This window comes from Capra hircus, chromosome 11, assembly GCF_001704415.2.
Source record: "Capra hircus breed San Clemente chromosome 11, ASM170441v1, whole genome shotgun sequence".
NCBI lineage: Eukaryota > Metazoa > Chordata > Mammalia > Artiodactyla > Bovidae > Capra > Capra hircus.
The window spans coordinates 13,190,545-13,329,302 of NC_030818.1; the positions used below are offsets into that span (position 1 = coordinate 13,190,545).

At 45.2% G+C, this 138,758-nt stretch overlaps 4 protein-coding genes across 5 annotated transcripts; 2 read left to right on the plus strand and 2 right to left on the minus strand.

The window, feature by feature from the left end:
* On the plus strand, positions 28,403-72,108 carry PAIP2B (poly(A) binding protein interacting protein 2B). 2 transcript variants are annotated; one of them, XR_001918776.1, is made up of 5 exons: positions 28,403-28,581; positions 66,230-66,378; positions 68,284-68,460; positions 69,441-70,522; positions 70,615-72,108. XR_001918776.1 is itself a non-coding variant. In XM_005686379.3 (4 exons), the coding sequence occupies exons 2-4, from the start codon at positions 66,241-66,243 to the stop codon at positions 69,495-69,497; spliced, it is 372 nt and encodes a 123-aa protein (XP_005686436.2). In that variant the 5' UTR covers positions 28,403-28,581; positions 66,230-66,240; the 3' UTR covers positions 69,498-72,108. The 2 variants fall into 2 exon arrangements, 1 of the variants encoding a protein (XP_005686436.2); XM_005686379.3 differs by having other exon boundaries at positions 69,441-72,108.
* Positions 78,632-87,822, minus strand: NAGK (N-acetylglucosamine kinase). Its single transcript, XM_018055076.1, has 10 exons — positions 87,425-87,822; positions 85,356-85,440; positions 85,103-85,201; positions 84,203-84,344; positions 83,324-83,434; positions 82,520-82,632; positions 81,227-81,314; positions 80,150-80,247; positions 79,561-79,639; positions 78,632-78,962 (listed from the first exon to the last, which is right to left on the minus strand). Exons 1-10 carry the CDS (start codon positions 87,451-87,453, stop codon positions 78,772-78,774), a joined length of 1,035 nt encoding a protein of 344 aa, XP_017910565.1. The 5' UTR covers positions 87,454-87,822; the 3' UTR covers positions 78,632-78,771.
* Positions 111,022-118,972, plus strand: TEX261 (testis expressed 261). The gene is made up of 6 exons (XM_018055077.1): positions 111,022-111,206; positions 112,111-112,190; positions 113,344-113,497; positions 115,297-115,364; positions 116,050-116,152; positions 116,331-118,972. Exons 1-6 carry the CDS (start codon positions 111,137-111,139, stop codon positions 116,444-116,446), a joined length of 591 nt encoding a protein of 196 aa, XP_017910566.1. The 5' UTR covers positions 111,022-111,136; the 3' UTR covers positions 116,447-118,972.
* Positions 119,765-125,233, minus strand: ANKRD53 (ankyrin repeat domain 53). The gene is made up of 5 exons (XM_018054756.1): positions 124,506-125,233; positions 124,002-124,201; positions 122,607-122,771; positions 122,143-122,263; positions 119,765-120,599 (listed from the first exon to the last, which is right to left on the minus strand). Exons 1-5 carry the CDS (start codon positions 124,641-124,643, stop codon positions 119,880-119,882), a joined length of 1,344 nt encoding a protein of 447 aa, XP_017910245.1. The 5' UTR covers positions 124,644-125,233; the 3' UTR covers positions 119,765-119,879.

Below are 138,758 nucleotides of genomic sequence, written 5' to 3' on the forward strand. Positions count from 1 at the left end.
AAATGAGTCAGTTCTTCACATCAGGTGGCCAAAGTATTGGAGTTTCAGCTTCAACATCAGTCCTTCCAATGAATACCCAGGACTGATCTCCTTTAGAATGGACTGGTTGGATCTCCTTGCAGTCCAAGGGACTCTCAAGAGTCTTCTCCAACACCACAGTTCAAAAGCATTGATTCTTTGGCTCTCAGCTGTCTTTATAGTCCATCTCTCACATCTATACATGACCACTGGAAAAACCATAGCCTTGACTAGACAGACCTTTGTTGACAAAGTAATGTCTCTGCTTTTGAATATGCTATCTAGGTTGGTCATAACTTTCCTTCCAAGGTGTAAGCATCTTTTAATTTCATGGCTGCAATCACCATCTGCAGTGATTTTGGAGCCTCCAAAAACAAAGTCAGCCACTGTTACCACTGTTTCCCCATCTATTTCCCATGAAGTGATGGGACCAGATGCCATGATCTTAGTTTTCTGAATGTTGAGCTTTAAGCCAACTTTTTCACTCTCCTCTTTCACTTTCATCAAGAAGCTTTTTAATTCCTCTTCACTTTCTGCCATAAGGGTCGTGTCATCTGCATATCTGAAGTTATTTATATTTCTCCCAGCAATCTTAATTCCAGCTTGTGCTTCCTCCAGCCCAGCGTTCTCATGATGTATTCTGCATGTAAGTTAAATAAGCAAGTAGTCTTGTGTGACGAGACAAGAGTACAAACTACTTAACACCTCGTACTCTGATTCTGACTTAGTCCCTAGAGGAATGATTCTCAAATTTCTTGTCTCAGTTTCCTTTTACACTCAAAAATTATTGGTGACCTTGGGGACTTCCCTGGCAGTCCAGTGGTTAGGACTCCTTTGAAGGGAAGTTAGCACTTCCATTGAGGGGATGCAGGTTTGATCCCTAGTAGGGAAATTAAATTCCACAAGCTGCATGGTGCAGCCAAAAAAAAATTGGTAACTTCAAAGAGTTTTTGTGTATGTGGATAACATCTTTTGACTGTTTACTGTATTCAAAATTTAAACACATAAAATGTTTAATATGTGAAATGCTGTAAAATAACAATAAAAACATTAAGGTAAATAGCATATTTTTATGAAAATTAAGTATATTTCCCACAACACAACAAAAATAAGTGAGAAGAGTAGCATTCCTTTTTATTTTTTAAAACCTCTTATAATGTCTGGCTTAATAGAAGACAGCTGGGCTTTCATATTTGTTTCTGCATCAATCTGTTGCAATGTCGCACATCACATTGCCTCTGGAAACTGTGAGAGAATGAGAGTGAAAAGGCAAATCATGTATTTGTAATATGAAATTAGTTTTGATCTCTCAGATCCTTTGAAAGAGTTTCAGGGACCCACAGGTATCCCTGGACCACACTTTGAAAATCACTACCCAAGAGCTTTCTCTAAGAGAAGAAGACAGAATTTACAAATGTAGTGATGATGATGAAAATAGTAACATTACTGACAAATAACACTTATTGGGTGCTTACTATATGCTGTATTCTAGGCATTCACAAAGCCTAAGAAGTAGTTACAATGATACTTTCCAAATAGGGAAACTAAGGGCAAAGAAGTTAAGTAACTGGCTCAAGTTTTCATAGTAAGTGGTGGGAAGGCTGGAATACAAATGCCAGCAGCCTGGCTCCAAAGCCTGTCCTACTGCACCACCCTACCTCTCTAACAGACAAAGGCCGCAGTGAAACGACAAAAGGTTGAGTCATCCACGCAACCACCCTTTCCCCCTCCTCTCCCTGCCATTTTCAATTTCAATGCTCTTTTCTCTTTCCCGGCTGGTTTAGGGAACTTGTTTCTTTTCATTCTGCATTAAGTCCTTGTCCACTGCCTGTTGTTCATTATTCCCACCACTCTACAGACTCTGCTCTTTCCTGAGGCACCAGTGATCTTATTACTAGATTCCATGGCCAATTTTCAGTCCTCATCTTCCTTGCTTTTTGAAATACGGGATTATTACTGATATTTTCTTTTATATTAAAATGCTCTATTTGTTATTCTGACACCAGACACTTTTATTTCTTTTATCATCTATCCAATAAAGAATTAAAAAAAAAATTCTTTACAAGGTTCTCTTCCTTGGCCTGTCAATATCTTCATTCCTCAGTTTCGGCCCTAGGCTCTTCTTTCTTTTTATTGTATAATTTCTTCAACTGCCACATCATTCACCTCCATGGCTTTAATTACTAAATATATACTGTTGACACCCAAAGACATTATTTACAGCCTGGACCTCTGTCATATGGCCAAATGAGGCCTAGACATTCCTCAGACACCTCAAACTTCACCCATCCAAATCTTAACCATTATCACTCCCTTCTAACTGGTTGTTTCTCCTGTGCTCTCCAGCGTGGGGAATTATACCACCGTCTTCTGTGAGCCAAATGCTTGGGAGCCAAATGATCTAAAATAAAAATAGGGACTTCACTTGCTGTCCAGTGGTTAAGACTCTGCCTTTCCAATGCAGGGGGTACCAGTTCAGTCCCTGGTCGGGAAACTGATTCCAAACTGAGTGGCGTGGCCAAAGGAAAAGAAAGAAAGAAAAGAAAAAAATAATAAAAATGTTAACATGCATGTTTTTATGAAGATTAACTTTATTTTCCACAACAACTAAATAAGTGAGAAGAGTGGCCTTCTTTTGTGTTTTTGAAAATCTTCTCCTACCTCACCCTGTTAGGATTTGCCTCATGGTCCAGTAGGATTCACCTCTGAAACATTTCTGAAATGTTCCTGACTAGCTCAGACCCTCCCCTTCTCCCTCCTGGATAAGTATCCTGGCCTCATTAGTTGTTCACTTTCTTCTGTTGTGCTGTGGGCAGTTCATCCACAGCAGCCAGAGTTGCTGCTGTGCACACCTCTAAGTACCATCACATCACTGTATCACACGCTATCTTATTGGTGCTGGCTGGAGCTGTGCAGCACTGAGGCTATGTATGCAATACTGTAGGCGTGTGCCTGGTGTGACCACATTATTCCATAGCCTGAAACCACTTCCATGACTCCCTGTTGCCTTCAGATTAAAGAACAAGCCCCAACAGTGTCCAATTATTAAACTTACCGGTGTAAAACAATGACCATTCTATTAGATTTGTGGATTCTGTCAGAGGTTTTGGACAGAAGGAACGGTTTGTCTCTGCTCCACATTGTCTGGGACCTTCCCTGGGAGTATTTCCATGCACAGCAACTGGGACTCTCTGAAGGCTCATTCATTTACTTGTCTGGTGCCTAGGATGGGGGAGAAGATTATGACTGATGACCAGAGCACCTACGCATAGTCTCGCCTTGTGCTTCGGTTTCCTTTCAGCTTGATAGCTTCAGAGAAGAATGATGTTTTTACAAGACATTTCAGAGTTCCAGGAGCAAGTGCTTCCACAAGTTGGAAGGTACACAACCATTTAGAGCCGCCTCTGAATTCACACAGTGTCACTTCTGCTACATTCTACTACAATCAAGCGAGTCCAGACTCAAAGGGAGAGGACACAGATGTTACTGTTCAAGGGGAGGACTCTCAGGTTTCAGTGTAGATGAGCATGTTAGATGGGAGATGTTCTGGCCGTTTGTGGAAAATACACTCTACTACACAGACTATACAAATCCTGCTCCCAAGCCCAAGCACTTCATTGACACCTCATTCACCTCACACACCCCATCCAGCAGCAGATCCTGTCAGTTCTGCCCTAAAAGTACATCCAGTATCCAGTTACTTCTCACCATCTTCACTGCTGCTACCTTGGTTCAGGCCACCAACGTCCCTTGTCTTACTGGTCTCCCTTGCATGCCACTTGTTCCTCCTATGATTTATTTCCCACGCAGCAACTGCAGAAATCCTTTCAAAACGAGGCCAAGTCATCTTACCAGCATTCTTACAGTGGCCTACAAGGGGCTGCACGATCTACGTTTCCACTTACACTCTCACCTCCTCACTCACTGCTCTCCCTCCCTTACTGCTTCCCAGCCACGTGGGCGTTTTTTGCCTTCCTCACATTTTTCCATCTCAGGACCTTTGTGCTTTCTGTCCCTCCTACTTAGATTGCTCTGCCCACAGTTATCCTTCTCTTCCTTCAGGTATTTGCTGGTGTTAATTTTCAAGTGATATTCTCCCTGCTCAGGGCCACTGTGTATAGTTGGCACTAGCCCGAAGGACAAATAGATCCATAAATCCAGCCTCTGTACCTGACACGCAGGAGGCACTCAATAAATATTTGTTGAATAAACGGATGAATGAACAAAAGAACAAACTATTAAATCAGACACACGTGACTCCTAATTTAATATATATCTCTAAAGAGGAAAGGATTTCCTAAGTTCATCTAGAGCATGCTCACATGGTGTCAGGGCCTCTTATTATGCAGAGCTCTGTTGGTTCCTGTCCCCTTCTTGGCAGACGCTGTGCTTAGTCGCTCAGTCGTGTCTGACTCTGCAACTTCATGAACTGTTGCCGCCAGGCTCCTCTGTGCACGGGGATTCTGCAGGCAAGAATACTGGAGTGGGTTAGCCATACCCTCCTCCAGGGGATCTTCCCAACCCAGGGATCAGACCCAGGTCTCCTGCATTGCAGGCAGATTCTTTACCATCTGAGCCACCAGGCTTACAGATCATGCTCATTCTGGGTTGCTGAGAGAAAGAAGCCTGGTGGCTCTCTATGGACCTTCCTCAGTTGCACAAAGCCTTGGATAAGGCTGTGGAGATTACTCTAAATGCTCTTAATGAATGGATTATATTCTTAGCTCAGAACTACATCTTCCTTGTTTTATGCCAGGGAATAGAAAAATGAGTTGTGTTATCCTTTTTAAGAAACAGATGTTCTAAACCATGCTATTGGAGCAACTGGTTAGCCATCTGGAAAAAAGAATTGTTGGATTCCCTACCTCTATTCCTAAATCAAATGGATAAACTCCAGGTTATTTTTTGCACTTAAGTGTAAAAAATTGAAAGAAACTAATACCAAAAAAATACAATGAATATATAGATGAAAGAGATGTTTCTAAGCCTACAGCAAAAGTCATAAATCACAAAGGAAAATAAGTAAGTTTGACCTACACTGGAATTTTAAAAGCTTCTGTGTGGGCATTTAGGAATGAATACAGATAGGGTAGATTATTTTAAAAAGTGAGAGAATGATTAACACAAAATTCTATATATAATGGTTACCTTTGGGGAGAAAGTTACCCAATGATTTTGTTTTTATGAATTATCCTATGGCATGGACAATACACATCTCTAAAGATACATTTGCAAGAGTGTTAATACCAGTATTTTTATATTGGAAATAACACACAAAAGTTCATTAATAGGGAACTGATTAAATAAATTATGACATACATTTAAACACATTTTTTGTTTTTTTAATTATTTATTTTTAATTGAAGGATAATTTCTTTACAGTATTGTGTTGGTTTCTGCCAAATGTCAACACAAACACATATATTAAAGATGATGTTGAAGTGAAGTGAAGTTGCTCAGTTGTGTCTGACTCTTTGCGACCCTATGGACTGTTGCTTACTATGCTCCTCTGTCCATGGGATTTTCCAGGCAAGAGTAATGGAGTGGGTTGCCATTTCCTTCTCCAGAGGATCTTCCTGACCCAGGGATTGAACCCTGGTCTCCCACACTGTAGGCAGACGCTTTACCATGTTAGTCTATGAAAAGATGCCCACAATATTTTTCCAGAAGAGGAAAGGCAGTTAGAGAACATCATGTGTACAATAGTGCCATCTGTGTTTGTGTGTGTGTGTGTGGGGGGGGTGTGCATGTAGTTAAAGAGAAAGGTGTGTAGAGGAGCTATTAATAGCAGCTTTCTTTGGATAGTGATATTTCTGGACACATTTACCTTCATTCTCTTAGTTTCCTGAATTGTCAGATGTTTATTGACACAACATAAAATTTTCTCAATAGAAGTTTTTAAAATTTGAAAAAATATTAATACTTTCTTTAATTAAGAATTAATTAAATATATCTCATTCCTCTCCACTCAGGCTTCCCATATAGCCTGAGAATTGTAGCGCTTCTTTCATATTTCTCATTCTCTACCATGATCCCATGCTGCCTACCTTGATTCCAAACCAAAACACACACATGCAAATTTGGACCACTGTGTTGTATTTTATTTTTTCTGGTACGACTACCTAATTTCCTGCCCCATAACTAGAGTCACTCTGAAAACCCTGGTTCGCTGGGCTATTGCCCAATTTTTGCATCAGAAAGAATAATTCGGTAAAAGAAACAGATTATCCTAAAACATAGAGAATAGCACAGAAGGGAGTCTAACTCTACTAAATGTTAAAATGTACAATAGAGCAGCTAAAATAAAAAAGAGACACCACCAAAATAACTGAATGAGGATTACTTAATAAATGTTATCCCGGTAAACGGTTTATAGCCCAAAGTAAGTACCAGATGAATAAAAGAATAAAATATAAAAAAAAAATAGTAAAATATTTTAAAAATAATGAAATAAAAGAGGAATTAGTACTAGACCCTGGAAGGAAAATCCTTCTAAGCATTGATGTGACAGAATAAATCTGGCCAACCAATCAACTCTATGAAATTTTAAAATTATCACTCAATCCAAAATGGTATTACTTTGGAGAAATGTCTATTTACTTCTTTGGCCCATTTTTTGATTGGGTCGTTTATTTTTCTGGAATTGAGCTGCATAAGTTGCTTGTATATTTTTGAGATTAGTTGTTTGTCAGTTGTTTCATTTGCTATTATTTTCTCCCATTCAAAAGGCTGTCTTTTCACCTTGCTTATAGTTTCCTTTGTTGTGCAGAAGCTTTTAATTTTAATTAGATCCCATTTGTTTATTTTTGCTTTTATTTCCAGTATTCTGGGAGGTGGAGATTCCTTAAAAAGTTGCAAATAGAACTGCCTTATGACCCAACAATCCCACTGCTGGGCATACACACCGAGGAAACCAGAATTGAAAGAGACACGTGTACCCCAATGTTCATCGCAGCACTGTTTATAATAGCCAGGACATGGAAACAACCTAGATGTCCATCAGCAGATGAATGGATAAGAAAGCTGTGGTACAGATGCACAATGGAGTATTACTCAGCCATTAAAAAGAATACATTTGAATCAGTTCTGATGAGATGGATGAAACTGGAGCCGATTATACAGAATGAAGTAGGCCAGAAAGAAAAACACCAATACAGTATACTAAGACATATATATGAAATTTAGAAAGATGATAATGATAACCCTGTATGCAAGACAGCAAAAGAGACACAGATGTATAGAACGGACTTTTGGACTCTGAGGGAGAGGGAGAGGGTGGGATGATTTGGGAGAATGGCATTGAAACATGTATACTATCATGTAAGAAATGAATCGCCAGTCTATGTCTGATACAGGATACAGGATGCTTGGGGTTGGTGCATGGGGATGATCCAGAGAGATGATACGGGGTGGGAGGTGGGAGGGGCGTTCAGGATTGGGAACTCATGTACACCCGTGGTGGATTCATGTCAATGTATGGCAAAACCAATACAGTACTGTAAAGTAAAATAAAGTAAAAATAAAAATTAAAAAAATTTTAAAAAAATGATATTACTAAGTTTTGCTGTATTTGAAATATGTGTATCAAATATGACTGATAAGAAGTTAATATATATATACCAATCATATTGTTGGATATATAATATTAAATATGTCAAAACTTCAATAACTCTATAGATAAATATTTTTAAACTACATAGTGAAAGATGGAAGAAAGTATTTTTAAATTTTTATTGGACTATAGTTGATTTACAGTGTGTTAGTTTCAGGGGAACAGCAAAGTGAATCAGTTATGCTTATACATGTATCCACTTTTTTAGTTGCCTTTCCCAAATAGGCCATTACAAAGTATTGAGTAGAATTCCCTGTCCTCTGCAGTAGGTCTTTATTAGTCATCTATTTAATGTATAGTTGCATGCATATGTCAATCCCAATCTCCCAAATTATTCTTTGCCCCCTTGGTAACCATAAATTAGTTTTCTATATCTATGACACTATTTCTATTTTGCGTAGGTCCATTTGTACCATTTTTTAAGATTCCACATATAAGCAATACCATATGATATTTGACTTTCTCTGTCTGACTTCTTCGTTCAGTATGACAATCTCTAGGTTCATCCTTGTTGCTACAGATGGCATTATTTCATTCTCTTTTATCGTTGAATAATACTCCATTGTATAAATGTATCACATCTTCTTTACCCATTCCTCAGTCATCGGACATTTAGGCTGCTTCCGTGTCCTGACGGTTGTAAATAGTGCTACAATGAACATGTATCTTTTCAAATTATGTTTTTCTCTGAATATATGCCCAGCAGTAGGATTGCTGGATCATATGGTAGCTCTCTATTTAGTTTTGTAAGGACCCTCCAGCTGTTCTCCACAGTGGCTGTACCAGTTTACATTCCCACCAGTGGTGTAGAAGTGTTCTCTTTTCTCCACATCCTGTCCACCATTTATTATTTACAGATTTTTTGATGATGGCCATTCTGACTAAAGGGCTTCCCTGGTAGCTCAGCTGGTCAAGAATCCACCTGCAATGCAGGAAACCCCAGTTTGATTCCTGGGTTGGGAAGATCCCCTAGAGAAGGGATAGGCTACCCTTTTCAGTATTCATGAGTTTCCCTGGTGGCTCAGATGGTAAAGAATCTACCTGCAATGTGGGAGACTTGGGTTCAATATCTGGGTTGGGAAGATCCCCTGGAGGAGGGCATGGCAACCCGCTGCAGTATTCTTGCCTGGAGAATCCCCATGGACAGAGGAGCCTGGAGGGCTACAGTTCTGCTGCTGCTGCTGCTAAGTCGCTTCAGTCGTGTCTGACTCTGTGAGACCCCATAGATGGCAGCCCACCAGGTGCCCCCATCCCTGGGATTCTCCAGGCAAGAATACTGGAGTGGGTTGCCATTTCCTTCTGCAATGCATGAAAGTGAAAAGTGAAAGTGAAGTCACTCAGTCGTATCTTAGCGACGCCATAGACTGCAGCCTACCAGGCTCCTCCGTCCATGAAATTTTCCAGGTAAGAGTACTGGAGTGGGTTGCCATTGCCTTTTCTGACAGTTAGGAGTCACAAAGAGTCAGACATGACTGAGCAACTAAGCACGGCACAGCATTCTGACTGATCTCAGTGTAGTTTTGATTTACATTTTTCTAATAGTGATGTTGAACATCTTTTTTGCCTGCCTTTTGGCCATCTTTATGCCTTCTTTGGAGAAATATCTGTTTAGATCTTTCACCCATTTTATTATTGTTTTTTTGTCTTTAGATATTGAGCTGCATGAGTTGTTTGTATATTTTGAAGACTAATCCCTTTTCAGTCACATTGTTTGCAAATATTTTCTTCCATTCCGAGGGTTGTCTTCCTGTTTGCTTTATATTTCCTTTGCTGTGCAAAGCTTTTAAGTTTAATTAAGTACCATTTGTTTATCTTTGTCTTTATTTTCATTACTCTAGGAGGTGGATCAAAAATGATATTGCTGCAATTTATGTTGGAGAGTGTTTTATGTTTTCCTCTAAGAGTTTTATAGTAACCAGCTTTACATTTATGTCTAATCCATTTTTAGTTTATTTTTGTGTATGGTGTTAGGGAGTGTTCTAATTCCATTCTTTTACATTCTTTTAGATGCCTAGTTTTCTAGCACTACTTATTGAAGAGACTGTCTTTTCTCCGTTGTATATTCTTGCCTCTTTTGTCGTGACTATAGGTACATGGGTTTATTTCTGGACTTTCTATCCTATTCCATTGATCTGTATTTCTGTTTTTATGCCAGTACCATACTGTTTTGATGACTATGCCTTTGTACCAGTCTGAAGTCAAGGAGCCTGGTTCCTCTAGCTCCATTTTTCTTTCTTAAGATTGCTTTGGCTATTTGCAATCTTTTCTGTTTCCATACAAATTGTAAAGATTTTTGTCCTATTTCTGTGAAAAATGCCATGGGTAATTTGATAGGGATTGCATTGAATCTGTAGACTGCTTTTGGAAGTATAGTCATTTTGACAATATTGATTCTTTCCATCCAAGAACATGGTATGTCTCTCCTTCTGTTTGTGTCATCTTTGATTTCTTTCACCAGTTGTTGTGTGTGTGTGTGTGTGTGTGTGTGTGTGTGTGTGTGTGTACTCAGTCATATCTGATTCCTTGCAACGCCATGGACTGCAGCCTGCCAGGCTGCTCTGTTAGTGGGATTTTCCTGGCAAGAATGCTGGAGTGGGTTGCCATTTCCTCCTCCAGAGGATCTTTCTGACTGGGTCGAACTGGCATCTCCTGCATCTTCTGTGCTGGAGACAGATTCTTTACCACTGAGCCACCTGGAATCTTATAGTTTTCGCCTCCTTAGGTAGGTTTATACCTAGGTATTTTATTCTTTGTGATGTAATGTTAAATGAGATTATTTCCTTACTTCTCTTTCTGATCTTTCATTAATAGTACATAGGAATGCTAGAGATTTCTGTGTATTAATTTTGTATCCTGTAATTTTACTGAATTAATTGATGCGTTATAGTAATTTTCTGGTAACATCTTTAGGATTTTCTATGTATAGTATCATGTCATCTGCAAACAGTGACAGTTTTACTTCTTTTCCAGTTTGGATTCCTTATTATTTCTCTTTCTTCTCTGATTGCTATGGCCAGGACTTCCAAAATAAAAAATAAAAAGTGGTGAGAATGCACATCTTTCTCCTGTTCCTGATATTTGAGGAAATGTGTTTAGTTTTTCACAATTGAGAATGATGTTTGCTATGGGCTTGCCATATTTGGCCTTTATTGTGTTGAGGTAGGTTCCTTTTATGCCTACTTTCTGGAGAGTTTTTATCATAAATGGGTGTTTAATTTTATCAAAAACTTTTTCTGCATCTATTGAGATGATCGTATGGTTTTTAGTCTTCAGTTTTTAATGTGGTATATCACATTGATTTGATTTGCATACATTGAAGAATTTTTTGCATTCCTGGGATAAATCTCACTTGATCATAGTAGGTATTCCTAATCAGAGACTCTTACAGGTCTTGAACCTTGCTGGATAGCACTTTCCAGATTCATTGGCCAGTTGTTTACTATCCTCAGAGCTCAGTTGGTAAAGAATCTGCCTGCAATACAGGAGGCCCCAGTTCGATCCCTGGGTCAGGAAGATCCCCTGGAGAAGGGACAGGCTACCCACTCCAGTATTCTTGGGCTTCCCTTGTGGCCCAGCTGGTAAAGTATCCACCTGCAATGTGGGAGACCTTGGTTTGATCTCTGGGTTGGGAAGATCCCCTGGAAAAGGGGAAAGCTACCCACTCCAGTATTCTAGCCTGGAGAAATTCATGGACTATACAGTCCATGGGGTTGCAAAGAGTTAGACATGACTGAGCAACTTTCACAACTTATTATTTAGCCTCTGTACATTTGTGTTTTTTACAGTTTTTCCTTGTAACTGATGTCTTCTAAAAATTGTTTTTAATTCATTTATTTATTACTTTTTAGGTAGGAGGTGGATTTATTCCGAGAGAAACGCACTCCACACACTGAGTGTAGGCCGTCGCAGAGCATGAGCATGGCAGCCTGTTCATCTACTTTGGGCTACACTGGGTCTTCATTGCTGCGTGCGGGCCTTCTCTAGTTGTGGTGAGCGGGGTTGCTCTCTAGCTGCAGTGCATGGGCTTCTCATTGTGATGGCTTCTGTTATTGCAGAGCATGGGCTCTAGGGCATGCAGGCTCCAGTAGTTGCAGCATGAAGCTCAGTAGTTGCAGCACACAGGCTCTAGAGCGCATGGACTTCAGTAGTTGTGGCGTATGGGCTCATTTCCCCACAACATGTGAAATCTTCTTGGACCAGGGATCGAACCCATGTCCCTTGCTTTGGCAGGTAGACTCTCAATAACTCAATAACCAGTGAAGTCCTGATTTCTAATCTCATACCGTTGTGATCAGAAAAGATGCTTGATATGATTTCAGTTTTCTTAAATTTACCAAGGCTTGATTTGTGGTCCAAGATGTGATCTATTCTGGAGAATGTTCCATATGCACTTGAGAAGAAAGTATATCCTGCTGCATCAGATGGGATGTCCTATAAATATGAATTAATTTTATCTGGTCTAGTGTGTCTTTTAAGGTTTGTTTTTGCTTGATGATCTTCTGTCTGGATGATCTATTCATTGGTGTAAATGGGGTGTTAAAGTCCCACTATTACCGTGGTAAGTGTCAATTTCCTCTTTTATGGATTTTAGGATTTACCTTACATATTGAGGTGCCTCTATAATTTGGGCGTATGTATATATAATTGTTACATCTTCTTGGATTGATCCCTGATCATTAAGTAGTGTCCTTCCTAGTCTCTTATAACTGTCTTTATTTTAAAGCCTATTTTGTCCAATATGAGTATTGCTACTCCAGCTTTCTTTTGATTTTCATTTGCATGGAATATCTTTTTCCATTCTTTCACTTTCAGTCTTTTGTGTCCCTAGGTATGAAGTAGGTCTCTTGTAGACAGCATATGTATGGATCTTGTTTTTGTATCCATTCAGCCAGTCAGTGTCTTTTGGTTAGAGCATTTAATCCATTTACATTTAAGGTAATTATTGACATATATGTTCTTATTGCCATTTTCTTAATTGTTTTGGGTTTATTTTTGTACGTTCTTTTTCTTCCCTTCCTCTTTTGTTCTTTTCTCTTGTGGTTAGATGACACCTTTAGTGTTATGTTTGGGTTGCTTTCTCTTTTTAAAAAAATTTTTTATTTATTGTAATGTTTTGATTTGTATTTTCCATGAGGTTTTGATATAACAGTCTATGTATATAGAAGGTTGTCCTGAGTTGCTTATCTCTTAATTTCAAACACAGTTCCTATTTCTTGTATTTGTGCTCTCCTCAGAGTTGCTAGTTTTGATATCATATTTGTACCTGGATAGTTTCATACTTTTACTGTTATATTTGCCTTTACCAGTCAAGTTTCCCATTTGTGATTTTCTTCTTTCTAGTTGTGGCCTCACCCTGCCCCACCTCCCAAAAGAAGTTTCTTTAGGTTTTGGTTTGAAGCTGGTTTGGTGGTGCTGAATTCTCTTAGCTTTTGCTTGTCTGTAAAGCTTTTGATTTCTGCATCAAATGTGAATGAGAGCCTTGCTGGGTAGAGTATTGTCTTGGTTGTAGGTTTTTTCCTTTCATCACTTTGAGTATATTGTGTTACTTCCTCTGACCTGCAAAGTTTCTGCTGCAAATGCAGCTGATAACCTTATGGGTATTCCCTTGTATGTTATTTGTTGCTTTTACCTTGTTGCTTTTAATATTTTTTCTCTGTACTTAATTTTTGTTAGTTTGATTAATATGTGTCTCCGCGTGTTCCTTCTTGGGTTTATTCTGTTTGGGACTCTGTGCTTCCTGGATTTGGGTGACTATTTCCTTTCCCATGTTAGAGATGTTTTTGACTATAATCTACATGCAGAGGCCTTGCCCCCAACACTTAAGACTGGCGTTTCAAGTGGGAAACAATGGCACCAGCACCTCGATTCTGAAAAGTGTTTTTATGATATTAAGATAGGCAAGACCTTCCCAAGGAGCACATGAACCCCAGAATACCTAAAGGAAAACACGGGTAGATTTGACTACTTTTTGAAATAGCAAAAATAATAAAGTTAAAAGACAAATGGGGGGACTTCCCTGGTGGTGCAATGGCTAAGACTCTGTGCCCCCAGTGCCGGGGGCCAGAGTTCAATCTCTGGTCAGGGAACTAGAGCCCACATGCCACAACTAAGAGTTTGTATACCCCAGCTGAAGATCTGGTATGCTGCAACTAAGACACAGTGCAGCCACATAAATAAATAAATAATTAGTTTTTTAAAAAAAGACAAATGGGAAGAAAATATTTGAAACAAGCATCGAAGGATTAATATCTGTGACATATAAACAGCTATTATAAGTCAATAAGATATCATAAGAGAGAAAATGAGCAAAAATATAAAGACAATTCCTAGAAAAAGCATAAATGGCCTAAAAACATTTATATATATGTACATATTGTATAACCTCATTAGTGATTAAGGATATATACATTTAAATATTGTTAATATTTAATATTGTTGATATATTAATATTAATTAACAATATTAATATTGTTGATATTTAATATTATAAATATTACATTTATATTAGTAAAATATTAGTAAAGATAATATTGTTTGACTGTCAAAGGGGAGATTTTTTAAAGATTAAACATACATCATGTTATTATGATAGGGTAAAGCTCAAACAGTATGTGGTAGCTACAGTCCATAGATGGCCTCCAGCAATAGTAAAATTCCTCCTTTCTCTCTATGCATAGTGTTCCTCACATCAAGAGGTGAAGTTTATTTTCTCTCCTATTGAATCTAGGCTGGACTGTGACTGCTTTGGCCAATAGAATGAGATGGAGATGATGCTCTGAACAAAAGCCTGAAAGAATGAGTAACTTCTGCTTCCTTTTTGGGAAATACTTCTTAGAACTCAGTTATTATGCTGAAAGAAACCCAGGCCACATGGAGAAGTCTTGTGGAATAGAGCCAAGACACTTCAGCTGCTAGCCCCAACTGAGGCTGCATCAACTACCAGCTATGTAGCGAGCATCTTCCAGCCCGTGATGATTTTGATCAGTAATGAACAGGACCCAATTACCATTCTACAATATGATTAACCAGATCAGTAATTTCTCTTTCCTAGGGAGGAGAGTTGGGAAGGCTGGAAACTATTAGTAACCCTAGTCCATCACTTGTTGAGGTGGGAAACTTATTTTGCTCATTGGCTCGGTCTCTGATAAACCCCTGAGTTAAACCCATGTGCTCATCAAATTGCATCCCTGATGGGCCCAGTCTGTGACTGGGCTTTGAGATGGGCACCATGCACTGTGGCTCCATGTAGACTGAGGCCTGCTACCTGTTTCATACTCTCACGTTCTTTACTCTGGGGTGACCCGGCTATATGGGACTTTGACCCGCTTATAAAATAAACCACAACTTCCCATAAGTTGGCAAAAGGGGTACAACCTATCTGAGGCCCACTTACCTCATCTGGGCTTCCTTGGTGGCTCAGCTGGTAGAGAATCTGCCTGCAATGTGAGAGACCTCGGTTCGATCCCTGGGTTGGGAAGATCCCCTGGAGAAGAAAAAGGCTCCCCACTCAGTATTCTGGCCTGGAGAATACCATGGACTGTACCATCCATGGGGTCACAAAGAGTCGGACATGACTGAGTGACTTTCATTTCACTTACCTCATCTACTGTGCATATGAGAGGACAACTAGTAAAGAACAAGTTGGAGCAGTTAGCTCACTTTCTACCAGTTAGATGCCACTAGTGTTTAAAAGGAAATCAAGATGCAGTACTCCTCCAAAGGATAAATAGTGGTCCCTCAGCACATTCCACTGCCCCACCTGCACTTGAATTCTCCCAGCTTCTAGATTAGGTAAATATTATCAAGAAGCTTGTGGATATCTGTTTTTTGACTGCCCAATATCCCTTTTTCTATTGGAGAACTTTCCCTTCCCCATCCTTAGTGGTTCTAGTAACATTACCCTGGTGCAAGGGTGGGAAGGTGACCTAGGCCTAGACGATTCTGATGCTTCCTCCTAATGTCTTCAGTAGTCAGTCAGATGAGTGGGCATGAGACACAACTATAGCCAGTTGGGGTCACTACATGAAATGTGCTAGGATTGTGGTTGGGGAGTAAGGCTCCGTCCTTTTCTGGAATTGATGTTATGCGAATCATAAAGCCAAAAGCCGCGTGGGTCCATTTTCCTACGAGAGTTGGAGAATCTGCTTAACAGTGGAGCTACCACAGACGAGAACAGAGTGAAGACAGAGAAAGAGAAAAACAGGGCCTGATGCCATTGTCTGAATAACTAGATCCAGTGATACTTGATTCTAATAATAATCCTGAGGCTTTAATAAACCAACAAATTCCTTTTTTGCTTAAGGGAATTCCAAGTTGGGTTTCTGTCAGTTGTGTCTAAAGAATCTTAACTAGCAAAGGGCACTACCTTGATCTTTCCCTGATGTCTATATCCTGAACTCCATGAAATGGAGAATGCTAATTATTCACTGTTATCCAGACAAAATATATTCACTCTTCAGAGGTGTTGATCATCAGTGTTAGAAGGTAAGGAGGGTTGGGCAATTCTCTTAATATTTCATATTGTATATCTGAGAAAGTGGAGAAGGAAATGGCAACCCACTCCAATATTCTTGCCTGGAAAACCCCATGGACAGAGGAGTCTGACGGGTTCCAGTCCATAGGGTCATGAACAGTCAGACACAACTGAGCGACTAACACTAACTATCTGAGAAAGAGAGATGAAGGGCCTTCTGATAATTCAGTAACTATTCAATTCAAAATACTATTGAGTAGCTATTATATAATTAGCACTCTGCTTGCCATTATGTAAGAGTACAAGATAATCACTGCCATCAAATCTTGGTGACAAGATTTATGTATATGTGATACCTAAACAGCCATCCCAGGCTTAACACCATTTATAGGCCAAAATAAAATACACAGATAGCACATACCATAAAAAAGTGGGGAATTTCAGAATTTCCTGTTCAGGCAATGGAAAAGCTCAAAGAGGAATCTTAAAAAGTATTAGCATACTGAAACAGTTAGGAAATGTGGGTCCTCTGGACAAAGGGGCAGGTAGAAACTGTGGAGACCCACAGTTTATTCTGGCCCTATTTGTATATCTTCTCTATGCCCCATAAAGTCTGAAACCTGTTGTTGCTCTTATTTATATTTCGGTCATTTCCACTCACTGTGTGTTCTTCAAAGACAAGAACCAGGTCACATTCCCCAGTGAGTCCCCAGCACCAAGCTTGCAGAATAGAATAAGTGGTCAGTAGGTGGGTGTTGAATGGAGGAATGAATGGATGAGGCAGCATCACCTAGATCTGAGCTCTTGGAGACCTACAGACCATCCATGTTCTTACCTTCTTGCTAACTTCCTTTCTAACTTTCCTCTCTACCATATAAGTATGCTTAATACACGTGTCGTTTGCCAGGATACAAGATGCAAATAAGTGCTGGGGAAGTAACACATTAGAGTCACTGTCCTACCTATTTCCCTAGGCCCTGAAGTCCTGTCTCTGCCAAGGGCTCCCTGCCCAGGGCCAGAAGCTGCTTGCTGTCTTGCCAGCTTGCTATGCTGACAGCTCTAATTGCTAAATGAACAGTCTGTGTTTCTAGTGAGGGGAGAGATTCTCAAAAGAGTATCTGGGCTCCTGCAACACCGGGAAGGGAACACGATATTGTGCAATCAGAAACTACCACCTCAGCAGGAGAGGTCAGCCCTGGATTTTCCATTACAGGAGGGGTAAATTTGGAACCTGGAAGTATTCTTGGAATTTTGGTTTTAAAGTATAGTGAAACCCTTCAATCATTGGGAATGTGATGAGATTTGCGTTCAGAATGCAAGCGCCTATACAAACATAATGGTTTGCAAAAGATAAACTGGCTAGTAGTGGTGTTTGTGGGCTCTGCAAACGTATTCACAACATGAATCTTCAAAGTTCACCCATAAATAGATACTTGTTGGACATGGGCATGGGAGGTAGAGAAATCAAGAATTCTAAAACATGATCATTAAAAAGGTGGCAATATTATTGAGGAATAAATCAGGCAGTCACAACACATAATTAAAACTGCTAGACAAAAATGACAAGGTTCACTAAATAGATGCAACTACTCAAGAGAAAAAAAAAGTAATCACTCTCAATGTCTTTAAAATAGATGAGTTTGTAAATGAATATTTAGATCATTGAAATCAAGATAGACCTAAGAAACTGCTGTAGAAATTCAGAAATTATCTTATCATCCGGCTCTAACCTCGTTTAGTCTGCAAAGTCTCTGTGCTAAAGACCTTTTGCCAAATGGATGTCAACACTAATAATTGATAACATATTTTCATGCACATAGTCTTGATTTCTCATCAGGATAATCACTTATTACATAGTTGTATTTTAGTTTCTGATTGACCCATTTATAAAAGCTAATGTTTTAGCCTTCTTATTTTTAACTTTTATTAAGAAAAAATTTTAAACAGAAAAGTAGAAAGACTAGTACACGGAACAGTCATATTCTCATCACTTAAGTCCAAAAACAGTTAACATTTTGTTGTATTGACTGTATCAATGAGTATATGTGCCTGTATTGCTAAACAATTTCAAAGTTATTTTCAGCTATCATGATAGTTTATCCTTAAATATTTCATCCTGCAGCTCTAAAAAATTAAGAATATTCTCCCTGTTAAACACCATACCACCATTACGCAAACAAAATGAACAATCATTTCCTAATGCTAGCATCTAGTACACCATCGTATTTTCCCAACTATTCCAAATATTTCCCACAGCTGTTTTAGCTTGTTTTTCAAATGATCGCTGAAATCATCATTACCATTAAATTACTACTGCTAATATCACTTGGATTCTTAATTATATCCTCTCCCATCTTGTGTTAGGTTGACACCTAACACAAAAGAATTTAGAGTGTCTCAGCCCTCTTTACAAGTCCTGGCTATACTCTTTCCCCATTTTTGGCTTTGTTCCTCATCTTCCTTTCACCTGGCTTCCATCTTTTAAATTTTGTCTGATTTTTTTCACCTCTCAGCCCTGACACCATTGCCCTCTTCGGTCTTGACTTTGGCTCTCTTCTGGGATGTTTTTGGACCCTGCTTCTAGATCTCTTTCTCTCAGCTCTTCTAATTTATTTGACCAAATCAGTGCCAACATCAGCCAACTATGCCTTTGAGGTCTACTGGAGTCCCTGTCGAGTGGATGGAACCCTTTTACATTTAGCTCGCCTGAGTGGTGTGGATTCCAGGCTCCATGGAGGACCTAATGATCATAGTTCAGCCCATGCCAGTTGAACTATGGGCGTTGGTTGAACTATACCCTATCTTTGCCCCATCTTCCATGGCCTCATTCCTGCTCCCATCTCTCCATCTGGCATCTTCAGATTGATGCTTCATTGAACCTTATGTTTGGTGCTGTGCTCCAGGCTCAACTATAAAAAGGGTTTTTCCGTATTCCAGTTGTACTCGGGCAGAGTCTTCTTTCTTAGGGTGGGTAGAGAAGGGCTAGATCAGGACACACAGGTGTCCAGGGAAGTTAATGATTTGATGCTTCATTAAGTCAATGCTTAAGGAATATTTGTTCATGTTTCCTTAGAGAAAGAGGTACACGCTGTGTGGAGAGGCATGGAGAGGGACAATAGGTGTGATATATGGCTATAGGTGTCATATACCACTTGCACATTTGACTCAACAAATAAACATTTGCAGTTAACTGGTCCCACTCTTCTTAAAAAATAACTGGAGAGATGAGAGGAGGCAATATTGCTGAACTTGAAATGGAGGGAGGGCCAGAGAGAGAGGAGAGTAACCCAGATCACTTCATTCCGGCTAGTCTTGGAGGCAGTATATCCAAAGCCAGCACTTGGTCCCATGATGCCCACACTATCTGAGTTCTTTGCCCTCTCTGGACAAGACCAACAACCAGAGCCTCTCCTGAAGGAAGCATGCCTGCTGTCCACCAGCATTACTTGGGCCCATGGAACCCCAGCTCCCCTTCCATTCAGTGTCAGAGATTCCAGATGTACACAGTCGATGGGAAAGCTGAGGAGCTGCCCCATTATCACCACCCTCCCTAGTACAAGTGCCCAGTTGATCAGGGGCCCAGCCTGACTTTTTGCCAAGCAGCTGCATTCCCTCTGAAGCTGAAGCTCTACTCACATACCATGACACTCATTTCCAAGCAAGACACCAGTGATCTTTGTACAGACCTCTCACCAAGACCACCAAGGCTTCAGCATAATTTATTATCCTCTCTGGGGCGCATTGATATTAGTAATACCCATTCACTCCTTTCCTACTCTGAAAGTACCACAATTGACTCATTCAGAGGACAAGGTGATTTGTTAGGTCCCAGAAAGTTGCTCTGTAATCCACAGGCCGCAGACTTCATCTCTGCCCTGACCTTATCTCAGCCAGTCTGGTATTTTATAGCCTCTTTATTACAAAGTTATGAGGGCAACTGTGTCTCCGGGGGCTGTCAGGTCTGTTAACCTCAACTCTGTACCCATTTCTTATGGAAGAGAACCCCAGTGAAGGCCAAATGTTATCCCAGGCAATGGAATTCTAGCCTAAAATCAGATTTTAGTCATGGTTTCCTAAGGGCCCTGCATCTGAGGCTAAGACATGCATCCTATCACAGCCTGTAGCAGCTGCCACGTGCAGGGTGTTCTGTTCACACTTGGCAGGCCACCTCTTTTTAATGTTCTGCATTTTCAAACCCATACACTCTAGACAGCCAAAACTGCCAGGGAGCACGTGTTCGGGTTGATGTTCTGTCGCCATGCTTGTTGACTAGATTTCACTAGCCCTGAATGTAGTCTATGAAGTACAGAATCAAAAATGACATCCTGTGCGTTACTGCTATGTGAGACTTCCATCCTGAAGTCAAGGGATGTGGGGAAGCATGAGGAATTGTTGCCTTCTCTCTAACTCCCAGCACTTCCTTGCATGTTTCTGACCCAACCTCCTAGCATGGACATTTTCTATATTAGCCCCTATCTTTGCCTCCAAGGCCAATCTGTTAATCTTCCTTCAGAATCATTTGACTTCTGACCTAGCCCCCAGCTCACCTCTCGGTTTAGTGGGGTGTGTCTTTGTCCACCTGAACACTGCTCACCACACACAGTGATAACCAAAGAGAATATGTCATTGAAAAGCTCAAAGGAGACCTACCATCACCATCACTGAGGCTCTGTAAAGCTCCTTGTCCCTGCAGGGTTTATGCTCAGCTCTCTCGTCAGAATACCCCTACTGTGTTTTCCATGTTCCCCTCCACTACCAACCTGCATAGTCACGATGCTTCAACTACTCTCGTGGCCACTTGACCCGGAGTCTTCAAACCCATCAGACGAGCCTGTGGGTCAGAAATGAGCGAATAATAAAGACAAGAATTTCTCATTTTAATTCGGCTCCTTCCCTAGAAATTAACTGGCATCCTCAATTTTACTTCCAACTTGTTTTCATCCCAGCTCGCCTCAGCTCTTGATTCTTGACTTTGCCATCACTATTCCTACCTTTTGTATCCACTGAATGAATTTGGTTTTCTGGCTTGATCCATCGATTTTATGAAAACTCCATCTTGTGCTCACTGCTCCGGTACATCAGTCATGATAGGTAAGGTCAGACTGTGTAACAAACACTTCCAGTGTCTCAGAGCCTTAATACAACAAATCCTGTCACTTACTCTCTACATCTGGTGTGACGAGGCAGGGGGCTGTGCTCATTGTAGTAGTCAGATGACCCAGGCTGATGGAGGCTCCATCTCAGCGCCTCAGCTCTCTTCCTGCATGATTGTGGTAGGAAGAAGGAGTGGCATATAATGTGCTTGCTCTTAAGATGCCTGGCCAGAAATAACACACACAGCTTCCATTCACAGTTGATGGGAGAAAGCAAATCAGATGTCTGTGTCTAACTTTAAAGGGAAGGCAAAGTCTAATCTACCCTGAACCTAGAAAAAAAAATTATTGGAGTATTTTTTAATGATCTTAGTGAGAGGCCCATTGGGCTATGGCCCATTTGTTTGTCACCCCTAGCCAAGGCCCACCCCAGCGCCCCGGTCCCCTCTGTCTCTCTTTGTTCTTGGAAGAAACTTCCATTCTTTCACCCCTATTCACTCATCCCATATTGGCTGTACGACTTGGCTCCTGCTCTCTGCATTGCCCCTAAGATGAACTCCCAGGTGTAGGATCCCTACTTTTACCTCTGATTCTGGTTTCAGCCCACATAGAAATCGGAAGGAATTTCTGTACCCACATATCATGGTTGGAACCTACCAAAGCTAGATTAGTCCTTGTGTTCCCCCCTTTCTGACAGTGGAGGTTTAGATACTCAGAGGCCCAGACTTGGAGCTGGAGGACAAATACCAAAGCTGTGTCCAAGGAAGGGTGCCAAGGCTGAGGAACTCAGCCAAATCTAGTCACCATGCAAGGAGCCAGAGGCAAGAAACAGGATCCTGAGACAAGGTCAGGGAGCCGGGGAACATGAGAGTGAAAACCAGCAGGGCAGACGCTGCAAATAGAAACTCTGTAAACAAGGTCCCATATTCACACTTTAGGGTTTTCTAATTAAATCTCTTTAATCAAAGTAATACCTGCACACAGTTTACAAAATCAGTTGGTTTTCCAAGGCTTTCAACGAAAATTGCCAGTTCCACTCTCTACCGTGGAGGCAAACTTTCAACTTTTTCGCCTTTTCTTTTGATACATGTATCTTCATATATTAATAATTTGGTTACATATGCTTGAATTTTCTAAACTATCTGTTTTAAACTATCTGTTTAGTCTAGCTAGTGCCTTTCTGCTGTGAAATAAGGGAAATTAGCTCTCATATGCCCGTATCTACTTGCCCACTCCCTGCCTTCCAGTGTTAATCCATATTCAGTGTCAACACGAGGCTGACTATGTAAATACTGCCACAGAGGCAACAGCATAATAAGCGTAAGAACTCTGGGGGCAGATTATCTGAATTTGAATCCTGCCTCCACTGCTAGCTGTGTACGTTGGACTAAATAATATCTTCTCAAAGATGCCAGTGCCCTAATTTCCAGAACCTGTGGCTCGTTTACTCTGCATGGTAAAAGAGACTTTGTAGATGTGGTTAAGTCAAGGATTTTGACTAATTATCCTGGGTTACCAGGTGGACCCAGTGTAATCATATGTCTTATTAAGAGGAAGGCAGAAGAGTCAGAGAGAGAAGATGTAAGGATGGGAGTGGAAGTCAGAGGGAGAGAAGATGCCTCATTGCTTACTTTAAAGATGGAGGAAGAGGCCATGGACCAGGGAATGTAGGTGGCCTCCAGAAGATGGAAAAAGCAAGGAAATGAACTCTCCCTTAGAGCCTCCAAATAGAACGCAGGCCTGCAGACCCCTTGATTTTTGCTCACTGAAACCTACTTTGGACCTCAAGTCTCCAGAACTTCAAGATAATCAATGTATATCGCTTTAAACAATTAAGTTTGTGGTACTTTGTTAGAGTAACAAGAGGAAATGAATACACCGTGTGACCTTCAACAAGGTCCTTTTGCCAAGGATTTCTTATGTGCAAAATGACATCCCTGATGGACCCGTGGTTAAGAATCCACCTACCATTTCATGTGGCAGAGGTTCATTCCCTTGCACAGGAAGATTCCACCTGCCTCTGGACAACTAAGCTCATCCTCCACAAGAGAAGCCATCTCAGCGAGGAGCCCACACACGGCAACTAGAGAGGAGCTCTCACTCACCACAACTAGAGAAAGCCTGTGCATAGCAACAGAGATGCAGTGCAGTGATAAATAAATAAAATAATTTTTTAAAGCCAAGAGGTAAAAGAAAAAGAAAGTGAAGTCACTCAGTCGGGTCCAACTCTTTGCGACCCCATGGACTGTAGCCTATCAGGCTCCTCAGTCCATGGACTTTTCCAGGCAAGAGTACTGGAGTGGGTTGCCATTTCCTTCTCCACGGGATCTTCCCGACCCAGGGATCAAACCCGGGTCTCCTGCATTGCGGGCAGATGCTTTACCATCTGAGCTATCAGGGAAGCTCTCAAGAGGTAAATTTCAATTAAAAAAAAATGAGCTACTAAGAGGATTGTGCATGTGTGCTAAGTTACTTCAGTGGCGTCTAACTCTTTGCGACCCCATGGACTGCAGCCCTCCAGGCTTCCCTGTCCACGGGACTCTCCACGCAAGAATACTGGAGTGGGTTGCCATGCCCTCCTCTAGGGGATCTTCCCGACCCAGTGATTGAACCTGAGTCTCATGTCTCCTGCATTACAGGTGGGTTCTTTACCACCAAGACACCTGCGAAGCCACTGTGAGGATTAAAGTTAATAAATGTAAAACAGTTGAAACAGTGCCTAACACATAGTAAGTGCTATGTGTGTATTTGCTATTATTGTTTGTAGCTAAGCCATCAAAAGTAGTATGATTTTGTGCCTTTTCTTTTGTCTTTTTCTTGCACTTATTAGTCTTCATATTCATAGAAGACCTTCTTAGTCTTTATGAATTTATCACTAACTCATCTGAAGCTATGAAACTGTCTGTTAGTACAGCCATACATATAGCTGACATATCCATTCAATTATTTTCTTTTACTGAGATACAATTGTGTCCAGTGGTTAAGATTTTGCCTTCCAATGCAGGAGGTTTGGATTCAATCACTCTTGGGAACCTAAGAGTCCACATGCCTTGTGGACAAAAAACCAAAACATAAGACAGAAGCAATATTGTAACAAATTCAATAAAGACATAAAAAATTTTTTTTAAATAAACTAAAAAAGAAATGTGTTTTTGATAAGATCTATTTATTTAATCAGATAAAGCTTTTAAAAAAGTGCTTAAAACAAGAGTAGACAATCCTGAAAGGACATATACCTTATGACCCAAGCTGGAAATACATGAAGGATTATGACCAGTGATTCTAGTTGTGCAGCTTAATGACCCTGGGGATGGTACCCCCTTTCCACTGTTCACATTATTCATGTCTCTGCTCAGTGCTCCTTCAAACGGCTCTTAAACTATTAAACCTAAAACAGCCATTCCCTTAACCTTGCTTTATTTTTCTTTGTAGTGCTTAGTCAAAGCATAACATTTCATTATTTTTTTTTAAATTTCATATTGGAATATAATTGATTTACAACGTTGAATTAGTTTCAGGTGTACAGCAAAGTGATTCACATATAATATATCTATTCTTTTTCAAATTATTTTTCAAATTCTTCTTAACATTTTTCAAATTCTTTTCCCACTTAGGTTATTACAGAATATTGAGTAGAATTCCCTGTACAATACCATGTCTAAAAGATTGCCAAGTAGAAGGATGTACGCTTACCTTCCCCTGTGAGAACACCGCCAAACAACCATCGACAGGATGATGTTGGAACCCACGAAAAAAAAGATACCCCGTCCAAGGACAAAGGAGAAGCCGCAGTAAGACGGTAGGAGGGGTGCAATCACGTTTAAATCAAGCCCCTCCAGAGACTCTTGGAGGGCACAAAGTAAAACCTTGTGTGCACCAAGACCCAGGGAAAGGAGCATTGCAGCCCACAAAGTGTTTGAGGGTCTCCTGCAGAGGCCTGGGTCAGGACAGCAGTACATGAACAGTGGCAGCAGCAGTCCTGGGAGGCGCAGCGTGTGGCATGAGTCCTCTTGAAGGAGGTCGCCATTAGCCCCACCATAGAGCTGTCAGTCATCTGAGTTAAATTTGCCCATTCCAGTCCATTTTAGTTCACTGATTTGTAAAATGTCGATGTTCACTCTTGCCATCTCCTGTTTGACCACTTCTAATTTACCTTGATTCATGGGCCTAACATTCCAGGTTTCTATGCAGTATTGTTCTTTACAGCATCAGACTTTACTTCCATCACCAGTCATGGTCCACAACTAGGTGTTTTTCCTTTGGCTCCATCTCTTCATTCTTCTGGAATTATTTCTCCACTCTTCTCCAGTAGCATATTGGGCACCTACTGACCTGGGGAGTTCATCTTTTAGTGTCATATCTTTTTGCCTTTTCATACTGTTCATGGGGTTCTCAAGGCAAGAATACTGAAGTGGTTTGCCATTCCCTTCTCCAGTGGACCACTTTTGTCAGAACTCTCCACCATGACCTGTCCGTCTTTGTTACTTTGCCAACAAAGTTCCATCTAGTCAAAGCTGTTTTTTACAGTAGTCATGTATGGATGTGACAGTTGGACTATAAAGGAAGCTGAGCACAGAAGAATTGATGCTTTTGAACTGTGGTGGTGGAGAGGACTCTTGAGAGTCCCTTGGACTTCAAGGAGATCAAAAAAGTCAATCCTAAAGGAAATCAGTCCTGAATATTCACTGGAAGGACTGATGCTGAAGCTGAAACTACAATACTTTGGCCACCTGATGCAAAGAGCTGACTCCTTAGAAAAGACCCTGATGCTGGGAAAGAGTGAAGGCAGGAGGAGAAGGGGATAACAGAGGATGAGATGGTTGGATGGCATCACCAACTCTATAGACATGAATTTGAGCAAGCTTCAGGAGTTGGTGATGGACAGGGAAGCCTGGCATGCTGCAGTCCATGGGGTCACAGAGAGTTGGACACAACTGAGCAACTGAACTGAACTGAACTGAGAGCTGCTGGTGGGTGATCCACAAACTGGAGAACAATTATAGCAAAGAAGTTCTCGGACTGTTATGAAAGTTCTAGGCCCCACAACAGCCTTCCCAACTTGGGGATCTTTGGCAAAGAGACTGGGAATCCTCAGGGAATCTGACTTTGAAGGTCAGTGAGATTTAATTACAGAACTTCCACAAGACTGGGGAAACAGAGACTTGGAGGGCACAAACAAAACCTTGTGTGCAACAGGACCCAGGAGAAAGGAGCAGTGACCCCACAAGAGACTGAGCCAGACATTCCCCTGAGTGTTTGGGAGTCTTCAGCAGAGGCATGGGTCAACTGTGGCTACCACAGGGTCAGAGGCTCTGGCAGCAGCAGTCCTGGGAGGCTCAGGGTGCTGGCCTAAGTCCTCTTGGAGGAGGGGGTCATTACCCCTACCATAGAGCCTATACTGGAGTGGGTTGCCATTTCCTTCTCCAGGGGCTCTTCCCAACCCAGGGATCAAACCCAGGTCTCCTGAATTGCAGGCAGACACTTTAACTTCTGAGCCACCAGGGAAGCCCATAGTCTACCATAGAGACTGCAAACTCTAGGACTGGGCTGCCTCAGGCCAAACTACAGGGAGGGAGCCCAGCCCCACCCATCAGCAGATTACAGTAGGTCATTGTTGATTATCTGTTTTATATATAATATTGTGTACATATTAATCCGCAACTCCTAATCTACCCCTCCATCCACGTTTCCCCTTTGGTAACCATTAGTTTGTTTATTTAGTCTGTGAGTCTGTTTCTGTTTTGTAATTAACTTTATTTTTTATTCTCTTTTTAGATTCCACATAAATGTGATATAATATGATATGTCTTTCTCTGACTTACTTCATTCAGTATAATCTCTAGGTCCATCCATGTGGATGCAAATGGCATTATTTCCACTCCTTTTAATGGCTGAATAATACTCCATTGTATACGTGTACCACATTTTCTTTATTCTTTCATCTGTTGATGGATATTTTGGTTGCTTCCATGTCCTGGCCAGTGCAAATAGTGCTGCAATGAACATTCAGATGCATATATCTTTTTGAATTACTATTTTCGCCAGATATATACACCAGAGTGGGATTGCTGGTTCACCTGGTAGCTCTAGTTTTAGTTTTTTAAGGAACTTCCATATTGTTTTTGGCTGTACCAGCCTACATTCTCACCAACAGTGTAGGAGGGTTCCTTTTTCTTCACACCTTCTCCAGCATATTTGTTTGTAAACTTTTCGGTGATGGCCATTCTGACTGAGCTGTTTTATTATTTATTGTTACCTGTTTATTGTCAGTTTCCTCAGCTACAGAATAAGCACCCCGGATGCAGCTTCACTGTCTTGTCCATATCATACACTCAGAGCTTGGGTTGGAGCTTGGATCATTATCAATCACTTACTTAGCTTCTACTTTATGTTATGTATACAGTTAACATGAGAGGTAGGGAGGAACAAAGATGTATAAAAACTTCCATAAAGAAATCCCACTCCCTGAAAGGATAAACTTCAAAGTCTTGGCAAGTAAAGACTGGGCATCGTAAATCCAAGGGGATAGTAAGGTTTTATTTATTTTTTAAATATTCAAGAAGCTAGATTTGTCTCTGGACATATGGAACAGTCCCTCTGCTTCCCTCCAGCTCCTCCATAAAGGCCAAGTTGCCAAATTTTTTCAACGGAGGGCTACATCAGGGTCCAGCCAGCCTTGCTCAAAGCACCTCCCTTGATAATTGACAGCTGGGGAAATCCCAGGGAAGCCCGCCTCCGTGCCCCGTTCCCCACCCCCCACCCCCACCTCCCCACGCTAGGCTGACTGGCACAACCGGGTGGAAGTGGCTGCTGTTTTAGCCAATGGAAGGAAACGGGAGCAGGAGCCTGTGTAAACAAACCCAGAGATGCTGGGCTTTGGGCTCCTCCCCCACGTGGGGCCGGACGGATCCTTGGCCCAATGCCTTATCCGGGAAAAGCAGAGCGTCCATTCAACCTATCAGAGCTGGTGCCTCTCGCTAGGAGACGCTCCACCCGGAGGGAAAGAACGAAGGGAGCGAAAAGACAGACATTAATACCAATCAGAAGCTGAAATTACTAAGGGAGTGGGCGGGCACTGCTTCACATTTAGGCCAATAACCAGCACACGTGCCCTTCTAGGTGACTGAGCGGCATCCTCTTTGGCCCAATAGACAAATGGGGCGGTGCCCAGCAACCAATGGCTTGGGTTCGGGGGCGGGGTGAGAAGCCAGTGTGCAGTAAGAGGTAACCTGGCTAGTGGTAGAGGCGCTCCCCAGGTTCTGTGGCTCGCGCTTTGGTACTAGGGACCGAGACGGTTCTGGCGACGGCGACCTCTACGGCGACGGCTGAGATTCTCGAAAGAGTAGCGGAGGACGGTCCGGAGGAGGGGCTTCTAGTTAACGCAGGTGGGCTCGCGCGCCGGGCTGCCGGAGAGAGAACCCACGGGAAGCGCCAGTCTCCCGGCTCTGGGGGCCCCTGCGCCTCCCTTTGCGCTGCCATCGGGGCTGTGAGGGACGGCGCCCGCCTGCCCGAGCTCCTGTGGGGAGGGTAAGCCGGCAGGTCCCACGTCGCGGCTCCCGACGAGAAGGGGGGACCGCTGGGGTCAGCCCCTGCCCCTCGGGGGCGCTGGGCGGTCTGTGGTCCCTTTCTCCCGGCACCCGCGCGCTATTCTAACCCCGCCCTCAACTCCCCTGACCCCTGCCCCACCCCCCAGTCCCCTTCTAATACTCGGACTGAAGTCCCTGGCTTGCGTGTCCCTTCACTGCCCGAGTGCGTGCCACACTGCTAGGCGAACTGACCAGTGCTGCCTCCTGCCGTCCTTCTCGCGGAGATGGGAAGGTGGAGTTGCGCATCTCGCCCCTCCCCCATTCGCCGGACCCCCAACCCCTCGCCTTATTTGCGTTTCTTAAACACGCTCCGCTTCCCGCGTTATTCTAGCCTTCATTGTTGATATCTCTAGTGAGTTAGGGACCTTGGCCTCTTCTCTTCATCCTTCTCTTCAGCGAGTCGGCCCTTTGCTCCCTCCCACCCCCTAAATTTTGTCCTCATCTCTCATAGAAACTAACATTTGCCCCTACCAGGTAGCTGGAAGGTGAACCCCAGAGACGCGGAATATACAGTACGGGGAGCTTTTGAAGGTTGGGGAGTTTAATCAGTTTTGTTAATGGTAGCCACTTCTTGCCTTCCTGAAAATGGCACTTGATCATTATATCCTTTTTGGAATCTGTCCCATTATAGTTGTTTGGTGATCATTTTTGAAAACGCAAATGAGAAGGGTTTACTGGCAGCAAGAAAGTTTTAAATGTATTATTATTATTATTATTGAAATAGAATTGGGTTATACTTGAAACAGCTTAACTGGAGTGTTGGAGAATTTGCTGTGTAAGTAATGGCTTGACCACCCTACTTTGTCATAAAATATAGGACATATTATGGCTGTATGGCACTGTGATTTGGATAATATAGCAAATAATGGCAATAAATATAGCAATAAATCCCTTTAAAAACAGCATTTTGTATTCACTTTCGTAATGTATCAGTTTGGGTTTCATTAGTGGTGGTTCTAGCCATATGTTTCTAGATAAAGTACAAACTATGTTGTGCCTAAATAAAATATGCCAAGAGTTTTTATGGGGAAAAAGTAACCTATCATATTCAGTTTTGATTGAGACTTTAGGGTTTTGAAAATATTAGTTTGGATGTTGGACACTGAGGATTTTGTTTGAGGGGATGGATGAAACTGAAGTATGGTGATGAGCCGGATGGGTCTTTTATCCTGTGTGCATGGGGGAAGGGAGGAAGAAAGAGAATACAGGTGTCCAAAGCCTTGTAGATTCAAACTGTGCTTCAAAAAACAAACAAACAAACAAACAAACTGTGCTTCATTTCACGACTTTACATAAAATTGAAGTTATTTTTCCTAGTTCTTAGTGGGGAAATGTAAGCAGTGAGTTTAACGTTGTGCCTGCTGTGTTTTAGCCAGAATTTTACAAGCCTTTGTGAAAAATTCTTGTTGTTTTCTTTGTTTGTGACATATATCAATACTGCCTTGTATTTTACTATGGTAAAACTGTATCTTGTATATAGAGAAGTAAGTCTAATAGAATTAAAAGGAGTCTTTAATCTGAAGAGGCAGCATTGTCTAATGGACCATATGTTTGAGCCCTGTTTATATGGAAAATCACACTGAAAAGAGGAAAATCTTAAAACTGCTCTAATAAATGCCTAGATGTCTAGAACAACAGCAACAAAATTATGACAGAATTATTAGCAATCATCAAATAAAAGTCCTAGACAAATTACAAATCTATGAATTGGTTATCACATTATTGTGAGTTGGTATAAGGTGGCAGTTGAAGACCAGACTTCTTTTTGTACCATCTTTTCAGATGTATTTGTGCTTAGCAATTACTCCTTTGCAAGTTTAGAGCCATAACTATGATTTCTTCAGAGACCTCGCCTTTAAGGAGCTCCTAGTTTGGTGGAAGAGAGACCTGGAAACTGAGAATTAAATGCAGAGGGAGAAGTTCCATAGCGGAAGATGTGTACAGGGCATAGAGAAGCACAGGGCACAGTGTTCTGGCCTCGTGTGCTACTGCTGCAGACCTTCTGAAGTGCCTTTTCCCAAACTACCTGCTTATTTCACATACCTGGGCTTTTCTCTGTAGGTACTGTTCTCTCTCAAAAGACTTTTCCATACCTTCTGTGCCTGGTGAGGTCCTACTTGAAAATCTTACTGAAGCCTCGCACTGCCTCCCCTCCATTCGAATAATTGTTAACTGTATTTTTTGTTATCTCGTTATAAATAATTACAGGTGATTCTCGCTATTCCTGAGAATATATAAAATCACACAGAGCACTAAATTAGTGAATATTGAACGATTGCTCCTAGGGAAAGTATGTTCATATCTCACATAGATTTTAATCTTTTCCTAAATACAACTCATTCTGGTAGATTCTATTTCTTTATTTTACAGAAGAGAAAATGAGGTACAGAAGTGTTAAGCGACTTGCCTGAGGCCAACCCCTAACAGGTGCCGGAGTTCAGAAACCCTGCCCACCCCACCCCCACTGCACTGCACTGCCCCCTACTGACCTGCGTCCTTTGTCATCCCCACAAAAGCTGAAACTAAAAAGCAGAGCACTGCCTAGTTTGACGTCATCTGGGAACGTGCTCAGGAGTGACTCAAAATTTTTGCCACTCTGTGCATGTCCGTGAATGACTGCCAAAGCACCATCAGTGTTGATTTAGGGGTTACAAGTAAATTTTAGCAAGTAGGTAAATTCGCAAATACAGGATCCACAAATAATGAGGATCCAGCGTACTTGCAAATGAGCCCTGGAATCTATTTCAGGGTAACCCTCCTTGCAACTCACTGTAGAATGTGCCTTTAACTGCTTTGAGAATTCATTCTCTTATTCATTTATTCAACAAATATTTATTAAGTACTTACTGTAAGCCAAGCTCTGTTTTAGACTGTGGTGTCGTGCTGCCCTTTTAGATGCTCCATTAGAATAACAAAGACAGACGTCTGGAGCTCAGGAGAGAGGTCTAGTTTGGAATTAGAGATTGATTTGACCAAGATAAAGCCCTGGGCGGCCCCTCCCACTTCACATCCTCTTAACAGACTGATTTCCAGTACATTTCTGTTCTACTCCGTGCATATACTCTTCCTTTTGAGCCTCTCTACTTGTCATTAGTTGATTTTGAGGCCATTTACTCATATAGCTGGTAGGATATTATAGAAGAATCAGATTGATCTGGTCTTTAATGTCTGCATTTGCCACCTGAGTGACCTTGGTCAAGCTGTTGAACTTTTAAAGCCTGTTTTCTGATTTCAGAAGTGGTGATCTGATGTGCTAGGCCCTTGTTGGTTGAGAGGAAGAAACACACACATATTACTTTTGATGATGAAGGTTTAATGTAAACTAGAGTGGAATATCATCTTAACCACCATATTGTCTGTTGGCCCTAGTGCTTTCAGAATCTTAGGATAGGTTTAGGATTTAAGCTCTGAAGACCTACTTTCTTTTGTTTTGTTCACTCAACCTTTGTGTTTCCTAAGAGAGAGTATCTGATTGGATTGTTTTGTCACCTTTCAAAATTTTGAACCCAGCCATGTCCTAAGTGATCTTCCTCACGTTCAGCCTGTAGATTGTCCTTAGTTAGAGTTCTGAATTTGGTCCGGGAGTTTATAGCCAAAGAAGTAGGATTGATTTCATGTATTATCTATGATGCAGACTGTAGCATATACAGAAAGAACCCCTTGGTGACAATTTCTTCAGAAAACAACTGAGTATAGAGTGGTCCTTAGAGTTTCATGGACTTCTGTCCTATTCAAATACTTGTCTACCATGATCATAGACAGTATTTAATAGAGCACCTAACAAAGTAATTGTTACATGTCAAATATTGCATAAAACAAACAAGCAAACAAACACAAATATTGCATAGATCTTCCTTTTGATGTTGCATTTGACATTATTATAGTGTGGTTATTTGTTTATATGGCTGTCTTCTTATGTGACTGTTCTCCATGAGGGAGGGTTAACATCTTCATCCTCTATCTTTGGCACTTAGTTCTGTGCCTGAGGCATGGTAATAAATGCATAAATGTCTGACTTAAGGAATTCCTTAACTCTTCCGGAAAGGATGGAAGGATAGCAAAGCTTCCCAGAGAAAATATTGTTTAAGCTGATTCTTAAAGAATGAGTAGGAAGGTTTTCTAGATGAATAAAACCTTGAGGCAGCATTCCAAATAGGAACTAGCAGTTGCAAAGGCACAGAGATATAAAAAGATAATGAAGTTTATTATATACTCCTAGCAGATTAAACAACAAACAAAAATCAAAATCAGTGGGCTTGGGCGGAAGGCATGTCACAACTGAATTAACTTATGATCATAGCTGCTTAGTAACAGATGTAAATTTTAGGGAGAAAGTATAATATCCTCAGGTTGTTGGCAGGGTATCAACAGTTTAGAAATACAAATATTGACTTTTGGGAATTTGACTTTTACACTGTAGTGAATTCATCATGAAGGTCATTATGTGTATGTACTCTGCAAGGTACTGAAAATGTAATCAGACTTACTCTCAAGAGGCTAACAAGCTAGCAAGGAGACAGATAAATGATTTATTGTGTAAGTGAGGTAATAGAGATGGGAATAAAGTGCTATCTGAACCAGGAGAAAGGAGTATTTCATAATATGAAACGCTGGAGGAAGATTTCTTAAGTGAGGTGGCATTTGAGCTGTGCCTTGGTGGAGTGCACTAGACCAAAATAGGGACTTTGTGAAGACACTTAGTGGTAGGAAAGATTTAAGAATTATCCCTTTTTGCTATATCTGTTTTAGGCATTCAGTTAATAGTTACATTTGTTCAAGCAGTGTCTGTGAGCATAAGAAGTGAATAGTTATGCCATAGTAGAATTTTGTGTCAAAATAAACTGGGTTAAAGTTTTCTGAAATGCAGGGCATCTCTAAAGTCTTTATTATATTAACATCCTTAACAGTCTCCAAAAGGGCTACATTGTATTCAACCCACCCCCACAGCATACCTAATTATATGAGACAGAATTTGAGGAATGATGAATTAAAGTGTATTTTTACCAAACAGATTTATCGGTAGTCTCCATGTCCACTGTAAAATAATGTATAATTCTATAATCTCATAGATAAGAAGGAGAGGAAGGAGAGACATTTGGAGAGAAAAAATACATTCTAGCCAATTTATTATCATCTTGGTCAATATGTCCCAAATTTAAAAAATAATTATTATATGATCACCTCCTCCCTTGAAAAGTATGGCTTGTTCATATTTTGAAATTTGATAAGGTGATCAGACACACCCTGGGAAGGTACAGAACCAGAGCAGGAGTCAGTGGTGGGGGCAGAGGCAGAAGCCGTCTTGGAATGGTACTCTTCCACCTTGAGAGAATGCTGCTTTTATTTTGCATTCCTTTTAGGCCATATTAGACATACATTTTGCCAGTAGGGCATTTTAAGAGCATACTGAAAGTCCACACCCTTTTCTGATTCTGGAATTTCAGGGGTTGATTGCCAGTGTTTTCTTTTCAATAAGATTTGATTATATGAGAATGAATGAATGACCTTGCTGCATAATTTTAATTCATCTGTCAAATTCTCCCAAGGTATTGTTAAAACTAAGGAAGCAATGATCATGATTTTGATAAGAATTTGAAGTCAGAAGATCTATGTTTGAGGTTTGTCTCTGCCAACTTTCTATCTGAATGACCTTGGGAAACAACTGCCTCACCATCTGTAGCCTCTTTTTACATTTTTTTTTCCTTTCGCATTTTGACAAAGTGAAGACACTAGGGGTAATATAAGAATTAAATGTTGAAGTGTGAAAAAAAGAAAAATGATGCATGTAAACACTTTCTGAACTCTGAAGTGGTATACAAATAAAAGACAGACTGAAGAAATGCATCCAGTTTAATTTTCATGAACATTTTTAGTTTTTAATTTTATATTATAAAAATAGTACTTATTCTCTACAGTAAAATTGAAAAGTATTGATAGGCAAAAGCAGGGAAAAGCTACAAAGCACTTCATAAATGTACCATCCTGAGACAATGGTTAACATTTTGATGGATGTATACTTTCTATGCATATTTGTGCATGTATATGCATTATTTAATAGTAACAGGTTTATCTTGGGTGTTCTGTTGGGGTCACTTTATTTTTCTAGGTCCCCTAAGAGTACATTTGCTTGGTTCAAGGAATTGTTCAAGTCTTTTGCTACATATTGCTATGTATAATGAGAACAGGAGCTGACTTCTCAGCCTGGTGAAATGGGTCACCTTGCAGTAATCTAATATCCTGCACCACTTCAGAAGCATCATGAAAGACACATTCAGAAATGAACTTAGCGTATTTACATAGTTATGCTTGGTATTGTTTATAGTAGCATGAAAAGAATAACTCCAGTGTATCAACAGGAGCTAGTTAAGTAAACCTCGATACATCCAAAATCATGGAATATTGCATAGCTGTAAAAAGAATGAAGAAGAGAAAAACATGGGTAGAATAAGAATATACATTGCTTATAATTTGCAAAATGAAATTCTGAAATGATATATAAGAAACCAATGAAAGAAATAGAAGTAGGAGTCAGATTTCACTATATATGCCTTTATATATGCATGCATGCTGAGCTGCTTCAGTTCTGTCTCTTTGCGACCCTGTGGACTATAGCCCACCAGGCTCCTCTGTCAATGGGATTCTCCAGGCAAGAATACTGCAGTGGGTTGCCATGCCCTCTTCCAGAGGACCTTCCTGACCTAGGGATCAAACCCATGTCTCTTATGTCTCCTTCATTGGCAGGCAGGTTCTGTATCACTACCACCTGGGAAGCCCATTTTTGTATATTATAAAATTTTTTTGAATCATATGTTTGTATTACCTTTTCCAAAACATGAGTGAAGAAATGAATGAATGAATGAAATGGAGTGAAGAGAAAGAGAGGAGAAAAAGGAATCTGAGATGGTGCCCATCTCTTTAGTATCAGGTGAATACATAGTATTAGTGTGTGGAAAAGATTAGAAGAGAGGCCCCAGGAAGGATTTGGCAGCTTTATTTTTCTTGTTTACTCAGTTTTGTATATTTAAAAAAATACTGAAACTGCCAAATGGCAGTCCTCATTGCTTCAATAGCTGCTTTTTTTTCATATTCACTTGTATTTTTTCATATGCATATGTATTATTTTTAATTGTATTTACATTTCTAACATGTTTAAACTTATCTGATTTTTTTTTCTGTGTCACTATAGGAGGACCTATTAAAAAGGAAGATAGGGCAGTTTTGTATAGTGCACATTCCCAAAGTGGTCTGAGCTACCTCAAGAGGCAGGAAATTCAAGCCCTCTAGTTTATATGGCACATACATACATTAGAAAAAATAAGAAAAAGAAAATAACATTTGCCCTTGATTATAAAAACCACACTTTTTAAGTAATAATTCAGAATGCAAAATAAAAAGAAAAACATCTAATTTTGCCACCAAAAATATTCTATTTTTTGCTTTTTAGATCTTTTTATGCATATAAACTTTTCCAAAAATAGAATTATAATATCTGTTTTTCTTCAATGGTTGAAATGCTCAGGTAGAGGTTTGTGTTTTTTTCTATTTCTTAATTTTAGACCACCCTTGCATTTCTGGGCTGAACCCTACTTGATCATAACTTTTTTGTTTTGCTTTATTTTTAAATAATTTGCTTGATTTTATTTGATCCTGTTTTATTTGAAATTATATGTTTGTAGCGTGGAAAATGTCTTAAAAATATTGTCTCTAAAAGTATATTTAAGACATTCTTAACTTATGGAACACAAATGGCATTAAATTTTCCAAATAACATGAATAAGGCTGAGTTCATCAAAAGGTATGTGAATATTTTAGGGCTCCAACCTCATAACACATTTAAATTAATTTTCAGTGAAGTCTGCTAGTTTGAAAATTAACATGTTTCTCACATACTGACTCACTATTCCCTGGCTGTTCAATCCAGAGCCCAGGACATTTGTTAGTTAAAATATTTCTGGCGTGCTTATGGAGTTAGTTTTTTTTTTTTTTTAAATGGAGTACAGCTGCTTTGCAATGTTTAGTTTCTCCTGTACAACAAAGGGAATCAGCTATACATATACATATATCCCCTCTTATTTGGGTTTCCTTCCCATTTAGGTCACCACAAAGCATTGAGTAGAGTTGCCTGTGCTATACAGTAGGTTTTCATTAGCTAGCTATTTTATACATGTGTGTGCACGCTAAGTTGCTTCAGCCGAGTCTGACTCTTTGCGACCCTACGGACTCTAGCCCGCCAGGCTCCTCTGTCCCTGGGATCCTCCAGGCTTGTAGTGGGCTGCCATGCCCTCCTCCAGGGGATCTTCCCAATTCAGGGATCAAACCTGCCTCTCTTGAGTCTCCTGCATTGGCGGGCGAGTTCTGTACCAATAGCGCCACCTGGGAAGCGCACTTTATACGTAGTAGTGTATATATGTCAGTCCCATTCTATCATTTTATCCCACTGTCCTTCCGTCCTTGGTATCCATAAGTGAAAGTTGCTTGGTCATGTCCGACTCTTTGCGACCCCATGGACTATAGTGCCCATGGAATTCTCCAGCCCAGAATACTGGAGTGGGAAGCCATTCCCTTCTCCAGGGGATCTTCCCAACCCAGGAATCAAACTGGGGTCTCCTGCATTGCAGGTGGATTCTTTACCAGCTGAGCTACTAGGGAAGCCCTTGCTTGGTATCCTTAGGTTTGTTCTTATAGCATGGGAATTGGTTTGTGATTTTCCTTTGTGTTATTTCTGTTCTGTTTAATGTGTTGAGCTACCTGTATACTGTGGGCTTCCCAGATGGCTCTAGTGGTAAAGAACCTGCCTGCCAGTGCAGGAAGCATAAGAGACACAGCTTCCATCCCTGGATCAGGAAGATCCCTGAGAAGGAAATGGAAGCCCTTGCCAGTATTCTTGCCTGGAGAATCCCATGGACAGAGGAACCTGGCAGGCTACAGTCGATAGGGTCACCCAAAGTCAGACATGACTGAAGCAACTTAGCACGCATGAACCTGTATACTAATCATTAGAAGGGTCTCTTCATTTGTTTGTGTTCTGAAACAGTTCATGGGGATTACCTGCTTTTTGGAAGTATACTTTGTAGACTGTAGACTGGTCTTGCCCACCCTTTAGAATGCATTAAAATCAGGGAAAGTGAGGTTTTAATAGGGCTTCCCAGGTGGCGCTGGTGGTAAAGAACACACCTGCTAATGCAGGAGACATAAGAGACCCAGGTTTGATCTCTGGATCAGAAAGATCCCCTGGAGGAGGGCAACCCACTGCAGTATTCTTGCCTGGAGAATCCCATGGACAGAGGAACCTGGCAGGCTACAGTCCACAGGGTCTGGACATGACTGAAGCAGCTTAGCACGCATGTATGAGATTTTAGTATAGTGTAAACAGGAGCAGAAAAGAGTAATTATTTGAGAGCTTGCTTTTGATAGTGGTGTTCTCAAGGTCCATTACCTAGGCTTGTGCTGAGGTTGCACTCACCATCTGAGAGTTTACCAGATGTAACTGTCTACATATACTAAATGTGCATACCAGGGCTTTTCAGTCCCCACTGAAAGCAAGGAAGTTGTGCAGTAACATTCTACCTAGCTAGAAGCTTTTGAAGAATGGAGTATTCTGGTTTAATTCTATTAACTTGGAAAGTATAAAGGTGAAAGAAATCCTAAATGTGAACTCCCTGTTGAATGCAATGGAGTTCTAAAATAGCAAATAATTCCACTTTTCTTCTTTAGTAAGTTTGATATCTTCAGACCCTAGTTGATGTTTTATTGCAGAATCACTAAAGTATATGAGGCACATATTCTGAAGATCTTTTTTTAGAACTTGGATGTAAGAGGATGTAAATGATATTGGATGAAATCAGGCTAGATGAGAACTGATGCCTGTTAAGTATCTATTTCAAACTAAATCTCTGATTATGGCTTGTTTTGTTATCTAACTTGTTAAAACACAGTGGATTGAGGGTGGGAGTTGTGAGGAATGTCTTAATTGGATGTCTTTATTCCATGTTAAGATAGAGTATACAGTACCCCTGGCTTTGGACATATAGAAGGAAACCCATTTTTCTACTTGCTGTAAACCAGTGGTGGTTCATAGGCATGTTGCTGGGCCCCACCCAGAGTTTCTGATTCCACAGGTCTAGGCTGAGGCCTCAGAGAAGGCAATGGCAACCCACTCCAGTACTCTTGCCTGGAGGATCCCATGGGCAGAGGAGCCTGGTGGGCTGCAGTCTGTGGGGTCGCAAAGAGTCTGACACATCTGAGCAACTTCACTTTGACTTTTCACTTTTGTGCATTGGAGAAGGAAATGGCAACCCACTCCAGTGTTCTTGCCTGGAGAATCCCAGGGACGGGGGAGCCTGGTGGGCTGCCGTCAATGGGGTCGCAGAGAGTTGGACACGACTGAAGCGACTTAGCAGCAGCAGCAGCAGGCTGGGGCCTGGTAATTTGCATTTCTAACAAGTTCCCAGGTGATACTGATGCTGCTGGGCCAGGGACTAAATTTTGAGAACCATTGCTGTATACTAACTGTAAATTCTAGAAATCTGGTTCTAGAAGAAAGCTGAATTTAGTCTGGGAGTGTAACAAGTGAGGAGGTTAGGGAGCAGATCATGAAAGACTCAACTGCTGCTGCTCAGCACAGTGTCTGAGTTCAGGAAATGAGCAGTATATAGGTATATGACACAATTCTTCTTTCATGATTGGAAATCCTAGCCAAATATCAAGTGAGAAATTTTATTTCATTTGCAAAGCTTAGAGACCAAGGGACTGGTCAAATAGGATTAAGTGATTAATCCCGTAAGAATGGGGGTTATTTTTATGTCTCTTCTACATTCCCCACTTAACATTTAGCCTTGCTTTAGAAGGGCTGATGTTTTAACTGGGAAAGTGCTTTGAGTGCTTATTAAAATGAAAGTTTTGTGTGTTTTTAAAGGATATTAGCTATATTTATTCTTAAAAAATTTTAAACAGTCATTTAAGAGAATAAGAAAAACTATTTTTGAAAAAGAAAACTCACTGGAATTATTTTATATGTTAGAGAATATCATCTGCTTCCTAAATCATTAGGCATCTTATGGATTTTTAAAAAGTGGTTCGGCATTACATTGTTTGAGGTAATACTAGTAATTCTCATAATCCTTCTGAAGATAAAAAATGAAGGCCAAAATCATAGACCTGGCATAGAAGCTGGGTGCAGGAGACAGCTATGAAGGAATAGACAGATACATGCACACATCTGCACACACACACACGTATAAAATATAATATATATTTTTAAAATTACAGTTATTATTTTAGCTAAAGACAAAGATACTTGTTCTGAATTTAGGCATCAGCCTCTGGAAGCCACACCTTTTCCTGAAGGAGTTTTGCTTCAACAGGTTTTTCTCACTTGTCTGCTACCTCGTTTCTGTTGTTCCACTGCTGACACCCTTAGCTGTCAAGTTGATCAGCTGGTCCCTCATTGACTGCTGGAGGAATAACTGGTATTACAGACAGTGGGTGGGACAGACTCCCTACTCAGAAACATTCTTGTTTTCCTCCCAGCCCCACAGAGGAGAATTAGGAGGAGGAAAAGGAGAGTAGAACTAGATCCTACAGGTCAGGCCAGTGCTTCTGAAGCTTCTCGCACGTCGGAAACAACCCGCTGGCTTTCTACTGTGCAGTATATTTGTGGGCCCCACCCAGAGACCTTCTGAATCTCGAGCTGATAGAATGCAGCCTGGGGGCTGCATTTTTAACAACTTCCGGAAGAAATCTTGTGTAGCCAGATGGACTCTATGCCTCAGGCTATATCAGTGCTGGTCCTAGGTGAATTTTCACTAGCAGTGGTAAAATAAAGGGCTTCCCAGTTGGCGCTAGTGGTAAAGAACCCACCTCCCAATGCAGGGGACAGAGAGATGCGGGTTCTATCCTTGAGTTGGGAAGATCCCCTGGAGGAGGGCATGGCAACCCACTAGACTATTCTTGCCTGGAGAATCCCATGGACAGAGGAGCCTGGCGGGCTACAGGCCATGGGGTCGCAAAGAGATATAGACACACCTGATGCAACTTTTTTTTTTGGGGGGGGGGTGTTAGTTCTAAAAGGTCTTGTAGGTCTTCATAAAACCATTCAACTTCAGCTTCTTCAGCGTTACTGGTTGGGGCGTAGACTTGGATAACTGTGATATTGAATGGTTTGGGAGACGAACAGAGATCATCCTGTCATTTTGGGGATTGCATCCAAGTACTGCATTTCGGACTCTTTTGTTGACCATGATGGCTACTCCATTTCTTCTGAGGGATTCCTGCCCACAGTAGTAGATATAATGGTCATCTGAGTTAAAGTCACCCATTCCAGTCCATTTTAGTTCGCTGATGCCTAGAATGTCGACGTTCACTCTTGCCATCTCCTGTTTGACCACTTCCAATTTGCCTTGATTCATGGACCTGACATTCCTGGTTCCTATGCAATATTGCTCTTTACAGCATCGGATCTTGGTTCTATCACCAGTCACATCCACAGCTGGGTATTGTTTTTGCTTTGGCTCCATCCCTTCATTCTTTCTGGAGTTATTTCTCCACTGATCTCCAGTAGCATATTGGGCACCTAATGCCCTGGGGAGTTCCTCTTTTGGTATCCTATCATTTTGCCTTTTCATACTGTTCATGGGGTTCTCAAGGCAAGAATACTGAAGAGGCTTGCCATTCCCTTCTCCAGTGGACCACATTCCGTAAGACCTCTCCACCGTGACCCGCCTGTCTTGGGTTGCCCTGCAGGCATGGCTTGGTTTCATTGAGTTAGACAAGGCTGTGGTCCTAGTGTGATTAGATTGACTAGTTTTCTGTGAGTATGGTTTCAGTGTGTCTGCCCTCTGATGCCCTCTTGCAACACCTACCATCTTACTTGGGTTTCTCTTACCTTGGGCGTGGGGTATCTCTTCACGGCTGCTCCAACAAGGCACAGCTGCTGCTCCTTACCTTGGACAAGGGATATCTCCTTACCGCTGCTGTTCCTGACCTTCAACGTGGGATAGCTCCTCTAGGCCCTCCTGTGCTGCCTGAAGTTAAACGGTTTTATGAAGACCTACAAGACCTTTTAGAACTAACACCCAAAAAAGATGTCCTTTTCATTATAGGAGACTGGAATGCAAATGTAGGAAGTCAAGAAACACCTGGAGTAACAGGCAAATTTGGCCTTGGAATAAGGAATGAAGCAGGGCAAAGACTAATAGAGTTTTGCCAAGAAAATGCACTGGTCATAGCAAACACCCTCTTCCAACAACACAAGAGAAGACTCTACACATGGACGTCACCAGATGGTCAACACCGAAATCAGATTGATTATATTCTTTGCAGCCAAAGATGGAGAAGCTCTATACAGTCAACAAAACCAAGTCCAGGAGCTGACTGTGGCTCAGATCATGAACTCCTTATTACCAAATTCAGACTCAAATTGAAGAAAGTAGGGGAAACCGCTAGACCATTCAGGTATGACCTAAATCAAATGCCTTATGATTATACAGTGGAAGTGAGAAATAGATTTAAGGGCCTAGATCTGATAGATAGACTGTCTGATGAACTATGGAATGAGGTTCGTGACATTGTACAGGAGACAGGGATCAAGACCATCCCCATGGAAAAGAAATGCAAAAAAGCAAAATGGCTGTCTGAGGAGGCCTTGCAAATAGCTGTGAAAAGAAGAGAGGCGAAAAGCCAAGGAGAAAAGGAAAGATACAAGCATCTGAATGCAGAGTTCCAAAGAATAGCAAGAAGAGAAAAGAAAGCCTTCTTCAGCGATCAATGCAAAGAAATAGAGAACAAGAACAGAATGGGAAAGACTAGAGATCTCTTCAAGAAAATTAGAGATACCAAGGGAACATTTCATGCAAAGATAGGCTCGATAAAGGACAGAAATTGTATGGGCCTAACAGAAGCAGAAAATATTAAGAAGAGGTGGCAAGAATACACAAGAACAGTACAAAAAAGATCTTCACAACCCAGATAATCATGATGATGTGATCACTAATCTAGAGCCAGATATATTGGAATGTGAAGTCAAGTGGGCCTTAGAAAGCATCGCTATGAACAAAGCTAGTAGAGGTGATGGAATTCCAGTGGAGCTATTTCAAATCCTGAAAGATGATGCTGTGAAAGTGCTGCACTCAATATGCCAGCAAACTTGGAAAACTCAGCAGTGGCCACAGGACTAGAGAAGGTCAGTTTTCATTCCAATTCCAAAGAAAGGCAATGCAAAAGAATGCTCAAACTACCGCACAGTTGCACTCATCTCACATGCTAGTAAAGTAATGCTCAAAATTCTCCAAGCCAGGCTTCAGCAATACGTGAACTGTGAACTCCCTGATGTTCAAGCTGGTTTTAGAAAAGGCAGAGGAACCAGAGATCAAATTGCCAACACCCGCTGGATCATGGAAAAAGCAAGAGAGTTCCAGAAAAAAATCTATTTCTGCTTTATTGACTATGCCAAAGCCTTTGACTGTGTGAATCACAATAAACTGGAAAATTCTGAAAGAGATGGGCATACCAGACCACCTGACCCGCCTCTTGAGAAATCTGTATGCAGGTCAGGAAGCAACAGTTAGAAGTGGACATGGAACAACAGACTGGTTCCAAATAGGAAAAGGAGTACATCAAGGCTGTATATTGTCACCCTGTTTATTTAACTTCTATGCAGAGTACATCATGAGAAACACTCGGCTGGAAGAAACACAAGCTGGAATCAAGATTGCTGGGAGAAATATCAATAACCTCATGTATGCAGATGACACCACCCTTATGGCAGAAAGTGAAGAGGAGCTAAAAAGCCTCTTGATGAAAGTGGAGAGAGAAAAAGTTGGCTTAAAGCTCAACATTCAGAAAACGAAGATCATAGCATCCGGTACCATCACTTCATGGGAAATAGATGGGGAAACAGTGGAAACAGTGTCAGACTTTATTTTTTTGGGCTCCAAAATCACTGCAGATGGTGACTGCAGCCATGAAATTTAAAGACGCTTACTCCTTGGACAAAAAGTTATGACCAACCTAGATAGTATATTCAAAAGCAGAGACATTACTTTGCCGACTAAGATCCGTCTAGTCAAGGCTATGGTTTTTCCTGTGGTCATGTATGGATGTGAAAGTTGGACTGTGAAGAAGGCTGAGCGCTGAAGAATTGATGCTTTTGAACTGTGGTGTTGGAGAAGACTCTTGAGAGTCCCTTGGACTGCAAGGAGATCCAACCAGTCCATTCTGAAGGAGATCAGCCCTGGGATTTCTTTGGAAGGAATGATGCTGAGGCTGAAGCTCCAGTACTTTGGCCACCTCATGTGAAGAGTTGACTCATTGGAAAAGACTCTGATGCTGGGAGGGATTGGGGGCAGGAGGAGAAGGGGACAACCGAGGATGAGATGGCTGGATGGCATCACGGACTTGATGGACGTGAGTCTGAGTGAACTCTGGGAGTTGGTGATGGACAGGGAGGCCTGGCGTGGTGCGATTCATGGGGTCGCAAAGGGTCAGACACGACTAAGCGACTGAACTGAACTGAACTGAACTGATGCAACTTAGCAGTTGGGCAGGTGGTAAAATAAAGTTAGGACCACATAGTGTTTTTTATAAAATTACATTTATTCAATACAAAGAATTATGAGTTTTTGCCTTAAATTAAGTCCTTTTTCTATTTTGTGGTGTTTAAAATATCCTTTTGTAAAATTATGTTGATACGGATGTTTTCTGGTCTTCCCTCATAGTTCAGTTGATAAAGAATCCGCCTGCAATGCAAGAGATCCTGGGTCAGGAAGATCCGCTGGAGAAGTGATAGGCTACCCACTCCAGTATTCTTAGGCTTCCCTGGTGGCTCAGCTGGTAAAGAATCCACCTGCAATGTGGGAGACCTAGGTTTGATCCCTGGGTTGGGAAGATCCCCTGGAGAAGGGAAAAGCCACCCACTCCAATATTCTGGCCTGGAGAATTCCGTGGACTGTAAGTCCATGGAGTCACAAAGAGTTGGACGCAACTAAGAGACTTTCACTTTCACTTTTCACTTTTCAAGGATGTTTTCTATCACCCTTATTTAGATAAAACAAATTATAATCTTATGTTGTCCTCGAAATACTTGTAAAAATTGATTGGTCTGTGAAATCCTAAAGATTGAGTATCTCTTATCTACTCATTCTTTTTAAGTCACTTTTTAAATACTTTGAAATACAGGTTCTTAGAGGGTCCTAAATCTTTGGCTAGATAAATTTTGGAATTCAGAACTTTTCAGATTTTAGAGATGCTTTTCTGTATGTTATCTAATGCCTCGGGGGTCTGGCATAGAACCCGTAGTCACATGCATTAATATTTCTGAGGAAAGCAAGAGTATTCACTCTCAGTAAGATAAATGAAGGCTATATATAGCTTCACATCAGTTCAGGCCAAGTTCTACTGTCAACTGAGTTTTGACATGAAAGCATATGGACATTTTTTAGCTTTTAGAGCTTTCTGGATTTTGGAGTTGTGCATAGGAATAGGATGGACGTATTTGGGGTCTGCTTTCTCAACCTCAAAGTGCCGGCAAGCTTCAAATTAAATGGAGCTGAGTGTGTTTATGGTAAGGAATAATTTATTCTGATTTAACACACTAGTGTGTGATGTGACCTCATTTGTATTTTCCTTCCAAAGACTAGTCCTTTTGTTGAGGGGCATTTTTCTTCAGCCTGGTTCCCCCAACTCCCATTTGCAATCTTTGTGAAAAATCAGTTTTACATATGAGCCATCTGGAACTAAAGTGAGAAGTGTGAGAGTGTAGAGTAGTGGCTAAGAGTGTGGGCTCTGGGCACAGAAAGACTTAAGTTTAAGCCCCAATTCTGGCACTCACTAGATGGCACCTTACTTTAAAACTAATCTCTGAATGTTGGAGATTTCATCTGAAAAACCAGACTGTCTACCTCAACAGGATTGCTGTGGAGATTAAGAATGTTAGTGAAGTACTTAGAAGAGCTTTTGTTTTCTTCTCCTCTTTTCCTGCTGGTATTTGGGTAGATTATCTGCTTCCCTCCATGTAACTGGATTTTCGTGTGGTTCCCTCTCTCTCCCTTAGAGGTTCTGGGTTGCTACACTTTCCCCATTCATGACCCGCTTCTGTTCCATTCTTGTGTCTTAGACATGAAATCCTGCCTCATCAATGATTTCCACACCAAAAAATCCACAGACTCCTAAGCTTTATATGGAGCTAGTAGTTTTACCAAAAATGGTACGTCTTAGGGTAGAGTCCATATTATGCAGTATGAGGCCGTTCACTATCTGAAATGTACCACTCATTTTTTTTCATCTTTACCTTACTCCAGCATTGTGTTCCCACTACCCAGGGAAATCTTTCACTTTCTCCCATGAAGCAATTCTCTTACTCTGGTCTCTCAAGGCTCACCTTCTACAGCAAATTAATTTTAAAGGAGTTTCTCCCACCCTAAATGGTACCTTTCCTAAAAAGATTTCTAGTGAATACAGTTTCCTTAACCTGATTACACGTGCATTTCAACTGCTTAGCTCCTTTTTCCTTGCTATGATGTGGAAAACAATTCTTTTTTTCTAGAAATATATCAAATAAAATGAGTATGTGGTCCTTTTTGGTAATATTTGTTGAGATTCATATTATAGATTTCTTCCAGTTTAGATAATTCTCTCTCTTGGTAAGACTCTGCAGCTAGTGAAGAGAATGTTACAGCCACCTGGTGTTATTAAATGCTAAAATAGTAAATAAGAACATGTAAAATATTTTCAAAGAATAGAATTAGGAGGGGTTTTTTTTTCCCCTCAAGAGTAAGTTAGTTAACCTGTAAAAACAGATTCCTGAGTGATACTGTCACTCACTGGCTGTGGGGAATAATTGTTAATACTCAGTGAAGAATGCTTAGCCTATGTCCAGGCCCCTGAAAGCATTGGGCTTCCCTTCCTAAGATGTGAAATTTAGAATATAGCATTCTAGAAATGGTAGTTTGTCAACAGATTGTTTATTAAAGACTTGGTGGACACATAAAAGCATGCTAGAAAATGTAAAGGGGCTTCCCTGGTGGCTGAAGAGGGTAAAGAATCTGCCTGCCGTACAGGAGACGCAGGTTCGATCCCTGGGTCAGGAAGATCCCAGGGAGAACAGCATAGCAACCCACTCCAGTATTCTTGCCTGGAGAATCCCAGGGACAGAGGGGCCTGGCAGGCTACAGTCCATGGGGTTGCAAGGAGTCAGACACAACTGAGTGACTAACACACATACAGAAAGTATAAAAGACTTGATTTTTGCCTTCAGGAAACTTCTAAGATTATAAAATAGACCATTCCCCAAATAAATAGAGAGTAATTATCACTGGAGTATATGTATAATCAGTTGTAAAATAGGGATGGAGGTGGAGGAGACCTTAGGCAGAGATTGTATTTAGGCTTCTATAGTGGCATTTCTAATATTATTATACATTTATACATTTTAAAAGCAAGTTAAACTGCCATCATATCAGTCTAAGACATTTAGAAGCCTTTGTTATTCAGAAAAGTTACACATTTCATATGTAATAATTTGCTTATAGGAATATTTTGGTTAATGTTATCTGTTAAAGATTTCAGTTTGCAATATCTTCCCTGGTAGTAGCATTTAATACCTTGCGTTTAGTAGCACTTAGTATTTAGTAGCATTTAATACTGTATGTGAAGATTAAAGTCCTCAACCACTGCTTGATGTTATTCTAGGAGGACAGACAATTGAGGGACTTCACCTGGGGAAGCAGAACGTGCTGTTGACTGTAATCAGGTGTTGATTCTGCCTTTGGAAGTGGCTTTAAATGCTGTATAGAGAATAGTTGATGTCTGTTCTGTACATTTCCCAGTAGAATAATTGTCATATCACAGAACAGCCTAGGCATTGTTTATAAAGGTTTGTGAGTTGTTAGTTAGATTTAAAATGTAATAATCAGATAAGTAAATAAGGCAATTAATTAATTAGTGAAATACTTGGTAGTTAAGACTTCTCAGATCAAAGAACTTATTATACTTGGCCATTAGTTTGTTTTTTGGCTTCTTCTTGCAGCATGCAGGATCATAGTTCCCCAAACAGGGATTAAACCTGTATCCCCTACATTGGAAGTGTGGAGTTGTAACCACTGGAAACCATGAATTTTTTTTTTAATTAAAAATTTTTTTTGCAAAGAGCATTCACAAGGTTGATGTTTTGTAAAACACCAGTTTGAGAACTGCTGACATGTAAGAATTAGGGAAATTGAGATTGTTCTATTCCACATAGTGTTTGCCACTGTCTCAGAGGAATTGTTCTTAGTCTTTAGTCTTTCTGTATATCAGACTCCCCTATAGCAGTTAATAGGCAAAAATACAGTGCTGGGGGACTTCCCTGGTGGGCCAGTGGTTAAGAAGCTACCTTTCAATGCAGGGGACACAGGTTTGATCCCTGGTGAGGGAGCTAAGATCCCACATGCCACAGCTAAGACTCAATGCAGCCAAAAATAAAGAAATGAATATTTACCAAGAAAAAAATACATATATGTATATATACAAATGTCGGGCCTTCGCTCAGGCCCAACAAATTATATTGCTTAGCAAGCATATTAACATTCTCTTGGCAAGTTCTTTTCTTGCATCCAATGAAAGATAACTGATGGAGCATTTGTGTATTGAGGTCAATATAGGAAAGCCTAGCAGTGTGATTCCAGAGAAGGCAATGGCACCCCACTCCAGTACTCTTGCCTGGAAAATCCCATGGGCGGAGGAGCCTGGTTGACTGTAGTCCATGGGGTCGCACAGGGTCGGACATGACTGAGGCGACTGAGCAGCAGCAGCAGCAGCAGCAGTGTGATTACTTACTTGTTTTCTGTTAAAGGCCATGCAGCTTCTGTGAGAACAAATGAAATGGAAATAGAGGTGACAGGTCATTCTAATTCAAGACTGACCTAAAACTTGTTTTAAAATCTCTGTACACATACCTTACCTGTCCTCCGTACCCTCCCCACCTCAAAAAAGTTGAACCACTCATTTGTCTCCTTTACACCTCGATCTTCCACCAGATGATGGAGAAAAGTTGATGGGCTTATATACTTAGTAAAACTTTGTAAACAAGGAGCCAGATAAATTAGTGCAAAATATAACGTCCTACATTGTGAAAGGAAAATCAAAGTGGAGTCTGTTCTGCTAAGAGAGCTCTTTAAAATGGAGCTGGGAGTCTATTAGTTTGTTTTGTTGTTATTGTTGTTCTTGAGAGGCCATTAGTGAAGTAACATCTCAACCTGAATGGAGTCGGACCTTTTGACCTGATAAAGTCATCCAGAACACTTATGAAACCCTTACCCTAAGATAGCAGTAACAGTCTGTCTGCTTACCGGACCTCTACCCTATAACAACTTAGCCTTAAGGACAAACATTTTCCTATTTTTGTCAGAGTCAAGCGCAGTTCTCACCAGTGATTTTTATTCTTCAGTTTATTAATGTGGTGCACCACATTGATTGATTTGCAGATATTGCACAACTCTTGTATCCTTGGGATAAGTCCCACTTGATATTGGTGTGTGTGCATGCATCCTCAGTCACTTTCTTGTGTCTGACTCTTTGCAACCCTTTGGACAGTAGCCTACCAGGCTCCTCTGTCCATGGGGTTTTTCAGGCAAGAGTACTGGAGTGGGTTGCCATTTTCTTCTCCAGGGGATCCTCCACACCCAGGGATTGAACCCACATCTCCTGCGTCTCCCGCATTGCAGGATCCGTATTCCACTGAGTCATCAGGGAAGCATCCCTTTAAAGCATTGTTGGATTCAGTTTGCTAATGTTTTATTGAGGATTTTTGCCTCTATGTTTATCATGATACTAGCATATAATTTTATTATTTTGTTGTATCTTTGTCGAGTTTAGGTATCAGGGCGATGCTGGTTGATAGAATGAGTTTGGAAGCATTTCTTACTCTGCAGATTTTTGGAATGGTTTAAGAAAGAACAGTGTTAACTCTTCTCTAGGTCTTTGGTAGAATTCACCTGTGAAGCCATCTGGTTCTACACTTTGTTTCTTGGGCATTGTTGTTGTTACTGATGTAATTTCAGGACTGTTTATTAATCTGTTCACATTTTTCTTTTCTTCCTGTTGAATCTTGGGATATTGTATATCTCTAGGAATTTGTCCTCTTTTAGTTGGACCATTTTATTTGCATATAGTTGCTTATATTAATCTCTTATGATCCTTTATATTTCCGTGTTGTTGGTAATAACTTTTTTTCATTTCTGATTTCATTTATTTGGGCCCTCTCTCTTTTTTTCGTAATGTGTCTGGCTAATGGTTTATCAATTTTATTTCTCTTTTCAAAAACCCAATTCTTAGTTCCAGTCACCTTTTCTCTTTTTTCATGTCTATTTCATTTATTTCTACTCTCATCTTTATGATGTCTTTCCTTCTGCTAACTTTGGGCTTTGCCCTTCTTCTTCTAGTTTGTTTAGTGTGAGTGTAGGTGGTTTATTTCAGACTTCCTTATTTTCTGAGATCGGCTTGCGTCACCGTAAACTCACCAGCTCAGGCTGCATCCCGTAGGATTTGGATCATGGTGTTTTTGTTTTTATTTGTCTCCAGGTATTTTTTAAATTTCTTCTTTGATTTCTTAAGTGATCCATTGGTTGTTTAGTAGCATATTGTTTATCCTCTACATGTTTCGGACTCTTTTGTTGACTATGATGGCTATTCCATTTCTTCTAAGGGATTCCTGCCCACAGTTGTAGATATAAAGGTCATCTGAGTTAAATCCACCGGTTCCAGTCCATCTTAGTTCACTGATTCCTAGAATGTTGGTATTCACTCTTGTCATCTCCTGTTTGACCACTTCCAATTTGCCTTGATTCATGGACCTGACATTCCAGGTTCCTATGCAATATTGCTCTTTACAGCATCGGACCTTGCTTCTGTCACCAGTCCCATCCACAGCTGGGTACTGTTTTTGCTTTGGCTCCATCCCTTCATTCTTTCTGGAGTTATTTCTCCACTGATCTCCAGTAGCATATTGGGCACCTACCGACCTGGGGAGTTCACTTTTCAGTGTCCTATCTTTTTGCCTTTTCATACTGTTCATGGGGTTCTCAAGGCAAGAATACAGAAGTGGTTTGCCATTCTCTTCTCCAGTGGACCACATTCTGTCAGACCTCTCCACCATGACCCGCCTGTCTTGAGTGTCCGTATATGGCATGGCTTAGTTTATTGAGTTAGACAAGTCTGTGGACTGTGCAAGCAGATTGGCCTGTTGTCTGTGATTGTGGTTTCAGGCTCTCTGCCCTCTGATTCTCTCTCTCAGTGCCTACTGTCTTACTTAGGTTTCTCTTACCTTGGGCGTGGGGTATCTCTTCACGGCTGCTCCAGCAAAGCATGATCTCTGTTCGTTTCCAAGGCAAACCATTCATTGTCACAGTAATCCAAGTCGATGCACCAACCACTAATGCTGAAGAAGCTGAAGTTGAACAGTTCTATGAAGACTTACAAGACCTTCTAGAACTAACACCCAAAAAAGATGTCCTTCTCATTATAGGGGACTGGAATACAAAAGTTGGAAGTCAAGAAACACATGGAGTAACAGGCAAATTTGGCCTTGGAGTACAGAATGAAGCAGGGCAAAGGCTAATAGAGTTCTGCCAAGAGAACACACTGGTCATAGCAAACACCCTCTTCCAACAACACAAGAGAAGACTACACATGGACATCACGAGATGGTCAACACCAAAATCAGATTGATTATATTCTTTGCAGCCAAAGATGGAGAAGCTCTATACAGTCAACAAAAACAAGACCAGGAGCTGACTGTGGCTCAGATCATGAACTCCTTATTGCCAAATTCGGACTGAAATTGAAGAAAGTAGAGAAAACCACTAGACCATTCAGGTATGACCTATATCAAATCCCTTATGACTATACAGTGTAAGTGAGAAATATATTTAAGGGACTAGATCTGATAGACAGAGTGCCTGATGGACTATGGACAGAGATTCATGACATTGTACAGGAGACAAGAATCAAGACCATTCCCCAAAAAAAGAAATGCAAGAAAGCAAAATGGCTGTCTGAGGAGGCCTTACAAATAGCTGTGAAAAGAAGGGAAGCGAAAAGCAAAGGAGAACAGGAAAGATATTCCCATTTGAATGCAGAGTTCCAAAGAATGGCAAGGAGAGATAAGAAAGCCTTCTTCAGTGATCAGTGCAAAGAAATAGAGGAAAAGAACAGAATGGGAAAGACTAGAGATCTCTTCAAGAAAATTAGAGATACCAAGGGAACATTTCATGCAAAGATGGGCTCAATAAAGGACAGAAATGGTAGGGACCTAACAGAAGCAGAAGATATTAAGAAGAGGTGGCAACAATACACAGAAGAACTGTACTAAAAAGATCTTCATGGCCAAGATAATCACAATGGTGTGATCACTCACCTAGAACCAGACATCCTGGAATGTGAAGTCAAGTGGGACTTAGGAAGCATCACTACGAATAAAGCTAGTGGAGGTAATGGGATTCCAGTTGAGCTATTTCAAATCCTTAAAGATGATGCTGTGAAAGTGCTGCACTCAATACGCCAGCAAATTTGGAAAACTCAACAGTGGCCACAGGACTGGAAAAGGTCAGTTTCATTCCAATCCCAAAGAAAGGCAATGCCAAAGAAAGCTCAAACTACCACACAATTGCACTCATCTCCCACGCTAGTAAAGTAATGCTCAAAATTCTCCAAGCCAGGCTTCAGCAATACGTGAACCGTGACCTTCCAGGTGTTCAAGCTGGTTTTAGAAAAGGCAGAGGAACCAGAGATCAAATTACCAACATCCGCTGGATCATGTAAAAAGCAAGGGAGTTCCAGAAAAACATCTGTTTCTGCTCTATTGACTATGCCAAAGCCTTTGACTGTGTGAATCAGAATAAGCTGTGGAAAATTCTGAAAGAGATGGGAATACCAGACCACCCGACCTGCCTCTTGAGAAGCCTGTATGAAGGTCAGGAAGCAACAGCTAGAACTGGACATGGAACAACAGACTGGTACCAAATAGGAAAAGGAGTACATCAAGGCTGTATATTGTCACCCTGCTTATTTAACTTATATGCAGAGTACATCATGAGAAACGCTGGGCTGGAGGAAGCAGAAGCTAGAATCAAGATCGCCAAGAGAAATATCAATAACCTCAGATATGCAGATGACACCACCCTTATGGCACAAAGCGAAGAAGAACTAAAGAGCCTCTTGATGAAAGTGAAAGAGGAGAGTGAAAAGTTGGCTTAAGGCTCAGCTGAAAACAAAGATCATGGCATCTGATCCCATCACTTCATGGGAAATAGATGGGGAAACAGTGGTAACAGTGGCTGACTTTATTTTTCTGGGCTCCAAAGTCACTGCAGATGGTGATTGCAGCCGTGAAATTAAAAGACGCTTACTCCTTGGAAGAAAAGTTACGACCAACCTAGACAGCATATTTGAAAGCAGAGACATTACTTTGCCAACAAAGGTCGGTCTAGTCAAGGCTATGGTTTTCCCAGTGGCCATGTATAGATGTGAGTTGGACTATAAAGAAAGCTGAGTGCCGAAGAATTGATGCATTTGAACTGTGGTGTTGGAGAAGACTCTTGAGAGTCCCTTGGACTGCAAGGAGATCCAACCAGTCCAATCTAAAGGAGATCAGTCCTAGGTGTTCATTGGTAGGACTGATGTTGAAGCTGAAACTCCAATACTTTTGGCCACCTGATGCGAAGAGTGGACTCATTTTAAAAGACCCTGATGCTGGGAAAGATTGAGGGCAAGAGGAGAAGGGGACGACAGAGAATGAGATGGTTGGATGGCATCACCAACTCAATGGACATGGGTTTTGGTGAACTCTGGGAGTTGGTGATGGACAGGGAGGCCTGGCATGCTGTGATTCAAAGGGTTGCAAAGAGTTGGACACAACTGAGCGACTGAACTGAACTGAATTACATGTTTACATTTTTGCAGTGTTTTTCTTATAGTTAATATTCTGGTCACATAGCATTCTGGTTGAAAAAATGCTTCATAGGATTTCAATTTTCTTAATTTTACTAAGGCTTAGCTGTGATCTATCCTGGAGAATGTGCTCCCTGTGTATTTGAAAAGAATGTATTCTGCTGCTTTGGATGGAATGTTCTATGTATATCTGTTAAGTCCATCTGATCTAATGTATCATTTAAGGCTAGTGTTTCTTTATTGATTTACTCTCTGGGTGATCTGTTCATTAATGTAAATGAGGTGGTAAAGTCTTCTACCATGATTTCATTACTGTTGATTTCTCCCTTTATGTCTATATTTACGTTATGTTAATATTTGCTTTCTATATGTACGTCCTCCTATGTTGGATGCATATACATTTACAGTTGTTATAGTTTCCTTTTGGATTAATCCCTCAATCATTATGTAATATCCTTCTTTGTCTCCTGTAACAGTCTTTGTTTTAAATTCTATTTTGCCCGTATAGGTATTGCTATCCTGGCTTTCTTTTGATTTCCATTTGCATGGAGTATCTTGTTCCATCCCTTTACTTTCAGTCTGTATATTGCTTTAGGTATGAAGTGAATCTCTTGTAGGCAGTATATATATGTGTGAAAGTGAAGTCACTCAGTCACGTCTGATTCTTTGTGACCCCATGGACTGTAGCCTACTAGGCTCCTCTGTCTGTGGGATTTTTCAGGCAAGAGTACTGGAGTGGGTTGCCATTTCTTTCTTCAGGGGATCTTCCCAACCTAGAGATCGAACCTGGGTCTTGCCCATTGCAGGCAGACACTTTACCGTCTGAGCCACCAGGGAAGCCCGAGAATACTGGAGTGGGTAGCCAGCCTTTCTCCAGAAGATCTTCCCGACCCAGGAATCCAAACTGGGTTTCCTGCATTGCAGATGGATTCTTTACCAACTGAGCTATCAGGGAAGCCTATATATATACGTAAAAGTCTTGTTTTTATAGTCCATTCAGCCACTCTTTGTTTTTTGATTGGAGTCTTTGGTCTCTTTACATTTAAAGTAATTATTGATAGATGTGTATTTATTGCCATTTTATTCTTTGTATTTGTAGTTCCTTTTTGTCCTTTTATTTTGCTTTTGTTCTCTTCTCTTGTGTGGGCTTCCCTGGTGGCTCAGCTGGTAAAGAATCCGCCTGCAGTGCTGAAGACCTGGGTTTGATCCCTGGGTTGGGAAGATTCCCTGGAGAAGGGAAAGGCTACCCACTCTAGTATTCTGGCCTGCAGAATTCCACGGACTGTATATAGTCCATGGGGTCCAAAGAGTCAGAGATAACTGAGCAACTTTTACTTTCATTTGTGATTTAATGACTGTTTTAGTGTTGCATTTGAATTTTTTCTCTTTCTTGTGTGTGTATCTATTATAGATTTTGGGTTCATGGTTACAGTGAGGTGTATTTATAGCAATATGTTTATTTAAGTTGCCGATCTCTTAATTTCAAGCACATATTAACAACTCTGCATTTTTACTCCCTTCTCCTCATGATTACTATTTTTGTCATATTTTACCATTTTGTTTTGACTCCTTTAATTGAAGATATAGATGATTTTACTAGTTTTATTCTTTAACCTTCCTACTAACTCTGTATGTAGTTAAATTTATTACCTTTAGTGTATATTTGACTTTAATATACACAGTGAGCTTTTTTCTTTCATAGTTTTCAGGCTCCTAGTTGCGGCCATTTCTTTTTTGCTTAGAGAAGTCCCTTAAACATTTCTTGTAAAGCTGGTTTGGTAGTGCTGAAATCTTTTAGCTTTTGCGTCTTTTAAAACTTTTGAGGACTTCCCTGGTGGTACACTGCATAGGAATCTGCCTACCAATGCAGGGGACCATGGGTTTGATCTCTGGTCCAGGAAGATTCCACATGGTGCAGAGCAGCTAAGCCCATGTGCCGCAACTGCTGAGCCTGTGCTGTGGAGCCTGCGAGCCACATTTACAGAGCCCCCGTGTTGCAACTGCTGAAGCCTGTGTGCATTGAGCCTGTGCTCCACAACAGCAATGAGAGGGCTTCCCAGCTGGTGCTAGTCGTAAAAAAAAAAAAAAAAAGCTCACCTGCCAGTGCAAGAGACTTCAGAGATTCAGGTTCAGTCCCTGAGTTGGGAAGATCCCCTGGAGGAGGAAATGGCAACACACTCCAATATTCTTGTCTGGAGAATCCCTTGTACAGAGGAGCCTGGCAGGGCTACAGTCCATAGCATCCCCAAAGAGTCAGACACAACTGAAGTGACTTAGCGCACATGCACTGCGATGAGAAACCCGTGCACTGCAATAAGAGTAGCCCCTGCTTGCCCCAACTGGAGGAAGCCCACGCTTAACGGTGGAGACCCAGTGCAACCAAAAGTAAATATATTTGAAAAAAGGTTTAATCTCTCCATCAAATCTGAATGAAAGCCTTGCCAGGTGGAATATTCTTGGTTGTAGGGTTTTCCCTTTTATCTCTTTAATCATATTGTGCCAGTCCTTTCTGGCCTTTAGAGTTTCTGCTGAAAATTCAGCTGACAGCCTTATGGGCGTTACTGTGTATGTAACTCATTGCTTTTCCCTTGCTGCTTTTAATATTTTATCTTCATCTTTAATTTTTGCCATTTTAATTACAGTGTGTCTTGGTGTGGCCCTCTTTGAATTGATCCTGCTTGGCACTCTGTGTTTCCTGGACCTGGCTGTTTCCTTTTACAGGTTAGGAAAGTTTTCAACTATTATATATTCAGATATGTTCTCTGCCCCACTCATCAGGCAACTTTTAACAATCTTATCCCCTTTTGTCTTTATGACTCTTTGTTTTCCTCGCAACACTCTGTTTTAGTTCAGTTCAGTCACTTAGTCATGTCCGACTCTTTGTGACCCCATGGGCTGCAGCACGCCAGGCTTCCCTATCACCAACTCCCTGGAGCTTACTCAAATTCATGTCCATCGGGTCAGTGATGGCATCCAGCCATCTCATCCTCTGTCATCCTCATCTCCTCCTGTCTTCAATCTTTCCCAGCATCAAGGTCTTTTCAGATGAGTCAGTTCTTCGCATCAGGTAGCTGAAGTATTGCAGTTTCAGCTTCAGCATCAGTCCTTCCAATGAATATTCAGGGTTGATTTCCTTTAGGATTGACTGGTTTGATCTCCTTGAAGTCCAAGAGACTCTCAAGAGTCTTCCCTAACACCACAGTTCAAAAGCATCAGTTCTTCAGCACTCAGCTTTCCTTATAGTCTGACTCTCACATCCATGCATGACTACTGGAAAAACCATAGCTTTGAGTAGATGGATCTTTGTCGGCAAAGTAATGTCTCTGCTTTTTAATATGCTGTCTAGGTTGGTCATAGCTTTTCTTCCAAGAAGCAAGCATCTTTTAATGTCATGGCTGCAGTCACCATCTGCAGTGATTTTGGAGCTCAAGAAAATAAAATCTCTCACTGTTTCCCCTCTTCTGGGGTTACCCAAATCTGTGGTTCCTGAATTCCAATTCTTAAGATCCCAAATAAACTCATTTCTTATTTGCAGCCTCCTGCGTTGTTTTTGGTTGACAGTATGTATTTAAAATTTATAAAATTACTTTCTATAGTGCTTATGTAGCTTTAAAATTTGTGGATATATGTATACACATATATATGACTATGAAAAAGTAGAAGAGAAAACAAAAGCAAAGTTCTAGAGTTAGAGTTTGGTAGGTTTATCCAGCAACTGTTGGGACAGGGAGACTTACATTCCTGCCACCAGGGAAGTGAAAGTCTGCCATGGAGTTAAGAGTGTTTCATGGAGTAAGGCTTTGTAATGGATTACATGTCTCTCCCAATGTGCTTCCCTTCCTCTGACTTTATGCTCATCATCCATTCTTAATGAGTAATTCTCTTTTACTATAACTAACTGCTACTAATTAGGAATCCCAGGCATTTAGATTTTGAATCATCAGAATGTATTAGCTATTCAAAAGAATAAACAAGTAAGTGTCTCTTCCTACCTTCCCCTAGCCTGTACTATCAGCTTTTCCTTCTTTCTCCTTTATTTCCAGCCTCTCCCTCTCCACCAGACTCTTTCTGTGAACATTTAAACATGTTCTGGGCTCTCCAGTCTTTAAAAATAAAGTTTCCAGGGACCTTCCATCCCTCTGGTTCCTGTTCATTCCTCTGCCTTTCCTTGGCACCTGGCCCCTTGAAAGAGTTTTGATTACTTCCTGTCAGCTGCAATTCATATCTCATCCATTTTACTTTCTCCCTCATTTCTGTTCAAGGATCCTGCTTTCATTGTGGTCATAAGATATCTCCATGGTCCTAAATTCTATAGACACTTCTCAGCCTTCCTTTTGACCTTGCATCCCTGGTGGCTCAGCTGGTAAAGAATCCACTTCCAATACTGAAGACCTGGGTGCGTTCCCTGGGTTGCGAAGATCCCCTGGAGAAGGGAATGGCTACCCACTCCAGTATTCTGACCTGGCGAATTCCATGGACTGTGTATAGTCCATGGGGTCACAAAGAGTCAGACACGACTGAGCGACTTTCACTTTCACTGAGTGACTTTCACTTTCACTTTCACTTCAGCCTTCAACATACCTGCCTTACTTACACAGTCCTCTGTGTCTAATGGGGCAGATTATTACAAACTAGAAGCTTAAAACAACATGAGTTTTTTCTCTTACCATCTGGAGGCTAGAAGTCAAAAATTGAAAGTCAATAAACAGAAAATCAGGCTGGACTCTCTCTGGAGATTGCAGAGGAGAATCTGTTCTTTGCCTGTTCAACTTGTGGTGCCTGTAGGCATTCCTTGACTTGTGGCCCCACCACTCCAATCTCTGCCTCCCCAGTCACATTGCCTCCTTTTCTCCATGTCAAATCTCCTGCTTTTCTCTTAGAAGACACTTACCATCAGATTTAGGGCCTCCTGGGATAATGCAGGATGATCTGCTTATCTCAAGGTCCTTAATGTAGTTACGTCTACAAGGACCCCTATTCCAAATAATGTAGTCTTCACAGATTCTTGGCATTAGAATCTGAACATATCTTTTTGGGGGCTACCTTTCAACTCACTATAAGCGAAGGGTTCTGTCTTCCCTTGATTTCTGTGGCGTCACACTCTTCTGGCTTCCTTCTCAGTCTCCTTGTCTCTCTCCTTGTCTTACCTGACTTTGCCCTCTCTCCCTAGGCAACATTCGAGGCCCATGACTCCGGGCACCATGTGTGTAGACGACTATTCCAGAGTTCTGTATTAGTCACACCTCTCCTGTTGACGCATACAAGCAAGCTACCTGTGTCACCATTTGAGTACTTCAGAGGCGTTGCACTTAATGTGTCCAGTACAGAACGCATCACCCGTTACACCTTGAATCCCCATCCCCACCCAAGGAAAATCCGCCCTTCCCGGGGAGTTCCCTCGCTCAGCGAGTGACACCACCCCTCACCCAGCTGCTGGTGCCAGAGTCATCCTCGGTATCTGCCTTGCCTTGTCTCCCCACATCCAGTTCCTCACCAGAAAAGCCTAAAATAGGTCTGGAATCTCCTCTCTTCTTACTGCCATTGTCCTAGTCTAAGCAGCTGCCTTTGTTTTTCATCTGGGTTAGTGCATTAGCTGCCTCACTGGTCTCCCATTGTCCTCTCTCAGTCTCTCCAATCCATTTTCCATATGGCAGCCTGAGCAACACAAAATATGAATTGAGTCATGTCGCTGTGCCGCTGAGCACCACTCTCAGTGGCTTTCATTGCTTTTCGGATGATCTCCAAAATTCTTCATGTAGCCCCTGGTGTCCTAGATGATCAGGTCCATCTGCCTCTGCACCCGCATCTCTCTTCTTTGGCCGTTCTCCAAGGAAGGAGGTTCTCCTCTGACTCAAACTATATGCGTATGTACCTTCTTACAGTTCTTGAAAGTTCCCTCCTGCCTCTGAATCCTTGCACATGGTTTTCCCTCTCTTCCCTCCTGCTAGCTAACAAATTTTTCAGGTATCAATCGAAATGTTGCTTGTTCAGGGACACCCTTCTTAGCCATCCCCCACTCCTGAACTAGATTGGGTCTTCCTGTCTTCTAATAGTCCCTTTTGCCTTTCCTTTTAATTTAATACTAATTATTCTTAACTATTTGCTTATCTCTCTCCTGAGAGAATGTAAATACCGTCAGTGAAACAACTGTGTACCTTGTGAAAATAGCTGTCAAGCACAGGGCTGAGGGTGGACACACAGATTCTAGTGAGTGAGCGCATCTAATTACCTGAGTTACTAAGATGTAACTGGGAAAGACCAAAGCCTGAATCTAGTGGCAACATGTTTGAAGTAAATTAACATGTAAAACTGTTACTCACAATGTTTAATTTTTTAAATCGTATTCACCAGACTGATTTGTGGTGCTGGAGAAGACTCCTTAGAGTCCCCTGGACTGCACGGGGATCAAACAGTCATTCCTAAAGGAAACCAACCCTGAATATTCATTGGAAGGATTGATGCTGAAGCTGAAGCTCCAATAGTTTGGCCACCCGATGTGAAGAGCTGGCTCATTGGAAAAGACCCTGATGCTGAGAAAGATTGAAGGCAAAGGAGAAGGGGGCGGCAGAGAATGATATGGTTAGATAGCATTACCAACTCAGTGGATGTGAATTTGAACAAACTCCAGGAGATAGTGAAGGACAGAGGAGACTGGTGTGCTGTAGTCTATGGGGTCACAAAGAGTCGGACACGACTTAACGACTGAATGACAACAACCAGACTGAATGAAGTTAACAAAACTGCAAAAAATAGAATAGTAGAGACTAGTTTTAATATAAACTAAATAGACTTTTTCCCAATAATTGAGTCAATAGTTCCAAGTATTCTTGACAGTCAAGTTGTTATCCTGGGCATAATCTAGTTTTAGCTTCTGAAAAAAAAATCTCATCTAGGTTCAAAAAAAAAATAGCCAAGTTTTGGATTGGAAAAATTGTTGAATCTGAAAGTTGTGATTTTTCAAAGTGTTGAACTGATGAAGTATGTATTCTGGAAATATCCTAGGTATATTAAACGTCTTCAAGTTCTTTGTGGTTGGGAACCAAGACCTCTGTTTCAAGCCAAATATCTTAAACACAAACTCTTGACCGAGGTAAAGTGCTAAATCATATGCTTGGCAGGAGCTTAGCATTCCTGTTTTGACTACATGCTTTGCCATCTTCAGCCAAATGACAATCATTATTTTCCATTTTCAGTATGTTTGCCACACATTTAAGAGGGAAAGTGAGATGGAGGCGGGGAATGAGTCTCAAATAGTTCTTAGATTTCTTAATGCAGTTTAGATACAAACCGGACATCAACTCCTTTATGTGCTATTGAGTCTAGTTCTTGAAGAACTCCTCAAACAGTGACCTGCTTCAGACTCCACGTTTGCCTTCTTAATAGATGCCTGGCAACTGGTGGTTTGTATGGCAGAGCTAGATGTCCGCGTTTACTGAATACCTGTGTTATTTATTTATTATTATATAAGAACTTACCCCAAAGTTTAGCAGGCTAAAACAATAAACATTTAGTATCACAGTTCCTGTGGGTCAGGAATCTGGGAGCAGCCCAGCTGGGTGCCCCTACCTCAGAGTCTCATAAAGTTCAAGTGGTCTCATCTGAGGACTTGATGGTGGGAAGATGACCTTCGAAACTTGCATGCTTGTTAACGAGACTGAGTAACTGGGAATTCCCTGGTGGTCCAAGGGTTAGGACTTGGCTGTTTCACTGCTGGGGTCCTCAAATTCAATCCCTTTTTGGGGAACTAAGATTCCACAAGCCAAGCAGAGCTGCCCAAAAAACAAAAAAAAAAATTGAACTCCTAGTCACATGGCCCTCTCCATAGTGTAGCTGACAACAGAGCAGCCATTCTGATTTGTGACCTACTTTTGTAACCAAGCATTTTCCCCATCTCTGGAGGCTTAGGGGACATTTTCTTTGTCTCCACTAGACTAGAATTTCACAGTGATGTGACTTGGTGTGGGAGGATCAAAGTCATGAAAGTGAACTATCAAAATAAGATGGTTAGAGAAACACCGTGCTTTTGGAAGGCAAGCATGATGGCTGGTGAGCTGGAGAGGAGCTGGAAACAGAGAGTGTTACATGCAGCTTTGGAAACAGGACAGTTAAGGAAGTTACAGGCAGTGGTCCTGTCTTACCTACTGTCTTCCCCAAGTTGGATGGCATTTCTCAAGGGTGCCTAGGATTTACCATTCTTCAGCCAAACCTCCCCATGCTCACCCCATTACGAATGTCAAGAGGCACATTAAGCACCAGGTGTCACTGTCACACAGTGGGCCTGCAAACCAGTGTTGTTATTGAACCAACCCAGCACCCCTGTTTGCTTAGCCGCTGAACCAGTACCTCCTTTGGTCTTTAGCAATGTCTGGGTGTTTTTTTTTTTAAGTGAGGTTGGACAGAATATATACTTTAAGTTATAGCATAAATTTGAAATTTCTTTATAAATTGTTAGTTCAGTTCAGTCGCTCAGTCATGTCCGACTCTGTGACCCCATGAATCGTAGCACGCCAGGCCTCCCTGTCCATCACCAACTCCCGCAGTTCACTGAAACTCACGTCCATCGAGTCGGTGATGCCATCCAGCCATTTCATCCTCTGTCGTCCCCTTCTCCTCCTGCCCCCAATCCCTCCCAGTCTTTTCCAGTGAGTCAACTCTTCGCATCAGGTGGCCAAAGTACTGGAGTTTCAGCCTCAGCATCATTCCTTCCAAAGAAATCCCAGGGCTGATCTCCTTCAGAATGGACTGGTTGGATCTCCTTGCAGTCCAAGGGACTCTCAAGAGTCTTCTCCAGCACCACAGTTCAAAAGCATCAATTCTTCAGTGCTCAGCCTTCTTCACAGTCCAACTCTCACATCCATACATGACTACTATTGTTAAGCACTATACAAATTAAGCTCTTGGATTGCTGCCGTTTAGAGAAACCAAACTTCCCAATTGTTTGGAAAAGGTGGAATTGTATAAAATACAATTCCACACTATGTAACCTACTGTGGAGAGAACAATTTTCGTAGTATTGACAGTCCCAATCACAGTGTTTTTTGCTTTTCTAAAGTGTTTGTGTTTAAAAAAAAAAAACAACTTTTTAAAATGTTTACATTAAATTAGATAATATCCCCATGTTGAGTTGTGGTAATTTTCCATTCCCTTTCTCATGAACAGGTATATCCTGCAATGTATTCTCTATGCTCTGCCCTTCTCTTGAATTAGGATTATTCTGTTCTTTCCTCCCCTGCTTTCCCTTTCTCCTGACGGTCATGGGCACTCAGGATTTATTTTGGTGGCAAAGGCAGATGTTTTAGAAAATGGATGTCTGATTCTCTGTGGGTGACTTCCATAATGTGGAGAGAAATCACTATGTTGATAGTAAGTGAAGTGAAATGAAGGTTGCTTAGTTGTGTCCGACTTGTTTGTGACCCTATGGACTATACAGTCCATGGAATTCTCCAGGCCAGCATACTGGAGTGGGTAGCCTTTCCCTTCTCCAGGGGATCTTCCCAACCCAGGGATTGAACCCAGGTCTCCCACATTGCAGACAGATTCTCTACCAGCTGAGCCACCAGGGAAGCCCAAGAATACTGGGGTGGGTAGCCTATCCCTTTTCCAGGGGATCTTCCTGACCCAGAGATCAAATTGGGGTCTTCTGCACTGCAGGCAGATTCTTTACCAACTGAGCTATGAGAATAGTAAGTAACTGCCAAATGAATCTTTGGAAAGTGCTGTCCATCAAAGTTCAAGACCTGTTAAGTCTCTGATTAGAAATACCTATTTACTCAGTTGCCCTGATGTTCGGAACATACTTGCTTCTATCATTGTTATGCTGAAAATGGAAGTGGTAAAAATAAAAACTGGTTTCCCCCCTTTTATAGCCGTATGGGATTATTATTCTGGAGCAGTATTTGAAAAAATCATTGATTTCTTTTGTCTCTGTCTGCTGCTGCTAAGTCGCTTCAGTCGTGTCCGACTCTGTGTGACCCCATAGACGGCAGCCCACCAGGCTTCCCCGTCCCTGGGATTCTCCAGGCAAGAACACTGGAGTGGGTTGCCATTTCCTTCGCCAGTGCATGAAAGTGAAAAGTGAAAGAGAAGTCGCTCAGTCGTGTCCGACTCTTCGCGACCCCATGGACCGCAGCCTACCAGGCTCCTCTGTCCGTGGGATATTCCAGGCAAGAGTACTGGAGTGGGGTGCCATCGCCTTCTCCGGTCTCTGTCTAAAATATAGTAAACGGATATATTTCATACTAGGTGGCCTAATTAAACCAACAGTGAATTACATGAGTTCTGTCTTAAATTCTCTTTGAACTATCGATGAATTATTTTTCATCTTTTTTTATACAATTTTATTTACTGGGTCTTCGTTGCTGTGCACTGGCCTTTTCTCTAGTTGGGGTGAACAGGGGCTTCTTACTGCTTCTTCTCTTTTTATGGAGCATGGGCTCTAGGGCACATGGGCGTAAGTAGTTGCGGTGTGTGGGCTCAGTAGTAGTGGTTCCCAGGCTCTAGACCACGGGCTCAATAGTTGCGGCACGTGGGCTTAGTCACTCCACAGCATGTTGGATCTTCCCAGGCCAGGGGTCGAAGTGTCCCCTGCGTTGGTAGGCGGATTCTTTACCACTGAGCCACCAGGGAAGCCCATATTCTTATTACTCTTCACAACTGTACTTTGTCTTTTAAGATTATATTTTCTAATGTTCATAACAGGTTTGAAAGTTGAAAAAACTTCAGTAACTTTTAGTGTACCCAGAAGCAGAGAAGAACTTTTTCATGAATGTTACCAAGAGAGAAATAAGTGAAAAATAATGCATTAAAACTTAGAGGTGCCCCCAGGGAGCGCTGGGGAGAGGACTGAGCTGAGACTGAAAGGAGCAGACAGGCTGGAAAGGGAAAATTGCCTGAGCACGACCATCCATGGGTATTTATGAAGTTCCTAATATTGAGGAAGATTACAAAATGTAAAAGCGTTTCATCTCATGTTTCAGGAGGTGAGAATCTAACTAAGAAGAGAAAGAGTATACATATGAAACAGAGTAGTTAAGTAGTATTAAGACGATGCTCATTACCTACAAGAGCTTAGAGGAGGTACTATAGAGCGTAAAGACTACAGTGCTCCGTCTTTGTTTATCTGGTTATTTTTGGCTGTGCTAGGTCTTCACTGCTGTGCCCAGGCTTCACTAGTTGCAGCGACCGGGGCTGCTCCTTAGTTTCGGTACGAGGGCCTCTCACTGCAGTAGCTTGTCTCGCTGCGGAGCGCGAGCTCTAGGTGCTTGGCCTCGGTAGCTGTGGTGCGAGGGCTTGGTCCATAGCATGTGGTTTCTCCCTGAACCAGGGGTCGTGCCTGCGTCCCCTGCGTTGGCTGGCAGATTCTTAACCTCTGGACCCCCAGGAAAGTCCTACAACTGTTTTTGAAGAATGGTTAAATTTTAAATAAAGAACTGAAAATAAATACATTCCAGATGATAGCAAGCATACCAAAATGAATTTGGAAGCCAAAAGAATACTCATGAGTGCAGATGAACAGGCACTTACATAATACCAGTGGGAATTTAAACTCTAGGCAGCTTGGCCATAAATCACGAGCCTTAAACAAACATTCTTTCCTATATGGCAGTTCTATTTTTAGGAATTATCTTAAGAAAATCATTAGAGAAATTGAACACAAGAAGTTCATCCCACCTTTATAATACAGAAATGCTGGAAACACACCAACTGACAGAATGTCTATATTAATATGGAAATGAAAAAGAGCAAATGATGGAACATCATGCTGTTACTATAAGAATGGGTGCTTGGGGAATGGGTGTGTGTATATGTGTCCTTAGGTACATAGGGGAAGTCAGCAAGCTTATATCCACCACATTGTGAATCATTTTTAACTCTGTATAGTTAGACAGCTGATGACCTTACTTTTTTCCTTTCCAATGTGATAAACATGTATTATTTTTTGAAATAGGTTTTAAAGAAAAACAGAGCTTAATAAGAATCAGAATAGGGACTTCCCTGGTAGTCCAGTGGCTAAGATTCTGTGCTTCCAGTGGAGGGGGCCCGGGTTTAATCCCTGGTTGAGGAACTAGATCTCACATGCTGCAACTCAGAGTTCACATGCTGAAATTAAAGATCCTGCATGCCACAGCTAAGACCCAGCACAAGCAAAAAAAAAAAAAGAAGAAAACAAACAAAAAAATCAGAATAAGGGGCAGCCATTTACAATGTTTATTAAGAATGTATTTTTTCTACCTTTTTAAATGTTAGGGAAGCTATGATCTTGGTTAGGTTCTAGAACTTACAGAAATTTGGCTTGAAAAGGTCCTGTCCCACCCAGCACACATCCCACTTGGCTAGAAAGGCTAATTGAGCTGAGATGTTTTTTAACTCTTAAAGAATTGTACATCTGTATAGGTAACTAGTTACAGACTAGCATTTTCTGTTTATCTGTAGTTAATAACTTTGATTTAGAACATCAGAAGCATCTGGAAGAATCTTTTCATTTCCTGGATCCTTGTATCGTTTTATCCTTTCTTTTGCTCCTGTGTAGGTTCTGTCATAATGAATGGATCCAGTGTGGCGAATACAGCACCCAATATAAAATCCAAAGAGGACCAGGTGTTAAATGGGCATGATGAGAAGGAAAACCCATTCGCAGAGTACATGTGGATGGAGAATGAAGAGGATTTCAATAGACAGGTAAAGAAGTGAAAGGCTAATGATACATGTAGTTCAACAGCTGTATTTTACCATCAGTCTGTCAAAAGAGAATTGTGTTCATTGGCTTTAGAATAACTTGAAAATACATAGACGCCTGGTCAGGGCTGACCAAAAAGCAACTTTAGTTGCTAAGAGACCAAATTGAAGATACCTTGGAGGACGATATTGAAATTTTTCTATCATGCTAAATTAAAAGAGGATCCAGTGCCATGGTGTTCTGGTGTAGGCTTCTGGGAAACAGCAGCTGTGTGCAGACAGACCAGCCTGGCATGCCCCAAGTAGGAACTCAGGGACTGGCAGAATGCAAGTCTGAGACAGTGTATTTGGTGGGGGAAGGCTAGACTCCTTCCACAAAGATCCAGCAGTAATCAGTTGTCTTAAATCTCTGTGGTTGTAACACCCCCAGGTAAGCACTCCAGGTAGACCGGTGACTCTGCAACCACTTGATGCCCTCCATCATTTTGCCCTGCCACTCCCAGGGCACTTGGCAACTGTAGGGTAACTCGAAGTCAAGCCATAGGAAAGGGAGAGAGCCAAATGTCAAGGCAAAGGGTCTCCTTTTAACCAAATGATGCCAGAGTACTCACATCCCTTCTTGGGGACATTATGTGATTATAGTTACATGGCCATATCCAGCATGGGAGACAGGAAATTCGATTTTAACTGCACAACTGGTGCTTTGGGGAGATGGGAACAAGTTTAGGAAACAGCCAGGAGTTTCCACCTGCTGTGGCTCACTGTGTTATGATCTGTGTGAACAGTACATAGACCGTGCTTCCTATAACACCCGTGGGCCCAGGTAACTGCTTTTGTGGCTTGTGCCTGTAAATAAGGGTAGACTTAATATGGAAGAACATGTTATGCTCTCGGGGAAAGTTTTAGGGCAGATCCTGAGCAGTCATGTTAAATCTTATAGTTTGGAAATATTTTCAGTTGTTATTTTAAGTACTTTGTAACTAATTTACTTGAGATTAAAAAAAATAAAAAGTATAGTTAATTGTAAGGTTGAAATCATATGTTTAAGTCTTGCTACAGGTGACTTTTCCTTTGGATTCAACTATATTGGCTAGGTTGGGTGATTATTTTTGCTTGACTAGCCCTCTGGTGGCGGCATACGAGCTGTGAATCAGTCACCAGGCAGCCTACAGGGATGGCCAAACATGAAGCGGGACGCCTGTGAAAATCACACTGATCTCCAGAGGGACGCATACTCTTTACCAAGAGTTAACAGGGTCTGCAAATAAGTATAAAATATCCTTGCTATATATTGCTTTAGATTTAAGATACTCTTTTTCAGAAATATGCAAGTTGTTTAAATATTTGTATTATTTCTTCTTGTTTTGAAAGAATTTTCTACTGGTATGCCAGAAAGTGTTCTTTATATCTTTCTAAGGTTCTGAAAGTATTTTTCTCCCGAAGGGGCTTTATTACTAGAAAAGGGGGCCAGAAGCTGGGAGTTGGTTTTGGTTTAATCTCCACTGTCCAGGTAGTAGTCTAGATACATAGTTCCTGAACCCTTTTCATACTTGTAAAATGGGAAATTTAAGAACCGCCTCTCAATAAGATTGAAAAAAAAATGTCAAGCTTTAAAATGATTTTCTGTTAAGTGCCATATGAGTGAAAAATATTAGATCTGTGAAAACCTGGAATTTCTGCTATTTTGACTATTTCCTATCTTATTTTTTATGGAATTTGATTGAAAATACTAAAAGTTATATTTCTTTCTAGCCTTTCATTAAAAGGATCATAATTCTTAGTAGATCTCATACAAGATCATTCTTAGTTGCAAAGTTATAACCTCTGAAAGAAAGAGGTAGAAAAAGACTAGAAAGTGTGAGTCCCACTGGGACAGTTAAGTCTGAGCTCTTCCCCGTTGCTTGCCAGGTGGAGGAGGAGCTGCAGGAGCAAGAATTCTTGGACCGCTGCTTTCAGGAGATGCTGGACGAGGAAGACCAAGACTGGTTTATTCCATCACGAGACCTGCCTCAGGCCATGGGACAGTTGCAGCAACAGTTGAATGGACTGTCAGTCAGTGATGGTCATGCTACTGAAGATATTTTGGTAAGAGCATATGTAGTTCCACATGTGACATAGTGAAAAGAATATAGGATTTGGAGTCACGTCTCTCTTTTTGGCCCAACAACCTTGGGCAAGCTTTGGCGCCCTCTGAGTCACTGTTTCTTCACTCACTCACCACCTGGGCATTAACAAGGGGGTGCACTGAAGATGCACTGTGCCTCTTAAAGCACCGTGGAAATGCGATTGCTGCAGCGTCACCAACTTTCATTTTCTCCAGCGGCGTTTTCAAAGCAGAATTGGGATTAACGATAAAAATTTGAACATGGAAGAGGTTTGGTTTTAAATTATCATTTGCTGTTGTCCTTTTCTTTTACTGTCCCTCAAATCTGTATTTATAGTTTTGAATGATTCTGTTATAAAAACTGCTGGTTCATTTTGGAAGGAATATACTTCTAAGAGACTGTTTTCCACTTATAATTAGAAGACCAGATAAATGAATTCTCTGCCTTCCATGTTTACCTAATGTCAGAATTCCATAAGTGACATTGTTCTTGCACAATTCATGTCTGAATGATTTTGCCTGGCAGTTTGCTGAGGTTTTAGATCAAGATCTTGTCAATCAAGAGAGTAACTAACCAAAGAGAGGATAGACAAAAATAATACAGGGATTGTGGTAACCAATCTAGTTTGGTGGAGTACTCTGATTTTCATCGAGTTAAGGTACCTGTGAACTGAAAAATTATTTTTTGAGTCCAGGTTAACAAGCCTCTAATGAAAACATCATGAAGGGAACAGGAGTCTAAAGCAGGGAGGAGAAAATGAGGTTAGCAGGGGCTAAGTCCATCAGGAGCCACTGAGAACAGTCCAGGAATAACTGCCTGAGTTGCAAGGAATTCTGTTTTTTTCTCTCCTTTGGGCTGAGAGGAAGGTACTGGTAATAACATAAGCCAGGAGAAAATAAATTTTAAAGTGCTAAAGTGCAGCTTGCCTTGGGATTTATTATCTCTTGGTTCTTATTTCAGAGCAAAAGTAACCTGAATCCGGACGCCAAGGAATTTGTACCAGGAGTGAAGTACTGAGCTGACAGAAAGCGTTGAGGAGGACTTGTATGTCCCCACATCTGGGGACAGTGCTGCACAAAAAGGCGGAGCTGAAGAGGGGGGTGGGATGGGCAGGGGGTGCACAGCGGGGAAGGGAGCAGTGGTTTAACTTGGCACTGTGACTACAGTGACTGATGTGCTCAGTCTTTCTCTACAAGCCTCTCAGTGTTTCTCTTTTGTTCTGCTGACTTTCATTTGAAGCAATTTCCTATTATTTTTATTAGTTTTTCGATTTAGGGAAATTGCAGTCTTTCCTCATGCTCTCATCAGGAATGTTCTGCTGTGTGTGTTTAAAAGTATAAGCTGACCAAGAAAATCTGGGTGTTTAAAAATGCCCTCCCCACCCTGCTGTCTACTTACCAAGGGCAATGAACACCTGGAGCACTACATATTCAGTCTGTTGAGCTGGATGGGAAGAGGGACAGTTGGAAGAAACAGGTGTTGTAAACCAGAGTACACAGCTCCCTGACCCCTGGGGGTTTCCTGCAATGTGCGGGGATTACCACTGGCCTGCTGAGCCCGTGCCTCCTTGCCTGAACCCCATTCAAGGAAACACAGGCTTAAAAGTACTGGTTTACCAGTACTTCAGATGGTTGATAAACCAACTTTCATCAGCCATCTTTTGATGGCTGATGAAAGTACAGGAGAGGACTGGGATGGTGGTGTCACTTGAGTCATTGACTTACTGTTGACCTACTCTTGAGCCTCTGTTTACGGCTGCCATCAGACTCATTATTTACAAGGTATAAGAGTTCTAGGGTGGATTTGCCACCTCGTCTCTCATGGTGTCCAATCCCCTGTCTCCTTTCTGCCCCGAACCCTATTCTGTTTTTAAGAAGAGACTGTTACCAAAGGTGTGTGAGAGGCATGCAGTGCTGGCCATCAGCTTCAGTCTGGAGAGATCATCCTTGAATCCTGATAGTTATCGTCTTAAATTTATTTTGACAGGTTTTTCCTAGCCCTGTGAAGACTTGGTCCACCTGTATCTTACTTTCCTTAAAAAGGTTTGTGTACAAACCTTTTATAAGTCCATGTGATTTTCAGAACGCTAGCAAGAAGCTCCATTCACAGTTTGATGCTTCTCCCCACCTTACAGAATTCTGCAAAAGAACTCCAGAAAAGCCTAGGAGAGTGAGTCCCGCTTGACCCTGTGACTGTGTGATGCACCGGGACAGTTTCAGCAGTTATAAAGGTTTGCTGTTCCCACATACCCAGCTTTTTGAGTTTTCTAGGTTGAACTTTCTGGGTATATTCTTTTCCTGCCCACAGATCACAGGTGTTTTGGTTATTGTTGTTGTTGTTGTTGATACTCATAAGGAACTAAACTGGGCACCAGGAGATGCCTTTGTGTGCTGGAGAGGTTGGTGGCAGAGTCAGTTCTGAAAAAGAGCGTGTCTGGTCCTGGCCATTCTCCTAGGATGGGCGAGGACTGGCAGGGGCCTGAGGAGAACAGTGGCCCCTCTGTATGACTGCCACTGTCTTGTATGACAAGCCTGTCAGGAAAAGATCATGGAACTTGAATAAAGTAAATTCAGTATGTGTTTATGGGACAGAGGTTGGAAGGAAAGGACTAGGGTCTGAAACACTTAAGAATTTCTCCTTTTTCTTATGAGGTCCCTTGCTGACTTTTCTAACAGCCACAGGTTAATGTCAGATTGAAAATACGAACCCATATTTCCGGATGGGCTCCTGAATTCGCAAAGCCTCTACCTTGAGAGAATGGAACTCTTTTAACTGTGTTCAGGGAGGGCTGCAAATAAAGAAATGTCTTAATTCCAGCTTCAGCTTTCAGCCGGAATGTTTGCCTCTGATAAGGCGAGGACCTTGGAAGTGTAGAAACAAAGGTCTCTTTCTTCCAGGACTGCTGTTCCTCCTTCAATCTGCATCAGCTTGTCCGAGCTCAGAATTCTAAAGGCTGCTGAAAATGTGTTGGGATTACAGCAGGAGCCGTTTTCTAGACCATGGTGTCTCCATCACAAAGAGGACCGCGGATTCTTTCTGTGGCTGCTGGTCTGGGAAGTCCTTCAGGGATCTGCATGGAGCAGATCATCCTGATGAAGGCGTGCCCTTCTGACACCTAGGCTAAGCTGTTAGGTGTGGTCCAAGCGGCTTGCTTCTCCTTCTGCCGTGGGTTTCATCTTGGATGTCATCATGATTTCACAAGGCATACTTGGTCAGGAGTAAGAAAGCTTCCTGCCAGATAAGCAGCGGAACCCGAGGACTGGCCTTTCCAGGCCTATTGAGACACAGTGTGCTGACCCTGGGGTCAGGAGGCGGCTGGCAGTGTGACCACCTTTTTAATGTGTGTGTTTGTGCTTCTGGTGGTTCCTCTTGCATTCTGACTTTTCTCCATCTATTTTACGTTGTGAGGTGGGAGCACAGTTGTCACCCAGACCACGGGTCCAGCTATAGTCAGTTTGCCACCTCCTTAGCAGGAAATGCATGTGGGTCTTCCTGGGTCTTCAGTGAAGAAAGGCTGGACTCAGACTTTTCCTCATAGGAGAGATTATGGATGCAAGCCAGACTAGATCCGTTCTTTTCAGGATAAGGCTGGTATTATTAAAAGTGATGATTTTGATGTTGAATTTAAGCCACTACTCTCTCTTTTTTTTTTTTTTTTTTTTTTGGCAACTGGAAGTTTAAGTATAGAAACAGAACATGTATTTTTAACAATTGCCAATTCTGACTGGTCCCAGTCTTATTTTATTAGTGATTGATTTTGTGGTTATTGGACTCAAACTCCAAAATGAAAAGTATTTTATCTCTTGCTCTTCAAGAAGAAAAAAACAAATGCCTTTTAGTTTCTCCATCCCTTTGAACTGCAACAGAGAATTTGATGGATACAGCCTAGGCCTGAGCAGCTGCAGCTTTGGGTCTTTGGGCCAGTTTCTGACTGTGGCAGTTGATTTTAGGGTACCACATAAGGTCAAACCCCAGAAAATTGTAAGGAAAAGGCTGGACCTTTGCAGCACCTTTAGTTTCCAAAGTGAAAACAGCTTGGGTCTCTTTTATTAAAGTTACAATGCTAATTATGACTTTAAAGTGTTTTTAGAGGTAATCAGCATTTTTCAAATTGTGTATTACTATAATGGCAAAGTTCTGTCTTGCCTTTGGAGATGCTGGGAAGTAAGGTTAGTCAAACACTTTGACCTCAGAGTGTAAATTCATGTATGTCAGGGAGGAAAGTTGTGTGAAGAGGTAGCCAAAGGAAACTTCTTCAGTAGTGCTGCTGCAAAGCCAGTATGTAAACACCAGGAGCCCAGGACTCTATACTGCTGAGATGGGAGGGGGCAAGTGTTCTTCGCTAAGGATCCTGGCATCACATTTAATGGTGGTGTTTGATTTGGATTACGTTGATGTATGAGCTCAGCCAGAGACCTGACAGTTTTTACCAAGATTTGGAGAGCATGTGGGAAAGACTGTATATCCCTGGCCACTCTCTTCCGGGGTAGATGTAGAGCTCATTAGTTTGGGAAGTGGGTGGAGAGAGCAGGAGAACTGACTGAGATCTGGTGAGCATCGGGAATGCTGGTTTCCTCCTCCCTTTGCCCGCAGTCACCCATGTGAACCATGTGAACCGTTTCCCCTCTCATTGCCCACACAGATTGTTGGTTCTCCTGGTCTCCATGTAGTACACAGCGTACTTTCTGCAGCCACTGCTCTGCTGCCTTGCAGATTTCATCCACAGGCTTGGTTGGTCACAATTTAGTAAGGTTTTTTCCCCCTGTTTTTAATCTTCTATTTCTCCCATTTTGAAGCTGCCGTTAGTGACAAAGGACAGGGGAATAGGAGGCTGACCCAGGGACACATTCAGGTTTCCTACACGGCCTCTGTACGTGGCTCACTGCATCCTGAGTTCACACTACTCATGTGTACGTGCTAAGTCGCCTCAGTCGTGTCCAACTCTTTGCAGTCCTATGGACTGTAGCCCACCAGGCTCCTCTGTCCATGGGAGTTACCGGGCAAGAATGCTGGAGTGGGTTGCCATGTCCTCCTCCAGGGGATCCTCCCAGCCTAGGATCGGACCCAAGTCTCTCAAGTCTCCTGCGTTGGCAGTCAGGTTCTCCACCACACTAGCTCCGCCTGGTCTCACTGCCCAATCCTCCGTAGCCATCCACAGTCCAGATTTTGCCGGGGGAGGGGGGGTGTCAGAGTGGGACAGCTAACTACACTGATCTCTACAGGGTGTTACAGGTTCATCACCCTACCCCCAGGGGACAGAAGAGAAATCTACAAAGGAACAGATGCACCATCTTTAAAGAAAAAGGCCCTTTATGTTTTGTTATCAGGAGTCTCATTTGTGAGGTCTGCTGAGCTTTCTTTCCCAGTCCTGTCTTCTTACTGGCTCCCTTTTAATATTGTAAATAGTAAGGAAAATGTTTTCACTCTGTAACTCAACACTAATTGAGAATCCTCTCTTGTTGACTGTGGGCCTTTGGAAATGTTTAATGCTTGATGGGTGGTTTGCAAGACAGGGACTTTTTTTTTTTTAACACCTTTATTGAGGCGTATTATCATAAAGTTTGCCCATTTCAAGTGTACAAGTGAGTGATTGTAATAACTTTCCTGAGTGGCACAGACATACAATTCTGTTTTAGAACCTTTCCATCCCCTCAATAAGATCCTTCATGTCTATTTACATGGTACCCATGGTACTTGGAGAAGGCAATGGCATCCCACTCCGGTACTCTTGCCTGGAGAATCCCATGGATGAAGGAGCCTGATGGGCTGCAGTCCATGGGGTCGCTAAGAGTCAGACATGACTGAGCGACTTCACTTTGACTTTTCACTTTCATGCATTGGAGAAGGAAATGGCAACCCACTCCAGTATTCTTGTCTGGAGAATCCCAGGGACAGGGAGCCTGGTGGGCTGCTGTCTATGGGATCACACAGAGTTGGACATGACTGAAGCGACTTAGCAGTAGCAGCATGGTACTTGCCTAGCTCTAAGCGACCACTGATCTATTACTATAAATTTGCCTTTTCTGGACATAATCTCGATGGAATCATACAACCTGGTCTGTTGTATCTGGCTTTCTTCATTTAGTGTATTTTTGAGGTTAAACCATGACATATAATTTATGTTACTAGTTTGTTCTTTATTGCTAAATCATATTCCATTGATGGATATACCACATTTTGTCAGCAGGGAGTCTTACTAAACTTGGATTTCAACTTCTTGGGGTCTAAATGGAACCCTGAGAACACAGGACTCATGGGGGAGCTGGTGTGCATGTCAAAGGAACTGCTTATCAGAACCAGCTCTGTCATCAGAAGCTCCACGAGGAACCTGAACTGCTGCAGAAATTTTTATAATTTTGCATCTTATTTTTTGTATGAAACTTTCATGCTGTCTATGTCAGCATAATTAACAGCATCTGATAATTAACAAGTTAATGAGCATGTGTTTGAGCGGAAAGAAATGAAACCATCAATACTGCGTTGGATATGTTTTTTTCCTCACCTAGAGGGAAGAATCTCTGAACTTTCTAAACAATGTTATTTCCATTACAAAGCTGAACATGTGTTAAGATCATGCTGCCTTTGTTGGATCGATTTAGAAGAGGACAGCCAGCAGAGGAGGTCAAGAGAAAGGGAGCGGTACATCCCAGCGGGTCTGCGCGCGGCCTACGCATCTGCTGGTGTGGACGGTGAAGTGCTGACAGTGCCAGGGCAGCTCAGCACCTCCAGCAGGCCCAGGCCTGGACTTTGGACCTTTTCCCCTATTTCTCAGGTGTTTAAAAGCTGTTTCTGTTCCTTTTTTTCCCCTATGTATACATTACATGGTAGTTGTTAATAGTTCTTTGTGGGAGGGGCAGAGCTTTAAAATTGAAGAAAATAATTTTCATAAAAATATCAAAAATGGAAAAAAGTTACTTTTTAAAAAATTTGCTATACAAAGTGGCAGCTGTTGAAAATCTCATTAAAATGAGAATAAAATGCATTTGCTGGCAGTGGTACTGTTTTTCCTTCAGTGGGGTCATTATATTAGAGGAGGGGTGTGTTTGTGTGTGTGTGTGTGTGTGTGTGTGTGTGTTGTCTCAATATGAATCAGTTTTATTTGCACAATTTCCCACTCTAAAAAGTGTTACAAAGTATTAAAAGCATTGTCTTGGAAGTTGTGTGTGTGTGTGTGTGATTTTGTCTCAATATGAATCAGTTTTATTTGCACAATTTCCCACTCTAAAAAGTGTTACAAGGTATTAAAAGCATTGTCTTGGAAGTCAGACCTAAGTGAATCCCATCTCCATCACTTAGTGCCTCTGGCCTGAACCTGTTTTATCTGTCAAGGTATAACACCTTTCTGGGGCTGTTGTGAAAATTTGACCACATATAATTTCAAATACAGCCTGGCATATGATCAGCACTTAATACATGGTAGTAATATTGGCAATAGTATGAGTACCTTTGAACAGAGGCAGAAACAGGAAATCCTTGAGCTTGAAGGATAGCTGTTATTTTTCCTGTTCCTGGGAAAAACTTACTCCTCTCTAGAAAACAAGTTAACAGATTCTGTATTTGCCTTTCAACTACTGAACAAGGTAGCTCAGAGGTTAAAGCACCTGCCCGCAATGCAGGAGACCTGGGTTCGATCTCCTCCAGGGGTCGGGAAGATCCCCTGGAGAAGGAAATGACAACCCATTCCAGTATTCTTGCCTGGAGAATGCCATGGATGGAGGAGCCTGGTGGACTACAGTCCATGGGGTTGCAAAGAGCTGGACACAACTGAGCCACTTCACTTTCACTTTTTACTTTGCTGAACAAGTCTGAGAGCCTGCTAGGTACCTGGCATTGTTCTAGGCACCAGGGCTGCTGATGTTAATAAGCAGGCATCATTCCTGCTCTTGTGGAGGTTGGTTACGCTTTACACCTTGCTTGAACCTCCCATTGATTCTCTGAGAGGCTTTATTTTATATGGTAGAAACATCAGGGGATCAGACCCTAGCCTATGGGTTTTGAGTGCTTTTCTTTGCCTCCTTCTTACAATCAGATTTCTAAAACTCTGAGCTGACTTGCCTAGTTACAGCTTTTTGAGATACTGCAGTTACGTCTATACAGGGCCTGAACGATTCACAGCCTTCAAGATGTGCGTCGTCCAGAACTTTCATTCAAAATTTAAGTATAATAAAGTACAGATACTGCAAACAGTACAGTCCATACATTTTCACCAAACTTTGTTGGTATAAGGGTATCATTCAATTTTAATCTTTGTATTAAAAACCTTCAGAGCACTCATCACAGTTGGCAGACATCTCAGTAAATGCTTGCTGACGGGGTGGCGCATGTGAGGCCGTGCTGTCCATGAGGTAACGCAGGTAGTGAGGCAATGCTGGCCTCTTCAAGTGCAGTTTTTGTTCCCAGCTGCCTTGCTTGGCTGTTGAGCTCAGATGAACACATGCATTCCCAATGGCTTGGCAGTATGGAATTCCATTAATTTATCCTAACTTGTTAGGGAAGGAGATTATAAATTTAAAGGAGAATCTCATTAAAAATCACTTGTGACTTAACGACCTGTACTGCAGAAGCCTGCCTGGAGAATAAGCTACCCCATCACATCTCCTTTGGCCAAAGGAAACAGGAACACATCTGACCTTGTACACTTTAGTGTTGCCTTCATTTTTTCAACTAATATTTTGTGAACACTCATGAGTTGGCCAGTCCCATCACTTCATGGCAAATAGATGGAGAAACAGTGGAAACAGTGGCTGACTTTATTTTCCTGGGCTCCAAAATCACTGCAGATGGTGACTGCAGCCATGAAATTAAAAGACGCTTACTCCTTGGAAGAAAAGTTATGACCAACCTAGACAGCATATTAAAAAGCAGAGACATTACTTTGCCAACAAAGGTCCGTCTAGTCAAGACTGGTTTTTCCAGTGGTCATGTATGGATGTGAGAGTTGGACTATAAAGAAAGCTGAGCGCCGAAGAATTGATGCTTTTGAACTGTGGTATTGGTCATGAGAGTCCCTTGGACTGCAAGGAGATCCAACCAGTCCATCCTAAAGGAGATCAGTCCTGGGTGTTCATTGGAAGGACTGACGTTGAAGCTGCAACTCCAATAGTTTAGCCACCTGATGTGAAGAGCTGACTCATTTGAAAAGACCCTGATGCTGGGAAAGATTGAGGGCAGGAGGAGAAGGGGATGACAGAGGATGAGATGGTTGGATGGCATCACCGACTCAATGGACATGGGTTTGGCTGGACTCTGGGAGTTGGCGATGGACAGGGAGGCCTGGTGTTCTGCGCTTCATGGGGTCACAAAGAGTCGGACACGACTGAGCAACTGAACTGAACATGAAAGTGAAAAGTGAAAGTGAAGTTGCTCAGTCGTTTCCAACTCTTTGTGACCCCATGGACTGTAGCCTACCAGGCTCCTCAGTCCATGGAATTTTCCAGGCAAGAGTACTGGAATGGGTTGCCATTTCCTTCTCCAGGGCATCTTCCCAACCCAGGGATCAAACCTGGGTCTCCCACATTGCAGGCAGACGCTTTACCGTCTGAGCCACCAGGCTGGCACTAAAGTCAATCAGCCTGTGCTCCTCACTGTGCTCCAAGACCTCCACTGTGCTCCAAGACCTCCACTGTTCAGCTGGAAGAGTAGAGCCCTGACAATAATATGAAGTGATAGCTGTTCCCTGAAGAGCATAAATATGTCTTATTTAAATTCTTCACTAATAGTTTCAGATTCTAAATCCAAAATCCAGTGAGGTAACAATTCTTCCAGGTTAGAACTGTCTGCTGTCCCCTAAATCCTACTGGAACTATCAAGAGAGGTATGATATGTCTAAGGTTATTCCTGGTGATGTTCCCCATGGAGAACACTTTGTTCCACTAAACATGGTCAGGCAAGGATTTTTACCCAGTTTGACAGGAGAAAATTGAGATCACAGGTTAACTGGCAGCCACGTGACATATGAGTATCTCGCATGAGGGGTGGGGGCAGCACACAGATGGATTATCTAACTGTGTGGTGAGACTGCAGACCACAGGTCAAGCACCTGAGCATGGGGCTTTAAACCCCAAGCTAAAACCATTTCAGAGCCCTCTGGGATACCTGCTGGCAAGTAAGCTGAGGATGTACACAGCAAATGTGCTTGGTAACAGTCCAGCTGGGGAGTGGTTAAAGTGCATTTATTTTCTTCTATATGTGTTTCTCTCTTTACAAAAAAAAGGAAAAGGAGAAAAAGCCTCCTGCCTTCCAGCACCCGATGTCCACTGGGCTTAGAGAGGGTAGAGCCGGGGCTGGTGCCCTAGGAGAAGGTATAGGAGTAGAAGGCAATGGCATTGGCGCTGTAGTCCATGGGGAGGAGGTGCCCGACGTGCCTGGCCCCAAGGCTGGCCGCGCCCAAGGCAGAGGAGTGTTCAAGCTTCAACAGGGTGAAGCGGGAGAAGGAGTTCTGAGCCTGGATCTCTCTGCCTTGGGTCAGCGCCAAAAGGAAACCTGGAGGAAGGAATGCAGAAGACAGAGCTAAGAGACCAGGAAAAAGGTAGGGCAGAGGGAGGCAAAGAAGAGAGCCAGGCTCAGAGGCCTCCTGCGGGGACCCACGCGCCAAACCCCTCACAGATGGCGCAGCAGGCAGTGGAGGCCCAGGGATGGCTGTGGGAGACTGGAGCCCGTGGCCCCCCTGCCACCTGGGGGTTCCATCGGGTCCCAGAGCTACTGCGGTGTCATGAAAGCCACACAGCCACCTAACACAAGCCACCCTCTGCACTTCGAGGTAGGGTTATAATGACTGGGCTGTCACGACATGCTGGCCAGGAGCTCCGACTCCAAGTTAGATCTGTCTTTAGTTTTTAAAAGGCGGGGCTTATTTACTAAGTCCTAAAAGAGTTTGAGGAAGCTGGAAGGGACAGTGAAAAAAGGCTCCCTGGAACAGTGAAGGCTGAGGGTCTTGGCCTGAGACATCAGTAGCCTGTCCAGGCTTCGGGGCCCAGGTCCCAAGTCCTCCCCACGGCAGGCAGTCTGCCCAGGCCACCCACTTTCCAGCCCCATCCCTCGCCCTTGCTCATCCCCACAGGGCCCCCCAGCCTATGCTCACCTTCCTTCAGCAGCTCCCAGCTCTTCCACACAGAGCCCACACACAGGATGGGAAGGCCCATCTCTCCCTGGAACAAGACCTGGCGGAAAGCAGAAATGGAAACTGGGGGTGACCAAGCCTCACCAGTGCCAGAGGGGGCAGTTTTTTAGGACCAACCCAACCTACCCTAGACACTCTCCCTCTAGCTGAGAGCCAGAAGGTGGACTGGAGGAAAAGGAAAAAAGGGAGGAAAATAAACTCATAAAGGCAAGGGAAAGAAGGGAAAGGAATAATGGGTTGAGGAGCAACAGAGAGCAAGGAAAGAAGGGAGGGGAAGGGACAGAAGCAGGACTGAACTAGTCACAACAGCACAGACCCCACAGTCAGCCAATCTGTTACATATACAAACACCACGGGACCAGCCTCGAAGGGCAGGCACCAAGCCAAACCATTGTTTGGTTACAGACTTCCCACAGAATTTTCCGCATACCCTACATTAGTTTAGAATTGTATCCAGTTTACACAGTTTGATGGGACAACCTCATCCTAACAGGAAAGAGCCAGATCTGGGTCAGCAGCTTCCCAACCTCCGATTCCCCCCTTAACTCACCGGGTCAATCTCAGGCAACACTGCCACCACATGTCTGCCCAGCATCTCCCCGGCCTTCCTGAAGATGTAACAGGAAAGGGGGTCTCCCTGCTGAGCACCTGGGTGGGAAGGAAGAAAGGCAGCAGGTGAGCATCAAGAGGGCTGCCACCTTGTTCACCCACCTTCTCTGCGGCAGGGCAGCCACTGGGGGAGAGCCAACGGCTAGCAGAGGCTCAGTCAGGAGTCGGGGCTTGCCTGCTGACTGGTGGTAAGCCAGCCTCAGGCGGGCCTCTCGTCCTCACTGCCCCTGCCCCGTCCAGGGACTTCCACCCTAGAAGAGTGTCCTGCACAGAGGTGGCTCACTCCAGGCACTCAAGAAAGGGCGCCCCCCTGGACAAAACACTGGTGCCTGGTCTGTGCTCTAACTTCGCTGAGTCATTCAATCTGTCCCTGCAGGTTTCTCAGCCCTGGGAAGCCAGAACCTGAACAGCCAGCTGCTACTGCTGTCGGGGCCCCCCACCCACCTCCAACAGTCTGCTGTTAGTCAGCCCAGCCCCTTCCTGGCTCTGCTCTGAAAGGGCCTCAGGCCAGCAGGATCTAAGGGGGCCCTACAATGCCCTGAGGCTGCAGGAATCAGCCTCAAGGAAATGAAGGGAGTGTGGACCGTACAGTGGAGAAAAAGCAATGTGCAGACACACGAGACCTCGCTCAACTTCCCCTGATAACCAACCAAATATGCCTAACCTCTGTGTGCTCCCCTAGTACTCTGGGTATCACTGGTTAAAAAAGAAAGTTATAGATTTTCCCAAAGGATAACTGCTTCATGAATGTCTCAGATACAGACATCCAGCCTGCACAAGCCGTGACAGCTGTCAGGAAGAGAAACAGGCAACATAAAACAACTGTCCACACAACCTGAGCATCCTTCTGCTTCCACCCTGTGGCCTACCAGAACCAAGGCCCATGGTGGCAGAAAACTAAGGTCACTTGGTCAAAGGCAAACTGACTTCCAACCCCCATCTGAATCCTACTCCATCCTCCAAATAGGGAGGTCTTTGCAGAACAAAATCAGATAAAACCCTGCCCCATCTCCAGTACCTTCTGCAACTTTCCGGCAAAACCCAGCAAACCTGCATTTATCAAAGTCCCTGTACAGGTGGGTGAGGATTCCTAGCCGATCTGGCACCTGGGAGACAGAGAGGGCACAAGACAGTCAGCAGAGGCAAAGGAAAATTCCCAGCCGGCCTGCCCAGGTGGCCTTCCTGCTGTCTCTCCTGTTAGAAGAGCTGGAGTAATATTTGTTTAAGCTTGAGAGAGTAGGATTGGAGATGCGTCGTTTGAGAAAAGTTCTGTTTTCCCCAGCACGGCGTCTACTCTCTTTAGGGGTTGCCTGAACACGACGCAGAGCAGCCTGGTCTCACCAAAGAGTGCTCTGTAGTTCTTCAGGTGCTGACGACTACTGCTCACCACACCTCTCCCTTAAATGGCACAGGGCAGATCAGAAAGAAACTGATTTGTTTTCCCCACACGTATTTCACCATAGGTCCATCTTCTATCACAACAAACTTACACACCTGTGACGCCTTTGAAGGTCCCAAAGAATGAGGGACTCCCTGGACAACATTACTAAAACGGAAGGGGGGGCACTAAAATTCGAGCATGTTAAGCATGTTACACGCCCTCGGTCAGTCAATCTTTCTAACGACTTAATGACTAAAGGATGAGGGAGGGAGGAACAGACATATTAGTGGAGTTCAGAACCAATCTGCTGGGTCAGGTGAGACCCCTGCTTGCTCATAGGGCCCTCAGCCAGAGAGATGTCTAGCAAATAAACTGATTTCTCCTCTCCCCACCTCCACCTCTAGTGCAGCTAAAGGCAGCTGCTTCCTAACCCACTGCAAATGAGCACAGCCCAGACAAGGGCAGTCAATCCTGCCGCCCTGGGTGGGAGGCTGTACCTTCCCAAGAATTCTTCCTGCCCACCTCTTTAACAGGCTCTCCTCCCTGACCACACGGGCCAGAGGCGGCTCACGGTCCAGTGGACCTGATCAGACCGAACCTGCTGCCCCTGGGTCTGTGTGCGCTGGCTCCCAATCTCACCCTGCACCTCTCCTTGCAGCCTAAAATGGCATCTGCCTTCACCTCCCCGCAGAGTCTAGCTGCCCAAGGATGAAGTCTAGCTTGGCCCCACTCCTCATGCCTGACACCCTCGGGGAAAGCAGCACCCACCTCATTCTGAATCCTGTCCCCACTGACGACTTCTCCATCCTCCAGCTCTGATCCACAGTTCACCCCAACTTCCCCTGGCCCACCCAGTCCCTCTCCCGAACCCACTCCTGCTCCGTCTCCCACTGTCCTATCCACACGGGCATGTTTACTGGGTGCAAGTACCTGGAAATAGTTGAACATGGCTTGTTTGACATAGCCAATGTCATGAGGAGCCGCCTCTAGGTTGTCGATGGAGTCAAACACTATTTTCACTGCTTGGTGTGCAATCCAATAGGCTGCAGAGAGCAGAGAGGACTAAGAAGACAGGGCAGTCTCCCCAAGTTCACAGGGAAGGACAGTCAGACCTAGACAGGGTTGGGTATTACAGAGAATTAGGTGCCCCAATTCCCAGCCTGGGGTCCTCTAATTAAACTGTATCTGATCCATATAAGGGAAAGCTGGGGTCGGGGAGACAGAACAGGGTAAGCTGTGTCACTTTCGCTCCCATCCCCCAATAAAGCCCGGGTCAGCCAGCTGCCCCTCAAACCACTGTCGTCACTGCCAGGAACTAGACCATAACGGCCTTCCTGAACACGTACACCTGCTACCTATAAAGAGGTGACGGTGGAAGGAGTTTCTATACCCCTTTCCCGCTAGCAGACTAGCATGCATCTCGTGACTTCCACGGCCTTAACCTTCATCGTGTCAGTTCCCTCCAAAGAACTCCAAAGGTCAACATAGGTAAGCAACAGCTGTTATGCTGAGGCATGAATCTGAGTCCAGGGTGCAAGTTACTGCTGAAGAGCAGGGCCTGCCACTAACCCAGCATTTGTATCTCTACGATCTTCGTCATTACCCTGTGCTCAGATTCAGGCGCTGTTCCCCGAAGAGTCTCCAAGGGTCTTCAGGCTGAGGGGAGAGGAAGATGGGGAGTGGCAGGGAGGAAAGGTCCAGGACCCTGGACAGGCCCAGTCGGTGGGAGCTCACCTGAGCCCTCATCTCCCATCATGTGGCCCCAGCCGCCACAGCCGCTCTCAGAGCCATCGGGGTTGATGAGCCTGCAGTTGGAGCCTGTCCCAGAGATGAGCACGATCCCACCTGGAAAGCGCACAGGAGGCTCAGTGTGGCTGACTCTGCACAGAGCTCAGAGCTTCCGACTGACGAAAGGACGGACAGAAACCAGCCCAAGCAAAGGGATCACCACCCAACTTTGGGGAGAAAACCCAGCCCAGCTACTTTCCTGCCTGAAGATGGTGGGCCTAGGTCTCAAAAGAACTCCAGTCACATAGAGCCCTTCTCCAAAGAGGAATCCAAGTCTGTGTCTCCATGCCCAGCCAGCCTTCAAGTGACTACCTGCTTTACTGAGTCCCTGCCATGTGCCAGGGGTTGTGTGAGACCCTGTTCACACGGTGCTACTCATTCAAGGCCCTAAACCACCTTAAGAATACAATTATCCCCATTTTCTAGATGAGGAAATTGAAATTCAGAGAGTTCTGTAACTTCTCCAAGATGGTACAGCTGGCAAAACAGGCCATCTCATGATCCCATAGCTTTTACATTCCCAACAGAGTGCCTCCCAGTCTTTTCAGCACTGGCTGCTGTCCCCAGCCAGCTTCATCACTGCATGGCCCATTCCTCCTCTGCAGCGGACTCCTGTGTTTGACTCCTGTCTCACTTCCTATGAAGATACCCTTCCTGCCCTCCCTCCTCTGCCCAGTCCTTGCTCTAGCAAGCTTCTGCTAATGAAAGGAGTGGGGGCCATGGTGGAGGCTGCTCCCCAGACATTTGCAAGTCAAGTTCTGCCAGCTAAAGGGGCTTCCCCAAGAAAACCGGTTCTCAACCTCACCCCTCCCTCCACCTCCTCACCATCCGGCGTAGCTGTGGCGATGGAGCCGGCGGCATCGGTGGTGATTAAGTAGCTTTCACTCAGGTGGGGAAATCGGTCCCTCAGCTCCTCCATCAGCATCCTCACCGCGTCCTCCTGATCCCCACCGCTCAGGGATAGGCCCTAGGCCACGCGGGAGGTGAGCGAGCAAGCATAGGCCCAGACCCAGCTCCTTTCTCAGCCCCCTCCCCTCCTGATGACTGCCCCTGCTTGCTACAGCTGGGCCTTCCCTGTTCACGCAGCCCCGTTCTCCTTCCTCCTTCCTCAGAAGGCTGAGGCTGTAAGAACCGGGACTGAGCATGGACAAGACAAGGGATTCAACACCGCCAGGTTTGGAGCTGGGAAAGACAACAGCACCCTTAGAAAAACCAGGCAGAGGACCAAGCGGAGGAGAGAGGAGCTTGGTCTGGAATGCGTGGCGTTTGGCCAAGCCTGCAGGACATCTCACGAACACGTCCAGGGACAAGCCAGAGTTACAGTGACCTGAAAGTAAGCTCTGAGCCAGGAATATTAGCTAACATTTAATCAGCGCTCATGCATCAGGCTCTGTGCGAACCACTTTGGGATGTATCACGTCATTTTACTTTCCCAGCAACTGACGTAGCTACTGTTATCTGCATTCCCCAAATGAGGAAACTGGAGGCTTAGAGAAGATAAGTAACGTGCTGAGGGTCACCCAGATGTTAAGTGACAAAGCTGGGGTTCAAACCAAGGCCTCAAGGCTTTCCAAAGCCCTGTGCTCTTCCAATCCTGTGGCTTGTAGGTGACAATGCAGCCACAAGATTGTACGTGTTTTTCCCTCTGCAGTCACCAGACTCCTCAAGTTCACTCACTGTCTCAGCGTCACTGTGACCTAATTCCCAAGCGCTACCCAGACTCACCAAGCTTCGGAGAGGAACCAGAGGATCCACCCCTGCTTTCCGTTTGGCCCTGTTCACCATCTCGTTGATCCTCTCCACGCACTTGTCTGTCCCGATCAGCTGGCCCCAATCAAGGGAAGGAGGCGTTACAAAGGCAGGCGTGACCTGTGTTGCCCCAAAGGCTGCTAAGTGAGCCCCCAGCCACCACCTTAACAGGAGTTACAGAGAATAAAACCACAATCCAGCCCACTGGTCCCCTCAGTGTGGCCTTTACCCAGTGGTTTGTGCTGAGTCCATCTGCTTCTGCCAGGATCTGCCCATCCTCTGAGAGTAAAAGGACCTTGGATCGTGTGCCTCCCCTAGAGAACACAAGGGGGCACTCAGTCTTAACTCAGAAAAACCTGCAGATAACAGCTAAACCTGTGCAGTCCTTGTCACAGGCAGAGCCCAGTGTAAGGGAGATAGTTTCAGCAAACCCAGTTACCACTCCCAAACCTTCCTTTGTGGCTGAGTGATTGCTATGCTCTTGGACTTCCGAAATGCAGTTCCCATTCAGCTTCCCTCCAGGGCATCCTACTTATCCTCCAAGACCCTTTGCCTTGAAACCCCTGATGTGTGGCCAGCCGCCACAGCTCCATTAGTTCAGCCGTGTCAGTGCTCCCCACCCCGGGCTCCTCTGTATTAGTGGGTTAAGCTGTTTTCCTGTTTGCCTCTCACTAGACTACAAGTTCCACGGGGTCAAGCTCTGGATCATTTATTTACCCTCAACTTGGCACAGGTAGATAAAAGGAACGGCAAGTCTCTCTACTTCTCTCACAATAGCTAAAGGTTGCCTTTAGCAGCTTCAGCTGCCAAGGTCTTTAAGTCACCCTTGTGAGAGACACTGACAGATGGGAAAGAGAGTTAATACCTGCTAAAGCAACTAAATGGTCAAATGCTGGGACCTGGTAGTTTGGAGGGAGGTCTGTGGTGGTGTGATGTATGTTTCTTTATTGATCAGTACTTTTCGGACTATCAGAAGAGGACACTGAAGACCTGCTGATCAAACTCAAAGATGACAAGAAGTTTCAAGGGGTAGTTAATGCATGAGGTGGCACATTGTCCCCAAAGAACTTAACAAACTGGAAAAAAGGTTTAATATGTTACACATGAATAAGACCAGGATGAACACAAACTTCTGTACTTAGTTTAAAAAACTGCAATAGATACAGGGCAGGAGAGATTGATCATAACCACGCATGTGAAAGAAAAGACTCTGGGGTCCATGCGTCTGCAGTGAGATGTGACTGCTATAGAAGCAGTCCAAGCTCAGATTAAAAAATGCTCTAGCTCAGACAACAGCCACTCTCTGCTCTGATCTGACACACCCAGATTCATAGAACTTGTCACTGGCAGGGGATTTTGGTGATCATTCTGTTCATTGCTCTTCTCACTTCACACATGTGGTAACTGAAGCCCAGACAGGGCAAAAGTCTTGCCCATGGTGATACCAAGGAGAAAAGTTATTACAAAAGTCTGGCAGACAAGCTTCCCAGCAGGAAATATGCAAGAACAAGAGGGCTGGAGCTAGTGTGAGGAGCCTTAAGTGACAGTAAGAACGGGGAGGATTAATAAAAAAGAAAAGAATGGAGGGGTTTCAGACATCAGGACAGGCTAGCACCCAGCTTTAGTCACCGCGCACAGTCGTGTCTGACTCTTTGCAACCCTATGGACTGTAGCCCACCAGGTTCCTCTGTCCATGGGATTCTCCAAGCAAGAATACTAGAGTGGATTGCCATTTCCTCCTCCAGGGAATCTTCCCAATTCAGAGATCCAATGCGTTTCCGGCAGCGGCAAGTGGATTCTTCACCACTGCGCCACCTGTGATGATCCTTAGATACCAGACACCTTCTGGCAAAGCTCACTGTTCCGGATTCCACTACACTCCCGCTCCCCACCCCCACTCCAACAACTTCACACCTGACACCTGCTCTGCAAAACTCTCGGGAGCAGGAATGGAAAAAAAGAGAGCTGCTCCAGCGGAACTCCGGTGGAGTGGGTCTTTCGTGCGAGAAAGGGGCGTGTTTCCTCACAAAACACAAAGGACCCACCCCGGCGTGTGGCCGTGGCAAACAGTGCCTGCAAAGTACTTGACCGCGCACCCAAGGGCACCGCTGCGCCCGCACACACTCCTCCGCAAGGCCCCGCAGCCCCAAAGCCCAGGTGAGGCATGGACCGAAGCCTCACTGAGGCGGGAGGTCACCAGCCTGCCGGCCCGGCTACGGCCTTCCTTTCGCCCCCTCTCCTCGTGCCAGAGTGGCCCAGGACGCCCCTCCCGGCCTCCCCGCTCCGGACCGCACTCACCCCTCTACGCCCCCGTACAGCGTAAGCATGCTGCTGCTACCGCCACCGCGGAGCCCGCCGTTCGCTTCCCTCCCGGCTGCGATTCGCTCCCTCCAGTCCGCAGGGCACCACTCCGCGTCACGTGAACGCCGCTGCGGGCCAGCTGACTCCCGGCGCGCGTGCGCGGGGCGTGGCGCCGCGGCCCGCCCTCAGCCCCGGAGCGGCAGGTCCCGCTGGTGCACCCGGCGGGACAGTGCCGTCAGCGGCGGCTCCTGCAGCTTCCCTCCCCACCGCCTGGGCTCTGCTTCTGGAGACGGATACGGGATCCCAAGTGCAGGAGCCCGAAAGGGGTATTCAGGCCAGACCCCACCCCCCGCCCCACCCAGACCCGTCCCCGCCTCGCTGGCCCCTCACTGCCCGGAAGGTGGTGGCAGCTCCGCCTCGCGCATGCGCAAAGCTTAGGAGCCACGTAGACTGTAGGTGAAACTGATCTTGACGCCGGTCGGCAGAGCAGCTTCGCGGTGTGGGGTCGCGGATCCCTGGAAGTCTTAAAGAATTATCGCACTGGTCAACTCAACACATGCCCAACGATGGCAGAGTCACACCATGCGCCCATGAGTACCCACGCAGACTTTACACTTCGCTTGTGTGAATATTCGTAGCCAAGAGTAACTAGAAGCTGCCTGGAGACCGAGAAAGCCCTCCAGGTTGTCCTTGTAAGCCGAGAAGGGAGCGTTCAGCTTTTGCTGTCTTACAGAGAAAGTTGGGTTCTTTGTGGAGGCTACTTGGAGGCTGTAGTCTGCCAGGCAAGCTAGCAGATTTGCTTTGTAAAATAAAACTCGTATTTTTTTGGCAAGAAAAATTTAAACTTCCAAAGTTTTATCTGCCCTTTGGCCTCCTCTCCCCCACCTATTGTGCGCTGTGTATCTGCGTTAGGCACGGACCTAGCCTCCGTGAACCTCCCCTTCGGCAGAAATACCTGCTTAACCATGAAGAGCAAAATTCTGGCATCAGTAAGATGACTCCTTAAAGATAACACTTATTCTTGATAGGGGGGTCACATGTCACTTAGATCTGGATTCCGTAAACTGTCAATAATATGTCATTTAATGTACAGCTGTCTTTCAAAAAATTTGTATTATTGTGCTTCGACTTCTAACAGGTGAAACAATTCTTAGAGCTTTCTGAGATGCTCTTCTTGAGTTATAATCGTCAAATTTGGCTCGAATAAAAATTTCCATTTCTTTCTTAGACCGACTGATTTTTTGTTGTTGTTGACAGGTTTTAGAAGCCTTTTGTTACCTTCCAGCCACCACTGAGCTCTCTCTCTTTATAGGGGTGGAGACAGAGAAAGGGAGGTCGGACGGGGACAATACTAGTCAGGTCTGGGAGTCAAGCCGGGGCACCTGCGCACCTCCGTGGGCATCTCCAGGCGGTTCTGGGCAGCAGCTTGGGCTAGGAAGGCAGTCAGCTGCCACTGGCATCTCTTCAGGAACATCAGTCTAGGGAGCTGAGCTTCGCAGGACAATTCTCAAGCTGCTGCTGCTGCTGCTAAGTCGCTTCAGTCGTGTCCGACTCTGTGCGACCCCATAGACAGCAGCCCACCAGGCTCTGTCATCCCTGGGATTCTCCAGGCAAGAACACTGGAGTGGGTTGCCATTTCCTTCGCCAATGCATGAAAGTGAAAAGTAAAAGTGAACGTGAAGTCGCTCAGTGGTGTCCGACTGTTAGTGTCCCCATGGACTGCAGGCCACCAGGCTCCTCCGTCCATGGGATTTTCCAGGCAAGAGTACTGGAGTGGGGTGCCATTGCCTTCTCCAATTCTCAGGCTAGCCTGCCGCAATTCTCCACCCCCATCTCCCGGATATGCCTGCTGAGCACTAGGCGCCTCTTCCCCTGACAGCCAACTGGATCTGTTTATGCTTTCAACATTTGGGGCATATGTGCTTTTTAAACTAGAAAAGAGGAGTCTTTTCATTTCTTACCTATTTGGGACTCTGAAACACTTCAGTTTAACCCCTAAGAGTAATTAAAAGTAGAGCCCTATATCATAGAGGATATCTGAGAGACAGGTAGGATTTTTTTAAGCCCACCTGTATCATTTACATCCATAGTACTTCAGACCTGGGAAGTGTTTATTCAAAGCACACATTTTTAGAATAATGGAAGTAAAATATTCCGGTGAGATTAAACTGGCATGATTTTTGAAGAGGAAATTGTAGATAGATTTTGAAAGAACTGTTCCTTTTCATGCCTTGGATCTAGAGCCTTCAGATCTATGAATATGATAATATTAAAGTTTCCCTTTGTATTTCTTGTTAGAAAAGGAAGCACAAGAAAGGTTTGAATATAAGAATTGAGTTCACCATTCGCTAGTGGATGACCTTGAGCAAAGTACACAGAATTGCTGATGCTTTTCCTCTATGAAATGGAGATGTTAAACAGCAACCTACTCAGACTTACACGGGATTTATATATCAAAAGGGTTGTGGAAATCATAAAGTACTACATAGATCTTAACTAATTTTTATTGGCATTGCTAACTAGTGTCTGCTGTCCAACTAAGTAGCCGCATGTGACTATTAAGCACTTGAAATGTGGCTAGTCCAGATGAGATGCACAGTGAGTGTAAAATACGGGACAGCCAAGATTTAGTACCAAGACAGAATATAAGAGTATCTCCTGTAATTTTTACACAAGTGACATACTGATATTATTTTGAGATAGTGAATTAAAATGATTTGTTGTTAAAATAAATTTTGCCAGTCTGTTTTATCTTTTTTTAATATAGGTACTAGAAATTTTAAAAATTACATATGTGACTCACATTTCTACTGCGTGTGCATGAATGTTAAGTTGCTTCAATCAATTCAATCATGAATGTTAAGTTGCTTCCAACTCTTTGCAACCTGATGAACTGTAGCCCACCAGACTCCTCTGTCCATGGGATTCTCCAGGCAAGAATACTGGAGTGGGTTGCCATGCCCTCCTCCATGGAATCTTCCCAACCCAGGGATCGAACCCACATCTCTTATGTCTCCTGCGTTGGCAGAAAGATTCCTTAACACTCAGTTCAGTTCAGTCGCTCAGTCGTGTCCAACTCTTTGCAATCCCATGAATTGCAGCACACCAGGCCTCCCTGTCCATCACCAACTCCTGCAGTTCACCCAAACTCATATCCATCAAGTCAGTGATGCCATCCAGTCATCTCATCCTCTGTTGTCCTCTTCTCCTCCTGCCCCCAATCCCTCCCAGCATCAGAGTCTTTTCCAAGTCAACTCTTCACATGAGGTGGCCAAAGTATTGGAGTTTCAGCTTTAGCATCAGTCCTTCCAATGAACACCCAGGACTGGTCTCCTTTAGAATGGACTGGTTGGATCTCCTTGCAGTCCAAGGGACTCTCAAGAGTCTTCTCCAGCACCACAGTTTGAAAGCAATAATTCTTTGACACTCAGCCTTCTTTATGGTCCAACTCTCACATCTGTACATGACCACTGGAGAAACCATAGCCTTGACTAGACGGACCTTTGTTGACAAAGTAATGTCTCTGCTTTTGAATATGCTGTCTAGGTTGGTCATAACTTTTCTTCCATGGAGTAAGCATCTTTTAATTTCATGGCTGCAGTCACCATCTGTAGTGATTTTGGAGCCCAAAAAAATAAAGTCTGACACTGTTTCCACTGTTCCCCATCTATTTGCCATGAAGTGATGGGACCAGATGCCATGATCTTTGTTTTCTGAATGTTGAGCTTTAAGCCAACTTTTTCACTCTCCACTTTCACTTTCATCAAGAGGCTTTTTAGTTCCTCTGCACTTTCTGCCATAAGGGTGGTGTCATCTGCATATCTGAGGTTACTGATATTTCTCCCCGGCAATCTTGATTCCAGCTTGTGCTTCTTCCAGTCCAGCGTTTCTCATGTTCACTCTGCATAGAAGTTAAATAAACAGGGTGACAATATACAGCCTTGACATACTCCTTTTCCTATTTGGAACCAGTCTGTTGTTCCATGTCCAGTTCTAACTGTTGCTTCCTGACCTGCATATAGGTTTCTCAAGAGGCAGGTCAGGTAGTCTGGTATTCCTGTCTCTTGAGGAATTTTCCACAATTTACTGTGATCCACACAGTCAAAGGCTTTGGCATAGTCAAAGGCTTTGGCATAGTCTTTACCACTAGCATTGTGCTATTCTATATCCTGTCTCCTAGCCATCCGGGCCAGAGTATTTCAAAGTTGTTAAGTACCTATTTATGAAATAGGATTGATTTAAAGAAGAAAACTGTGTTGAATAAATGACTATACATTTGTATTGTACATTAAAGTTCTATAAAATTATTTTATGTATATTTATCTCATTTGATCATTCCAACAACCCCATGAAAATAGCAGATTTCTAACCACGTATTAAAAATGAGGAAACTGTGAAATCAAAGTAATTAGCCTAGGCTCACACAAATAAAAGATGTTGCTTAAAATGGGTGTGGGTAGTTACTGTAATGGGAAGGAAATAAAGATGTTGCAATGCAGACAAGTGTTAAGGACTGTATAGCTCTACAAAGGTTTAGTGCCCCTGTGTACTGGCCTTACAATGCCCCAGCAGCTGCTCCTGTGATGCTCACAAGATTGGTAAAGTCCTCTAAGAATCTGCAAGCCAGTTTCATTCTCTGTCTTCTCTACTTAATCCCCATGACTCCAGGGAGGCCATATTTCCTGAGGAGTGGGGGAGGGGTCAGGTAAAATACATAGTGGAAAAATATCTTACCTCCCAAATCCACTTACAATTTTGGAGCAGGGGGTTTGAGGATCCAAGATACTCAGAAGGGTATGTTGACTGGGTTCATAAAAGCACAACCACATCTGTTTTCACTCAGCATTGTATTTCCTGGGCTAACCTCAGTATCAGGCATATAATAGGAGGTCTATGAATAGTTTCAAGAGTACTTATAAAGTATAAAGCACTGTACCACAAATATGAGAGGTAGTAAATACTACTGTGAACTAAAGACGGAAGCAAGCAGATTCTGCAGCAGAGATGTTTTGCAGAACAAACTGGGGAGAGGAAAACGTTTGGAGAAAATAGAAGTGAAATTGTGAACTGGGGAAGTGGGCGCTGGACAAGTAGTCAGGGGGCCTCAGAGAGATCGAGCCCTAATGTGTCCTACATTGGGAAGTTACCAGGGCATGTGTGACCTTCAGCACTGTGCTTTAAGATAATTAATCTGGCAGGTTCCTTATAGCAGGACAAGTGGGAGGGAAAAGCCTGGAACAGGAAGATAATCAGAAAGCTGGGGCAGTGACTCAGTCAAGAGATGAACAAGGAAGTGATGAGGAGCAGTGATGAGGAGCAGGGCAGAAGTCATGGGGAGGGATTGAAGTTAGGGTGGGGATCATGCTGACCTTGTCCTTTGTTGTTCTAGGATGAGAGCAGAGACAGGCTGGAGTTGGCTTCTTACAGGGAAAGAGAGAGGGGTGAGGGGCTGCCTTACTAAGGGCGGAGGTGGGACTCTGAGGCTGGTAACTGGAAAGCAAGAGCTCTTCCACACCTGTTGGTCTACCAGGAACAATCCAGAAGGGGTGAGGTGTCCAAAGAAGCAAGTGTGGATGATTGTACACAGTCTGCCCTTCAAGCCTCTTCTGCCTTGATCTGAAGCGGTTCTGAAAGGGGGGCCTTAGGTCAAGCCAGCTACCCCAGAAAATCAGGTTGGTTTTCTCCCTCTTCCTAGGCACAAGGGTGTTTATATATGTGTTTATATGCATGTTTTGGCTTGTATTGATCTATATGTAGATATGTATAGATTTACATATTTGTATTACTTACTTGTATATGTTCTAAGTGACTGAATTCATCTACAAGGGCATGTATTTGAGATTGTATCTGTGTGCATGTTTCTGTATTAGTGTATGTACAGAATTAGCATTTCAGTTCTCAAAGGAACCTAAGCAGTCCTGCACATCTAGGTCCCTCTGAGTAGCTGCATAGGTGCACAAGTGTAACTTTGCCCGTTGTGCTGGAGCTGGCCCGCGCTAGCTCACAAAGAGCTAATTGTGCATATTTTTCTAACTGTTCAGTGATATGGCATTGATAGCTCTCAGTTACCACGGTGGGAGTATTTACAGCACAGAAATCAGCAAGTGGTACCAATCACATTGTTGTTATTTTTATTTCCCAGAAAGCTGGCTGTTAGACCGTTAGCAGCACACACTGGATAGATGTTTGCCATGTGTGAGAGCAACGGTGGTCTCTGGTCTGTGTACCCCAGTATACAAGTACATACATGAAAGCATGTCCTGCGTAATGGGTCCATTTTTTTATAGACTACAGACTTAAGAGTTCAAAATGCACCTGTTTTCCTACAACTAAGCATAATTTCGGTCTCAACCCTCCACTCTTAATCAAGCCGCTTACAGAACTCAGTGATTTCAGGTTTCGGTTTAGACTGACTGACCTCTCGTCCTTCCTCCTCTTGGTTTCCCACACTTATGTCTAAGGGCTAGGGGGCTGTGGGTAAGGGCATCTCCAGGCATCTGCTGAGATCTGAGGTTTTCCCATCAGGGTCTTTCCTCATTTGCATCCAGTCTCCTAACAGCTCCTGAGATTCCCTCGGCCCAGGAAACATTCAGTTTCCCAGAGCACACTGCCATTTTTGAAACCTATCCTCTTGGCAGGTGTCAGGGCAGGCTCTTTCCCTTCTCCTGGCACCTGGACTCTCCCTGCAATCTGCTGCATACAGGAATCCCAGGAGAAGAGAAGCAGCATTGCATCCCCTAACCACAAAGTCCCTGATAAGATAAACCTTACCGAGGTGGAAACTCCAGAGGTCCGGGGCCAAGATTTGAACCAGTTTGAACCAGTTCTCTCTGACTCCAAAGGCTTTTCCATTCTACCAGATGGGCCAAATTCTCTGTGGATTAGGAGCACTTGGTACCTGCTTTCGGTCATGAAATGAAGTGTTAGTCACTCAGTCGTGTCCAACTCTGCGATGAAATGGATTGTAGCCTGCCAAGCTCCTCTGTCCATGGGATTTCCCAGGCAAGAATACTAGAGTGGGTTGCCATTCCATTCCCCAGGGGATCTTCCCAACCCAGGTATCGAACCTGGGTCATGATGGGTGCTCAAATAATTATAGAATTCCCAGTTTCATCATTCGACTTTGCAGCAGCTGGTACCTCTCCTGACACTATGGTACAACACGAACCCCAGAAATAAGTGTGTGTGAAGGGAGGGCTGTGAGCTGAACTTCTAGGAAATCTGTCACATATAAAGCCAGTGGTAAACATTTCACCAACTCCTGTTTCCCAGTTTGTCCCACTCCTTTATCAGGGTTTGTTCTTTCTGAAATTCCTAGTTTTCACTTGTTCCTAATCTCTGCTGCTGCTGCTGCTAAGTTGCTTCAGTCGTGTCTGACTCTGTGCCACCCCATAGACGGCAGCCCACCAGGCTCCCCCATCCCTGGGATTCTCCAGGCAAGAACACTGGAGTGGGTTGCCATTTCCTTCTCCAACACAGGAAAGTGAAAAGTCAAAGTGAAGTCACTCAGACATGTCTGACTCTTCGCGACCCCATGGACTGCAGCCTACCAGGCTCCTCCGTCCATGGGAATTTCCAGGCAAGAGTACTGGAGTGGGGTGCCATTGCCTTCTCCGCCCTAATCTCTAGTCTGTTACTAAGTTTTTTTTTTCTGCCCCTAACTCTGAATGAACTACCTTCTGCACCTATTATCCTTTGACTCTATGCTAATCACATCCTGTATCTGGTGCTTACCTGTACAGCAGTCTCATCACAGCCCACCACTCTTAGTTTTTCTCCTTTTGAATTATAAAAAGAAGGCTGCAGGACCACCAGACTGTCAGACTCAACTACTGAGTTACTGACTCCAGCCTACGACTGTTTTGGAAACAATGCAATAGGAAGAATGCAAGATCCTTACGCCTTTGTTCCTCATCAGACCCCGGACTGCAAGCCCTCATCTTATATATAGCCCCTAGACTCCTTATGGAAAGGGGGCCCACAGTCCTTGAGGCATGAGCCTCCTCCACTGGCTGAGGATTAAAGGCACCTTTCTATTTCCTTCAAACTTTCTTTGTCTTTTTATTTGGCTTCCCTGGGCAGAGAAAGCCAAAATTTTGGTGGGCAACAGAGGCAGTGACAGATTTCATTGTTTTGGGCTCCAAAATCACTGCAGACAGTGACTGCAGCCATGAAATTAAAAGATGCTTGCTCCGTGGAAGAAAAGCTATGACCAATCTAGACAGCATATTAAAATGCAGAGACATCACTTTGCTGACGAAGGTCCCTCTAGTTAAAGCGATGGTTTTTCCAGTAGTCATGTACAGATGTGAGAGTTGGACCATAAAGAAGGCTGAGTGTCAAAGAATTATTGCTTTCAAACTGTGGTGCTGGAGAAGACTCTTGAGGGTCCCTTGGACACCAAGGAGATCAAATCAGTCAATCCTAAATGAAATCAACCCTGAATATTCATTGGAAGGACTGATGCTGAAGCTGAAGTTCCAATACTTTGGCCATATGATGCAAAGATCCAGTTCATTGGAAAAGCCCGTGATGCTGGGAAAGATTCAAGGCAAAAGGAGAAGAAGGCAGATGCACAAAGCCATGGGCCAGCCAGGTGGGCCTTGCCCTCCTCCATGAGATGGTTAGGTAACACTACTGACTCAATTGACATGAATTTGAGCCAACTCCAGGAGATAGTGAAGGACAGGGGAGTCTGGTGTGCTGCAGTCCATGGGGTTTCAAAGAGTCAGACCCCACCAAGAGACCAAACCACAGCAGTAACAAATCATCCCACTCATTAGCCTATGCAATCACCCAGCCTATAAAAACTCGCCACCTCGTGTTTCCAGGCCTCTTTCATCTTCTGAGATGGCCCACATTCTGTCTGAAGAATGTGTATCTCCCCCAAATAAACCTTCTTTCTCTTTACTGTGGCTTGTTCTTCAACTCTTTCCTGTGCAAAGCCAAGAACCCAGTCCCAGGGACTCATTTGAGACCTGGGAAGTGACCGTCCTCTCATGCCCCACACTCTTTCCTGCAAGAGCTTAATCAGTTAAAACAGTCCCTTTCATGATGCCCTGCCTGCCGATCTCAAAGGGCTTCAACTGGAGCCAATCCCTGCTATTTCAATACCTGTTAAGAAATTGGGAGACCAATGGTCTGGTTTGCTCAGGACTAAGGGGCTTCATCTTATTTAAAAATAGGATGAGTTAGTCACTCTATGAAAAAAAAAATCATTCCTGGAGAAGAGTCCTGGGCAACTCTGTCAGTTGCCCCAGTGACCCATGACAGATTATATGGCTCAGGTGTCTTTAGGAGGAGAAATGTTGAGTTTTCAGTTCTATAAAATTGTCTTCCAATAATTTAAGAGGGCAGGATTTACATATCACTGCAATAAGAGAATGGGGTATTATTTTACAGATCAATTCAGCATTGTTTCCCAAATGATGTTTCCTCGAGAGATGTTCATTGGTACTTCCAGAACAGTATTCCTGTGGTCCTCAAAATATTGAGTCCTCTTTAGTCTTCCTGTCCCACTCTTATCCTGGAGAGTCCTGCTGCCTGTCAATACACTAAGGCTCAGAAAAGCCCCAAAGGAGAACAACCAGTTTCATCCTGTTTAATGGCTCAATAAGCAAGGATACTTGTGCTGACTTAAAAAAAAAAAAAGCACAACGTAAGAGTTACGAGTTTCTTTATTTCAGGCAAAATAAGGACTGCAGTCCAGGAGATAGACCTTAGATAGATCTGGGAAACTGCTCCAAAGAGGCAGGGGTGGGGTGGTGGGAAGGTCAGTATATATGTGTGATTTTTGGCAAAGGTGGAATACAGGCAATCAAGCATGTATTCTTCCAGAAGATTGCTGCTAGTCTCATGAACCCTTCGCTAGCCACGAGGAACAGTGTCGCCATGATGGATTTTGGAGCTTATCTAGATATGAGGAGACGCAAAAGTTGGGCTCATAAAATCAGTCCTAAGAATATCTATCCAAAGATCTGCTCTGCCAGTTTTCCTGGAGAACAGAGTGCCTCATTTCAGCTCTCCACCATGAACTCTTTCAGGGGGGTGTTGAAGGTCAGCAACAACACACGACTTAACCCTTATAGAGGTAGATGGCAAGCACCCATGGCAAGTGCCAATTTGTAGTTGACACTTGTACCAAGGAAGTCTTATCTCACAAGAGGTATTAGGTGCCTAATGTCTCTGCCCCTCCAACACACACACACACACACACACACACACACACACACACACTTTCTCTTAATTCCAGTTTGAAAACTCTGGGAGAGAATATTGATCTACAGGGCCATCTATTTTATGGTCCTGGAGGCCTTTTCCAGCTCAGTGATCTCATAGGGTAATCTAGCTGGAAGTGTATTTTCTATTATTCACTTTCTTTCTTTCTCTCTCTAATCATCCGCTGGCATTTGAAAGTTGGGCTTTTCAGCTCTCCAAGCCGCCTCATCCTAGACTCCCAGGTGTACATTGTTTCCCTCTGGGTTGGAACCCCCAGCAGCCCAGGACCATTTCCCAGAGCCTGGTCATCTCTGCTGGAGGCCCAAGGCCTGGAGAAGACGGACAAAGCCATGGGCCAGCCAGATGGGCCTTGCCTTCCTCCACGCCTTCCCTTCCTCTTACCTCCTTCTCTGGGGCAGCCCAGAATCTTCCCCCAAATACTGGCTCAGGAAGACCCTGGCTGGCCCCAGCCTTTTCTGAGTCCTAAGGAGGAAGGGCAATGTGACTTTCAGCTCTCCAGACATAGAGCAAGGGCATGACTGGCTTAGGAAGTGTTGCCCAGAGCCTCTTTTGGTCCTTCCCCAACATCTTGCCTCTCTCTGAGTGGTGGAATATATCAAAGGAGGCCATTGGAATGGATGACCAGATGGGATTTTGTTGCTGTTTTGGTTGTTTTTGCAGTCATGAACCCCTGAGCTGGAGCACTGAGGGGTGAAATGCAGGAGAGGCATGCTGTCACCCAAATATGCCCAGAGTTGTGCAATCCCCTGAGTAGGCTAGATGGGGCAAGGATGTAGACAAAGGTTATAAGATCTGGCCAGAGTAGCAGGAGGGTCCCTCCTGAAGGAGGCAGGATTTGGGGACGGATTACAGAGTGGGAGGTATTCTAATCCCAAACTGATGGGAGACTTTGGGTCCTGGTGAAAGTGTGAAGGGGTCCAAGATGGGCTCTGGAGGCATGAAAGGTGGGCATGAGGTAGGTACCCCTTTCAGGAGGCCAGGTCTTAAGCTTTCTCATGGCCTGGGCACTGCCCTAGTACCAACCATCAAGCCTCATTGAGAGGAACATTGTAAACCAGCTCCCACTGAGGATTCCAGTCACTAAGGAAAAGCCACTTCATCTTCTCTAGAACCCTAATGCTGGGGATGGCAAGAAGCTGGGTAACTTGCCTCTACTCAATCCCTGGAAAATCCCTAGAAAATCCCTGGAAATGGAGTGCCAGGGACATCTGTATGACCCCTGATAGATGCATGCCAGCAGAGATTGACTGGAGTATTCCAGTTTGCAGGGCTTCCTCTCCCCACCCACTCCCATTAGGGGATGTGCACTTTAAGAGAAACCATGAAGGAGAGCCTCCTGAGTGCTGAAGAATTGATGCTTTTGAACTGTGGTGTTGGAGAAGACTCTTGAGGGTCCCTTGGACTGCAAGGAGATCCAGCCAGTCCATTCTAAAGGAAATCAGTCCTGAATGTTCACTGGAAGGACTGATACTGAAGCTGAAACTCCAATACTTTGGCCACCTGATGCAAAGAACTGACTCATTTGGAAAGACCCTGATGCTGGGAAAGATTAAAGGTGGGAGGAGAGGGGACGACAGAGGATGAGATGGTTGGATGGCATCACCGACTCGATGGACATGAGTTTCAGCAAGCTCCGGGATTTGGTGATGGACAGGGAATCCTGTGGTGATACAGTCCATGGGGTCGCAAAGATTCGGACATGACTGAGCGACTGAACTGAACAGGTGAGGGAGAGCGAAGATGGACCTAGAGATCTGTCCCTCTAACAGGGGCTTTTCAGACACTGAACAGGTCATCCTTCACAGATATTTGGGCTTGGAGCCTTCCTCACAACCTTGTCATCACACCACATGCCCCCAGGCCAGTCCTGTGCGCTGAGCCATCTCTGCACTCTCCCAGGAGCGCGAGGAGTGGGAGCCACCATCAGCAGGGCCCGCTGGCCCGGCTGGTCCCACGTGGCCGGGCATGTGCGGTTCAGCGGCTGTCTGAGGCCTAAGCAGAGGGGACAGCAGCGCCTTTCCTGAGACAAGCGGGAAGAAGGGGTATCAGCCATGGCTGACCGAGCGGTGACCCGGGGCTCAACAGAGAGCCAATTAGCAGCCACCACAGTGGCAGTGGGCTTGCCGCGGCTTCCACGAGAAGCCCCATGTGCCACCGGCGTGTCAGCCTGAGTTAGCACCAGGAGGGCTGAGTGGAGTCTGGCTGGAGGCTGCCTGCACTGCGGAGTGTGGGTTATAACACTTCCTCTGGGCTCAGGGCAGCTGGGCCAAGTGAGACGCAGGCGTACGTGTGCCTCTGCCAGAGAGTTAGTGTGTGTGTGTACACACGTGTGGTGCCTGTGTACACATGTGCGGTGTGTGTACACGTGTGTGGTGTGTACACACGTGTGCTGTGTGCATGCATGTGTGGGGTGTGTACACGTGTGTGGTGCATGTTACCCGTTCATCATCCAGGACTTATATGTCAGTGTGCATGACACACCTGCTCACGTCCCTTCAGCATGTTTAGCGTGCGCTTTCTGTGTTTGCGAGAGTTGAGAACTCTAGGATTGAGCAGGGCAAAGTCCCTGCCCTCGAGGGGCCTATGTTCTAGTGGGAGGGACCAAAAAGAAACAAGCAAACCACTACTCTGCAGCCGGGTGGAGGAAAGTGCTAAGAGGAAAGGCAAACAAGAGATGGGATGGTTCCAGTTCAGTCTAAGGTCAGGGAGGGCCCCTTGGGGGAGGTGATCTTGATCTACAGGAGCAGGAGGCAGCTCCTGGCTATTCGGAGCACAGGGCTGTAGACAGAATGGAGCAATAGGGCCAGAGTGAAGGAGCTGGGGTTCCACTGTGCGTGATGTGGATGGGAGGAAAGGGGAGACCCCACAGCTGGGGGGATATCTGACAGGCCAGACCTGGGAACAGCCCTCAGTGAGAACCTACTTGTCCAACTCAGCTTGCTAAATCCACCCCCACTGTCCAGCACAGCCAGGCCTCCCCGGGTGGGCCCCTCAGCTCAGCCGATGTGTCAACAGGGTGGCCAGAAACCAGAGAAGCCACTGCCCACGGAGAGAGAAGAGGGCCCCGAACTGGCCTGGAAGCTGCATCCTCGAGGCCAGAGGCGAGGCTGCTTGTGGGTGCTCTGGCGTGAGGAACCACTGGCAGATGGTGTGAGGGGACTGCAAAGAGGCTGGTGGGGACAGTGGGTGCTGTGCTCTCTCAGCCCAGGCTTGGGAGGCCTGGCAGGGCGGGGCCTGGGGAGAGCTGGAGGCCTCCCCGCTCTGCGCACCGCCTCCCTGTGGGAAGGGTAGGCTCTAGACCCCAGCAAAGGCGCCAGAGCTGGCTTCAGACCTTGTCTTTCATTCCCCAAACCCAGAAGCCCTGGACGGGAGCCTCGCAGGCCCAGGAAGGGAAGCTTAGCGGGCTCCGCCACAGGTGGCCTCTGGGAGAGGTTGGGTGGACGAAAGGAAAGGGAGGAGGTCGGGGAGCAAAACTGTCACCACAGCAACGCAGCCAAAGGCTTGCTTCGGCTGGGCGGCCTGGCTGGGGTGTCTCAGGGTGACGGCAGGCATGGGGCCTGTGTCTGTCTCCCCGTGAAGCTTTGTCTGCGGGTCTGTGTGAGAGTGTATACTAGTGTGTATCCGGTGACTGTGTCAGCTTGGGTCCTTCCTGGTTGTTTGTGTGTCTGTGAGTGAGCCCCCCATGCCTGTATGTCTGCAGATGGGCGCCTCTGTGGACCCTGCAGGTGCTGGCTGTGTGGGGGCCTCTCTGGGTGTGAGTGCCTTTCTGGGTGTGAGTGCATGAGGTGTCTTGCGGTCTATCGCCTGTTAGCCTCTGTTCCCTGGCGTGACCCCGAGGCTCTCGGGGAGAAGCTGCCTCCTCCACTCTCGTCAAGGCAGCGGAGACAGCAGCCCTGGGGGCCGCGGGACTGCAGGGCTGGCCGGCAGAGACCTGCACTTTAGCTCTGCCTTCGCTGTTGCTGTCAGTGTCACCTGCTGCTGCGTGGCTGCCAGCCCGGCAGCCCCCAAACCAGGCCTGCACTCATCCTGGCCTCTTATTCGCCTCTGGCTGTGGTCTCAGACTCCCGTCCTGGCTGCTGCCTACCCTGAAGGGGCATGGAGTGTGGTGGTGGGGCAAGGAGGCCGGTTGGCTGGATGGCAGCTCAGCTGTGTGGGGGGCTCAGAGACTTAAATTTGGGAGGAGGTTAAGAAGTAATCTAGCGCTCTGCTCAGTGTATCCATCCCAGTGGCCACAGCTGCATCTTTCTGCGTTCCGGTTGAACCTGACTCTCTCTGGCCCCTCCTAAGAGTGGCCCCTCACTGAAACTTGGGAGTGGGGAGGGGAGAAGGTGGAGCTGGGAGGGGCAGCGAGGGCCCTGGATTCAGAACCTCTCTAAGTGCCTCGCCCAGGTTTTGACCAGACTGGGTGGGGGCAAGGGGTCGGGGCGGGGGAGAGGCAGGCATGGGTTTCACAGACTGGCGGGGAGGGAAGGCGTCACCAGGAGGCAGTAAATGAGCCCGGTGAGGACCACAGACTCCAAGTGTGAACAGGAGGACAGAGAAGATGGGAGCTAGAATGGGCTGGAGCACTCAGGAAGGCTTCCTGGAGGAGGAATAGTAAACGGGTCTTGAAAGACTGGTAGAAACTGGATGGGCAGAGAGGAGGGGCAGGAAGAACGCTGTGAGTTGAGAGAGGAGGGTCTGTGCAGGGCAGGGGGGCGGGGAGAAGTAGGGTTCCGGGGCTATGACTCAGCGTCTTCTGTGGGAGTGGGGGTAGGGCCAAGAAAACTTCAGGGAGAAGCCCTTTGCTGAGTAGGAGCTGGAAGAAAGGCGAGGAGGAAGAAGGACTGGGCGGCTAGCCTTACATGCAGGCCCCTCCTCGGCCAACACGGCAGCTGGACTACCTGAGCGGGGCGGGGCCTCAAGGCTGCAGCGCCCTGCGCTCTCCTGGGCACCTCTCCCCACCAGGGCAGCGGCTCCCATCCTGGCTGCCCTGCGGAAGCCTTGTGCAAACAGCGGGGTCTCCTGCGCCATAGGAGCACTTCAGAAACTTCCGCGGCCTGGGCCCGGGCCCCGGAGTCTAATTCCAGTGGTCTGAGAAGTTGTTAGGCTGTGCAAGTGAAATGGAGAAGCCCCCGACTCTCTGTTCAGAGAGAGTAACCCACCAGGGGGACGTGGACGCAGCTGCTGTTGGGGAACCTGGGGGCCTGGTAGCCTCCGGCCCCCCCACACCCCGGGGGCAGTTAGGACTCTTGAAACCCTGTGTGCCTCCTACCACTAGACGGTGGGGAGGAAGCAGGGGTGGGAAGGGTTCTGGGGTCTGGAAACACCAAGTCACGCCCTGCTGACCATACACCCTCCTGTTTTATTTGAGAAGCAGGGCACATCGCTGCTCTAAGCAAAACAGAAGGTCTGTTAGGAAGGATAAGGGGCGATTGGCAGCAGGCCCTCCGCCTTCAGATCTCCTTTCCCTTGGACTGGAAGCACCTGGCTCTGCCCATGGCAGGAGGTGACGACATGCAGACCGCAAAAAGTGTGCGGAAGCGGAGGAGGCTGGCATGGGAGGCGAAAGTGTCCCATGTGAGAACGACGGGAAGGAGAGGGCTTGGTGGGGGTAGCGGGGCGTGTGTATGTGTGTGTGAGAGAGAGAGAGAGAGAGAGAAATATCTGGAGAGGCGGTATCCAGAGGCAGCATGTCTGGTGGGAAAGGCATTCTCTTGTACAGCCTTTCTACCCTCCCTGGGCCAGAGAACAGGCCTTGGGCCCAGAACACTTCCTCCCCCACAGATAGAAAGCCCACGCGGCCTATGCCGAGCTTATCGCCTCATGCGGGAACATGTTTTCCTGCTGGCAGTTCAGTTTGTGCTCCTTTTTTCTGCTTTTACTTACATCCATGCCCTCCCGCAAACCCCCGGCTTTCATTATTTCAAACTCCAGGAAGGAGGGGCTGGGGTCCTTCTGCTTCCACACGAGAGGGGCACACAGAGGCCAACTGGCCTGCATCGCTGCACCATCACGAGGGCCACCTGCAGCCTGTGAGGGGCCAAGGCCCACGGCTGAAGCTGCCCTTGCTCTTTCTCCACCTGAGAAAAGGCCACTCGAGGCTCAACTGTGTCATGATTTCCTTGGCGACTCCAGCACCAAGATTCAGGGGACAGAAGTGTTTGGACTTCTGTTCTGGTGGCTGACGCCGTGATGATCTTTGCTATCCTCCTCTTAATTGGAGTTCCCCTGGCACTAACTGGGCTTCCCTAGTGGCTCACACAGTAAAAGAATCTGTCTGCAATGCAAGGAGACCCAGGTTTGATCCCTGGGTGGGGAAGATGCCCGGGAGAAGGGAATGGCAACCCACTCCAGTATTCTTGCCTAGAGAATCCCATGGACAGAGGAGCCATGGCGTTGAGTCAGACTCGACTAAGTGACTAACACTTCCACTTTTCCTGGCCCTGGTTACCCGTCCAGGATGATCTGTGGTGAAGCGTGCGGTGCCAGGAAGGCTAGGGAGACAGCCCAGTTTGCCTGTGACTGGGAGGGGAGGAGAGCTGGCTCGTCAGAGAGCTGTCCGTTTTCTTCTAGTCAGGACTCTCTGTCATGGGAGACCACTTGGAGCTGCTTGAGTCACAAGAGGAAGACACTCTGCCTGCAACTCCAGGGCTTTGTGATGAGTAAGGGCCAAGCGAGCGTGGATGGCTGTCTGCTGTCTGGGCTCATGGGGCTGCCTCTTCTCCTTGGAGAGAGCTCCCAGCCCTGACTGGACCTCCATCAACCAGCTACTTCCCTGCTCAGGAGCTCTTGTGTGTGTGTGTGTGACAGAGACAGACATCCACAAGGGTATCAGGTGATGTTTGCCAAGTCCCAGAGTGCTTCCCTCTCCCTGACTTGTTCTTCCCGGTCATTCCCCAGCCTCACACCCGTACACATCTCCCTCCCTCAGCCCCGACCAGGCCCTCAGTTCTGGTAGCTTAGCGGAAGACAAGGCTGAGGCAATTAATAGAGCCTATTGCAGACTTAGAAAGCTCCTTAACTCGGCCACCTGAGTTGGGGCCCCAGGCATGTGACAGGGATGGGGGAGGAGTTCCAGGAACACCAGGGCGGCTGCTTGGGTGGGAAAGGGTTGGGGGGGTGCAGCGGTGGGGGTGGGGGATGGGGCAGACGCAGAGCAGGGAAACAGGGTCGGGAGGCCTAGATTATATGAGCCTGTAGATTGTGAGGACAGGGAGTAGCTGTTGTTTTCCACTGTCTGTGGTTTCTCTCTTCCTAGAATTTTGCTCTGGCTGATCTGCTGCAGAACCAAGGCCTGAGAGATGCGATGCCAAAGAATAAACCTCCTGACTACAGGGACCATCCCAGGAAAAGTTTTCTTCTTGGGTGTGGGCACCCTAAAGAGGGTGCCCACGTGGAGACCCTGTATGTAACACATAGAGCGGAATGGGGTAGCACATGTCCTTAAATCGCTCCATCCCTGACTCCCTGCTTCTCTGGGGTGGGGGAACTGGCCAGGAGAGAAAGAGCCCACAGCGGGATGAGAGGACGAGGAGGGAGGAGGGGCGTGGGTCTCCAGCTTGTCCCTGCCTGTCCCTGCCTATCTCTGACTTCATGGTGTCCCTCACACAACAACCATTGTAGCCAAGCCAGGCAGGGGCAGCAGAGGCCCTGATGCTGATGCCCTGTCTCCAATTGTGTGTAGTGTGTTTGTGAACTGGCTCTCGATTGAACTAGCCCTGACTTTGGTCCGCTTCAGCTCCTCTGGCTGCCACTAGAGGGCGGCAGTGAACACAGCCTGGCCAGGGGAACTCGCGCTGCACTCCCCAGCCTTTTCACTCCGCGTTTCCTTACCCTTCCCAGCGCGGAGGGATGATCAGGCCCCAGGCACACAACCGCTCGGACCGCAGAACCCACTAAAGGCAGTCCCTTTAGAAGGGTGAAGGTGTAATGGTATGAGAGTGTGAGGCTAGTGAAGACGCTGGAAGGGACCAGAGGTGAACAGAGGTGGTCAAAATCAGAACTCTGCTTTGTATTCATTACCTCCTATAAGGATAAAGTAGTGGGACAAGAGGCAGAGCCAAGGCACCAGGCAGCCTGCACGGAGACAGGCAGGGCCCAGCCCATGACCAGGCAGGAGAATCACCCTGACAGCAAGGCAGGTTACTGTAAGAGACCAGAGCAAACCCCGTGGCTCCGGAGCCAGACTGGCCAGATTCAAACACCAGCTCCTCAGGTACTAGCCGTGAGACGTTAGGTGAGGCACTGAACCTCCCTCGGTTTCTCATCTGTACAATGGAGATGGCAATAGCATTAAGTCCTAAGCCAGATGTCAGTGTTAGGCGCGTTAAAATATACAAATCACCTAGAACAGTGTCTGGCACAGAGTAAGAACACTATATATGCTCTAGAGTGCATTTATAGAAACTACAAAAACAAACAAAAAGCAGTGATGGTTTTCCGAGAGTAGATCCACCTGCTGTCTAGTTTCCCTAGGGCATCCTCATGAGATATATGGGAATGGATTCCCATACTCCCAGGCATCAAATGGTAACATATGGGTTAGCGAATCAGTAAAAGTTACAGGAGTATGTGTAACGTTGGTAAAAATGTATGGAGTTACCAATGTCTGTCAATATGTAAATCGATAAACCTTTGACTCCACAAATGTTTTCACTCTTGGGTTCCTTGAATTGAGCATGAGAACCCTTCTGCTTCCTCCCATTCCTACTTCAAGAGGCTGGTTTTTTTTTGTTTGTTTTTGTTTGTTTTTTTACATCCTGGTGATCTCCCGCCTAAGCACAGGTCCCAAAGAGCCTCCTTGAGCCCTGCCCTGCCTTGTTGGGAAATCAGTCTCTTCCTGCTATCCAGAGGAAATGTGAGTCCTCAACCTTGGTTCCCAGGGCAAGTTTTGGCTTTAAGACGGTGGGGAAGTAAAAATGCCCCGCTGTGGAATAACAGTCCTGGATCAGTCATCTGAGTGCCCTTAACCTTTCCCAGCCTTATGTTTCCCTTATCCACAATTCTGCGGAGGAATGGGGGGATACTTTTATTATATTTTCCTCCTTCCTTGGGAGGATAATGCTCAGGAAAATAAAAACTAAGATCAGTTGAGATTTTATTGTACTTCTACTCACTGATACTTTTTTGTCTCAAATACAAAGTATCCAACAGAAAAAACCTGACCAGGAAGTTCCCCTATTGGGCCCATCAGGAGGCCAGACCACGTGACCCAAGGCTAGCTGACTGACTTGTAAGGCACTGTATGCTTTTCTCACAAAAAGACTGAGCAAGGACAGACAATTTGGGGCATCCTAGGAGAAGGCAATGGCAGCCCACTCCAGTGTTCTCGCCTGGAGAATCCCAGGGACGGGGGAGCCTGGTGGGCTGCCATCTGTGGGGTCGCACAGAGTCGGACACGACTGAAGCGCCTTAGCAGCAGCAGCAGCAGCAGGTCCAGCATACTACAAACATTTACATTTTAAATTTAATTTATAAATAGGTGATACATTCACATATATTTACATAGTTCAGTACTTTAAGGATATACAAAACATACAGGAAACGCCCTCTCTGACTCTTGAACCCAGCTCCTCTCTCTCTGTCTAGGAAGCAAGCAAAGTGACCATTTTCAAGTGGACTCTTCCAGAGATAGCCCATATAAAGAAATATCTGTGCAGATTCTTTCTCCTTATTCTTTGGCTTTTTTCGAAAGGGGATCCTCCGATATGGGTACATAGAGAACAGTCTCGATTGCTTCTATGGCTGTGCTTCAGAATGCACCAAAACGTACTTGTCCAGTTTCCTATTAATGAACATTTAGGTTGTTCTGGGTCTTTCCCAGTGCTGTTGTGAAGAGCCTTGTAAATAAGCACACAGTCATTTAAGGTCACATTTGTTATACACAGCCTTCAGAAATTCTTAACCAGGGGTGTGGGGACTCCTTAGAAGTCAGCAGATATAAAATTCAGGGAGACAAAACTGAAGGACTCTAGAAACCTGGAAGGGTAAAAACTCCCTTTATTTACACTAAGGTCTAACAGAAATTTAACATTTCCTTCCGTTATGAATGCAGCCAACACACTCAGAATAATTGGCAGTGTCTGTGACTTTCTCATCTTACACGATTGAAGATGTTTTGAAAATATTTATACTCATCCCTTCTTTGTCATTGTGGTATTAAAAAAGAAAACGGTTTCTTTACTCATCACACTCTGACACCAAATGTGTGGGTTTTTTCCGCACATCAATTTTGTAACTCTCTGGACACAAACTGGGTGCCCTACAATTGCATTCATTTCTGAGACTATCTACCTGGAGTTATTGTCAGACTCCACAGCTTTAAGACCTCGGTCCCACAGCACTTCCTTCAGTTCAGATTCAGCCACAGTCCTGGGTCCCTGTGGTACCACACTTCTGTTCCATTTGGCTGCAAAACTAAGGGTCCCACATACCCCACCTGATTGGATAATTTCCCATGATGGCTCACCAAACTCAGAAACATTTACTTATGTTTACCAGTTTATCATAAAGGACATTATACAGGACAGAGAAGAACAGCCATATAAAGAGGTGAGGTCTGAAGGGACTGAGTCCAGGAACTTCTGTCCTCAGGGAGTTGGGGTGCACCCCCCCTCCCCTCAGGTGGATGTGTTCACCATTCCGAACCCTATACTTTAGAGATTTTTATGGAGGCTTCCTCATGATTATTAACTCAATCTCCAGCCCCTCTCCCCTTCCTGCCGGACAGAGGATAGGATTCAAAGTTCCAAGCTTCTAGGGAATTCCCTCGAGGTCCGAGCTCTCACTGCAGAGGGCCCTGGCTCGATCTTTTTAGTTGGGGAACTAAAATCCCACCAAGTCAAGCAGCGTGGTCAAAAAAATTGAAAAAGTTCCAAACTTCTAATCTGGTGACCAGCCCCCATCCTGAAGCTAACCAGGAGCTTACCAAGAGTCCCTCATTAGAACAAAAGATGCTTCTATCACTCAGGACATTCCAAGGAACTTAGGAGTTCTGTGTCAGGAACTGTGGGCAGAGGCTGAATATATATCTATTTCTTATTATTCACAGGCAGGTAGTTACTAGACTTTCTGTTAGAACGGGTTATGTTATTCATTCATAAAGAGGCATACATGTGTGTGTGTGCTATGTGCTAAGTCACTTCAGTTGTGTCTGACTCTTTGTGACCCTATAAACTGTAACCCACCAGGTCCCTTTGTCCATGGGATTCTCTAGGCAAGAATACTGGAGTGGGCTACCATTCCCTTCTCCAGGCATCTTCCTAACCCAGGGATCAAACCTGCATCTCCTGTGGCTCCTGCATTACAGGCAGATTCTTTGCCACTGCGCCATCAGGGAAGTCACATACATATGACTATATCACACCGTTCTCTAAAAATTTTTTGATATCTGTATTTCAGTGAATTTTTTTTTGCTTTGTAATCTTATGCATTTTTTAATTCATGGTAAACTATACATAACACAAAATTTACCATTTGAACCATGTTAAGTGTACAGATCAGTGGCATTAGGTATATTCACAATGTTATGCAAGCATCACTACCAGTCGTTTCCAGAACTTTTTCATCTTCCCAAACAGAAGTTCGGTACCATCAAACAGTAACTCCCTATCACCCACTGTCCCTTCCCCCTCCAAGCAACCACCATTCTACTTTCTGCCTCTATGAATTTGGTTACTTTAGACACCTCAGATAAGTGGAATCGTACAATATTTGTCCGTTTGTGGCTGGCTTATTTCACTTAGCATAATGTCCTCAAGATTCCCTCATACTGTAGTATGTGTCAGAATTCCCTGTTTTTTAAGGCTGAGTAATATTCCATTGTATGCATGTACCATTTTATCCATTCATCTGTTGAATTGTTTTCTTTCCATCTTTCAACTATAGTGAATAACACTGTTATGAACATGAGTGTGCAAATATTCCTTTGGATCTCTACCTTGAATCAGTTCAGTTCACTTCAGTCACTCAGCCGTGTCTGATTCTTTGTGACCCCATGGACTGCAGCATGCCAGGATTTCCTGTTCATCACTTATTCCCGGAGCTTGCTCAAACTCATGTCCATCAAGTCGGTGATGCCATCCAACCATCTCATCCTCTCTCATCCCCTTCTCCTCTTGCCTTCGATCTTTCCCAGCGTCTGGGTCTTTTCTAAGGAGCCAATTCTTCGCATCATGTGGCCAAAGTATTGGAGCTTCAGCTTCAGTGTCATTCCTTCCAGTGAATATTCAGGACTGGTTTCCTTTAGGATGGACTGGTTTCATCTCCTTGTAGTCCCAGGGACTCTCAAGAGTACTTTCAATACTTCTGGGTATATACCCTGGAGTGAAATTTCTTGATAACATGGTAATTCTGTTTAATTTTTTGAGGAATATGTATTTATTTTTATGCATGAAAAATGTTCTGAGATAAGAAACATACCAGAGAAGGCAATGGCACCCCACTCCAGTACTCTTGCCTGGAAAATCACATGGATGGAGGAGCCTGGTGGGCTGCAGTCCATGGGGTCACGAACAGTCGGATACGACTGAGCGACTTCACTTTCACTTTTCACTTTCATGCATTGGAGAAGGAACTGGCAACCCACTCCAGTGTTCTTGCCTGGAGAATCCCAGGGACGGGGGAGCCTGGTGGGCTGCCGTCCATGGGGTCGCACAGAGTCGGGCACGACTGAAGCGACTTAGCAGCAGCAGCAGCAGCAGAGGCCCCTTATACATTCCTTATCTTTGCATGCCTGTCTCCGCCACCAGATGGGGGACTTCTTGATGGGCTGCCCTGCTCTTTGCGGCCGCTCAGTTAGCCCTTCCAGAGGTGGAGTAAATTCAGCACCTAATGGATGAACTCAACAGAGAGGGAGAGTTAGGCTTCAGGATGGCTAATCAAAGATGCTCCAGTTTCCATCTGTGCCACTTGTAGAGGTACAACCTGAGGCAAGTAACTTTCCTGGGATCGGATTAAATTCCATCCTGAACCTACAGCCTAGCCTTTAGCACCCTGCCTGGCCCTCGAGAATTTTGTTCCTTTTACCTCCAGGAACAAAAGAAAGCCCTGGGCAACCTGCCTGGAGGCTTCTGGTCCGAGGCTGCTGGGGAGGGGCTGGGAGGCCCGGGATCACGCTCCAGGCTGAAGCAGGAGTGCACAGGGAGGGGCCGGAGGTTACTTTTCAAGCTCCGGTACTAGCGCCAAGTTCCGGCCCTCAGGACCCGCTGTCCCGCTTCCCCGGGTTGCATTGCGGATCTTCCTCTCGGTGCAGGCCGGGGAGCCCGGCGGTCCGCGGGTGCGCGCCGCTGGGGGCAGCAGCGGTTGGCCCTCCGCGCCGGCAGGCGGCGCTAGTCTTGACCCGACCGAGGGCGGCTCTCGGGCCCGGCTGCTCTCGGCGGCGGCGCACGACCGTCCTCGGGGCGGGGACGCGGCGACGGTGGCGGCGGCTCCTTGTCGCCCGAACCGGAGCGCGCAGGCCCGTCCCGGTGGTCGGGGGGCGGGGGCGCCATGTGGTTCATGTACGTGCTGAGCTGGCTGTCGCTCTTCATCCAGGTGGCCTTCATCACGCTGGCCGTCGGTGAGAGTGCGCGACCCGGCCCCGCGCGGGCTCCCGCTCCGGCTGGTGTGCCTGCCGGGGGTCACATCACGAGGGCGCCGGGGCGACCGGCGAGACCCCCGCCCGGCCCTCCCGCCTTCGCAGCCCCCCTCCTGTCCCGCCTGGTCCTGCTTCTCCTGGCCTCAGCAGCCTAGCTGACCGCGGGTCCTTCCAGGAGTCACAAAGTCCACCCCAGCGGTGCCCGGGAGAGGCTGCCTCAGATGCCCGCGCACCGCCAACCGCTGTCGCGCCCGTCCTCGCACAGCCGGCCGCGCCGAACTTTCCCCGACCCCTACCGCCGCCCTTTCGCCTCTGGCCCTTCGTGCTTCCTGCTCTCTCTGATACCCTTTCCCCTCCTGGCTAGTTCCTACTGTTGATCCCAGCTGAGATCTCACCTCCTCCGAGAAGCCCTCCTTATGAGGTTTGATGGTCCGGCGCGCCCTGTTCTTCCCCTAAAGTAGCACCTGTCACACTGGGGTCATCTGACTCCATTACTACTCAGCCGCCCCCGCCCGGCCCCCGCTCAGAGTTGGGTCAGGGAAGGGACCTTGTCTGTCTTTGTAGTGTGCTCAGCTCTCAGCCCAGCACCTGGCATATTTGTTGGATGAGTGAAAGAAGTTCCCTTTTATTGGCCAGAGGTTAGGTTTGTGCTGAGGCATCAAATACAGGTTTCCATTCACTTTTATGAAATCTCTTCTTGGTTGCCTTGACAGAGTTTTACTTGTGACTTTGGAGGGTAACACACGGGTTGTTTGGTTTGTTCCTTACCTCATGGACTCATGAAGGGTTGGGTGGGACCCAGCTGCAGATAGAGGACTGATCAGGATGGTGGGAGTGACCCTGGCTAACGTTCTCCCCGCTTGCCTTGCTCTCCTCCCCGCTCCAGCCGCCGGACTTTATTACCTGGCCGAATTGATAGAAGAATACACAGTTGCAACCAGCAGGATCATAAAATACATGATCTGGGTAAGTGACAGCTTTCCCCAGGATCCCCCTCACTCTTGACCTGCCTCAAAAGGAGGAAGTGGGGAGAGTTTGGCCTGGGTGATGAGACCCCTGATCTTGCCGTTTCCTGAGGGTACCATCCCCCACCTCCCTGCCCTGTACCTGGTGCCCTGTGTCTGCTGTCCTGGTCCTCAGTCTTCCGGAGCTTCCTTCCCCAGTGGCATCGCTTCACTGCAGGCCTTGTTCTTGGTTCCTTAAGGTGAGGGCCAAGTGCCTGCTCTGTGTTGACAGGACCATGGCTTTGCCTTTGTTTGATTATCTTCAGTGGTCTTAGCCCCTTGCTCTGTTCACAGCATTCAGAACTGAGAGGAACCTTAAGGACAGTTTTGAGTACTTGTTGGACCAAGTGACTTGTTCTAAGAGGGAGACACCGTCCCTGGCACAGTCCCTGCCCTGCTCAGGGCTCATGGAAGGCTTCTCTTCCTGAAGATACAATCCTTGCCATCGGTGTCAAAGCCACAGGAGAGACTGCTGGTGGTTTCTGCAGCTGGAGGAGAGGCTGGGGAGGGGCTGGAGGCACGGTTGAACAGGAGGGGTCCACTGCCTCTCAAATCCCCTGCTGTCAGCAGCCACTTTCTCTCTGGCATGACCTGGGGTAGGGAGTCAATGGTGGAAACAAGACCACAGCTGTCAGCCCTGGGTTCAGGGACCCAGCTCCTAGGTGTTGATACAGGAGTCAGTCCTTCATTCAGCTAACTGCCTGCCATTTGTTATGCACTGACAGCTATAAGTCCCTCAGAACTGTGGTTTTCAAACTGCAGGTGTGATTCATTATTGGGTTGTGCAATCAATTCACTAGGTCATTATCAGCATTAAAGAAAGGGGATGGAAAAGACTAGAACTGAAATCTGAACTTTGATCACATATATGTGTGTGTGTTGGGGTCACAGTGTAAGCTGTTTTTCTTACTGTGGGGTGCTGTCAGACAAACTTTGGGATTAAAAAGCGCTGCCCTTTGGGAGCCGAAAGGCTGGTTGGGGAGGTCAGATCTGTGGCTGTGAAACAAGGAAAGACTCAAGCGTGAAAAGAGTGTTGCCTGAGTAGCCCAGGGGTTAGTGAGTCCAGGAAGGCTGCCTGGAAGCAGCTCCCTGCACTGTGCACCTCCGTTGTTCAGTTCTCCACAGCTGTGCTGATTGGCCTCTACGTTTTTGAGCGCTTCCCCACCTACATGATTGGCGTGGGCCTCTTCACCAACCTTGTCTACTTTGGCCTCCTCCAGACCTTCCCCTTCATCATGCTGACCTCGCCTAACTTCATCCTGTCGTGCGGTGAGAGGGGACGGAGTGGGAGGGACAGCTGAGGTGGGATGTGCCCAGCTCCGACTATGGCACCGAAGGGGGAGGCAAACCACTGAGGTCCTCCAGGAGGCCAGGCCGGTTGGAGGTTGGGGCTCTCACATGTGAGGAACCGAGAGCCCACGCTGGCTCTAGTGACTAGAATTTGGAGGGCTGGGATGATCAGAGAGGAAGGGCTTTCCTGGGGCAGGTGGGGTTTGGAAGATTCGAGAAGGGAAAAGAAGTGGGTCGGCTGAGTAGTTAGAGCCCTAAGAAACCACTTGGCCAGGAAAAGCCCAAAGCCTTTCCCCGGCCTGCAGGCAGCGCCCCATCCAGTCGTCTGGCCGTAAGTCATGATTCAGGTGAACTTCATGGGGCTGCGGGTCTCCCTGCAGGCAGCTGCCTTGGGGTTGACAAACGTGTTTGGAGGACCCTGGCCTTCCTGCCTTTGCTCTGCCACCAGTTTCTGACCTTAGCGTCTCCATCTGTTCAGTGATATTTGGGAAAGTCATTCGGCACATAGATGCTCTGGTTATTTCTGGAAAAGGTTCTAGACAGAATCTGGTTACCAGGATTGCCTTTTCTCCCTTCAATTGTTACTGGTCATCATACCCTTTTGTCAAGATGTCAGATGGAATCGGGGTTTCTTAGAGCTACTTTTCTATTTCTGTGAGAGAACCTGGAAAGAAACTGTCATTCATAGGAGGGCATGGTGTTCAAGCCAGGACTGAGTGCCTTGGTTTGATTCCACTGAAAGATTTGTTCTGTGGGGGTTGGTGTGAGGTGTCCTTTCTTGGAAACTACGCCCCTCTTGCATCTTCCTAGGTGGGAGGGTGCTCTCCACTCCCCCCAGCCCCCATCTACAATGGCATGCTTCCTTGGCTTCCTATTGTCACTCTCTCAACTTGCCCACTGGATGCCTGGGGGAGTTGTTCTGAAGGTCTGGGGGCGTGGGGCACCCTGTCTTCCCGCAAGCCCTTGCCCTAGAGCATGGCTAGGCCTGGCAGAGCTGTTGTCCCTGCTGTAGAAGGGGAGTGGCAAGAGAGGAGAAAAGAGGAAGGGCCCGTGCTGTTGCCGGCGAGCTGTACGTGAGGGGTGTTGGGTTTGAGGGATGTCTACCCTTCACTTCACCACAGTAGGAACGCCTGTGTCTGAGCAATGGGTCCCCAGGATCTCTCTCTGTCTGAATTTGGCTGCACACGAAGGAGGTGTGTGGGGCTGCAGAACATATCAGTTCAGATCAGCCAGCCTTACCCTGGGGCAGGATGAGGAGAGACCCCCGTCCCCGGAACTTTGAGGAACCCTGAGACTGCACCGCAAAGCATCCAGCAGATGGTGCCCTTTATTCCTGAGGAGTGCGCGCCTCTGTCTGCGGAGCCTCCTCCTGTCTGGAGGGGACGCAGGAGCAAGTGCTCGGCCGTGACTTCCTCCTCCCCCACTGCCCATGCAGAGCTCTCTTCAGGACTTAGGGCCGCTCTAGACCAAGTCATTTGGCACGGTGCTTTGGGCTGTGTAGCACTGAAGTCTCATTTTTATAATTCAAGGAGTTTTTTTAATCTACTTCTAATTTAACTCATACACACTCGGCAGTGGGCAGATGGGGGCTCGTTCTTTCATTTTAACAGATGGGAACCTGAGTGCTGGAGAGTAGTGTGCTTGGCCCAAGCTGTACTCTGGGTCGTGTATAAAGTCGGGACCAAGACTTGGCTTCCGACCTCCGGGGCCTTGTGAAGGCTAAAAGTCTATTTTATGTCCTCCCTGAGACTGACTGTGACTCTTCATTCCCTCAACAGGGCTAGTGGTGGTGAATCATTACCTAGCGTTTCAGTTTTTTGCAGAGGAATATTATCCTTTCTCAGAGGTAAGAAGTCTTCAGTATGTCTTCAGACTACTAACAGACACAGCAGGGGTAAAGGGGATTTGTGTGATTTCTTTGTGAATTCGGCTGTGATTTGAAACTGAGACCGTTCAGGGATAGCACATTAAAAAATAATAATATAGATGATTTTAGAAAGCTGTGAGTGTGAGGAGCAGGGACTGTTTGGCTGAGGAAGAAGGGCACTGCTGTCTCCCAGTGAGTCCTTTGGGTCTCTCAGGATCCCAGCCTGCCATCCTAAGGTCAGGAAGGGGGATGGGGTAACCTGGTCTGATGCAAACCTCACAGGGCAGGGCTGGGCCACAACCTTGAACCCTGCTGCTCTAGTTTGCACCCTGGAGAACAAGGTCACTTCTCCAGGAGATACGGGTCGGTCACAGTTTTGCCTTCCATGTACTTCCTTCGGTTCAGAGGAGTTGCTGGTCCTGGTGACCAGGGTTCAGGGATTTGGGCCTGAAGCGTGGTCATCTTCAGTCTCCACTTTTCCCACTGAATCTTCTCCATGTCTGGGGCTGTCCTGTCTCTGCTTCCTGGGCCCTGGTCCCCTTGAGAGATCCCATGTGGGGGCATCAGTGGGCACTTGACCAGCTTTCCAAGATACACAGTGACCGCTCCTGGACTGGCCTTGGCACCTCCAGGAGCAGCATCTTCTCAGTGTCTTTGTTGCCAGGTCCTGGCCTATTTCACTTTCTGTCTGTGGATAATCCCGTTTGCATTCTTCGTGTCACTCTCAGCTGGGGAGAACGTCCTGCCCTCCACCATGCAGCCAGGAGGTGAGAAGAGGGTGGTGGGAAGGGGTCATGGTGGGAGGACACCAGCAAGGCCTGAGCTGCTGGGGGAGCTAGAGCCCACCCTGTGATAGAGACAGTTGAATTCTGGGTGGGCAGCACTGTGTTCACACATACACACACACACGTACACACACTCATCTCCCTGCCTATGTCTCCACAGATGACGTGGTCTCCAATTACTTCACCAAAGGCAAGCGGGGCAAACGCTTAGGGATCCTGGTTGTCTTCTCATTCATCAAAGAGGCCATTCTACCCAGTCGGCAGAAGATATACTGACCCCCTGGGGAGGGGATGCTGGCGCAGGAGCCGGAGAGTCAGGCCCCTGGGCCTCTGCACTGGGTGGGGGCCGGGAGTTGGAAGGCACCTTCCCCCAGCCCTGGCCCTCCTTCCCTCCACTCCCCTGGAAGCCCTCATCCCCACCCTCCTCAGGAGGCTCAGCTCAGGTCAAATCTGATACTGCTGGAGGCTGAGACCTCAGAGGCTGCCAGGGAGGAGTCAGGGCCTGCTTAGCCAGGAGGCCGCCACCCACCTGGGTGCACAGAAGCCGAGCCCCTGTGGCCCTCCTGCTCCCTCCTGTGATCCGTCAGGAGTTCTGGCTCAGCCTAGGCAGGTAGTGCCAGGGCCATGAAGCTGAAGGGCAGACAGTGATAACTGCTGGTGGGCAGATGGCCGTGGGAGGGGCTGTGACTTAGCATTCGCAAGAGAAAGTTTTTGCTGTTGAACTGTGATTGCTGTCCAAGTGCTGATTCCCATTTGAATAAAGATTCTAGGTGGCACTGTTCGCCTTAATACCCTGAAAGTCCATCTTCCTTTCTTCCTGCTTTGCTGCACCAGGGCTCTTTTTCCATGTTTGGGTCTTGCCCTTCCGAAGGGACCGTTCTTGTGGCCCATAGTGGGAAGGTGACGGAGATGAAGAGCCGAACCTGCTCGGGGGATGGGGAGTGGAAGTGGAGGCAACCTTTCTTAATCCCCTTCTCTCTTCTTCCGTCTCTTCTTTCCCTGGGGCTCTGTGACTGCCACGCTGGGGGCAGAGAGGGGATAGTGTGGGACTGGGTTGGGTTAGATTTTTCAGGAGAACATGTATAATATCCTATTTGTAAGTCTCGTCCTAGGGAAGAGGAGTGGTTTCTGGCTGATTTCTATCTCGGGCTTGAGAAGAGACAATAAAAATTGGCTTCTAGGCAGCCTGGACTACAGCCTGTTGTGTAAGAAACTGGTGGTGGGAGAACCTGTTTGTTACTCTAAGAGCACACAGGGCCGGCCCTCTCTTCTGAGTGCTCATGGCTCCTAGGAGGTGATTGTCTTCTAAGAAGACAGGCCAGGTCCTGGGCATAGGGCAGCATTTGTCGACCTTGCACTCCAACTCTAGTGCCTTCCAAGTACTCAGCAGTATGTATGGGAATGAAGTCCCCATGGGAGCCATTACCGGCATGTCCTATACCTCACAGCAGAGCAGGCAGGTGCAGAGACGGGCAGCACACCTCTAGTACCTTGCAGCCACTGGGAAGACCTCTGTGCTTGAAAACCTTATTTCTACCTCCTGCCTCCGGTCCCACCATAGCCCTTCATTTCCTTGGCTTTCGTATTCCCTTTCTCTTAAAAATAATCAGCCTTCCCCTTTCCTGGGGAGGAGCAGCCATTCTGGCCTCCTCTCTGGCGCTGAGCCTGCCAGGCCCTTCTGTCCTCTGCAGACGAGGCTGGCCAGCAGCTGGCCTTGCTGTCTCTTGCTGGCTGTTTCACTCCAGTGGTGGCTTTGCCCTTCCACTCCACTGCTCGTGTTCCAGGGGTTGCCAGCAGCCTTGTGCTAAGTCCAGCCGACCCTTTTCACATCTCTTTCTGCATCTCTGCAGCGTTGGGCAGGTTTCATCACTGCCAGCTTCCCAAGCCCTTTTGTGGCTGGTTCTCCCTCTCTGCTCCCCTCCGAGCCAGTGCAGACTCCCCCCCTCGCCCTGTGCACAGAGTTCTGTCATGGGTTTCCTGGAGGAGCCCGTCCCTGCTCATGGCTTCAAGGAATTGAGAGCTGACCTCCAGCCCCGGCATCCCTTTTGGTCCTCTCAACCACAGTTCTGCTGCCTTTGGGCACGCAGACAAATCTTGTGGCTCAGATAGCATTTGCTGCTGTCCTCTGCAAACCTGCCTTTTTTGGGTACCTGCTTTGGCCCGAAGATCACTCAGGAGCCCAGCCAGACACCTGGTTTCTCTTTCTGCCCGGACATCTAACAGCTGTCAGGTTTACCTTCCTAACCTCTCTTTATCTGAGCCACTCCCACGGCCATCAGCTTTCACCTGGACTGTTGTGACAGCCCCCTTTGGCTTCTCTGCCCCACAGCTGGGGTTGTCTTTCTAATGCACAGTTGACCCAGTCACTCTCTGGCTTACCGCCTTCCATGGCGCTCCACTGCCCTCAGGGTGAAGTCCAGACCCCGTAGCATGGCTTTTGAGACTCGTGGTGTCTTGGTTCCTGCTTGCCTCTCTGGCCTTGTCACTAGCCACTTTGCACTCTGAATTTCAGCCTCCTGTATCCAGAAATGCCCTGTTGCTTCTCCTTCATTCTACTCACCTGGGTACCTTCTCTGTCAGTTCTCAACTTAAGACTTCACTTCCTCCAAGGAACTCTGAATGTCCCGTCTCCCTCCAGCACACCACACAGATGACTGGTCTTACTTGCCTGCTGACTGCTCTGTCTCCCCACTAGACTGTAAGCTCCTTGAGGGCAGGGACTGTCCAGTTTTTGTATCAACAGCGCCTAGCTTGGCACCTGGCACATAGAAAGTACTCAATAAATGTTTGTTTAATGAGTGATTTGCAGTGTCGTGTACAGGGGCTAGCAGGGGATCCAGGCGAGCTTCCTGGAGGAAGTACAGGTGCTTTCAGTTTCCACCTGAAGCCACAGGACCTCCCTCCGTCCTCCATATAGAGACTGCCTCTATTTCTTTGAACTGCAGAGACCCCAGTGGCAACTGGGATGAAGGAAGACCAGCGTGGCAGGAAAGCCATCGGCAGGGTGATACTCTAGCCTTCCTCCTCCCTGTTCTGGAAAATTTAGAATAAGGCTTAGAACCTGCAGCTGCTGCTGCTAAGTCACTTCAGTCGTGTCCAACTCTGTGCGACCCCATAGACGGCAGCCCACCAGGCTATCCCATCCCTGGGATTCTCCAGGCAAGAACACTGGAGTGGGTTGCCATTTCCTTCTCCAGTGCATCAAAGTGGAAAGTGAAAGTGAAGTCGCTCAGTCGTGTCCAACCCTCAGCGACCCCATGGACTGCAGCCTTCCAGGCTCCGTCCCTGGGAGTTTCCAGGCAAGAGTACTGGAGTGGGGTGCCATTGCCTTCTCTGAGAACCTGCAGACTTAATATGAACAAGAGGCAGAATTTCGAAGTGGTCCCTCATCCTGGGATCCTCACCCCTGGTGAGCTCTTTGGGGTGGGCGGGGGAGATGGGGACACCAAGGTGTCACTTTTCCAATGCCAGGGCCCAGGACAGAGGGACCCCCACGCTGAGCCTTGGGATACTGCCCTGACTTGGATCTCCTGGGGGAGATTCCTTTGTGGAGAGAAGGGGATCTGGGGTCTGTGGGGGAGGAGGCTGCCAGCGTTGAGCTTGAGAGTGGGCAGCCTGTGGGCACTCTCCCTTCCTCCGCATCCACACACAATCACCACACCTCAACCTTCACTGAGCAGTCTCCAGTGGAGAGGCTACCAAAGTAAGTTTAAGGGAGGGGTGGTTTAGGGGAAGGCAGAGCAGGGAGTCCTTGATGGGCTCGCACAGCCGCCAGGAAGGCCTCGTCGAATGTCTCTCGCAGGTTCATGCTCAGCGTGTCGGTCCAGAAGCTGCCGTCACCCAAGTGCCGCTTCCGGGGCACCTCTTCCATAGTGACAGAGCAGAAGCCCTGGGGCACCTTCATTCTGTAGGGCCGTACGGAAGGGTACAGCTCGCGGATTACCACTTGGAAAGGCAGCTGGGGCACAGGCGCCACCTGGCGGCCGGCCACTGTGCGGAGGTCCGCGCCACCGTGCCCGTTGGACCTCACCTCCACGAAGCAGCGGAAGTCGCGCTCTGGCCTGGGGTCGGGATGCACGCCCAGGCGGACACCCTGTGGGTAGCCAATCTGGGCAGTGGGGGACCTGGCGGGGTTGCTGCTAAGATTCCACACCTTGGGCCGCCTGATCGTGGGCGGCTTGTAGGTGGGCGCAGGCATCACCAAGGGCAGATTGGGCTGCTGTATCCGTTGCAGGCGCGCCTCCGGGGAGGGGTGGAAGCTCGTGGGAGGCCACAGTACCCCGTCCTTGCAGGTCTTGGAGAGGGCAGTGGCCCGGGGCGGAGCACGGGGCTCTCGCTGAACGCTGGGTATTAGGGACTGGTCTTGGAGTAGCAGCTTGTGATGGAGCCACTTCTTGAAGTCAGCTTCTCTCAGAATTTGGTGCTCCTTCTGCAACATCAGAAAGCACAAGATACTTCTGGACAGCTGCTCCCCCTGTGTTTCTGTGAAAGCAGGCCCTGTGGCTGTAGCCCTGGAAACCTCGGGTCTAATTGAGCAGATACCTTGCTGCCCTTTGCGAGCCCAGAGTCTGATGAGAGAAATCCCTGCTTTGTGGGAGCCCTTGTTCTGATGAGGAAAATACTGCCTGCAGGGGCCCCTGGCTCATGTGACAGACAGAGCCTTTCCCACAGGGGAGACCTCCAATCAGATGGAGACTCGGCCTCTGCCCTAGGTGAGGTCTCTAGCTTGAGTGGGGAGACCCAATCCCTGCCCTATGGAAACGCTTGAGGCTCCTGCATCCCCCATAAAGGAGTTCCCAGCCTGCCTTAAAAGTTTCTGGTTTGATGGGGGAAAAAGGCAAATGAGTGGTACAAACTTATCCTTGACCCTGGAAGGAGAGAACAGAAAAGTCTGGAAGGCCAGCAACTGGATGGAGCGAATCTGAGCAGGCTTCTTGGAAGTGGAGGCCTTGAGCAGTCAGGGTAGGGAGAGAGACAGTTGGCTGGTGCTCCAGACTGGATGGCGATGCTCTCTGTCCTTGCTTCCACTAGAGCTGAACCTTCACCTTGTCACAGAACCACCCCCTTCCCTGTCTCAGTGTCTCAGTTCCCAGACTGTTGCTAAGCAGTCAGGTGGTTTGGAGACTGACCCAGCTCCAGAGGTAGGCCCCCTGATTAGGCTAAGCCAATCATCATAATTCCATCAGCCTTGCCCCAGACTTCAGTCAGTCAGCACATGGCTTTCCTTGAGCTCTAGGGATTGGAACAAGAATGCACAGGTGATCCAGTTGAGGCCAATAAGAGAGAAGGGGAAATCTTCAAGGGGCTTTGGGGAAATTTTAGAGACACAGGAACAGATGGGCTTTGCCTCCTCTGGATACACATATGACTGTGAGAGCTGGGTGAACCAACAGAGGGTATGACAGGGAAAACGAGAGGAATGCAGCTGGGACAGAGCTGAAATACCCGAGTTTGCCAGCCCCAAAGCCCTCCCCACCCCTGAATCTGCTTAGGAGTCCCAGCATCTTCTTTTGGAGTTTCCTGGTTCTTGCATTCTGTGTAGCTATACCTAGTATTAAAATCCTTTACTCTCCTTTTCTGCCCCAGTCAGGGTCTGACATTGATCTGGGCCCCTGCCAAGTCTCTAGCTTGTCAGCCTCCAGCTCACATCTGATTCCTCGTCTGTTCTGAATTTGCACTTTCTGACGTATACCATGCTCTCATGGGTCCCCATGCCCCTCCACAGGGCTGTCTGTTCCTTCTACCAGGTCAGCTCTTCCCCGGCTGTTCATATAGCCAACCGCGCCCACCTATATAGACTCTTCAGCATTATCCCTCCGGCACCCTCCTGGGCTCCCTCCTCAGAGGAGGGGGAGGCTCTTTCCGGATGGGACCGCTTCTAGCCACTGTTCTAACTAACCGCACACGGGAGTCATGCTCACACACCTGGGTCACAGCTGATGCCCAGCGCCCCTGCCTGCCCTCCCCCTTACTTGATACTCAGTCAGGTAGTCCTCCTCCATGAGGGCCAGCTGGTCCTTGAGCCTCCTCAGTTTCCTCATCTCATGGGCAAAGTCCTTCTTGTCCCGTTTCCACATGGCATCTTTCAAGAACCTGGTGCCAAGGCGGGGTGTGTCATTCCTTCAGCTTCCCCCTGGGCTGGGAAGACTGGCTGCTGCTGAGGGCCTGGGTGAGGGTAGGGGCGCCACCAGAGATGAGGTGAGCGAGATGGACCACCCCCCGTCTGGCCAACTACTTCCCTGGCGGTGAGAGAGGAAAGTGATCACCACCTTTCCGCTGAAGGGCTAGGACCTCGAGGTAACGCTAAACCCCAGGGATGAGGCCCTGTGGAGAGCCCCAGGAATAGCATCTTGGAGAGGGGTTCCCCTCCACAGACTCATCCTTGGGTGAGGGGCCTGGGGAAGGGTGGCAGACGGGGGCAGTTCTCACCCCTCACCGGGCACAGACTCGGTGGTTCCATATTTTGCAGTAGTCGATGGGCTTGCAGCCTGTGGCATCTCGTGCGTGGACGTTGGCACCTTTCTGCACCAGGACTTTGACACAGCTCAGCAGGCCCTCGCGGGCTGCCAGATGCAGAGGTGTGGAGCCATTGCACGTCTGACTGGAGGGCCCCGCCAGGGAGAAGAGGGGAGAAAGGAAGGAAGAAGGGCATCACATGGGCAAACCAGCTCCTAGGTCTGCCATGCCGCTAGTCCACTGGGTGACCCTGGCATGTCCTTTCTCTCTGTACCTCAGTTTCAGCTGTTGAAGGAGGGTTTGGACTAAGTGAACAGCAAAAGTCTGATTATGGAGTATGTGGCCATGAGGACCTTACCAAAAGGAGAGCTGGGTTGGCTGGAGTGCAGAGACCATGAACCTCATCTCCTCTTTAACCACCCAGGCCTCCTCCCCCTTCCCCACGCCTGGCCGTGGCCCACAAGGCCTGCGTGACCAGGGCCCTCTTCCCCCCCAACTTCGTCTTCTGACCTTGCCCCATTCTCTCCCAACATGGCCTCTGCACCTCTGCCTGGAATAATTTTCCCTGGCTCTTCACCTGGCCGGCTCCTCTCAGTCCTTTCCTTAGAGGTAACTGCCCGTTCCCAAATAGGTCTTCTTCTTGTCCCCTTTACTCACAGCTCCATTACCCTTCATAACTGCTTACCGCACTCTGTCATTTTGTTCATCTGCTTGCTAGTTGACTAGCCACCCCTACATTAGTATGTCTCCTTTAGGAGGGCAGGGACCGTGGCTGTTACAGTCACTGTATTCCTCAATTCTGGCCCAGTGCTCAGCACATTAGATGCTGGATAAATATTTTGAATGAATGCAGTCTCTCTAAGCCATCCATTCACTTTCTCAATTATCACAGTAGTCTCATGTGATAGGCATTGTCATCCACCCAAATTTCAGTTGAAGAAACTGAGGCAGTAGTTCCTAAACTCTGCTGCCAAATGAGAAACAGCTGGGGCTCTTTTGCACCTTCAAAGCCCAGGCCACATCCCAGGCCAATTAAATGACAGACTCCTTTGGGTTGAAACACAGGCATTGGTACTTTTGAAGCTCCTCAGGTGATTCCAGTGTACAGACAGGTTTGGGAACCAGAGCACTGAGACTTAGGCTTGAGTGACTTGCCTGAGGTTTTTCTGTCTGCTGGCAGGCAGCAAAACCAGGACATGAAGTAGGTCTGCCCTCTTTCAAAGACTCTCAGCCACTACCATGTGACTGCTTCGTGTGGGAACGAGTTCCTGGCACCCCACAGCTCCTCTCTCTCCGCCTTGACTCTTCCTGCCTGGATGTGGGGTTCTTATCTGCCCAGCCTGCCAGCCCCTCTCCCTACACAGGCTGGACTCACGTGTTGAGGGCCGCCCCTTGCTTAATCAGATAGTGAATGCAGGGGAGGGCCATGGTCTTGTTGTCACCATGGATGACAAGGTGCAGAGGTGTCTGGCCATTGTTGGTGGGCAGGTTTACGGGAAACTTGTACTCCTCCACCAAGACCTGCAGGCATGCAAGCTTGCCGCTCTGGGCTGCAAAGTGGATGGCAGTGAAACCCTGCGGGGGCCAGAGGAGGCGGAAGTGGTTGAGCGGGACTGGGCCCTGGGTCCCACAACCTAACCTAGAGAGGATTTCTGGGGATTACCCTCACCTCTTCTCTGTGCCCACGGGAATCCCACGGTTCCCTTTCCCACTCCCTTATCTCGCTCCCCACAAATTGCCCTACAGACGGTAGGAAGGCGAATTAGAACCGTCCACCCAGAAGCTCCACTGTCACTCCTTGCCAGGTAACCACTGTGTGCGGAGCTCTTTGTAGGCTGGAGAAGACTTCGGTTGCTGCCCCTGCACTCCAAGGCCTTACCTTGTCATCGGCCACGATTTCGCCACAATGCCGATTTAGACAGAACCGCAACCATTCCAGGTTGCCCAATGAGGCGGCGAACAGCTCGTAGTAGCTTCCTCCGATCGCCCTCTGTTCCCACTCCTCGGTTAGACTCATGGAACTGGAGCCGGCGCGGGGAGGAAGGTGGGCGTGAGCCTAGGGGCCGGCCCAGGGCGCGCCGGGCGGCAGGGCGATGGGGAAATGACAGTCGTCATGGGCCCCGGGCACCTCTTGGGAGGTCAGCCCGGCCCGGCCTGAGCCCTCCCCTCTCCGCCCCGACGCCCGCGCATCACGCCCGCGCCCACCTGCGCCGCCGGACCGCCGACTCTTTGCGGGTGCTTGAGCCCTTCTTCGCCAGTTGCAGGTGTACGTCGCCGGAGAGGTATCGCTGCCTGATAGGTGCCGCCGCCCACCTGCCGAAGTGCCAGCTCGCGCTACGGGAGGAGGCCGGCAGGCGCTCCAGCACTGGGGTCGTGGTGGAGGGGCGGGACCTGGGCGCCTCCCTGGCCGGGTCACCGACCAGCTGGTTACCCCCCGCCGCGGCCCCCGCGTCCTGGAGACTCGGCATCTCAACACCCCACACGGAAAGACGAGTAGCTTTTGTTTCTGATTATAAAATTAATGAGTGCTGATTGTAACAAAACAGGAGGGCAATGAAGATATTAAAAATCACAACCCCATTACCCACAGAAATCATGATCTATTTCGCTATATGTATGCATATCCTATACGTGTTCCTGCCTCTTTTCATTCAGCCTTATACAATGAATTAGCTTCCGTTGTCAGTCCACGTACTAAACGTGAATTATGACGCAACCATAGACCGGCATCATAATGGATGCGCTGCCATTTCACTTGTGATATCTGGGGCTTCCTGGTGGCCCAGTGGTAAAGAATCTGCCAGCAATGCAGGAGAGGTAGGAGATGCAAGTTCGATCCCTGGGTCAGGAAGATCCCCTGGAGGAGGGCATGGAAACCCTCTCCAGTATTCTTTCCTGAAGAATTTCATGGAGAGGAGCCTGGCGGGCTACAGCACATGAGGTCGCAGAGTCGGACTTGACTGAAGTGACTTAACATGCACCCTGGATATCCAATTGTAGCTGTAGGGGTAAACACTCCCATCAAGGGGGAAAAGGAAGCCTGAAAGACCCATCCTCAGGAGGTAGGAGGGAGAATGCCTGCATCTTGAGAACAGATTTAGAGAAAAGCAGGAATCTGAGTGCTTATCACATTGTGGGGGTGGAGATGAGTCTGCACCGGACAGGTCAGAGAGCAGGTCATGTCTCTTCACCATATTTCCAAGTTGTGTGCCCATTGTCTTATCTGTTCTCCAAAGTACTCTCAGGGAATGGGCCAAATTTGAATGAATCCTTTGCTTCAGTCTCAAAGCAGTTCCAAAGGATCAACAGAACTGTAGCTGATCCGGTGTTCTCACCTATCCACTGCATGTCTCAGAGATTGGAGGTTACATGAAGCTTTCAGTACCAGGGAGATGATTTAATCAGGCTAGCACCTGAGTATCCTGCTTAATTTCAATGATCCCATAAGGGATCTAAAATGTAATTCCAATGTCTCTTGAACTGCTGAGAGCTGGAGTGAGTTTATCTTAAATCTCTATGCCTGGCTTTCACTTCTGGAATGGAGCACTCTGTTGACCTATTGTCCTACCATAATCAGTGAAGATTATTTTACAAACCAGTTGTCAAAGTCTCTGACATTTTCCTAAGGGCATACAGCAAATAAAGAAACTTATTCAAGAAAATCTACTCAATCTCAGCCAGAACAGTGAGAGTCTGTAGCACTTAAGCAGCAACCTGCTCCTTCCCTCTTATCTACCCATCTCAGAGCAATGCCTGAAGCTCTGATCCAGGTGGGTATGACCAAGAGAATGGGCTTCCTTTTCCTCTCAGCTCCCAGTCGAGATATAGGATATCTCACTGAAAGAAGCAGGCTGCCAGCATCTCACCAGTGCCTCCTTTCTCTGTTCCAAGTGGTGGAGGCTAAATTCCTGGTGAGTGTGTAGCCAAGAGATTGGGGCTCCCTTCCTCCACCCGGCTCTTACTGATGGGACAAAGGCTTGACTTCAGGCACAGCAGGCTAAGAATACTGATCTCTTTGTTTCAACCTGCGTGCTCATGGGGCAGATGCTCTGTGTTGGGAGAGAATTGGAGATAACCAAAATGTCCATGGACAGAATGAAAGGCTACCACCACTGCCCAGAACCCTGCACACGAAGCCAGATGTTATTCTAGGAGATGAACCACTTTCCTTGCCCTCAGTTCCACAACAGAGACTCAGAGATTATGTCTAGTCAATCCACAAAAACTGAGAACTCTGAAGCTCTTCTCTAAGTCACTGACTTCAGGGAATTCCCTGGCTGTCCAGCTCCATGCTTCCACAGCAGGGGGCATGAATTCCATCCCTGGTTAGAACTAAGATCTGGCAAGCAGCACAGTGCAGCCAAAAAAAAAAAAAAAAAATTCATGAACTTTATTTGAAAGAGAACATGGGGACATTCAAACTTGAGTGCTCTGAAAGCAATGGAGATTTGGGTGGCAAGCAATTTAAAACAAGCTGTAGGCCAGCTAGTTTACCAGAGAGAACCAGGGAAAAGGAAAGCCTAGAAGAGCCCGCATGGGGTCTGAACAAACCTCAAAGACTGGCTTTAAAAGCTACCTCCACAAAGGCACCCAAGTTTAATTGAATCAGACCCTAGAGTAATGTATGCCCTACAGCAACGAACAGAGCAATAAGCTGACAATTAGTGGAGCCTAAAAGTTGGGTATGATGCCAGCAGAGGCAAGCCAGTTTAACAGAGAGCTCAGGGAAAGAGACAGTCTCAGAGAGTTCTGCTATAACTCCTGCCATCTTAGAGTTATTGTGCATATATCCAGGGCTGCATCCTCTGAGCAGCACATCAGAGGCTTCACAAAGAGGGGCAAAATACCAAGATAATCCATCCAAGTCACTAAAGGAATAAGCAAGCAAACAGCAACAAACAAACCTTGGGGAGTGAGTGAGTGAGTTAGTGAAAGTCGCTCAGTCAGGTCTGATTCTTTGTGATTCCCATGGACTATGGCCTGCCAGGCTCCTCTGTCCATGGGATTCTCCAGGCAAGAATACTGGAGTGGGTAGCCATTCCCTTCTCCAGGGGATCTTCCTGACCCAGGGATCAAACCTGGGTCTCCTGCATTGCAGGCAGATTCTTTACCATCTGAGCCACCAGGGGAGGGGTGAGAAAATCAGTATCCAGAGTTGCTACAATATATTACTTTAGAATCCAGTTCTCAACAAAAAATTATGAGACATACAAGTACACAAAAAGTAGGGGGAAAAAGCATACAACAGAAATTGTCTGTGAAAGGACACAGATATCAGATATAACAAACCAAGATTTCAAAGCAGTTATCAGTATCTTCAAAGAACTAAAGGAAGCCATACTAAAAAGTAAAAGTAAGTATGTTAACGTTTCATCAAAAAAGGAATATCAGAAAAGAGAAATTATTAAAAAAAACAAAAATCCTGAAATTGAACAGTACAATAACTGAAATGAAAAATTTACTAGAAATTCTCAAGAGTAGATCTGAACTCACAAAAGAAATAATCAGCAAACTTGAAGATAAGCAGTAGCAATTATGCAATTCCAAGAACAGAGATAAAAAAGAGTGAAGAAAAATCATCAAAAACACACACACATATATATATACGGGACATCACTATGCACACCAACATACACATAATGGGAGTACCAGGGTGAGGAGTGAGAAAAAATACTTGAAGAAGTTATGGCTGAAAAAGACTAATCTACACATTTAAGAAGCTCAACAAATTGAAAGTAGGAAAACATAAAGAGATTCACCCAGGCAATCATACTAAAAATTCTGAAGACGAGAAGAAAATTCTGAAAGCAACAAAGAGAAAAGTGACTCATCACATACAAGGGGATCCTACAAAGATAAGCAACTCACTTCCCATCAGAAATCATAAGGCCAAAACACAGTGAGATGACATATGCAATACTGAAAGAGAAAAACTATCAACAGGAATCTTATATCCAGAAAACCATCTTTCAAAATGATGACAAAATAAAGACATTGCTTACCCTGCTTGCTGCAACTAGAGAAAGCCTAGTGCAGCAACAAAGACCCAGTCCAGCCAAAGATAAATAAATAAATATTAAAAAAAATTAATTGTATAAAACAATATATAATTGTATTGTTGGGCCTATAACATATAGTACAATAACAATAACAACACAAAGAAGGTGGGTGGGAACAAAGCTGTGTGGAGTAAGAAAGTAAGTAAGATTTTTAACTTGAATCTGCAGAGATTCAAGAGAATCTTGAATGAAGAGAACCAGAAATGGTAAATTAGAAAACAAGTATAACAAAATCTGTAAATATATACTGTTCTCAGCTTCTTTAAAGGACATAAAATTACAGAAAGCAATAATTAACAATGTATTGTTGCATATATAATATATATACAAATTGTAATATGTATAATAATATTACAAGAAAGTGGAAGAAAAATAGAGATATATAGGCTATACAGGATATAGAGGATATCCAGTATCTCCTTGAAATTAAATTAATATAAGTCTTAGATTCTGCTAAGACGAGATGTATATAAGTCCTAGAGAAAACACTAAGAAAATAAAAAACAAATGTTTAAAACATCAACAGGATTAAAATGGTAGGCTACAAAAAATTCACTTATTGTAAAAGGAAACATTAAAGAAGGAACAGGGAAACAATAACAACAAAAGACTTGACACACACAAAAGTGAAATGGCAAACGTACATCCTAACATGTCAGAAATAATATTCAATGTGAAAGGATTTAATAATCCAGTCAAAAGACAGAAATGATCAAACTGAATAAACATTGAGATCCAACTATATACTGCCTACAGGAAATATACTTTGGATTCAAAGATACAAATAGGTTGAAAGTAAAAGGAGAAAAGGAAAGAAAAAGTTGTATTTTGCAAGCAGCAACCATAAGAAAGCTGGCGTGGTTCTACTAGTATCAGACAAAATAGACTTTAACAAAAAAACTAGCGCTAAAACTAGTACTAAAACTAGTACTCTTGCCTGGAAAATCCCATGGACGGAGGAGCCTGGTAGGCTGCAGTCCATGAGGTCGCTAAGAGTTGGACACGACTGAGCAACTTCATTTTGACTTTTCACTTTCATGCATTGGGGAAGGAAGTGGCAACCCACTCTAGTGTTCTTGCCTGGAGAATCCCAGGGACGGGGGAGCCTGGTGGGCTGCCACCTATGGGGTCGCACAGAGTCGGACACGACTGAAGTGACTTAGCAGCAGCAGCAGCACTAAAGAGGGACAATTCATAATGATAACAGGGTCAGTCCATCAGAAAGATATACCAGATATGCAGATATGCAATTAATAACACAGCCCCCAAAATATGAAGCAACAACTTTCAGAAGTGAAAGAAGAAATATACAGTGTAACAATAATAGTTGGAAGCTTCAACACCCCACTTTCAATAGTGGATAGAACAAGGAGACAGAGAACAACAAGGAAACAAGACTTGAACAACACTATAAATCAACGGCTTAACAGACATCTATAGCACTCTCCATCCAAAAATAGCGGAGAACACATTCTTCTCAAGTGTACACGGAACATTCTGCAAAATAAATTTTGTCTATAAATTAGGCCATAAAATAAGCCTCAATAAACTTAAATAAATTTAAATTATACAATTGTGTGTTCTCTGACACACAGGAATGAAATTAGCCATCAATAACAGAAAGTTAAGAAATTCACAAATATATGAAAATTAAGAAACAAACTTCCAAATAACAAATGAGTCAAAGAATAAACCAGAAGGGAAATTACTTTAAGTGAATAAAAACAAAGGCACAGCATACCAAAACTTACTGGATGCAGCTAAAGCAGTGCTAACTGGACTTTTAATAGCTGTGAATGCCTAGGTTAAAAAAGGAGAAAGATCTCAGACAAATCTAAAATTCCACCTTAACAATGGAAAAAAAGAGCAAACTAAACCCAAAGCAAGTAGAGAAAAGAAAGATTAGAGTAGAAATTAATAGAATAGAGAATAGAAAACAATAGATTAAAAAGCCTAAAAGATGATTCTTTTAAAAGATCAATAAGACTGGCAAATCTTTACTAGACTGACCCAGAGAAAAAGAGTGAAGAATTAAATTACTAACACAGGAATTAAAGAGGGGTCATTATTACAAGCCTAACAGAAACAAACAGGATTACAAGGGAATACTATGACCAGTCCTTTTCCATCTATATAGCTTAGATGAAATGGACAAATTATTCTTTATAAAAATTTGTAAAAAATTTAATTTTTTAATTAAAAAAATTTTTTCTTTTTGGCTACACCATGCAGCTTGTGGAATCTTAGTTCCCTGACCAGAGGCTGACCCCAGGCCCTTTGCAGTGAGAGCAGAGTCCTAACCACTGGACAGCCAGAAAATTCCATGAAGTGGACAGTTTCTTAGGACAAAAAGTACCAAAATGGACTCTGGAAGAAATGAAAACTATAAATAGAACTATAACAAGTAAAGTGATTCAGTTAGGAATAATAAACTTTAAAAAACTTTAAAAAAAACCTTAAAGAGAAAATTCCTAGTTTAGACTTGGTGAATCTACCAAACATTTAAAGACGAATTATTACCGATTACTTATAAACTTTTCCAAAAGTAAAAAATAAAAGAGCAAGGAATTCCAACTCATTCTATGAGGTTGTGTGTGTGTGTGCACTCAGTCACTTAATTGTGTCTTATTCTGTTGCCCCCATGGACTATAGACAACAGCTCCTGTGACCATGGGACTTCCTAGGCAAGAATACCGGAGTGGGTTGCCATTTCCTACTCCAGGGGGTCTTCCCGACCCAGGGATCAAATCTGAGTCTCTTGCATCACCTGCATTGGTAGGAGGATTCTTTACTGCTGCACCATGAGGTTAGTATTACCCTTATACCAAAATCAGACAAAACATCACCAGAAAAAAAAAAAAAATCCTACAGACCAATAGCTCTTGTGAATATGCAAAAATTCTCTACAAAACACTACCAAAGAGAATCTAGTAATATGTAGAAAAGACTATACACTGTGACAAAGTGGAATTTATCCTAGGAAGGCAACATTGGTTTAACATCTGAAAATCAATTAATGTAATTTTTCATATCAATCGAATAAAAGACAAAACCCATGATCATGTCAACAGACCAGAAAGAACATTTAACACTGCTTCCCGGTGGCCCAGTGATTAAGAATCTGCCTGTCAGTGGGTAAGGGCCAAAGGTTCAATCCTTGGTCTGAGGAGATCCCACATGCCTTGGGGCAACTAGGCTAACCACTGAGCCTGCACTGTGGAGCCCGTGAACTGCAACGAAGGAAGCCAGTGTGCCTAGGGTCCGTTCTCCACAGCAACAGAAGCTGCCACAACGAGAAGCCTGTGCACTGCAACTGGAGAAAGCCCACACGCAGCGACGAAGACCCAGCACAGCCATAATAAACAGATAAGCCTTTAAAGAGTGTAACAAACTTTTAACAAAATTCCACACCTCTTCTAAAGTACTCAACAAACTTGGAATGGAAAGAAATTCCTCAACCTGATAGAATATCTGTGTAAAATCCACAGCTAACATTATACTTAAAGGTGAAAGATTGATTTCTCTTTCAGATCTGGAACAAGACAGTGATGTCTGCTCTTTCTTCTAGTCAACATTGTATTGAAGTGTTATTACAGCCAGGGAAACGAGGCAAGGAAATGAAATAAAAGACATCCGTTCAAAAGAAAGAAGTAAAACTATCTCTACGAAGATGACATGATCGTGCATATTGAAAATCTTAAGGAACTTGGTCTTGGCAAAAGGATGGACATACAGATCTATGGGATAGATCTGGAATCCAGGGGAGAAAAAACCCCTCATATTGTCAATTGATTTTTTAAGAAAGTGCCAAGATAATTCAAGGGAGGCGAGAATAGTCTTTTCAACCATGGTGCTGGGGCAACTGAATATCCACACGCAGAAGAGTAAAACTTGACCCCTGGTACCGCTTTGTACCATGACAAAAACTAACTCAAAGTGAAGGAAGATATAAATGGAAGAGCTAAAACCAAAACACTCAGAAAAAAATTTTAAGGGTAAAGCTTTGTGTGCTTAGATTAGACAATAGGTTCTTAAATATGACATCAAAAGAAACAAACAAACTGGATATTATAAATTAAAATCCTCTGTGCTTCAAAAGATGCCGTCAAAAAGGTGAAAGACAATCTACAGAACGAGAGAAAATATTTACGAATTACTGATTAAAGACTTGTGTCCAGAAAATAGAAAAAACTCTTAGAATTGAACAATAAAAAGACAAAAAAAAAAAGGACTCCTCATTTTAAAATGGGCAAAACATCTGAACACACATTTCTCCCGAGAAAATATACAAATGGCCAACAGCACACACGAAAAAATAATATGCTCAGTATCATTGGCCATCAGGGAAATGCAAATCAAAATCAAAAATGAGATGTCATTTCATGCCCACTAGGATGGCTGTTGTGTCAGAAAGACCCAATATCTGCACAGCTACATACAAAAGAATCAAACTGGACTCATACCACATAAAAAAATAAACTTTAGGTGGGTTAAAGACTTAAATGTCAGACCTGAAACTATTGAACTCCTGGGAGAAAACAGGCAGTATGCTCTAGGACATCAATTTTAGCAATATTCTCCTCGGGCAAGGGACACAAAATCAAAAATAAACAAATTGGGTCTGCATAAATCTCAAGAGCTTAACACAAAAGACTGCTTTGAATGGGAGAAAATATTTGAAAATGATAAATCTGATAAGGAGTTAATATGCAAAATATACAAAAACTCATACAACTCAACATTTTTAAAAAAGACATTTTCCCCTGATTATAAAATGCTGCGTAGAGGACCTGAATAGATATTTTTCCAAAGATGACAGATGGCCAACGGACACATGAAAAGATGTTCACATCACTAGATATCAGGGAAATGTAAATCAAATTTACAGTGAGAGCTCACCTACAGCTGTCAGAATGACTAAGTTCAAAAAGACTAAAAACAACAAGTACTGGCGAGGATATGGAGAAGAGGGAACCCTCAGGTACTATTGGTGGGAATGTAAATTGGTGCAGTCAGTATGAGAAACGGTTACAGAGATTCCTCTGAACATTAAAAACAGAACTACCATACAATCCAACATTCTACTTGTGGGTATTTTTCTGAAGAAGACAAAAACACTCATTCAAAAAGATATGTGCAACCTTATGTTCATTATTTACAGTCACCAAGATATGAAAGTAACCTAAGTGTCCACTGACAGATGGATACAGGTATGGTATATACATGGAATGTTACTCAGCATTAAAAAAATAAATCTTGCCACAGCATGGATGGATCTAGAAGGTGTTATGCTACGTGAACTGTCAGAGAAAAACAAACAGTGCATGATTTCCCTTATATATCAAATCTAAAAAAAACAAACAAGAAAACACAAACAGACTTTAACAGATACAGAAAACAAACTTGTGGTTGTCAGGGGGGGGCGGGGGGGGAGGGGCAGATGAGTGAAATACATGAGGAGATTGAGAGGTACAAGCTTCCAGATGAAATAAACGAGTCACAGAGATGTAATGTACAGCATAGGAAATATAGTCAGTACTATTGTCATAACTGTATATGGCGACAGATGGTAGCTAGACCTTCATGGTGATTATTTTGTAATGTATAAAAATATCGAGTCATTAGATTGTACATCTGCACCTGATATAATATTCAAAGTTAATCATACTTCAATTTAAAAAAGAGAAAAAAAAAAACTGTTGAGGACTTCCCTGGTGGTCCAGTGGATAAGAACCCACCTGCCAATGCATGGGGACATGGGTTCAGCCCCTAGTCTGGGAAGATCCCACAGGCTGTGGTGCAATTAAGCCTGTGCACTGCAACTACTAAGCCCAGGCTCCGGAGCCCCCAAGCGCCAACCACACAAGCCCTCAGCCCCAGAGCCTGTACTCCACCACACGAGAAGTGAAGTGCAAGTCACTTAGCCATGTCCAAGTCTTTGTGACCCCAAGGACTGTAGCCTGCAGGCTGCTCTGTCCGTGGGTTCTCCAGGCCAGAATACTGGAGGGGGTAACCATTCCCTTCTCCAGGGGATCTTCCCAATCCAGGGATCGAACCCAGGTCTCCCACACTGCAGGCGGATTCTTTATCATCTGGCTGCCAGGGAAGCCCACAGAACAAGAGAAGCCACCCCAAGGAGAAGCCGAAGCTGTGCCATGGAGAGTAGCCCCCATTTGCTGCAACTAGAGAAAGCCCACACAAAGCAGTGAAGACCCAGCATAGCCAGAAATAATGAATAAATAAATAAAAATTAAAATAAATTTCTAAAAAAAAATAACCTGAGGATGTAAAGAAATTGGAACCCTTTTACACTGCTGTAAAGCCACTAACGCTGGTGGCTGCGACCGGTACACTAAGCGTGGCCAAGAGGAGCTACCCCACATCCGAGGTCAGGGGCAGAAGCCGCAAGGACCCCATGCCTGAAGGGCGGCGGCCAAGAGGAGTTACCCCACGTCCGAAGTCAGGGGCAGCGGCCGAGAGTGCCAGGCTGTGACGGTGCAGGAAGGGCCGAGAGGAGATACCCCGCGTCTGAGGTCAGGGGCGGTGGCCAGGAGGAGCAACGCCATGTCCAAGGAGCCGTAGCTGTGCGGGCCCAGGAGGGCCTAGAGGAGCTATCCCACGTTGAAGGTCAGGAAGGGCCACGGTGAGGAGATACCCTTTGTCCAAGGTAAGGAACAGCGGCTGTGCTTTGCTGGAGCAGCTGTGAAGAGATACCCCACGCCCAAGGTAAGAGAAACCCAAGTAAGATGGTAGGTGTTGCAAGGGGGCATCAGAGGGTAGACACACTGAAACCATACTCACAGAAAACTAGTCAATCTAATCGCACTAGGACCACAGCCTTGTCTAACTCAATGAAACTAAGCCATGCCCGCGTGGCAAGCCAAGACGAGCGGGTCATGGTGGAGAGGTCTGACAGAATGTGGTCCACTGGAGAAGGGAATGGCAAACCACTTCAGTATTCTTGCCTTGAGAATCCCATGAACAGTATGAAAAGGCAAAATGATAGGATACCGAAAGAGGAGCTCCCCAGGTCAGTAGGTGCCCAACACACTACTGGAGATCAGTGGAGAAATAACTCCAGAAAGAATGAAGGGATGGAGCCAAAGCGAAAACAATACCCAGCTGTGGATGTGACCGGTGATAGAAGCAAGGTCTGATGCTGTAAAGAGCAATATTGCATAGGAACCAGGAATGTCAGGTCCATGAATCAAGGCAAATTAGAAGTGGTCAAACAGATGGCAAGAGTGAATGTCGACATTTTAGGAATCAGCGAACTAAAATGGACTGGAATGGGTGAGTTTAACTCAGATGACCATTATATCTACTACTGCGGGCTGGAATCCCTCAGAAGAAATGGAGTAGCCATCATGGTCAACAAAAGAGTCCGAAATGCAGTACTTGGATGCAATCTCAAAAACAACAGAATGATCTCTGTTCGTTTCCAAGGCAAACCATTCAATATCACAATTATCCAAGTCTATGCCCCAACCAGTAACGCCGAAGAAGCTGAAGTTTAACAGTTCTATGAAGACTTACAAGACCTTTTAGAACTAACAACCAAAAAAGATGTCCTTTTCATTATAGGGGATTGGAATGGAAGTAGGAAGTCAAGAAACACCTGGAGTAACAGGCAAATTTGGCCTTGGAATATGGAATGAAGCAGGGCAAAGACTAATAGAGTTTTGCCAAGAAAATGCACTGGTCATAGCAAACACCCTCTTCCAACAACACAAGAGAAGACTCTACGCATGGACATCACCAGATGGTCAACACCGAAATCAGATTGATTATATTCTTTGCAGCCAAAGATGGAGAAGCTCTATACAGTCAACAAAACCAAGTCCAAGAGCTGACTGTGGCTCATATCATGAACTCCTTATTACCAAATTCAGACTCAAATTGAAAAAAGTAGGGAAAACCACTAGACCATTCAGGTATGACCTAAATCAAATGCCTTATGATTATACAGTGGAAGTGAGAAATAGATTTAAGGGCCTAGATCTGATAGATAGAATGCCTGATGAACTATGGAATGAGGTTTGTAACATTGTGCAGGAGACAGGGATCAAGACCATCCCCATGGAAAAGAAATGCAAAAAAACAAAATGGCTGTCTGGGGAGGCCTTACAAATAGCTGTGAAAAGAAGAGAGGTGAAAAGCAAAGGAGAAAAGGAAAGATATAAGCATCTGAATGCAGAGTTCCAGAGAATAGCAAGAAGAGATAAGAAAGCCTTCTTCAGCGATCAATGCATAGAAATAGAGGAAAAGAACAGAATGGGAAAGACTAGAGATCTCTTCAAGAAAATTAGAGATATCAAGGAAATATTTCATGCAAAGATGGGCTCGATAAAAGACTATGGACCTAACAGAAGCAGAAGATATTAAGAAGAGGTGGCAAGAATACACAGAAGAACTGTACAAAAAAGATCTTCACGACCCAGATAATCACAATGGTGTGATCACTCATCTAGAGCCAGACATCCTGGAATGTGAAGTCAAGTGGGCCTTAGAAAGCATCACTACGAACAAAGCTAATGGAGGTGATGGAATTCCAGTTGAGCTATTTCAAATTCTGAAAGATGATGCTGTGAAAGTGCTGCAATCAATATGCCAGCAAATTTGGAAAACTCAGCAGTGGCCACAGGACTGGAAAATGTCAGTTTTCATTCCAATCCCAAAGAAAGGCAATGCCAAAGAATGTTCAAACTACCACACAATTGCACTCATCTCACATGCTAGTAAAGTAATGCTCAAAATTCTCCAAGCCAGGCTTCAGCAATACGTGAACTGTGAACTCCCTGATGTTTTAGAAAAGGCAGAGGAACCAGAGATCAAATTGCCAACATCCGCTGGATCATGGAAAAAGCAAGAGAGTTCCAGAAAAACATCTATTTCTGCTTTATTGACTATGCCAAAGCCTTTGACTGTGTGGATAACAATAAGCTGTGGAAAATTCTGAAAGAGATGGGAATACCAGACCACCTGACCTGCCTCTTGAGAAATCTGTATGCAGGTCAGGAAGCAACAGTTAGAACTGGACATGGAACAACAGACTGGTTCCAAATAGGAAAAGGAGTATGTCAAGGCTGTATATTGCCACCCTGCTTATTTAGCTTATATGCAGACTACATCATGAGAAACACTGGACTGGAAGAAACACAAGCTGGAATCAAGATTGCTGGGAGAAATATCAATAACCTCAGATATGCAGATAACACCACCCTTATGGCAGAAAGTGAAGAGGAACTAAAAAGCCTCTTGATGAAAGTGAAAGAGGAGAGTGAAAAAGTTGGTTTCAAGCTCAACATTAAGAAAACAATGATCATGGCATCTGGTCCCATCACTTCATGGGAAATAGATGGGAAACAGTGGAAACAGTGTCAGACTTTATTTTTTGGGCTCCAAAATCACTGCAGATGGTGACTGCAGCCATGAAATTAAAAGGTGCTTACTCCTTGGAAGAAAAGTTATGACCAACCTAGATAGTATATTCAAAAGCAGAGACATTACTTTGCCGACTAAGGTCTGTCTAGTCAAGGCTATGGTTTTTCCTGTGGTCATGTATGGATGTGAGAGTTGGACTGTGAAGAAAGCTGAGCGCCGAAGAATTGATGCATTTGAACTGTGGTGTTGGAGAACACTCTTGAGAGTCCCTTGGACTGCAAGGAGATCCAACCAATCCATTCTGAAGGAGATCAGCCCTGGGATTTCTTTGGAAGGAATGATGCTAAAGCTGAAACTCCAGTACTTTGGCCACCTCATGCGAAGAGTTGACTCATTGGAGAAGACTCTGATGCTGGGAGGGATTGGGGGCAGGAGGAGAAGGGGAAGGCAGAGGATGAGATGGCTGGATGGCATCACGGACTCGATGGACGTGAGTCTGAGTGAACTGCGGGAGTTGGTGATGGACAGGGAGGCCTGGAGTGCTGCGATTCATGGGGTCGCAAAGAGTCGGACACGACTGAGCGACTGAACTGAACTGACCTTACATTGCTGGGGAATGTACCATGGTGTAGCCACTTTTGGAAGTAGCTTTGCAATTGGGTAGTTCCACAAATGGTTACACAGAGTCA

Bases quoted from the DNA above. Each gene is read 5' to 3' on its own strand.
- PAIP2B (XM_005686379.3), top strand. From the start codon at position 66,241: ATGAATGGATCCAGTGTGGCGAATACAGCACCCAATATAAAATCCAAA. The intron at 66,379-68,283 runs GTAAAGAAGTGA...GTTGCTTGCCAG, and splicing joins AAGAGGATTTCAATAGACAG to GTGGAGGAGGAGCTGCAGGA. The intron at 68,461-69,440 runs GTAAGAGCATAT...TTCTTATTTCAG, and splicing joins ATGCTACTGAAGATATTTTG to AGCAAAAGTAACCTGAATCC.
- NAGK (XM_018055076.1), bottom strand. From the start codon at position 87,453: ATGCTTACGCTGTACGGGGGCGTAGAGGG. The intron at 83,435-84,202 runs GTGAGGAGGTGG...TGCGCTTTCCAG, and splicing joins CGCCACAGCTACGCCGGATG to GTGGGATCGTGCTCATCTCT. The intron at 82,633-83,323 runs GTGAGCTCCCAC...TGCTCTCTGCAG, and splicing joins GATGGGAGATGAGGGCTCAG to CCTATTGGATTGCACACCAA.
- TEX261 (XM_018055077.1), top strand. From the start codon at position 111,137: ATGTGGTTCATGTACGTGCTGAGCTGGCTGTCGCTCTTCATCCAGGTG. The intron at 113,498-115,296 runs GTGAGAGGGGAC...TTCCCTCAACAG, and splicing joins TAACTTCATCCTGTCGTGCG to GGCTAGTGGTGGTGAATCAT. The intron at 115,365-116,049 runs GTAAGAAGTCTT...CTTTGTTGCCAG, and splicing joins AATATTATCCTTTCTCAGAG to GTCCTGGCCTATTTCACTTT.
- ANKRD53 (XM_018054756.1), bottom strand. From the start codon at position 124,643: ATGAGTCTAACCGAGGAGTGGGAACAGAGGGCGATCGGAGGAAGCTAC. The intron at 124,202-124,505 runs GTAAGGCCTTGG...TGGCCCCCGCAG, and splicing joins AAATCGTGGCCGATGACAAG to GGTTTCACTGCCATCCACTT. The intron at 122,264-122,606 runs GTGAGGGGTGAG...CCTTGGCACCAG, and splicing joins AACCACCGAGTCTGTGCCCG to GTTCTTGAAAGATGCCATGT.